At 37.6% G+C, this 117,892-nt stretch overlaps 4 protein-coding genes across 8 annotated transcripts; 1 reads left to right on the top strand and 3 right to left on the bottom strand.

Annotated features, from left to right (window-relative positions):
* The first annotated feature begins 36,280 nt into the window (after window positions 1–36,280).
* mier3b (mesoderm induction early response 1, family member 3 b) lies at window positions 36,281–44,241 on the top strand. Of its 2 annotated transcripts, XM_030143380.1 has the most exons (13): window positions 36,281–36,302; window positions 37,143–37,167; window positions 37,400–37,545; window positions 37,995–38,117; window positions 38,670–38,793; window positions 39,142–39,215; window positions 39,343–39,415; window positions 39,531–39,679; window positions 39,871–39,952; window positions 40,450–40,544; window positions 40,649–40,776; window positions 40,912–41,066; window positions 41,228–44,241. In XM_030143380.1, the coding sequence occupies exons 1-13, from the start codon at window positions 36,294–36,296 to the stop codon at window positions 41,701–41,703; spliced, it is 1,659 nt and encodes a 552-aa protein (XP_029999240.1). In that variant the 5' UTR covers window positions 36,281–36,293; the 3' UTR covers window positions 41,704–44,241. The 2 variants fall into 2 exon arrangements, with proteins under 2 accessions (XP_029999240.1, XP_029999241.1); XM_030143381.1 differs by lacking the exon at window positions 36,281–36,302 and having other exon boundaries at window positions 37,140–37,167.
* A 1,556-nt stretch (window positions 44,242–45,797) lies between these two features.
* On the bottom strand, window positions 45,798–53,922 carry elac1 (elaC ribonuclease Z 1). The gene is made up of 6 exons (XM_030143382.1): window positions 53,703–53,922; window positions 49,932–50,144; window positions 48,680–48,738; window positions 48,187–48,397; window positions 47,196–47,670; window positions 45,798–46,163 (listed from the first exon to the last, which is right to left on the bottom strand). The coding sequence occupies exons 1-6, from the start codon at window positions 53,857–53,859 to the stop codon at window positions 46,139–46,141; spliced, it is 1,140 nt and encodes a 379-aa protein (XP_029999242.1). The 5' UTR covers window positions 53,860–53,922; the 3' UTR covers window positions 45,798–46,138.
* A 2,480-nt stretch (window positions 53,923–56,402) lies between these two features.
* On the bottom strand, window positions 56,403–69,172 carry me2 (malic enzyme 2, NAD(+)-dependent, mitochondrial). Of its 4 annotated transcripts, none has more exons than XM_030143932.1 (15): window positions 69,007–69,171; window positions 64,941–65,074; window positions 61,927–62,060; window positions 61,179–61,328; window positions 60,985–61,060; window positions 60,676–60,837; window positions 60,338–60,551; window positions 59,876–59,973; window positions 59,447–59,560; window positions 59,253–59,364; window positions 58,349–58,491; window positions 58,123–58,225; window positions 57,973–58,043; window positions 57,390–57,488; window positions 56,403–57,123 (listed from the first exon to the last, which is right to left on the bottom strand). In XM_030143932.1, exons 2-15 carry the CDS (start codon window positions 65,052–65,054, stop codon window positions 56,965–56,967), a joined length of 1,749 nt encoding a protein of 582 aa, XP_029999792.1. In that variant the 5' UTR covers window positions 65,055–65,074; window positions 69,007–69,171; the 3' UTR covers window positions 56,403–56,964. The 4 variants fall into 4 exon arrangements, with proteins under 4 accessions (XP_029999792.1, XP_029999791.1, XP_029999793.1 ...); XM_030143931.1 differs by having other exon boundaries at window positions 64,941–65,077; XM_030143933.1 differs by lacking the exon at window positions 69,007–69,171 and adding an exon at window positions 68,169–68,179.
* An 8,598-nt stretch (window positions 69,173–77,770) lies between these two features.
* On the bottom strand, window positions 77,771–105,811 carry mapk4 (mitogen-activated protein kinase 4). Its single transcript, XM_030143565.1, has 10 exons — window positions 105,413–105,811; window positions 99,991–101,486; window positions 98,403–98,578; window positions 89,587–89,731; window positions 85,745–85,827; window positions 83,909–83,987; window positions 83,497–83,716; window positions 82,072–82,237; window positions 79,233–80,455; window positions 77,771–78,565 (listed from the first exon to the last, which is right to left on the bottom strand). The coding sequence occupies exons 2-9, from the start codon at window positions 100,355–100,357 to the stop codon at window positions 79,493–79,495; spliced, it is 2,199 nt and encodes a 732-aa protein (XP_029999425.1). The 5' UTR covers window positions 100,358–101,486; window positions 105,413–105,811; the 3' UTR covers window positions 77,771–78,565; window positions 79,233–79,492.
* Between the last annotated feature and the right edge of the window lie 12,081 nt (window positions 105,812–117,892).

Here is a 117,892-nt window from a genome sequence, read left to right on the forward strand (position 1 = left end):
CTAGACAAGACAGTGCAGACTTCCGCCAAGGCAGATCAGTGAGCCCCCGTGGCCTCCCCACCCCCAATCACCACCAAAATTTAATCATTTGTTCCTTGTGCCAGTATCAACATTTCCTGAAATTTTCATCCAAATCTGTGGCACTGATCTGCTTTGGCGGAGGTCTGTGCCCTCTGAGTGCTTCTAGTTCTTAATTCATTCTTAATACACTGTGTTTGAAAACAGTGTCTGGAATAATTTACAGATACCCTGTGTGTGTGCTGCTTCTCCGACAAACTAAATAACAGATGTAAATCAAAGTAAAACACATAAAATATATATACCGCCCACACCAGGTCCACAGAGAGACATTAAATTAGATGAAATCTTACCCATTAGCTTCAGGTTTATATTAATGCATGCACATAACATTGAATATCTTAGTTCTTTTTAAATTTTGTAAAACAGATCAGAATGAGGAAATTAAATTAAAATGTTTACAGGGTACATGCGCAGATTATTTCTTTGCTGAAACACTACACCCATCAAGGTAAGCCAAAAGCCATGGATGTCTAATGCATGGCTAATACTAGCTACTGTGCGTATGTGTGTGTGTGTGTGTGTGTGTGTGTGTGTGTGTGTGTGTGTGTGTGTGTATATGTATTAAGATGGTTAAAATGCAGAGATTTGATTTCCCTACTGACATAATTAAGGAAGTTAACCTTTAACCTTTACAGCACTGCTCAAAGCTATTTAGGTGGCAAGTGACCACACTCATTTTAATTTAGAGGTTATTGCAGCTCAAATGTGCTCTATATAGACGTATGCCAGGGAAAATGAGCAAAAAGAAGTGTAATATAACGAGTAGACAACAGCATTCAGGCAGACTCAGTATTAAAGAAAAAAAAACATTAAGAAAAATTTTGAAAAATCATCATGATGAAACCCTTCAGAACCCACTGGCCTATTTGCCTGTTTCTTTTAGGTCTATTTGGTAATCAATCAATCAGTTTTTTTTTATGTAGCGCTAAATCATAACAAAAGTTGTTTCATGACACCTTACACATACAGAGTGGGGAAGCAAAATTTACAATTAACATTTAGTTGTTTTTTCTCAGCAGGCACTACGTCAATTGTCTTGAAACCAAACATATTGATGTCATAATCATACCTAACACTATTATCCATACCTTTTCAGAAACTTTTGCCCATATGAGTAATCAGGAAAGCAAACGTCAAAGAGTGTGTGATTTGCTGAATGCACTCGTCACACCAAAGGAGATTTCAAAAATAGTTGGAGTGTCCATAAAGACTGTTTATAATGAAAAGAAGAGAATGACTATGAGCAAAACTATTACGAGAAAGTCTGGAAGATACTATTAAAGAAGAATGGGAGAAGTTGTCACCCAAATATTTGAGGAACACTTGTGCAAGTTTCAGGAAGCGTGTGAAGGCAGTTATTGAGAAAGGAGGAGGATACATAGAATAAAAACATTTTCTATTATGTAAATTTTCTTGTGGCAAATAAATTCTCATGACTTTCAATAAACTAATTAGTCATACGCTGTCTTTCAATCCCTGCCTCAAAATATTGTACATTTTGCTTCCCCACCCTGTACAGCTTGTCGAAACCAGACTTTCAAGCCAATTTACAGAAATCCAACAGAATCCTCCAGGAGCAAACACTTGTGACTGGTGACAGTGGTGAGAGAAAAAACTTCCTCTTAACAGGTACAAAGCTTGAGTAGACCCAGACTCCTGGAGGATAGCTGTTAAAGAGAGAGGGTAAAGGAGGAGAAAAGGAGAGAGAGAGAGAGAGAGACTGGGGGAGAGGGGGAGAAGTTGGGGAGTAGGGTGAGACACATGGATGCACAGCAAGCTGAACTCGAACATCTATGGAACTATAAGAAACACTATCACAACCATATTGTTACTCCCTCAGAGTTTAATCAAGGCTCAACATAGTTCTAGGGCTTTAACTAGGGATGTCCGATATTGGCTTTTTTGCCAAAAACCGATATGCCGATATTGTCCAACGCTTAATTTCCGATTCCGATATCTACCGATACCGCTGCCGATATATGTGAGATCTTAAACTAATTTTAGGTAACATCACATATCTCCTGTCATGGAATTAACACATCATGCCTAATTTTATTGTGTTGCCCCATTGGATGCATTCTCAAATGCAACAAGACTTTCAAAATGTAAACACTGTCTGTGCAAAGAATACATACTTCAACTTAAGTTGTGAAAAAAAATGCCATATTTATTTATTTTCTCTCCCTCCCTCCGTGAGTCTAATACAGTGTGGCAACTCTCCTGTACAATTTTGAAAACTGCACATTTCTTTCAGCTACAAACAATGCTTCATTTACGTGTCAGTAAATGCCGGCAAAATCAAGGCATTATTTTATCAGTTTTAATGATAGGCAAAAAAACCGGTAACGATATTCACAGTTATTACATTTTTATGCCAATATCGGGCCAATAATATTGGTGGGCCGATATTACCATACATCCTTAGTTTTAACAGCCATTTATTTGGACAATCAAATTTTGAGCTTGCCCAACAGTGATGATGCCCAAACAGTGCCATCAGAACTAAAGAAAATAAAATATTAAGACTTAAATTAACTTACAAAAATATAAAAATTTGACACAAGATGACGAAATGAATGCCAATTAAACAAAATAAAGCACACATATAAATAACAGGCTTAATTGGCTTCACGTAGCATTCACATGACTTATTAACAAAGAAAACTGACAAACTTTACCTCATTGGCCGCATAGACTCCAAAGGAATAAAACAGAGGGTTTCACAGCATCTTCTTAAAAGATATGTTTTAAGTTTCTTAGCTCAGTTCTTATGAATTGTCCTTTTGCAGATCTTACAGGTAGAACACGTTGTGCATGATAACCTCACGTGGCTCATGGAGTGTACTAATAATCTTATCCCCTGGGGGCAACGTGAACATGCAGAACAAACATTTTGGTTCCCCTCTTACCGCTATGCTTTTAAATCAAACAAATAAAATGTATTTTCTATGAATTTACCACATTTTATGAATTATTTATTTATTGACTATTTAAATGAATTATTACTGTGAATGTGTTATGTTTTTAAATACTCTTGAAAACATTATGAACTGAATATATGAGTGATGCCTTGGACGGCAGCTACATATATGGATAAGTGAGCGATGATGATTACGGCAGGAGAGAAGCAGGACCACAGCAGTAGGTCCAGAGTTTGTCCATGGGAAACAACACAATACAATAATCAATACATGTCTGTATATATTGATCAACTGTCACTGTGTTTTGACAAAAATACCAAAATCATTTGACAGATATGAGACATCACTTCAAGGGAAAAAGCTCTGAAAACTGGAACATCACCTAGAGATATTGTCAAAGTTCCATCAGCCAACAGTGTATTTATGTTTTCATGCTTCCTGAGGCACCAATATCTTTTTCACAATCACAATCCTGCTCTAAAACTTTTGTCAAACAATTCCCCGCAGCTTCATCACATCTTGTTACCATGACAAGGGTCGGCAATTTCATTGGCATCACAGTGCATCTGTTTTAGGTCGTCATATCTCAGGTTTGGCTCGCTTCCTGTTTCTGTATCCATGGCGACACACTCACACAGACAACGTATCAAGGAGCCGTGTATTCTTAAGGTCATCTCTGTCAACTACAGCCTCCCCTGCTCAAATGAATCACTGCTGATACTGCCACTGCAGTCTGTTTAAAAGTAACTACGCTAAAATAATTCAGCGTGGATAAAGTTTTTCAGGTGATTGCAGTGAGGGTGCAACGCTATAAAGAAGGCATAATAAAGCAACAGCAATGGTGATGTACAGTGTTGTGCAAGTAACTTCCAAACTGTAATACATTACAGATTACTTGTTACTGTTAGAGGTAAAGTAATTCCTTACCTACCCTGACAATATTACTGTCTCAGAATTATAATCCCATACATGACTCCTGCATTACTTTTGAGTTACATACAGACACTTGTCACAAATGGCACATGTGCAGTAACACCCCCCCCCCCAATACAAGACATAGGAGAGCCTTAAGATGCATAAAATTTACACCTCAAAGTACATATGGACAGATAACTCAGTAAGTAACACTATGGTCTACGATATTCAAAACCCAGCAGGTACACTTGGTTCAGGAGGTAGAGTGGGTTGTCCTAGTCATGTGCTGTTGTGTCCTTGGGCAAGGCACTTCACCCTCCTTGCCTCCAGTGCTGCTACTCACACTGAGTATGAATGTTTGGTGGTGGTCGGAGGGGCTGTTAGTGTGAACTGGCAGCTATGCTTCCATCAGCCTGCTCCAGAGCAGCTGTGGCTACATATGTAGTTTACCACCACTAGAGTGACAATGTTAGAGTGAATGAATAACGGATTCACTGTACGTGTTTATTATTTTTTATAGTTTATTTTTTTCAACATTTTACATGTTCAAACAGGGGGTGCGGCACCAAATGATAAAGAATTCTAACTAGTCATAGAAACGTTAGCTTACCTCATCATTGCTGATCACAGGGATCATGCTAACTAGCTTCTACGTCTATGTGGCAAATCTTCAACCATTGGCTGAACACCAACAGGGAATAGAACTTTCCTGCTGCATTTTTGATTCCTTAAGGTCTTTTTTTTTTTTCTTTGAGCAACTAAAGGTGCTGTATGTAAGAATTATGTTCTAAGTAATCATAAAATGACCCTTAATGTCAACAGACATGAAGGAATCATGTTAATTTCAAATACTGATATCACTGACAGTAGTACACCAGCCACCACGGCCTGGCCCCATGAGAAAACACAGCAGTCCGGGGCTGGGAGAAGAGGCCATGGCCCGGGTGAAGATAAGTGCTGGTGTAGGACTTGTCGCTGCCATGGTAACTCCTTATAGTAGACGCTCATGTTGGATCTGGCAACCCCTAGTCTGGGGGGAGGTGGAGGGGACACCACACTCTACGGTAGGGGTGTCAAACTCATTTTAGTTCAGGGGCCACATTCAGCTCAATATGATCTAAAGTGGGCTGGACCAGTAAAATAATATAAATAATAGGATAAGAACTTTTTGAGTTGTTTTTGAATGAAAAAAGTCAAATTCCGTAATGAAAATGTTTACATCTACGAACCGTACTTGAACAACTTAAACAAATATGAAGTATGTGGAATTGTACCAGTTTTCTGCCTCTTACTAAATGTTTTGTGTATTTGTAGATCCACTGTGATCTGTAAGTTGTGATGCATATGTATAAATGATAAACTAAGGTGTAATATTGTTAAAATTGCACTTTTTTTTCTTAAGAATTTTCAGGTTATTCACATTTTTTGTTAAAGGCTAGTCTGTAAATGTAAACATTTTTGTGTAATTTTCCTTTTTTTTTTTACACTACAACAAAGAGAAAAATTGGTACTTTTCATTATTCATAACTTATTCTGATAGTATTTTACTGATCTGACCCACTTTAGATTGAATTGACCTAAAGTGATTCTAACATCCTTCATTGTTAATATCTTCAGTGTAATTTCTGCATTTCACCAATTCATTCCAGGGGCCAGATTGGACCCTTTGGCGGGCCGGATTTGGCCCCCGGGCTGCATGTTTGACACCTTTGCTCTACGGTATTTTGAATGTGATTGCAGTACCAGTTTTGGCCACAATCCTACATACGGTTCCTTTAAATTATGGGTGAAAAGTATGTTTTAATGCAAGCGCTATTGAACATGTACTGAGTAAAATATTAATGAAAATTGATCAGTAATGCCTTAGCAAAAAGTAATCTGTTACTGTAATGCATTACTTTTGTAACACATTACTCCCAACACTGGTGATGAACATCACTCAATAAGATCATACTTCTGAAATATTTTACATGCTTTGATGCTGCGCAGAGTCCACGGTTTGCTTTTGTTGCCAGTGTTTACAGAGGGCCCTGTTTGTACAGACTGCCAAGAGGGTAAAGTTCAGACTAGAAGCCTGCAGACACTGTAGCCTCACACATACATGTACACACAGACACTTTGTCAAGACTCATCATGTTCAGCCACCAAGCAACACTAGCCACCCTTACCCCATGTGGCCGTTATTTAACACTTCTTGTGAACACACATACGCACACAGGCAGGCATACAGTGTGACATATCCACGTGAACAAACAGTACCAGGTCACAGATGCATGGACAGTACACGCATACTCACACAGTATCATCTTCCTCTGGCTTTCTTTCTTCTGCTCCCACACACAAAAGAATCAACACCCGACTACCAACTGCTATATTTCGGGAAAGTTTTTGCATTCAGTTTTAGACCTCCAGTGCATTTCATGAATATTTAAGAGCACAGTGATTGGATGGTAACTTATGCAGCAATAATGTAATACCTCAGGATGAGCGTTTTAAGGCTTGCTGCTTAGTGTACATGTATTTTAATGCTGCTGAGAATGTGACTGCAGACTTAAGTCCATTTTTGACTGCTTCATATAAAAACACAGTGCCAGTTGCTTCCTCTCCTCTGCCCTTAGCTGGCAGCTCTGTCCTCTCATCCAGAAGGAGTAACATGTAATTACAACCAGTTAAGCTGTCCAGAATCCTCTCTGACTCTTCACCGACTTCGAAAGGATTGTGCTGCTCTCCAATCTTAAGTATGCCTACTAAAGGTCACATATAGTGTTCCCCACCTCCTGTCGATCCTCTGCATGTGCTCTTTTTCTGTTTTCTGCAAAGAGCTTCCTGGGATACTATTTGAGGCCCAGCTTTCATTGTACATAAAAAAAGATTAATATTTCATGGAGCATCAAAGTGGCTTTTTGCAGGCATCTTGGTTCGGAAAAGTACCAGAAAGCCATTGTTTATGAGACTACTTCCTTTGGCATATTCCTGTGCTGGTTAAATGGCATGTGGTTGACCATCAGTGGCCTTTAGCTGATCCAAGGGCTTTGTGATGTGGTGAACTTTCCTCCACTAACCACAGCATTCAGGACAAAAAGCCCCTGTATGTTGTCTCACCAGCTGCACTTGATGTTTTAATGAGGACACATGTAGCTCAGTAAACACAAGTGGGAGCTAGATGATGGGTTGAGGGTACAGAGGTGCCTCTTTCTGTGTAGCGTTTGGGTAAACACAGCAGTGAGCAGGTCCAGATAATGTGAACTATATCAGGCATAGTAGGAGACAAATATTTACAGGCACAAGCTGACTCATTAATCAAATAAACTACCTCACAGTATCATCGTAAAATGGTCTATCAGTTGTACTATGTGTCATCAAATGCTCAGATGCTGCTGTCACTCAGTATTAAAACCTACAACCTAAACTGTTTTCGATCTGTTATTTACATTATTAGGACTCTAAACAGATGTTATTATATCATTAAGGTAGCAAAAGTAATGTTTTATGTTGTATAAGTGTGAGATGGGGGTGGGATTTAATAATTTTTCTTCTTCCCACTCCTTTTTTGAGCAGTACATATTGAATTTATTTTGTTATTGCTAGAGTACATGGCAATTGCTATTTTTTTCTTGATCACCTTTATTTATTAATGTATGTGCTCTGATATTAGTTCCTTGTACACAAAAGATATTTCATTTTTGAAATGAATGAATGAAACCTAGAACCTGAAACCTAAATAGACTACACGATAGGCTCTTAAGTAACAAAAAACAACAAAAAGTATAAGAAATGTACAATATGGAGAAAACTACTGCGACACAACATATTCAGCTTGGAGGATGTCCCATTCATGTTCATCAATGTTAAGAAAGATGAAGTGGAAACAAATTGATACTGTGCACAGAGTTAACCCTGAAGATCATAATAACCTAGTGTATTGAAAAGATGTATTATATTGTGGCATGTTTGCCATAGTGCATTATGGGTAGTGGGTATTTTGTTTTAAATGTGTTATTTTTATGTGCAAGAATTCAGCGGGGTTGTTGTGTTAGTATTAGTTTTGACTTAATATGTGTAAAGCAATGTTTATTGGCCTTTTTTTTTTTTTTTTTGTATTCTTGTAATTTGTAAAGTTGCACCCTGAGTGAAAGCCATAGGCAGAGCAATGGCTATCCTGTTGTGATCAGTTTAATATCTATCTACCTGCTTGTCATAATAGAAGCTCATCTTATACTCATTCTTGACACAGAGCTAAATTTCTACCCAATTTACACCTATGCAACAACATCATTTGTATAGGATACCATATTATGGCATTATGTTATTATTGTTTTGAAATACAACCATGTCTAAGCAATGAAAAGCCACAATTCAATGTTCCATTGTTCATTTAATCTCCTAAGACCCAGCTATGGGTTTTCTGTCCACATTTGTGGACAAGAGTTTCACAACTTTATACAAAAAAAAAGAAAGAAAAGAAAACTGTCCACCACAAAGGACATTCCATAAAAATTTTAAAAACTGCATCTGAAAAAACTGCTGCATCATGATGTTTCCAATACAGGGTAGGGAAGCAAAATTTACAATGAACATTTAGTTGTTTTTTTCTCAGTGGGCACTACATCAATTGTTTTGAAACCAAACATATATTGATGTCATAATCATACCTAACACTATTATCCATACCTTTTCAGAAACTTTTGCCCATATGAGTAATCAGGAAAGCAAACGTCAAAGAGTGTGTGATTTGCTGAATGCACTTGTCACACCAAAGGAGATTTCAAAAATAGTTGAAGTGTCCATAAAGACTGTTTATAATGTAAAGAAGAGAATGACTATGAGCAAAACTATTACGAGAAAGTCTGGAAGATACTATTAAAGAAGAATGGGAGAAGCTGTCACCTGAATATTTGAGGAACACTTGCGCAAGTTTCAGGAAACGTGTGAAGGCAGTTAATGAGAAAGAAGGAGGACACATAGAATAAAAACATTTTCTATTATGTAAATTTTCTTGTGGCAAATAAATTCTCATGACTTTCAATAAACTAACTGGTCATACACTGTCTTTCAATTCCTGCCTCAAAATATTGTAAATTTTGCTTCCCCACCCTGTACAGGCACTTATTTAATAAAAAAACAAAACAAAAAAAAAGCTTGTACTTTGCTGATGTTTCCTGGGTCTTTGGAGGTTAATGTTTTCTCCAGGCTTTTCTAAACTCTACAAGCCCAGTCAGTTACCCCATTTATTTATCTATTTGTTTGTTTTATCATTATCAAGGACAATGCACTGCAGCATAGTTGGCATATAAAACATCTGATGTTCTGTACGAAAAGAAAAGAGTATGTAGTCCATTGAAAACGCCCATCCCTGGTTGGTTTTTGAGAAAGACATTTAACTTAACTAGGTACTAGTTGCTGTTAGCTTTTAACATACTCTATAGCTTGCTAATGTTCTATATAACTGATTTATTAGCATTTTATTACGCTTTAGAGAGCTGAAGTCCCAACCCTTCTGGCTGTGAACCATTGGACCTTATTTGGGTAAAAAATGTATTATAGTCAACTTGAATTATGCCATTATTTACGCATATGTTTAAAAGATCATTTTCCGAGTCAAGTAAGTTGGTGAAACTGTTAAAATATCAGACTGTGAAAATATGTAAATAGAAAAACTACTCATCCAGAAGTTGAGGGGGTGGTATCATTGTAACTGTGTCCCTCCACGATTTGTTCAGAGCTGCTAAAGACGTCCCTGCAGCTTCAGCATGACCACACTGGAGTGACTTTCATCTCTTCTAAAATGTTTTCACCTTGCTCTCAGTGATTGAGCTGAAATGCACAGAGTTGACAACTGTTTAGGTGTTTTGATGTGCTGCAAGAAATGTAGTCCACTGAACTGTTTAATACAAAACTGGATTTTTCTTTACAATCTTCACACTAAAATGCTATTTTCTTGGCTTGTAAAATGATCAAACATCATATTCGTAACTGGTTCCTCAATCCAAACAGGATCATAAAAATTATTTGTCTCTTGCCATTGACCGCTGTTCACATTTTTACAATGTTCTGAATGGGTTAAGATGCCCCAGTGATGGAGTTGCTAACAATAAAAACTAATAAGATTTCAATCAATGTGTGAAACACAGCCTTAAGAAATTACTTGAACTGCAAAATAAGCAGTATTTAGATTTTTTAATTGCTATCAATGCTTATTTTCACTCAGATGTTTGTAGATAGTCAGTGGCACAATCTACTTCAACAATGTATTTTTACTATCACAAGTCTAACTGATTTCCAGAGGTTTTAAACAATCGCTGCTAAATGAATAAACGGTAAATGAAAAATAAAATTAAAATAGTCTGATATAATTTTATTGTGTAACACTGACACTGATATTTATTCCAGACTTTCAAGCACAAGTGGTTTTACACTTTTCTGCATGAAATATTTCCACATCAAAAATATGTTTTATAAGACGTGACCATTGAGCCATTCACAGCCCAACTAGGGATGATAGACGGTAGAAAATAGAATAATAACATGTTGTGACAAAGCGAAAATAATCACACTTCAACGCTGGATGCCAAGAACATTGCATCCTCCTCCCTCCTCTCTCAGTCTCTCTCTACGATACTTATCCGTGATGACTCAGAGAGCAGCACCGGAAGCTCAACTGCATACTGACTGATACTAACAGGAACAATGGCTGTTAATAAGCTTTACTTAAGCTTTCAGGGATTTCAGCACAGTGCAATATGTCTTGTAATGAATAATTTTCTCTTCAGTTTTGCCACTTGGGTTTATCTGATATCAATAATGTAAGAAAGCCTGGATTGCTGATTTATAATCCAACAGAAATAGTATCAACCTTGGATTAAAAAATGGTAAAACAAAAAAGTAATATTGTAAAGCAAGTAAACTTTTCAGATCAAGACGAAAACATAATCTATTCTTTTTGAGAATAAATGCACTTTTCTGATGTACGTGCGTTGCAGATGAAACGTCAGCATCTCAATTACGCTTCACTGATGCAAAACATTAGGAAGCTAGTGCATAGCACATCACCAAGTAATGGACACATAAAAATGATGAGTCATATACTGTACCTACAAATGCATACAAACATGTGACTGGCTTACTTTTCTGCTGTCAGATATCTCTTGAAATTCTTCTCTCTGCTGATGAAAAAGCACTGCATAACCCTCATTCTGAGAGTATAGCCCCTTTGCACCGCAGGACCAAAATTACCTGGTTTAAAAAAAAAGCAAAAAAAAAAAAACTTTCCCTCAACCCCAAACTATATCTGAAAAAATGACTAGAAGGGGTATAAAACTTTTCAGATTGCCCGAAATTCTAGAGGGGCGGGGCTATGTGCTGAAGAATGCTGATTGGTGGAACGCACATGCAGCATTCCACACTAACATGCTAAGCTAGTGTGTGGCTGCAAACTTGTTTATTCCATTTCTACAAAGTTCACTTCATTTGTGTTTTGATCATTTGGAAAATGGAGCAAAATAAGAGAAGCTAGAGGTGGATGGACAATGTGGTCCATACTTTTTAACGCATAAGAAATTCAGGGACTTTGAAATCGACTGAGCTTGATTTGAATACATTTTCCTAAACTCGGAGATGCAGTGGAAATGCAGACCAAACAGATTACAAGGTATTCTTTTACCCAGGTAAATAAATTCCTGGAAACAAACTTCCTGTAAGTGTTGGCGGAAAAAGGGCTATTGCTTTGATTGAAGCTATCCCAATGTTCATTTTAAAGCAATCATAACAGCAACTCATTTGGATGAGATAAACTGTCCGTGTATTTTCATTTTGACAGTGAGAAACTGAGTCCTAAACTTAATTATGAAGGAAATGAACGGTTGTCTTCTGCATTTTACACTTAGCTAATAAAAATGGATCCATGACCTTTTTTTGGTCCTGATCAAAGGGCATGGGCCTCAACTCCAAAATAGAACCAATGCTGAAATATCTTAAAATTGTAATTCCGCTAAGGGTCACTGAGTTACATATACTCCCATGGAGTCACTCTGGTCTCATCCATTTTATTTGGAACCTCTTATAAGTGATCTGGTGGTCCATCCTTACATTTGTCTCCCATATATCAGATATCAGGTCAGAAGATAATGCCGAGTCATGCTGTGATAGAATATCAAGGCCTCTGTTCATTTAATAAAATGCTGTTATTTCCTGACAGACACCCTCAGTGTAGTTGAGGTTAATAGGTTACACTAACAAGACAATCACATGACTTTGTTATACAGTGCTTAATGAGGTGTATAAACAAAGAATGATGAGATGATATGAACAGTTATAAGTTTTTACATTTTGCTTCATATTTGTTTTGTATCTTGTGGCATATTTATTTACTTATTTTGGTCTGGTATCGTAATGGTTTTGCATAATTTTGTTGGCTATATATTCTCCTATGTTTTGTACTTTCTGGACATGTAGTCTTGCATTTGGTTTTGTATTCGTTTTGTATTATGTTTGGATGTATTTTATTTGGTTTGTCTGACTTTATACAGTGTGATTTTATAGCTAGTTGCATATGGCTAACCATTAAGGCTATTATTATTTAGAAGGGAGCAGGAAATATAAGATTTTTTTCATCCTGCTCCTTTTCGAGCATGCGTGTGTACATGTTTGTTCACCTGATGACCATGAACGAAATAAATAAAATGAAAGGATTATGATTTTATTGAGTCAGTGAGCTAGCGTTTAGCATTAGCTCACATAAGACCTCTGATACTCCAGTAGTTCCGCCCATTTTGTCCAAATATAGTCATGTGCAGCCTCAAAAAGCCATCACGATGACAGCCAAATTGCAAACTACTGGCTTCAAAATAGAAGCTCAGAAACCAATGGATAACGCCACGGTTCCTTCATCCACTAATTATATACAAGTTAATGGTTCTATCCCTGTGTTAAGGAAACACTGATATAGAGGTATTTTCTAACATTGCACTGATCCATTTTTATTTATTTGTACAACATATGATACAGTGATCTTATTGTGTTTTCAGAGGTTTTATTTTCCAGCTGCACATTAGGACTTTGAAGTCTGGTTTTTAATAGAAGCAGACTTTGAAGTTTATGATTCCTGATGTCATGACAGCTTTAAGTGATGGCTCTGCTTAAATACAGGCTGTCATATTATCCTGCAGGTACCATGGGGACTTTCCCGAGGGAGGTTTCATGTTTATTCCTTTCACTGTTTGTTTCTCTTCATTGTTACGCTCCTCCAGCTGCACCCAGTCAGTGGGAACCAAGGTCTGAGTGCTCGGCCCCTTCCTCTCTTCCCTTACCTCTTTTTACAACCCCCAGCCCTCTCACTCTATATTCAAAACATCCCTAGAAGAAAGACTATTTTTTTCCCTGTGTTACCTCATCCATAGTTTGCTGACCTTAACACGGCAACACTGGAGGTTTGACTGCAACTTGTAAACACACCAATGAGTAACATAATAACCTTGACCAATAAGAAATTTTTAAAAGAATTGAAAATCAGATGTTTTTTTTTTTTTTTTTTTTTTTTTTTACCTGTGTACGCAATCCAGAGTAACGTCAACAAAGCCTGTATATGCAATTTGATTTTCTTTTACAGTTTTCAGAAGAAAAGCATGTTCCACACAGAAAAGCCATCCAACAAAGCCTCATCCTGTTTAGTTTCAGGACTTCTTGACCTCAGCTGTTTTGAAGATGTGTGAATCAGATTTTGGAAAGCCTGAAAGAAAACAGATTTGTATAATACAGCAGCTGGATGCCTCTATCTTTTTGTAGAGGCACTTGTCTATATTTAGGGATTTGTTGTATACAACAGTCCAGTTGTGCCAGTGCATGTCTTAATAGAATGGCTACCTGGGCTTTATTTATCCTGACCTTCCATCCAGTGCTGAGATAGTCTCTACACAATCAATCTTGGATAATAATCAGTGAATGTGAGGGTAAACATATCTCCTTTAACATCTAATGTCGTCATTTCCTAAAAGTTACCTGTACTTTGCAGGAAAATAACAGAAATAACAAGGTGCATCCACATTCATCACACAAATATAATGCAAGCAACAGTAGAAAGTAAAAAGAATACTCTCTGCAATACATTTATATTGATCAATTTTGTAAAGCTGGACAGATGTCCCACATCAAAGTGTCTAAAAGTTGATAACTGCTCTTTATTGTGCTGGGCAAAAAACTCAAAATGGTCTTCAGAAAAAATCAGCAGTAGAAGTCAGCATTCAAGGCAACCAAGATTTATTGTCGTCAACAGATCTGAGAACAGGTCACAGTGACATCAACGAACACCAGCAAACTCGTCTGAGCAGATAGAGTGGGTTTTCATCTTTTATTCATTTCCAGTGTCATTTCATTCCAAGTCATTTCCACACCTGTTGGTCAACTTTTCATTGGATTGACGTATTGACGCCATTATAATATTACCAATCCTCTCTGGCCCTGATATTAAGTCACACCTTTATGTCAAACCATCACCAGGCAGTTTTGCCCCTTTTTGTGTCTTTGCCAAACCAAGGCACATGTCAGGACATGTCCTGGACTTCCCCAGGCAGGCCCAGGTGTCCTTTTGTTTATTCCTTATCAAAAATCCTCACTGTCTGTGAAGATGCTCCAAAGTTTTCTATATTAGTACCCTCAATGCAGCTTTCAAATTAGGCCCTTTGTCATTCAAAGAGACAGCCTCGCTCTTTTTACACCATTATAACTTGACTGTTATTTTTTAGTTAATTTTTAGTCAGTTCTCTTAGGCACAAATATAGACACAAATATAATTCAGTTCCTTGATATTTTATGTTTTAAAAGTTTATATGTTTTCCCACACGTACTATTTCAGACATGACACACATTGCATGCAATGATTATGTCACACATTTTTAATCATCACTATTCACCTTCCAACTCCTTGATTATCTAATTTCATAAAGACATTCTGTAGGTGTTTATAATGTTGATTTTTCTAACTTATGCGTTCCTACACACCTTAAAAGCATTCATCACCACTCATTTATTAAGCAACACAATCAAAGCAATACTTTGGCACATCATTTTCTGAAGAAATTACACTACACTGTCAGGTGGGTGACTAATTCCTGGAAATTGTCATATTGCCAACTTTGATGCACTTGAAACTTGATGTACTTGAAAAGCTGTAACTGAATCTTTTCAGTTGAGGATGACATCCCCTTGTTTATCATATTCTATAAAATAAACTGTGAATAGGCTAGTCCATATCAGTATTGTGTAATAATAGTGTACATTATTTTATTTATTTGTTTATTTATTTATTTGTTTTTACATATCGTTAACCTCATAGTATAATTGTCTCAGTCATATTTTTGGCCAAACTGCGATATCTCCATAACTTTACTCTCCTAAGATTCATTCATTCATTCATTCATTTTCTGAACCCGCTTTATCCTCACTAGGGTCACGGGGGTCACTTGGAGCCTATCCCAGCTACATAGGGGTGAAGATTGTTACTTCATTTTGCATTGCTGGCTGTGTTCTGAAAAAAATTTGACTTAGGTAGTTCTGCTATGAGGCTAACGATATGGAGTACATGAGTGTTAAAATAAGTCCACTCTGCTTTAGTACAGAGTTTATGAATGAGAACCAAGTTCCTGTTGAAACTGGTGACTCCACACGCTGCAGCCTTAAGAATGTGACACCACATCTATGAGAAATGCAATCCATTTCCACTGAACTATTTAACAATATATTACTAACACTACACAACTCAGCTTGTGAAATTATCTTTTACACTGATGCAATTCAAATTTTTTTCTCTCACCAATGAACACTGATCATAGTTTTCCCAAGTTAGGTCTCACAGGTATGGATATTATTTATTATTTTACATGGCTGTTAAAATAAGTAGACTGTCCTTTAACACAGACTTTATGAATGAGAACTGAGTGACTGTAAAAACTGGTGACTCCACATTCTGCTGCCTTAAGAATGTGGCACCACTTAAGTCATGCCATTGTGGTGATACAGTTGCAGTGCAATACAAACGTGACTCTCCCTTCACTTATTCAATGATGACGTGGACTTGTAACACCTGAGGTTCATCCAAAATCAGGGTGTTAATTTCTTGTGTTGAAGTTTTTGTTTTTAGCTATTAATGCAAATTCCTCAGACACAGCCCTACTTGCCAAAATCCTGGTTACATTTCAGATTTTTCTTTCATCATATCAGCACTGTAATCACTTGTATTTCAGTGGATGTTTTATGTATTCACCACTGGATCTTAAAGGATTAAAGGTCTGTTCAGTTCCCAGCTGGACTCCTCTGGTGTCAGTTTCAGCTAACCTTGGTAATGACATGAAAGGGCTGTGCAAATTCTGACTTGCCACTTCACAGACGAACACAGGTGTGAGAAAACTACGCATTCACACATCCAACGGTTGTGCAAGCCAAGGCACATTCAGTGGGACATTCCCACACATGTGTGAAAAATCAACATAAGCCACACAGAGAAGAAGTAGTAACATTTAAAATATGCCAGAAATGTAGCTGATGAAAGATGTGGAAAATGTGGACATGCATTGTTTCACTTTCCAAGAGTTAGGGCATAGTTGAAGAAAGGACATGTTGTGTTATTGAATGCGAAACACCTTTTCACTGGTGAACCACTAGCAATCTAAGCTTGGGTCATTAATTTCTAATGACCTGGCAACAGGCTGAAGCCTTCAGGTGATTTACAGTGATTGGAGTTTCCGGTGCTGCTTGACACGTGTGACCTTAACTTTGTCCACACCTTTTTACATGTGCAGTTAGTGTTTTTTGGCAGATGGAGGAAGCCCTGGCTCTCACCTATGCACTCTGTGGGAGAGGCTTCCTCTGGAGCTGTTAAGAAGGAGGCTTCACCACCACCCTACGCTCAATGGGATCCCAACGATGATTCACCGAGTTTGCTTGCTCTCGAGCAAGTATCTCCTCACTCTGCCTGAGCCAACCAACATTTCACATTCCTCCTCCTCTTCCCCCTTAGTCAGAAAGCCATTGCTTTTTTCCCTCAGTGACTCACAAGCAAATCCACAGATATAGATGGCCTGTGTGGGTGGATGGTGCCCCCCCTGCTCAACTGCTGTTATTACATCTATGAGGTTTATCGAGCCTTCTTTAGATATTGTGAAATAAAGCTCACCCACATTGTCCTCGCTTTGCGAAAAACTGTGCTTAATATGAGTCTGTAATAAAAAGTTTCAGTGCGTTTTATGACTTAACAAAGAGATATTCATTACTTTACAGGAAAAATTACCTCACACCAATGCACAGATTCAATTTCTTTAACAACACATCCTGTTCCCTGAAGGTACAGCACAAAATCCACACTGTGCAGTGTATGATTAAATGTACTGGAAAATCTGATATAGATGTTAGCAGTACTGAGAGACTGTTTCATCCCAGAAGTAATTTACTTGTAATAATTCTCAAGATTAAGTACCACTTCTCTGTTCTTGTGCAGTGAAACACACACATATCCATGCACATACACACTCATGCACAAATGTATAGGTGCCCATGCTAATTTACACACTACACAATGAGATATGAGCAGCACTTAATGTACGAAACAGTGCACTCATACTGCACACCCAGTCCGGACTTGGCTGTTGAACTTGACGGGTCTGTGGGTTTAAAGTGAGGAAAGGGTGGGAGCTTCAGAGTAGAGGAGGTGTGATGGCATCCTTCCTTAAAGGAAGCATATGGGTGGCTGCAGAAAGGAAACCAGCCGCTCCAGAGAGTAAAGCAAAGGATATGGAGAGGAAGTTTAATTAATTACAGGAATGTGAGATTTATTTACATTTTTTCACAAGAGAATATTATAAAGATACTGCATTACAGTTACATGTTTCTAAAGGGCATGTTATTTTTCGATGCCAATTTGGAAACACAAAAGTGAAGTATGCACAGTCATTTAACATTATTAGTCACTGGTAGGCCTATTGCTCATCACTTATACTGCCTGTGAGGACTAGTTGAATTGGAAAATGCTAAACCAATTTTTGTTTTTAATCTCAAATGGGATCATTAAAATTGCATTATCTAATGTTTCTTGTTTTTATGAGTTTTTCCAAATAATTCAGCCTCCTCCCACATGCTTAACCAGATGGACCGGAGTCCAAATGGCCCATAGGCAAATGAGAGGGTGTTTGCTAGCATTTTATCAGACTGGCAAGATGTCCTGGGTATTTCCTGCCTCCCACTCAAAGCATTCAGGTTTCTAGTCACCCATAACCTTGGGAATTACAGGCCAGTTATAGTGTGATTATCAAAATGACATTCAATCATTGAAATTAGTTTCCCTAAGCTCCAGTAAACAGCTGGCATATCTGACTGATCGGTTGTTGGGGTATTTGCTCCATGACTGATGATATGAAACAGATTTGTAATAGGATGGCACATCAAGCATTAAAACGGCTTTTTAAGAATCTTTTCAGATTTAGATGTGACTATTTGCACCCAGACAAAAAGAAAAGATAAAGGTTTTCTCTATGATTTATAACTAGTAATTAGTGAGTAACAGGACACATGTCTTTAGCGTATCATTTAGTCTAAATATATACAGGTACATTTTATGAATGGTATAATCAGGATGAATTCTCATAATCAGTATTAAATGGATTATTTGTGGCATTACTTGCTCTGAAATGTAAAAAGCATCACTAATGGACTCTTTAAAGCAGTGTAGCCTATCATCCATACATGAGAGGATGGAGGTACAATGTGTCATCAAGTTGCATGATAAATTTAATACAGGAAAGACATTACTGTTATTATGTTATTAATGTTAGATTCGATCTTTTTTATGTTGTGGGAAATCAGAATGAAAAACAACCTTTTTGGTGCCATTCTCATTTCAAGAGGATTAGGTGCAAGGCAGCACAGTGCACTTCAGAGAGTAGATGCAAGTGACATATTATACTGAACTATCTTTATTTTGTTCTTTGTTTAGCAGTTGTCACTGTTTATCTGGATGCTGTGGAAAATAGTGCTCATACAAATTCAAGGCTCCTGGGTCTAGTCCACATATTTATTCACACAGTTGCATATATTAATAATCCAAGAAAATGAAGTAATCTAAAGTATCTACAATATGTTCCCAGCTCTGTACAAACTACATTTCAAGGGCGTACATTCTGTAATCTGTTGTGTGACACAGTTCAAGTGAGAAGACCAACACAGAGTACAATACGTAAAAGATATCTTATGTCAGAACAGTCCTCTGCATGGTCATCAAGTCTAGATTTGTTATATGACCATGGGTTTATCACGATCATTATACACAAACAATAACTGGTGCAATATCTCCACAATGAATTATCTCTGATGTAACTGTTAATGGCTTAAACATTCAACATCTACTCTGCTTTCAAGAACACTTTCACCATGCAGACTTGAAGGCATCAGTCTTGGAATGAGAGCAAGGTCATTGTGAATTTTCCCACGCCAGTGTGATATGAGCACCTATCCTCCCTGCAGTAGAAACACAGGTTCACCAGTGTTCCCACAATGACGGAATGGAAATAAGGGGGAGAGGCTGCCAGTGTGTAAAATAAAAAGATTTTCTTTTGTGAACAAATTTTGGTATGTGCTAGATTCAAATTCAGATTCTTAATTTGTCATTTAACCATTTCCATCATAGATGTAATGTAAAAACCAAATGACGATGTATTGGTCTCTAAAAAAACAACACATGGATAAAACACTTATAGACAGAATAAAATAGTGGGTATAAAAATTTATAAAAATCCGTAAATAAATAATGCACATAATAAAATATGTGATGAAAGTGTAAAAAAGTTTAAAAGTATTGCACTTTCAATCAATCAATATTGCACATATATCGCACTGTTTATGTCTGACACTTGTGTACGTTAGGAGTTGTGGTGAATTGAACACCAAACAACCAACACTGAATATATTTATCGTGGTTAGAATGACTCATGTTACACATATTCTGCGACATCACAGTGAGCTGTATTGATTGACTGATTCAAAGATGTGCACTATGTTAAACTTTCAGCTTCACGTCTGACTTTTTTCATTGTACATCTAGAGCTTACAGGGCTTAGTCTCGCTGAAGAAAGCAGACGTGCTTTTGGCTTCATCCCACAATCCCTTGGGGTCATCTTCACATCACAGAGGGGCATCCTGAGCTCAGGCTGAAGGGAAGCGTGAAGGAAAAGGATATGTGTATACTGGTGTGTGTATGTGTTTAAGGCTGTGCTTGTGCCTGCAAAAGCTCTTTGGTTCTCAGTACTGGGAACAGCTGCAGGCAGGACTTCCTGTTCTGCACAGGAAACAAAATGGCGGAGTATGGAGGGGAGGCCTGGAACAATGCTGTGAAAGTCGGCCACCACCCAGGTTAGGGAGCAAGGTGCTTGTGAATCAGAGGGCATAGACCTGATTGGAGCACGTCCCAGTTCTTCTGCAGGAACCACGTGATGGAACACCTTCCCACATATGCCTTTGTGTAACATTCAAAGCTTTTTCCATTGCAGGTAGAGATAAAAGTGAAACCATGTAGATGAATACTTTCACAACATAGGTCTGCATGTATGTGTCATTGCATATCAAGGAAGCTGTTATAAATACTAAAAGTTGACAGCATAAATTATGAATAATATCTGAAATGTTATTGTTTGGATCTTCATCTGCTATCTGTAAACCAACAGTTGTACAGTGCAACACATGTAGTATAGCAGCAAACTGCACAAATCTAATGCTCTAAGACAGTGTTTTTCAGCCTTGGAGTCAAGATCCCATGTGGGGTCGCCTGGAATTCAAATGGGGTCACCTGAAATTTCTAGTAATTGATGAAAAAAAAAAAAACAGAACAAAAACAAAACTTAGTAATAAAAAATATATGGTGAGTTGACAGAAACAATCACAATTCATAAAAGACATGACAAACTGTGAAACTGAAACTGAAGCACTGTGGTACTGTTTATCCCTCAAATGTTCATTGTGGTCAGTTTCAGATGCTGCAGCTCTTTCATAATTCATAGTTTGAGTTATTGTTTGTTCAGTATTAATTGTCAGCCTTGTAAATCCAAGCTGGACTGACTGTACATATCCTGACCAAGGAAAATCAAATTCTCCCTTTGTGCAGTAATCTACACCTGCCTTTTCTGCCTCTGTCCATAATAATATACATTATATAGACTAAATGTCATCTAAAATTAACATTTATTTGCAACATAGTATAGCAAACTATTATATGATCAAAAACAAATTAATTTTAGCAAAAAAAAAAAAAAAAAGTGTTCATTTTGAATGTCTGGAGTTGACAGAAATTTGTGATGTTAAAATGGGGTCACAAGCCAAAAAAGGTTGGGAACCACTGCTCTAAGGTTTCGTGTATCAACATTTACATACAGTGAAAGTAAGAAGAAAGTCATTCATGAAGCAAACAAATAACAATAATGAAATCACATATTTGTTTGCACACTGTCGTGGGATAGAGGAACCAGACTGCCGAAAAGACCTTTGTCATGAGCATTCTCACGTTTCAAGACTGATAAGAATAGAAAAGAGGATGCAAGTTTACTGACGTCTTTGTTTTCAGGATGTTTCACAGGCACTATTTTTAGTCGGTTGGAGGCTGAACCTGTATTGTGCACGTTTTTCTATCTTCAGTCTTGCTCTCAAATATTTTAAAGTAATAAGGTCTGGAAAAGAGTGATGTATTTATTTCCACAGAGAGGAAGGGAAAGAGGCAGGAATTTCAGACAATAGAAATATGTGGGCCAGCCTACTGAGTGAGCTATGACATAATGTAATACTAAATTCTACTGGACCAGAGATTTTCCTTTTCTAATCTGAACACCTACGGACTCCTGATAATGCACTCGAAAATAGAGGTGTGATAAAGAGAAGATAAGAAAATTCAGGGAAAGCTCACACATTGGAATATTGTGTCTAACTTCAAAGACTCTATTCTTAAAACTTATCAATGACTTGCCGCTCACAGAAATACAAACATACTGCTGTTCAGTCAGAGACATTTTCTGTCTGTTGTACTTTGACACAGTCTGAAGAGATCAGAAATCCTCAACTGGGAGTCAAAAACTTCCCCCCGTCATTTCTTCAATCTTCCTTTTTCTTTACAGTTTCACCAAATTTAGAAAGCAATCCTAAAGTCCCTTAAGAAACTGCAAGAAAGGAAAGATAGTTCCCAAAAACCTATTTGGAACCTGCTCTGCAGAGCTGCCCTCGATCAGACATCTTTGTGAGTGAAGTAATGAAACAGCACAGGACTGCTGCACTCTTTCCTTTTGCTCAGGGAATAAAAATTTTCTGGGTGCGGAAATAATTCAAGACAGTTTCTTGTCTCTTATCGCAGTTCACAGATGGCTCCTCCAGACACACCTGTGGATGCATTGAGCTTTTCTCAATATAACCAACCTTCAGTTCAGGTCAAAGTGAGAAAAGGCTGAAAGACACCACTCTTATTACAGATAACTATGATTTAAATATTAAATGTAAAATATCATTTAAAGATAGAAAGCGTACTTTAGTCTCTTCAAAATGGAATTATCAAATTGATCAGTCACATAATTCCTTCACATTAACATCAGTTTGCTGATAGTTCCAGTGAATTATAATGACCATCATCTAAGTTTATTTTTAAGTTCCTCTCTCATCCTGGATTTCATCCTTCAGTACTTCTTTGAATAGCACAGAGATTTAGCGCCATATGGACGAACAACAGAACTAATTATTGGGCTAAAAATAGGCTCTAATGTTCCCCATCACTGCTCAGTTTACATAACTCCACTGCCTTTAAAAAGCTTTTATCAGTTCTTGAAGTATTCACCTCACCAAACTTGATACAGAATGACTTCTTTTGTGCCCACTCCAACCACTAAACTGTGACCATTCATTAATATGTTTATCTATTTTCATTTTGTCTGGTCTATGAAATGAGGAAGGAAATAATATTATGTCTCAGACACAAATTAGGCAAAGTGTTTATAATGAGGACAGTATGCATAACCACACATTAATGGAAATGAGCAAAAGGCAAATATGACTTTATGACTCCGAGTGCCAATATTTGTATTTGCTGAAGCGGTACACATCACAAAGTTTTGTTTGCCTAATTAAATCAGCCTCTCTGCACTTATGAATATTTGTGCATGTAGGTTGTTCACAGAGTACATTCACAGAGGACGAAAAGGGCGTGGGTTTTATGTGTTCTGGCTTTAGCTTAACAACTTGTACTTTCAGTATGAAAGTATATTGTGGAAAGCTATTCAGTCAGCAATGCGTAGTCCACCACACTCTGTCCTTGAGAAAGAAGTGTCCTTCAACAGACATTTGACACCTACATAATACAGACAATAATTACACATAATGCCACAAAATACATTAAATGCACTATATATATATGTATATATATATATATTATTTATGTATTTATGTATTTATTTATTTATTTATTTATTTATTTTTTAAAGATGTGAAGGATGATCCAAAGAGTTTAAATGAACCAGGCTGGTTATACCCAGTCTGCTGTAGTTAGTGACTACCAATATGAAGGACAACTGAGTTACAGTTTTTTTTTTTTTTGTTTTTTTTTTTGTATTTTGAGTCCAGTTGAGTATCTGTGGGATGTGCTGCACAAACAAATCAGGTCCATGGATGCCTCATGGACTTAAAGGATCTGCTACTGACGTCTTTATGCCAGATACCACAGCACATCCTCAGATATCCTGTGGAGTCCAGATGTTGGTTAGTGCAGTTTTCAGCATCAAAATGGGACCTACACAATGTTATGGGGGTGTAAATGATATGTTCCCTTAGATGCTTAACCATAAAGACCCAAACAGCCACGAGTGACCAAAACTATCTACTGATCTAAACTGTTTTATACCTGTTGATCCACTAATCCTATCCATACATGTAAATAATTGGTGTAAAATACAGTTTTTCATCTTTTCATGGTCATCAGATATGACCCATTTGGACGTTCAGAGGCTCCATAGTGAACATGGAAACACTGTCATCTTCTACAACACAGGTGTCAAACATGCGGCCCGGGGACCAAATCCGGCCCGCCAAAGGGTCCAATCCGGCCCGCGGGATGAATTTGTGAAATGCAAAAATTACACTGAAGATATTTACAATCAATAGTGTAAAAATCCTTTTAATCCAGGTTCCACATACAGACACATACAGTCCAATTAGATTTAAAGTGGGTCAGAACCACTAAAACATTATCACAATAACCTATAAATAATGCCAAATTATCTCTTTGTTTTTTTGGTGTAAAAAAGTAAAATTACATGAAAATGTTTACATTACCAAACTATACTTTTACAAAAAATGTGAATAACCTAACAAATATGAAGAAACAGAAATGTCTCAAGAAACGTAAATGCAATTTTACCAATATTCTGTCTGTTACTAAATGTTTTGTGCAATTGTAATGTACACGTGGAAATGATAAACTGATAAACTGAGGCATAATATTGTTAAAATTGCACTTTTTTTCAAGTTGTTCATGTTATTCAGATTTTTAAGGAAACTTTGTAAATGTAAACCTGATCATAATGTAATTTTGCTTTTTTCACTTTTACTGGTCCGGCCCACTTGAGATCAAATTGGGCTAAATGTGGCCCCTTAACTAAGGCCGCCTTAAAATGAGTTTGACACCCCTGCTATACAATATTGATTCGCCATTAAAACCCATGGAGTTGGATTAATGACAGTGGATGGACACACTGGGTTTATGTTCAGTTAATGACAGATTTTTCCTCTGTTTCGGATATTATGGCAATCAACTTTAATCCAAGCTTTTATGAACATCTATATGATCAGTAAATTATGGTAAAATACCTGATTTTCATTGAAAAAATGCAAAATACAGAGGATAATATAAAAAATAGTGATGGAGCACTAACAAAAGATTAGATATAGAGAAAAATGAATTTGGGAACTGACGCAGAAGTAGCACTGGGTCTTTATGGGTTAATTGGGTTAAGATGTATTTATCCTTCCTTGGACCACTTTTGGTGGTTGTCAAGCAATGCAGACCAGGAACACAGAACAGAACCTGCAATCTGAAGATGCTCTGACCCAGTCATTTGGTCACAATTTGGCTCATGTTAATGTCTCTTAGGTCTTTGCCTTTTTCCATTCTGCTGCATTCAATACATCAAATTCAGGAACTGAATGCTAACTTTCTCCCCAAAGAACACCACACACTGAAAGGTGAAAGGAGATAATAAACATTATTATCTCTTCACCGGGTAGTGGTCGTAATGTTATGGCTGATCAGTGAATTTTAGGTTCTTAATTTGTTTTAGTAATATAATAGAATCACATGTAGAAATTGCGGGGGATGTGTATCTGCAGCTTCAGCATTTTGATTAAGCAAACTTACATGAGTTTGTGGGTGACCGTCATGTGAAGCCAATACTGACTCTGTTCTTGTTTAGTGATTGTGCAGTACCCTAACAGTTATTATGATAGCCTAAATGATACCATTAGGTCACATTTTCAGAAAACTAACCTGTAATGTCCCTAGACAAAAAAAGAAGACTGTCTGGTTGCAGTTGACTTAACTATAAACTCTTTTAACGCTATCGTGTCTTTGTCTTCAATAGTGTTGGAGGTGAATGTGTGGGCGCTTAAGATTGACAGCACTTCTTTGTGTTTTGTCAACTGGAAGAATGGAAGTTAGATGTGTGACAAAAGATTTATGTCTGCTCAGAAATGTGAGAATTTCCCAAGTTTCCATCCTCTACATCTTCTGTTCTCTGTCCTCACAAACTGTTCTTGCAGTAGAATCTTAGGTTGCCATGGAGACAGAATCACCCACATGTCTCGTCATGAGGAGCCTCTCATCCATGACAACACAGCTGTTTCCTCTATCCTTCACATTTGGTATATTGCTCATCGCTTTGCATATTCTGCACGCTTGAATCAAAGCAGCTTCAGAGTTGTACATCCGGCCTCACCTCTCTGAGACCTCCTCCATTTTTATAATAAAGTATAATGGAATGTATCACTGCCACCAGAATGCAAGAAGAACAGGCATAAGAGAAGCAAGGCGCATGAATCATGAGCAACTCTGACTGAAAATTGTACCTCTTTGAATTTGATATCACACATTTTAGAGTAAAGCTTGTCTGAAACCAACAGATGGAAAGTTTTAGCATCAGGAGTTCTTCAGAAACTCACTTCAAGTGTTTGCGTCATATTTGTAAAGGCGTGCATTTCCACAGCTGTTGCTGATCGTACCCTCAAAGACGTATTCTCATATAAAACATGTGAGTTTACAGCGTGACGCAAGTTATGCATATATATACAAACACCTACACAAGCTGTATCCGACAAAAGAAAGAGAGGAAATTGCAGTGCCCACTCAGTGTTACTTCACCTTGAATTGAGCTCTCGTTGCTCACTGTTCCAAGCATTTAGAAAAATGAAAGGCACAGGATGTAACTGCCAAGTTTTACTACAGGGTTTGTACAACTGTTTAGACCTCTTGCATTGATTGTACACTGATACATAGTGTAGTAGGATGGATTAAAACACATGATCTACACCAGGGGTCTCAAATATGTGGCCCGGGGGCCAAATGTGGCCCGCTAAAGGTTCCAATCCGGCCCGTGGGATAAATTTGAAAAGTGCAAAAAATTCCACAGTCAAGGCAGTCGAACTCATCTTAGTTCAGGTTCCACATACAGACCGATATGACATAATAATAACATAATAACCTACAAAAAATAATGACCCCATATTTTCTTCTCAGTCTGATGTAAAAAAAAAATTACATTATACCTATAAATAATTACAACTTCAAATTTTTGTCTTTGTTTTAGTGCAAAAAATAACATCAAATTATGAAAATATTTACATTTACAAACTATCCTGTAACAATAAAATGTGAATAACCTGAATAAAAATGAACAACCTGAAATGTATAAAGAAAATTAAGCACAATTTTAACAATTTTCTGCCTGTTAGTAAGTGTTTAGTGTCTTTGTAGATCTGATCTTTGATGCATATGTATAAATGATAAATTGGGGCATACTATTGTTAAAATTGCACTTATTTTTCTTGAGAAATTGCAGTTTTTACAGGTTATTCATATATTTTTTGTTTGGATACTTACTAAAAGTAAATATTTTCATAATTTAATGGGGGGTTTTGCACTAAAACAAAGACAAAAATTTGGAGTTGTCATTATTTATAGGTTATTATGCTATAATTTTACTGGTCCAGCCCACTTGAGATCAAATCGGGCTGAATGTGGCCCCCGAAAGAAAATGAGTTTGAGACCCCTGATCTACACAGTCCATCAATCTATCCAGACAGTAGAAGGTCTCAGTGTGTGGTGATGTGGTGAGCTCTGTATGGTGCCAGTGAAATTAGGAACACTGCTAATACTCAGACTCGTCGCTACAGCATGCTCTCAAACAAACTAACCTCAGCATTATCTGAAGAGACAAAACTGATTCCCAAAAAACCCAGAGAACCTCATGTATCAGCTCATAATGGCTGCATTAGTGTAATAGTGCTCCATGGATTGCTATAATGAATAACCTCTCAATTATGCTACCGTCCTTAACAATGAACAAAATATTCTTTTCCAGATTTTCTCTGGTTGCTTCAGTTAAATCTAAATGAAAGGAATACAACTGCAGGTAGCCATTAGCTGAGACTCACACTACAGTTTCAAGGACAGCAAACCTATGTCTGACCAGAGAGCGTGGGCAAACTCTGTATCTACCAGGCCAAATATGCTGTTAAGGTAATGTATAAACTCAAACACCAGATGTAGAGGAAATCAGTACTGTTTCTAATTCCCCTGTGATCTGATTCTGTTCTTTCTTAAAACACAACTATATAAATAACCAGCCGTCACGAAGCATTAAAAAAATGCACACAGCACAAACATTACACTTTCTTAATCAATACAAAGTTGAATTTGCGGTGTAGATTTTGCAACAAAGTCCTAATGTTAAGGTGACAGCCCCTCTGGAGTCAGCCATCCAACAGCGAAATGGTTATTCACTTCATTTATACCAGGATTTATACAATTTTCTGTGACTATATATGAAAATCTTATTCTTACTCCATCTTCTAGCTCAGTAGGATAATTGAAGGATGCGGACGTGTTACAGGAATAGCAGGTGCACTACTACACTTTAAAACAAAGGTCTCTCAGTCAGTCATTCAATAGACAGAACCCATTCAAGCCTACTATGAGTGGTGTTTTGCAAGTTCTTGTCGTACAATGACTTAATAAAGAGACATTTAGACTAAACATCTGTAACTGTGCCTTTGAGAAACACCTGAATATCAATGCATCAGAACGGTGGTGACCACCTAATCCTTCTAAGGGTGATCTTTTGCCTTTCTGAGAAAAACTGAGGCCTCACAGGTCATGGACACCAAACCACAGATGTTATATTTGTAAGGACCCCGCTGTTTGAATGAATGTTTTTTTTCCTATAGTAATTAGTGCTGTCGATTAAAATTTTTAATCAGATTAATCACAGAGTTGCTGTGGATTAATTTCAATTAAAATCATTCATTTTTAATCTCTATTAATTGCGTTTCATTTTGCATGAGCAAACAGACTCAAGAAAGGAGAGAATACATGTGCATTTAACATGTTTATTAAATACCTTCAGCAGTTTCAACAAAACAACTTGAAACTTGAACGCCGACCTCCACCAAGGCAAATCAGAACACACACCCCCCCCCGATCACCACCAAAATTTAATCATTTGTTCCTTGTGCCAGTATCAACATTTCCTGAAATTTTCATCCAAATCCATCCATAGCTTTTTGACTTATCTTTCACACGGACAGACAGACAGACGGACAGACAGACAGACAAACCAACGCCGGCAAAAACATAACCTCCTTAGTGGAGGTAAAAACTGTTCTGTTTTTTGTCCTCATATTTCCATCCAGAGGGCCAATGTGCTGTTTAGCCTCTTCCATCTTTATGGGTTGGTTCTGCTGCCTGTCACTACCAGATCAACTATCCATTTGCACATGAGTGACACTAACTCTACTTGGACAAACTGCCTGAAATGCATTAGCAGAGACATTCAGAGTCATTCTGAGATAAATTTTTTAATCAGATTAATCGTGATGATGGATTAATCCATGTAAATGCATTAATTTTGGCAGCCATGATAATAATGAAAATAATGTCTTTGTATTTGTAGGATTCCATTGCACATATTTTAAAGCGGAGCTTTATTTTCCTTTTAATAGCAATAGGATTTCACTTCAATTATTATAAGATTGCGTATATTTATCCCCTGTACAATGTAAGTGTTAATACGGTTGAAAAAATAGTGACCTAAATGACTGCATCTATTCACATTTAGAAAACTTCAAACCATCTGACAATTATATTTATTTGCTAAAGTTTGCAGCCCAGGTTATTAAAGGCTGACAGTGCTGCAGTGAAGGGATGGCTCAGCAGAATTATATTGTACATCTTCATACTGAAAAAAAACAAAACAAAACAAAAAACCCTAAAAAAAAAAAACAAACAAAAAAAACCCTGCTGATTTCTCTTTGGTGACACAGTTTTATGCCTAATAATAATTCATCAAAGGAGGAGCAAGACATGTTCTGTATCTAAGAAGCTAGACTGACTCGGAATGTTTTTCTGAGTTTCCTTCAAAATTTGACGCATAATGCACAATTATTAATAAACCTGAATAAATATCAGCCAATTTGCCAAAGGAATACACTCTCTCATGCATGTAATAATGCACACTACTTGTCATGATTCTCTCTCCACACACCATGGCAAAGATTGAGATATCTTCCTTCTTTTAAGAGTAAACAAATCAACGTCTGGGATTATTTGCACATATTTCATCATGCATACTGCATGCCAAACAGCCAGCTCTGAATAACAATAACCAAAACTAACTTAAACAGAGGCCAATATCTGTGCAACCTTTGCAATCATTTCTTGAGAACTTCATTATCCTGCATAACAGCTTGTTCATGTTAGTCATCGATTATCTAAACTTTGGATGACTTGGTCCTTCACAGGGGTTTGTTGACACTGCAGACCCTCCTTTACAGCTGCCAACTGTTTAGTGATCCTCATGTGGGGATAAATACTGTACACGTAAACACTAACGTCTCTGTGTCTTAGTTCACGTTGGAGTTTTTTACATGATTCACTCCAAAACATCAACACAACGGGCAATCTGCGTTCATGCAGTCATTGTTTCAGCATGACTGAGGGTGTATAATGCAGGGAAGAAAATGCTAAAGCTGAGTCACGAGAAACCCACAGCTATCACATATTGCCCCCTGGTGGCTCATACACTCAAACTATCTTAGTTTGTGTGTTTGACAAGCAGTGAAATACTTGAACATGCTGATTTTATTCTGTTATGTCTCATTAAAAACATTACATGTCACATTTATTTTGACGGTCCATTTTTTATCATATTCAATTCCTGTCCAGCAGGTGCGAATGCTATTTTGTTTAATGTAAAGTGAAAATAATAGCTGTAAATTATAGATTTGTTGTTGAATCTGTTACTCAGTGATTTATTAAACGACCATCTGGAGTAAAGGCGCTGGATTCTGTTGCTCATCAATTCATACTGAACGTTCACATGTTAAGAAGTGATTTTCTTAAGAGATGACGGTAACAACAATATGACTCAGTTTCCACCTCCTTAAATGTGCAAGGATAAGGTTGAATAAATATTTATTCATATCAGTGACATTGACAACACCACATGTCACCTTTCCTAAATGTTTTCACAACTGCAGTTCACTCGGTGCGTTGGTGTGATATATCATCCAACCAGTAAATATGCAGATGATGTGTACACATGGACTGAGATATTATTTGAGAATGACAAGGAAGTTATTAGCAGTACAATGTGTTTTCTGTCCTGGATTTTTCTCTAATGGCACAGCAGCTGAGTGGGCAGTTGCTGGACAATCGCAAAAACCGGTGTAGGTGTTGGCTAGTGTTATCAGCTGCATCCGTTTTACAAAGTAACAATGGATCCTGACCCCTTGTCACTCGCCTGTCCATGATCTACGTCACAGGATAACTTGTTGACCTGACGATTTCACTCAGTAGGTGAGGGCCCACTTCCTGAATACATTGTTCAGTAAAAGTAGGATTTTCAAGTGATCGCGGTAATAATTCCATAGCTGCGAATTAAATTTAAAAAAAGAGACACGAACAATAAAAGGACCTTGCTGCAATTGCTTATACAAAGAGGAGGAAAAACTTCAGAAGAGTTATTTATTTTTCCTCAGAACTTATTTGTGGAAAAAATATTTTTTTTATATTAACCCTTAAAGACCTAGAATTATTTTTTGTAGTGACATTCCTTTGTATTTTTCCTCTACACTGAATTATTACAAAGTGATTCATCACCATTTAGTGTATTATTATCTCCTGAACATTGCATTTTTCAGTGAATTTCAGGTATTTTCCTGTATTTACTTTACTGACCATGGAGATTTTAATAAAAACTCAGAGTATATCCAAAAGTTACCATAGCAAAACAGAACAAATTGCTTTTTCCAGCAAAATACATAATTAATTCTGTATAAAAAAACAGTCATTTGTCAAACTACATGGGTTTTACTGGTTCATTACACAGACTACAGATGTGTCCAAAAATGACAAAAGCTGATTTTTTTAACTGTATTGATAGGATTAGTGCTTCAAAGTTACATTTTAGGGCAGCAGATGCTTTTTTATCTTTGAAGGTTAACTTTATTTTCAGATGTAATTGTTCACTGAGACACATGGTACATATATTTATTCGTTGACACTGATAATTCAGCTTTGTTAAGGTCGTGCCTTGTAAAAACTGTAGTTTTGGTGAGAAATTTGCAGATGTGGTCCGTTGAGAGAAGTGCTTGTACAGTGTCTAAGTATGACTCAGATGTTTACTAAGTCCTCCAAATATAACCCACGCTGCCCTTCCTACGCCTTACGGGGACTCTGTTTTCTAAACACAGAAGTGTTTACTTGTTGTTACAAATTAAAACCAAAAAGAGATCCCAATGACAAATTAAATTGGACCAGTAAGTAAACAACAATAGCCTCTTAGCCATGTGTGACTGAAGAGTTGGACACCCACCACTTGTAACCCATGAATCAGCGGGGCTTACTGATAAATATTTTGTAAAGTAGTCTGTGTGTGTATATGTTAGTAAATGTGTGTTGTGATGGGGATGTTATAACCCTTTATAGGGCACTCATAGAAATGCTCTGAAATTCAAAATGTCAACCTTAGTGTGTTATTGGAGGACATAACAAGACTTTATTACTTTTGTGAAATTGTTCAGATTTTTTTTATTGTTATACAGAAAATCAAGGTCAATGAAGTCAGTGGCAAAAAAAAAAAAAAGAAAAAAGAAAAGAAAATATCCAAAAAAGTATCCTCTTGAGATCCAGAAATGCATTTTTGTCCTCTGCAGTGGACAAGAGTTTCACATCTTCATTAAAAAAAAAAAAAACAAGTAAAAAAATTACTGTCCACTGCAAAGGACATTTCAATTAAATAAAAATAAAAATAATCATCTGAAAAATTGTGGCATCATACAGTTTCCAATCAATGCAACAATGTAATGTAAAAAAAAACCCAAAACTTTTACTTACTGTGTCTTAGGAGGATATACAAAATACAAGAAAATCACGTGTATTATGAAAGGAACATGTATTATAGAACATTACAACACCTGTCAATATACACATTATCACTTAACAGAGTAACAGACAAGGAAATTATGGTGAGCATATGCTTCTTTTAACCCTTTATATGGCATCCATTGAAATACTCTGAAAATCAAAATTTCAACCTTGGTGTGTTATTGGAGGACATAACAAGACTTTATTACGTTGTGAAATTCTTCAAAATGTTTTATTGTTATGTAGAAAATCAAGGTTAATGAAGTTACTATATTTGGTTCCTTACCTGTAAGTGGCAAAAATCCAAATCCAAAACCAAAACAAGAAGTTAATATAAAAAATACCAGAAAAAACATGCAAGGTGAAAGGAACATATTTTTGAACATTAAAACATTACTTTTAGAACATTAGACCAGCATAAGTGCTGATCCAGACCCCTGTCCACATCCACATTATCCTTTTGAACATCATTCCTTACATTAGTACCATTACTTCATGGTACCTAACAAAGCAGTTACACTCACTGTTCATGCAGAGGTGGACCTTACAGACCCTGTAGACCACATTTGACCTAAGATTGTTCCCTCACTGTAACTGTTGCACTCACCATCTTGTAATGTGTGTGGAAATTACCAAAAATAGTCACTTGGCCGATAAAGGGTGAAGTAAAAATTGATGTGGGTTTGTATAAGTATGAGAGTGCACTTCAGTTACACAGAAGCAATTCACCGTTATACACTGTATACCAACTGTCATCTGTACATTTTCATATAAACAAACACAAACACACAAACCAGTGAGACCTTATCCTATCACAATAAGGTCGTTTCATAAGACAGTAATGTGTGGTATCTTTATTGATACAGATTCTCCTCTTTTACCATTGCTATTGCTTATTTTTCTTACACACACAAACACACACACACACACACACACACACACACACACACACACTAAACATTTACTTTGCTTATTATGATACAAAACATGCCTCTTTTGTGCATTACCACAAAATCACACATGATATAACACACTTCAGAACATAGTTTCACAATGAATGTATCCTGTGGCTCTAAAACAATGGACACACACAGAACAGTAATGGCTGTGCGGCAAGAAAGACACACACTTCCTTCCCTGGATCTGGTGAATCTGCAGGAAGCAGTTTATTGTCAGCATCAACATCTGAAGACCCCCATCAAGTAGTTGGTGCAGAGAGTAGAGGATAGTTTTAAAGAGTAGTTTTGCCCTCTGCTGGTCTGAACACAAAGAGCCGCTGCAAATATTAAAAAAAAAAAAAAAAAAATCCTGATAAAAACACATCAATTGTCCATATTTGTGTCATAAATTCTATCTTTCGTCTACAAAATTAGAATCAAGAATCTTTATTAGGAAGGTATATTCTACATGTGAACATGCAACCCACACTAGAACTGACCATCTGCATTTAACCCATCACTAGCTGAACATGCAGGAACACACTACATGTCAGGGAGCAAATGGTGGGTTAAGTGTCATGCTCAAGGGCACGTCAGCCAACAATTTCTGTATCTAATTTTCATTGAATTAATTTGGTAGGGGGTGGTAAAATAAAGGTGAGTCACAAACCATTTAGATCTTGATTTGAGTTGTTTATGAAAAATCAACTAAAATAAGTTAAAAAAAAAAAAAAATAGTATAATCCAAACCACTTAATCCTCAAAAGGGTCGCAGACGTGTTAGAGTCTTCTTGGGTATCAAGCGGTGAAAGCAGGTAATATAGGATATTAAGCAGTATATTTATAAGCCACGTATCGATATAAAGCATCATAAAAGAAAGTCAAAACTTACAGACAGCAAATAATCATTGTCTAATTCCATTCATTGCACTGCAGCCACCTCACGACTACTATTTTGAATTCATATAATTTTCTATTCATAGTAAATGCAATTCATTGTTATTATACCACTCTGTTATACAATTCATATTACTAACACTTTCTTTTGTATGGTATGTGTTCTCTATGTGTAATATGTGTTTTTTTCTATAGATCTTTTATGTTTTTATGCTTATTATTATATATATATATATATATATATAGTAGTGTGTGTGTGTGTGTGTGTGTGTGTGTTTGTGTCCTATGCTTGTTTTTATTGCTGTTTAACCAGAGAGCTGCTAAACTGTAGCTCATAATCAACTAACAAAGAATATTCAGATATCATTTATTAATAGGGAAGGAAATCACAATCAGAATTGGCTACATAACTTTTTTAATATGAGGCTGTGCACAACTAGGAAGAGATTTTGTGTTTCTATTTGTGGGATGAAATTATGGAACAATATGAACATGGAGTTAAAACAATGTCCAAATATGTTTCAATTTAAACATTAGGTATAAAGAGATGATTTTGTTCAGATAAGGGGACCAAAAAAGTTTGAATACTGGTGGGTTTTCTCCTGTTTTTTTTTTTTTTTTTTTTTTTTTTTGGATGTGAGTGGAAAACATAATGATAAGAATAATATTGTTGTTATTATTTTATTTTAATGTTTTTTTTTTTTTTTTTTTTTTTCTGTTCCTCTGGGATGATCATTGTTTTGGTGAGGCTGTGATTAACTATGTACTTGCATCATAAAGTATTGTAATACATGATTTAGGGAAAAGGGGTGGGATAAAATAAGTGTTTACTTCTTCCCACTCCTTTTATGTAAATGTGTAAATAACACAAAGATTCAATCTCTTTTTTGTTTTGGTTGTCTTATGTTGATAATTTGCTTCAGATACTTGATTTGTTGGTGATTGTATTGTGCTTTTTTTATGTCTGCAATAAAACATTCATTCATTCATTGTTATTCCACAGTAATGGAAAAAAAGTTTTCAGACATCCTTAAAATTGTACCTAATCTCAAAATTGTCATGAAATATTGAAAAAGCTGTTTTGTGTTTCAAAAGCTGTGGCTGCATCAGACAGACACAAACAAATGCAAATTATATTTTCAAGAAAAAAAAATAACAAAACTAAATTCTTGACAGTTTCAACATGTCATGTCCCGGTTGTGTTTCAAGGGACATTATCTTGCTGAAACATTGACGGAACAGTGCACATGCAGAAGGGAGCATGTAGGTTTAGACACAATAGGTACGATACTTGACAGAGTTCAGTGACTTCAGAGTGATTCACAAATACATGGGATGCCCAAAAGCTTTTTTCCACCAGTGTGTAATCCAAGAGCATAAATGTTCTGTGGTAGTGAAATCTCATTATATCTTTAATATTTTGGCCTATGGAATAAATAACAAGGCTAAATGTGATGTTTTGACCATCAAATGAATGAATGTAAATGATAAAATGTGTCAAATTATTATTATTAAAGCCTGCAGTAACCTGCAATAACCAGGAGGTCAGGAAATCAGATGGAATATTATAAGAACACTGGCAAAAAATATATTTTATTAAATATTAACAGCGTGCTCTGAGACTTACTACTGAATATTCACTATGTGTTCGACCACTGATCCGCACATATATTTATTTGTTTTTATTATTCTACAATCGGTTGTGCGTTTCTAAATGGTTACCGTTAGTCCGATCAGTGGTTGGTTTAAACGGCGTCACGACTCGAGCGGTCACCTGGAGCTCTGATTGGTCCAGAGCGCTGATCCGGGTACTGCGCTAGAACGAGCCCATTAGCTAAAGGTACCAATATGGCGGAGGTAAGAGGGAAAACAGGGGAGAAGCAATCGATCTTAAATCGATATTTTTAAATTTTGTGTGTTGTATTTTTCAATTTTATGTTATCGATTGGATAAATAATACTTTTTTCCGTTCGTATGCCGTGATTTGTGCCATAATTGTCATTTTTATCTCTCTAAAATATGCTTAAATGTCTGGACTGATCCTTCACTACAAGGCCGCTGCGCCTTCGGTCTCTCAGCTGCTTTGGTGTAGCGGCTGTGTAAATTGATACGTAAATTTAACGTTAGCTTGCTGGTGGAAAGAAATATTACAATATGTTCGCTTATGATGAATGGAAATCTGTTTTTTCGCCCTGACCTTAATTCGTGACGCGTATGCTGTTGAGCTCTTCCAACTCCATCGATTTCAACGCCGCGCAAACGAAAATTACTGTTTACGTTTTTCGATGCATAGCATTAACATTAGGCTTTGGGTTAGCTTGCTAGCTAACAGTTACAGAAGCCGACACCGTATAATTCGCACTTTCCTCCGTGAAATGCCTCTTATTTGACATCGGATTGACATTTTTGATAGAAGTACATGTGAAACTCCAGGTTTTATTGGTCCATTTTACCTGTAATTGTACTCGATGATGAGCGGTTTTCCGTGGCTAGTGGTTTATTAGCTTGTAGTTTACATGACGATAGCGGTAAAATACATGTCGCTTCCTTGTCAAACAGTTTAAGGTGAGAAAATAAAAAACCGTCGTTGTATTTCTTTTCCAAATGTAAGAAATTATGGCTAAAGCGTCCGCACTGTAATTGACGCCGTGAGTCGTGTATTGCTCTTATTTATGCCCTTATTTTATTCTTTTGCAGGCTTCCCTAGGGAGTTCAAGTCCAGGTAAGAAGTCCTCTGCCGTACATTCATTATGTGATATACATTTTATGCTGTATTTTATGTAAGGAGCTAAATGTCATCTGTGTATAGCTAACCTGCTAACCATATTTAGATCACTCATTTCAAGGAAATAGAACGGTTCTAACCAGACTAAGTTGTGAATGTACAATCTTAATATCTCTTTAGTTACATAAATAATGTAATCAACTGCTTTTTACCATGTTTTTGTTCTCAGTTGGCTCTTTATCGTCAGAGGACCATGACTTTGACCCAACAGCAGAAATGTTAGTTCATGAGTATGATGACGAGAGGACTCTGGAGGAGGAAGAGTCCCTGGAAGGAGGCAGGAACTTCAGATCAGAGATTGCAGATCTTGAAAAGGTAATCCAGTGAAGACAAAAGTTGTCCAAAAAAACAGTATTCACAAATTATATACATATTTTGATTGGGGTATGGTAAATATGTGTATCCTCACAATGTCTAAATGAGTACGCATCATTAAATTTGAGGCTTGTAATCCAACTGAAATATAAACAAACATTTTTCAAATGACTGTTTTTTATAACTATTATGAAGATAAGTGGAGACCAATTAAAGATTGACAATATTTTAAATAGAAATATTATACATTCTGTAATTTTAATCTGAAATTGTATTTTTATCAGTTTATTATATTCTGTCTTGTTTTGTTAAGTGAGTATTCTAGTACTTAACTGCTAATTGCATTTATTTACTTATTTATATATATATATATATATATATATATATATATATATATATATATATATTTTTTTTTTTTTTTTATTTATTTTTTTTTTTTTTCCACACAGGAGGGGAACATGCCTTTAGAGGAACTGCTGGCAATTTATCGCTATGAAGCCTCAGCAGGTTCCAGTATAGACAGTTCCTCAGGGGACCTGACCGATGAGCTTCCTGACATGACTTTGGACAAGGTAGATTAGTGCTTTATGATAATTATATATACTCTTAATTAGAGCTGCAGCCAATTAATCGACTAGGTGCTTGAAGTCAATGTAAAAAGTCCTGATTTGATTAATCGACTCGAATTGATTGGAGATATTCTATTGCGGTTTTCCTGAATTGAAGCTTCTTTGTGCGTCACAATAAGCGTCCGTGTGAAACACAACAGTGGAACCAATGTTTAACAGCAGAGAAATGAAGGAAACAAAGCTTTGATTCAGGAGAATTGTGGTTGAATGATTTTTTTTTTTGATTACTTTGAGTTGATTAATCGGTTGCAACTCTACTCTTAATAGAGTTTTTATTGATTTTTTGTATTCTTTTGCATTGATAATTCTCTCCTACTACTTTTTTATTATACTTGAATGGAGTGACTGTAACACCCAATAATTTCCCACTGGGATTAATAAAGTATTCTGAATTTGATTATAAATGATGTATTTAGAAGTCCATAGTTTATATAAGTTTTGTGCATCACATCTTGTCTACCTAAGTTTAAAATTAATATTTTTATATCCTATTAGGAGGAAATAGCCAAAGACCTGTTATCTGGGGACTATGAAGAGGAGACTCAGTCTTCAGCTGATGACCTCACCCCATCGGTCACCTCTCATGAGGCCACTGATTTCTTCCCAAGAACACTTCGATGTAAGTGACTGGTCCTACAATATATATTCTAGATTAAATCTTATGTTTTGATGTATTGTCTGAGCAAAAGATGATTCAAGCTACCATATTCTAAATGTTGTGTTTTATTTGTTGTGCGACTGTAAACTATAGCCAGATACAGAACTAGTTTTGTATATGTTTACTTTGAACAATAACAATAACAATAACAATTGTTATTTATCAAATATGATGAAGTAGAAGAGAGACAGGAGCAATATTTATTTTGTCCAGCAGGGGCTGTTTTGATGGATTATTCATACAAATATAACATTGTCATTTTCAACACTACAAGCTAAAGCTATTTATGTGTTTCTGTTTTTTTTCCAGCTAATGCTATCTCTGATGGCGATAAAGAGTCAGATTATGATGAAGATGGTCCAAGCCCAGAGGACTCCAGAAAGGTGCATTACAATGTCTATTATTTTTGGAATGTACCAGCAGTGAAGTAGAACATTGTTTTGTAGTTTGATTTGATTTCTAGTTCCCTCCGAGATTTTAAGGTTGCTATGTATTGTCTCCTCTTCACAGGAAATCATGGTGGGATCACAGTACCAAGCAGAGGTTCCCTCTTGCCTCTGTCACTACAAAGATGGAGAGAAAGGTGACTGTTACCTTCATTTTTTCAACACTTTCTTATGTATCAAGCATTTAAAGAGACTGCTACAGATGAAATAGTTGACAAGAGTAATCACAATGTTATGTACTTCGTTGTACAGTTTATGAAGATGAAGATGAGTTATTATGGAGCCCAGGTACATTGCCAGAAAACAAGGTTAGGAGTTTCTTGTTTGACGTTTTGTCACGGACAACAGATGACAAGATGGGATGTGACAAACCAGGCATGCATGTCCGAGACAATGAACAGGTCAGTCATTCATCCATTCATCTGCGTATTCATCTTTTTTTTTTGTGTGTGTATTATAACACATTAATAACTATATTATGATGCACAGTACAAATTCTTTAAGTTCAGAGCACTTCCTTAAAGTTCGTCAGATACTTTTTAATGTAAATGTGAATTATGAAGAAAAAACTAAAGGTCTGTTTTCCAAACAGGCTTTGCATGAGCTGGTAAAGTGTAACTACAACACCCGTGAAGCACTAGAGAGATACTGCAGCCACGTAAAGTCCTCTAAAGGTAAGGGAACATGAGTAAAATGTTAGTGTTTTGTTTCATTTCATGTTTTGATCTAATTTATCCTTTAGTCCACAACAAACAGTAAAAGGTGTTGTCAAACATGATGTTGCTTTTTTTTTTCTTCTTATTTGACACTTTGATGAGAATTTACACTACTATGGTGTAATGCATGTTTGTCTCCACTAGGGTTGCTGCAATTTATCGTGAACGAATTATTAATGTTAATATGTTAACATTTTTTATTAGACTTTTTTTAACCAGCTTCATTCGTTGCTGTGTTAGTTCTCATGTCATGATGTATTTTCTATTTAGATATAATTCAAATATTAATGTCCTGTTAAAAAAAAAAACGGTCACCAATTTCACATATTGGACATGGGGGGAAAAAAAGGCGTAATTATTTGTTCTGTCTTTACACAACTGGTAAGTGTTGTAATATGAATCTCATCATAAAGTGACATTAATAGTTCATATTTTTGTATCTGTTTTTATTTCAGAAAAATCACCTCCGTGGTCAGAAGAAGAGTGCAAGAACTTTGAGCACGCACTACAGATGTATGACAAGAATTTTCACCTCATTCAGAAACACAAAGTGAGTTGGTTTCATGATTTGCTGAAACGACCTCGTACACAAGCATAAAAACTACTCAGTATGACATGATTTCCTTATTTTATGTTTTCACCCTTTTTCTTCAGGTCACAACACGAACAGTTGCAGAATGTGTGGCATTTTACTACATGTGGAAGAAGTCAGAGCGCTTTGACTTCTTTGTGCAGCAGAATCGGTTTGGGAAGAAAAAGTACAGCAGCTATCCTGGTGTGACGTAAGTGGCACAGGGCGATAGAGCTTGTCTTTTTTTGTCATTTAACTGACAGGTCTCTGAAAGAAAACATGAAAAGGTGAAAAAATCACACCCACACTTATAAGAAAGATTTGTCTTCTCTGCGTCCCCCTGCAGTGACCTGATGGACAGGCTGGTGGACGAAGCAGAGGGACTGGCAGTGGACAGTTCCTCCTCTGTGTGCTCAGGAGCAGGTGGAGGCGGTAGGTTGGAGACGACCACAGACCAACAGCTCAGCTTACTCAACTCCATCACTGCCAGTGACCTCACAGGTCAGTAATAAGACAAACTGGATAGGAAGAATTAAGAAAAATGAAGTTCATGTTCTTCATCTGGTTTCTAATACTGTTTTCTGCTCCTCAGTCAACATGGAACTGTGATGTGTTATTTCTATGTCAGGACACTGAATTAACTGTTACTTGTGTCCTTGCAGCGTTGAGTAACAGCGTAGCCACAGTGTGCAGCCCTGCGGAGGTCAGCTGTTTAGACTCCTACAGCTTCCCTCCACTGGAGAGTCTTCATCGCGGGGGCCTGAATCACGACGAATCCCTTGGGTTTCCTTCCAACGGCGCCGACTCCGACTGTCTCAACATGCTCGACGCTGGCTTCTACCATTCAGACCTGGGTCAGCTCGGAGGGGTGTGCGTCAACAAGGATTGTGAGCGGCCCTCTAAGAGACTCAAGATGGCACTGCCTGACTCCTTTATCAATGATGTCTCTGTGGGTAACCTTGGGGTGGACTTCGAAGCACGACGGACAACAACACACCACCACAGAATCACCGGTGCCAAAATGGCAGTGTCCGTCACAGACTTTGGGAGCTTGGCTGGCAGCGGTGAACCCAACGGGTTCCTGGGAGCACATGCACGGCACCACACACAGCACACAGCAGCACTTCAGTCAGAGTGATTTTCCTCGTCTTCTTTCCCTGTTTGAAACCTACCCTGCTTGTACATAAGACTGACCTCACTGGAGAATCCAATTTGTTTAAATTCTATTATATATATATATATATATATCTATATATATGTATATGAATATACTTTTTTTCATTTTTGTGTAATATGACATCAGTGATGTCTATCATATAGAACTAAAATCTTGATTTCTCTCAAGAGTTTATATAGCCATTTTATTTTATTTTTGTTGCGGTCTTGAGATGTGTAACGTCCATGTACAGTGGGGCCCAGAGGCTGCAGTAGGAGAGTTGTGTATCTTCCTCCCTCACATTTCCACACAACATCTTCAGAGCTATTTTCTATTATCCTGCCATTCTTTTCAGCTGCCAAATTAGCATAGTTTTCTTCCTTTAGTGTTAGTATTTAATTGCTTGTGTTTGTTGTTTGAAGTGGTACTTTTTAATTAGTGTTTGGTTTACAGGTACTTTAAAGTAACCAGGCTGGAGCAAATGTGTTGAAATTTGTCCCCAAATTAACCTGGCTCGATACTGTATGAAGAGCAACACTAGCTAAGAAGTGTCTTGGCAGCACCTGAGCTGCCCCGGCCTTCCCGTTTGGTTTTCTTTTCTTTCTATTCTCTCCTGTGGAAGCTTGTTTGTAGCCTGCTCGTTTACTTTTAATCTGTTCATAGTGGCCAAACTGGAACATGTGAATGTGTGTAAAAGTTTTTTTTTTAATTCTTTGTAGTCAAGCCCAAATTACACTTCTTGATTCATAGTCCTTACATTTCAGACCAATTATCAAGACTCCTTTTGCAGCAAAACATGGGAGTTGCCTCATTCTACAGCCTGTTTTGTTATTTGCTTTAAGGAGAGTCAGACAAGCAAACTGCAACAGCAATATTGTAATGCAAAGATAGTTTGGGTTAATAGCCATTGAAACGGACATCATCAGGAACAGTTAAGTATCTGCTGCATACACCTTTAGTTTCTCCTTCAGTACTTTCGGCTCATGTTTTCATCTTTGCTACTCATAGGCAAGATTAGTTCTTTGTCATATTTGTAGTAAAAATCCTAAATTAAGTTGCGCCATTTTCTGACCACTTAAAGAAGCTCGGTAAACCTGCTAGAAGTATTTAATTATAGCCACTCACTTTTGTATACGACCTCTGCCTAACTTGTACTGACTAGACAATGCCTTGTATATTCTAGTCGACAATTTCTTGGAGTCTAGTAGCAGAAATGGAGTGTGTTTCTCTTGACTGAAGTCATTAATTGTGAATTGTAAGATGTTTAGCGGGTCATTGTCAGTTGATTGGATGCAGTAGTAGTGTTTACTTAATTTATCTATGCATTGTGATATGAATAATTAGTTTGTTTCAGGGTTACATCATGTTTGTCTTGTAATTCACCATCATGTTTAGACAGGACTCATGCTTTCATACCATCATTATTATTATTATTATTATTATTAAGTTAAAACTGCTTGATCAAGTAATTGAGCTCCAAGCCCAGCAACAGAGAAGATATTCACTTCTGCTTTTCATGTAAATAATTAGCAAATAGCCTTTAAAAAATCTATTAACTGACCTCTTACACTTGTGAATCTGTGTTGATACAAAGGTTTTAATTTGATTCCTTGTCATAAGGCAATAATTTGTAGATATGTACAGATATTTTGGGTTTTGGATTATAAAGATTGACTTGGTGTTTGAATTTTTTTTTTTTCCTTCCTCTTCAAAAAGTCACGATACCCAGACACCAGGACACGGCTGAACCACGCATGCTGCCCGTGTCCACACCACTGAAAACGGCTTTACCTAAAGACGTATTGATAGAACTCAATGTTGCAATTTTGTATTCAGAACTTGCAGCTATGTGTAAAAGTTGCTCATCTCTTTTCCCCTCAAATTGTTTTACATGTTGTTGTCTATATTTGTCTTGATGGTAAAGGGATGGCTGCTGCTCTAAGTATGTGGAGAGCTAGTTTCTCTTTTAATGCAATGTGCATAATGCAGTAAGTCCTCCAAGCTCTTCTAGCTTTAGCAGTGCAGTGATATTTATTTCAACTGTGGTTTGTACAAAGACTCAGAAAAACTGTCAGAATGTAAAGGCCATTCAGTAGTAGAAGTAGGTTTTTCACCACCCTGTGAACTCTTGAAAATGTGATATTTTATTGATATCTCTGGTATGAGATTTGTGTGTGCAAACAAGCACTAAACAAATTTATTTTATATTTTGTATTGTGTTTTGAAGTTTAAAAAGGAAAAAAATAGCAGTTGTGGTTTTGAAAAAGAAAGTCCTTTCATGAAAACAAAAAACATCTTTGTGAATAAAAACCTACAAAACTTTAAAAATGTATATCCAGAAATATAGACAATCAAAAACTTCACTATGAGAAATGTTCAAGAAGCTATCTTTATTGTTTATAAGAATTGTACATAAACATTGAGTTTTTTTTCCTTTTGTTAAACATTATTTTGTATTTTCTGTTGTACTTTAATACCTTGTGTACAGATCCAGAAATAAAACTCTGGTAAAGGTTCGGAGATGATTGTGTAGTCCTACTTCATCACATTAGACGACACATTGATCAGCTGTAACGTTCTGAACACTGGACAGATGAAGTGGGATATTTTTTGGTTCGGTTTGTTTTTGTTAACACTAGCAGCAAAACTATTGGTTAAATTCATACTAAATTGGGTTTATCTATTGCCAGTGACCCAGAATAGATCTTATTACAATTTGGGAAAAGTAGGTCAAAGAATTTTTAAAAACCTTTCTTTTTTCTCCATTTACTTAAAATGGGCGAAAATTTCAAATGTCTATAGAAATATCAATATTGTTTCAATTTACTTCAGACTTGGCACATATATAGAGGCTATTGATATGCTAACATCACCACACACATAGACATGATGACATCAGCTGGATTGTTGTCAAAATAAGCTACAATACGTGTGAGGGGTGGGGCTTGTGCCTGGCATCACTTGTTTTGATTATGTCATTACAATGCGACCTGTCAGTGGATGGGATATATTAGGCAGCAAGTGAACATTTAGTCGTTGAAATTGATGTTAGAAACAAAAAATTGGGCAAGAGCAGGAGCTGAACAACTTTGACAAAGGAGAAATTGTGATGGTTGAAGCATATCCAAATCTTATTCATTTCCAACGTAAAGCAGATAGAACCTACCAAAACTAATTTAAAGAGTAACTGGATCTATGGGATCATGACATGAGATGCTCTGACCTAGACATGACCATTACAATATGGACCTGGTCAAAGTCACTCTATGTTCATGATGCAGGTTTTCGTGCTCAATTCTTATTTTTTGAAATGTGATTTTTTTTATGTAGTTGTTCACTTTATAATTTTAAATGCCACTGCTCATAAGCACAACAGACAATGTGATGTCACGTGCAACACACTGTGTTTATGGAAATAAATATGGATCTTGCTGGGTTCTGCCTCCTCCAATGCAGACTTGTGACGTCATTTCAGGGACGTAAAAGTCGGATGAAATTCAACATAGCCGATCAGACTGCAAAACATATATATATGTCGAGGCCCAAAACGGAATCTGGCCCGATTCAGAATCGGGCCGGCCCAGAATGGAATTCTATTCTAGGCCGGCCTAGAATGGAATCCTGCTGCTATAATGTTATTTTTATACCATGTTTAATGCAAATGATCTAAATTATTACAAAAATCAATACATGGAATTTGCAAATATGTGAAAAAAAATGAAACAAACAACATTTTAATTGTAAACTATAATACACTTTATTTACAAATAGAACCTAGTGGTACTCCCACCAATACATGGTACAGTGAAATCGACTGAAATTGACAATAGTTACTCAAGGTATGTAAGACTGAAAATGTAAAATTATGACAAATTATGGATCATTTGCATTAAACATGGTATAAAAATAACATTATAGCAGCAGGATTCCATTCTAGGCCGGCCTAGAATAGAATTCCATTCTGGGCCGGCCCGATTCTGCATCGGGCCAGATTCCGTTTTGGGCCTCAACATATATATATGTATCCAATTTAGGAAAGTGGCATGGGTCTGATTTAAAAAAAAACAACAAAAAACTGATTTGTGTTGTTCAGACAGTCCTTAAAGAAATTAGATATGACTCACATATGGGTAAAAAAAAAAGTTAGATTTGGGCCACTTTTGCCTGTAATGTGAACGTAGCTTTAGTTCTTTACATTTAACTGCTTCCAACACATCAGCTTCTAGGACTAAATGTTCACTTGCTGCCTAACATATCCAACCCAGTGAAAGGTACCATTGTAATAACAAAATATTAGTACCACTTCTGTCTGAATGACTGATGTATTCTGAAGCAGAAAAGTCATGAAGTGTGACTGTGTAATACTACATAATCATTTAAGCCACCTGAGATCAGCAGTATGCTGCTTTTCTCAGATTCAGCTGCTGATTATTTCAAAAGTCCTGTAAACAACACAAACACAGACACACGTTATCAGTTAAACCTCCATTAAGCGATCAATACAATCTCACACTTTGCAACACAGGAAGTTTCATCAGTGTGGCTGCTGTCCAACAAGTGGAGTGCTCTTTATCTTTGTTTACGGTAACTACACAGCAGACAGCAGAATAGTATCTACTGAGGCAGAAAAAATGAATCTGTGATGGTATTAATAAATGCTCATTTAAATTCTCAAGTTTTAAAAATCTTATTATGCAAAATAAAAAGTAAAACACATAATACACTGTAAAAATCTAAATCTTACCAAGTGTATTTTTCTCATTTCTAGTCAAAATATCTCATCACACTTAAAATAAAACATAATCACCTAAAGAGTAAGTTATAAGTGAGATATAAGAAATTATTTTTAGACAATAGATGTTGAAAATCTTATTTCAAGAAATCTTACCAAGATAATTTTCACTTGTTCCATTGACAGATTTTTGCTTAATTCAAGATTTTTTTTGCTTAATTTAAGATTTATTTATTGTTTTGCTTAATTCAAGCAAAAAAAATCTGTGAAAAATGAAAATTACCTTGGTAAGATTTCTTGAAGTAAGATTTTCAAGATTTATTGTCTAAAAATAAGTTCTTATATCTCACAAGTGATTATGTCTTATTTTAAGTGTGATGAGATATTTTGACTAGAAATGAGAAAAATATACTTGGTAAGACTGATTTTTGCGGTGTAATGGCCCACAGATGCCATGCTAATTGAAAACCCCCTATCAGTCTCAAATCACAAGTCCTCACCTTGGAAAAGATGAATGTTTAATTGTAGAAAAAGTCAGAACATTACAGTATAAGTGGAAACTGAGCTCAGAAACTGTTTCCAAGCTCAAGACCAACTTCAGAGACAAGGGCTCATAACTGAACAATTTCATGTGTTTGGAGGAAAATTAGTCTTCAGTTGTTTACTAAGCATAAAAAAAAACTTATTTATTTATTTATTTTTCTAAAGTCGATCAGATCCCCTGAAAAACTGAACTAACTACCTTTTCTTTTTGAGAGGAATGGACAGAGTAAGAAAGTCCTCAGCCAGTGTCACCTGTGTCCCAGTGTCCTGCAGAGCGTCTTCAGCCTGTCTCTTCAGCTCTGAAACGTCGTCCTCGTCCCCCTCCTTCTGCAGGGTGCAGGGTTTGTACCTTTGGCTGAAGTGGTACAGCACCAGCCTCTGTGCGCCGCATGACCGAGCCACCGCCGCCGCCATTTCAGGCGTACTGTGTCCGTGGTCCACCGCTTTCTCTCTGTGCTCATTCCCTAGGGTGGCCTCGTGCACCAAAACGTCTGCTCCACTGCACAGCCTCAGTGGTCCGTCCCCAAGAACGGAGCTGCAGTCCCCGAAAATGCACACTTTCCTCCCAGGAATATCTTCTTCCAGTACCTCACTAGGCAACACTACACGGCCGCTGTCCAGAGTTACAGACTCCCCCGCTTTCAGACGTCCATAAAGTGGACCTGGTTTGACGCCTGACACAAACACAAGAAGAAACAAGTTAAGACTGGCCACTTTATATGGTAAGTACAGGGGTTGGACAAAATAATGGAAACACCTTAAAAAATCAACAAAATATAATTTAATATGGTGTAGGTCTGCCTTTTGCGGCAATTACAGCCTCAATTCTCCGAGGTATTGATTCATATAACTTGTGAATTGTTTCCAAAGGAATTTTAAGCCATTCTTCAGTTAGAATACCCTCCAACTCTTTTAGAGACGATGGCGGTGGAAATCGACGTCTTACTTGAATCTCTAAAACTGACCATAAATGCTCAATAATGTTGAGGTCTGGGGACTGTGCCGGCCATACGAGATGCTCAACTTCATTAGAATGTTCCTCATGCCATTCTTTAACAATTCTAGCTGTATGGATTGGGGCATTATCATCTTGAGGTGAAGGTGTTTCCATTATTTTGTCCAACCCCTGTATTTCTGCGCTTAGTTTTAGTTCACATAAAGAAAAGTAAAACATGAAAGACACAAAGTACCTAGTTCCTTCAGCACTTCAGTCTTAAGTCTTCCAGGTCGGTCATGTTCCTGGATGCAAAACCCAAAGGAAGGGACACGGTGGAACAACCTGAAGGCGCTCACCACAAACTTCTTGTCCTCGAAAAGGCGGTAACAGTCACTGGATACGTCCAGTGAAATAGTCCTGCCTAACTGCTCCTGTGGGTGCAGAGAACCATGCTCCGCTGTCATCTGAAAAATGACAGTATTATAAAACTTTACTGGCATTGAACATCTAAAATACCTTAAAATTAACAATGGAAAAGCCAAACTACTCCAGTACAAAATGACACTAAGACATGCAAGATTTAAAGTAAAGCAAAAACTAAGATACTGTTGAAAACTATGCTGTGGTTACCTGTTTAAGAAAACCTGACAGACGGTACTGTAGTTTACGTGTTGGAACACTGGACATAGAGCAAAATATCATCTGTAGTGATTCACATTTAAATTACACCCTAATTAGTCACAAACCTCAGGGCTGAGCTGTCCTTCCTCTGGACTCTGATCAGGTGTGGGCTCCAACTCATGTACTAAAACAATATTCGGAGTAAATATGTCTGATTACATGATGCAAAATGAATAAAATGACATGACAACAGGCAGTATAGGAAAGCACTGTGTGGAATTACAACAGAGAAAAAAATAATATACAAGTAATATGCTTTATATTTAATGTATGTCCAATGTTGTGCAATTACAGAATGTGAATCAGCTTTATTGCCCACATTTGTGCACACAAACATGGAATTTGACTGTGTTTCATGCTTAGCTCTAACATACTGTAGAAAAAATAGAATACAGAATAAAAGTAAGAAAGCGTATAATAAAGAAATGCTTTCTTAGTTTTATTCTATAACAGGGGTGGGCAACCTGTGGCTCTGGGGCCACATATGGCTCTTTAGCATCTCTCTATGGCTCCTCTGGTCACAATACATAAGCAAAATTTTGAAATGAACTGAATGAGTCATTACTTTTTAACATTGTTATAGGCCTAAATCTATTCTGACTGTGCACATCCTTCAAAAATGCACAGGCTTTAAACGGAATAAAATAATTTTGACAGCATAAAAACCAAAATGGATTATTTTCTTGCAAAATTCAATACAAGATGCTCAATTTTCATTTGTTCGCAGTTTGTAAGTAAGCCACTTTACATGAAAGTTGAGCTTTTTCTCCATTACATAAGGTAATTATGTTTTGGAAATAGTGTCCATCATTAAAAAATTGTACAAATTTTGAATGTTTTCTTTCTTGTAGTTGTATAATTTCATAAATGCACCAGACATTGCATTATTGTAATGGAAATACAACGTTAAATAGCAAACTAATCACAAATAGGCTACAGCAGAGCAGCCACCTCATAGTAAAATGTAGATGGGTTTAAATATTTTTTTCATGGCTCCAGTCAGATTTCTTTTGAGACAAAAATGACTCTTAAGGTTATAAAGGTCGCCGACCCCTGTTCTATATTCTATTCTATTTCATTAAAATGCTGTTATATGAGTTTATACAATGTCACAAATTAAAAAATTCAAAGGCACAAAGATTCAAAGTTATTTTGGAAAAAAAAATCCGTATTAATATTGCATTAAGAACATGTATATCCAAAAGTAACTGTAACACAGATATGCCAATGTATCAACACACTGTTTGCTGCGGTGTGAAGATTATGTTTAGTACCTATGGTGAAGATTAGATATCTGGCTGTTCAATACACACTTACCTGCATAAGGGAAGAGCAGCTGTGACCCTGTGAGGCCTAGTGTCACCCTGAGAAAGTGTCTGAGGCCCCGGGGCCCATAAATGTCCAAGCAGGGCTGGTTTTGCTGTGACTGGGGGTCTGGGTTAGTGTTGAGACTCACAGTGCAGAGAAGACCGGGTAGACCAAAGAGGTGGTCTCCATGCAAGTGGGAGATGAAAACCTTGGTAATTCGACCTAGAAATAACACAATAAAAAGTTAAAATGACATGAGAGCAACAGACAAGGAAATGGTAATCATATGCTTCTTTTAACCCTCATAGAAATACTCTGAAAATCAGAATTTCAAACTTAGTGTGTTATTGGAGGACATAAGACTTTATTACTGACTTTATTAATGAAGTTACTATATTTGGTTCCTTACCCGTAAGTGGCAAAAAAAAAAAAAAAACCCAAAAAACCAAAATAAAACAAAAAAAAAAGAAATTAATTTTAAAAAATACAAGAAAAAACACATGTAAGGTGAAAGGAACATATTTTTGAACATTAAACCATCACTTTCAGAACATTACAATAACATAAGTGCTGATTCAGACACCTGTCAACATACACATCACTTTGAACATCATTCCTTACATTAGTACCATTACTTCATGGTACCTAACAAAGGAGGTACACTCACTGTTCATGCAGAGGTGGACCTTGCTGACCCTGTAGACTACATTGGACCTGAGATTGTTACCTCACTGTCCTCACTGTAACTGTTGATTTCACTGTCTGGTAATGTTTGCAGAAATTATCAAAAATAGTCACCAAGGTTATTATCGTTAACGAAAACTAACGAAATGACGAAAACTAGAAGTGTAAGAACATTTCCGTTAACTGAAATAAATAAAAACTAGAATTAAAAGAAAAAAACGACAACTAACTGAAACTGTATCGTGTGCTTACAAAACTAACTAAAATGTATAAAAGCTATGGATAAAATTCCCTTAGTTTTCGTCTTTGTCAATGTCGGATTGATATGAAATTGATTTATTTCCCTCAAGCAATTTTAGCTGGAGGCACCGTATGATATTTAACGGTCCGTCACTTCTCATCACTTGTGGTTTAGAGTCGTCCTCTCGACCCCATTCTACCTGGAAACATGGAGACTAAAGTTGGGAGAAAGCACCAGAGTCCTGTATGGGATTTATTTGAATACGACAGCAAAGAAGATAAAAGATATTAAAAAAAATAAAACTAAACTAAAACTAAGCATTTAGAAAATAACAAAAAACTAATAAAAACTAGCAAACCTGCACTAAAAACGAATTAAAACTAACAGAATTAGAGAAAAAAATGTCAAAACTAAATAAAACTAAACTATAATGAAAAATCCAAAACTATTATAACCTTGATAGTCACTTGTCCGATAAAGGCTTCAGCAAACCAGAAACAAAATCATACCAACAGAATCAGAATCATGTTTATTGTCATGCAAGTAAACAGGGTTCACATACCTAGGAATTTAGTTTAGTTTATTTCAAATATGCAACAAAACAAAATAACCCTATTTAGTCCTTATAAATGAAAAAGATTATTAGAAAACGACACACAAACAAAAACTGATATATGAAAACAAAGTATGACTTCATTTGGATATTTGAAAAGGAGTGGGAGGAAGTATAACTGAATTTGTTTCAGTGGTTTGGTGAATACATAGAACATGGAGAAGGTAAGAAGCATGCAGTAAAAAAAATAGAGTAAAATAGAGTAAGATGAATAAACAACTAAGAGTTATAGTGGACTATCAAATTTTGCAAAATATACAATATTAAACAGACAATGTGGACAAAATCAATGGGTTAGAGCAAGGGTGTCAAACTCATTTTCTTTCAGGGGCCATATTCAGCCCAATTTGATCTCCACAGGGCCGGACCAGTCAAATAATAGCAGAATAGCTGGGAAGTATCATTGAAAATAGCAACAGAGTGAATCCTTCTGATTCAAAGTAGCATAATTTGACTGATTATTTTTCAGTTAATACATTTAAAGAAACCTGGAGTTAGCATTTCCTGTTTTGCTATCGTTATTTGGTGAGCATCACCACTGGAAGACACTGACATTCAGAGAAGTTCATGACAAATTGACAGCAAGGGATCATGTGTAGGAAATAAGACCAAACTACGTGTTACTGAATACCCAATTTATGACTCACTGCTGAGTGAAAGTTTGACCTATTTTCAGACTGTTGATAACAAACCATGAATGTCCAAGTATGAACTAGAGCAGGGGTGTCAAACTCATTTTCTTTCAAGGGCCATATTCAGCCCAATTTGATCTCCAGAGGGCCGGACCAGTCAAATAATAGCAGAATAGCCTATAAATAATGACAACTCCAAATTTTTTTGTGCAAAAAATAACATTAGATGATGAAACTATTTCTATCCAAAACAAAAAAATGTGAATAACTGGAAAAAAGTGAAATTTCTGAAGAAAAACAAGTACACGTTTATCAATATTCTGCCTCAACTTATGATTCATACAGTGTGCATTACAGATCAGATCTACCAAGACACAAAATAGGCAGAATATTGTTAAAATCGCACTTATTTTTCTTTAGACATTCCAGGTCGTTCATATTTGTTCAGGTTATTGAGGTTTTATTATTAAAGGATATCAGAGTTTAATGTTCTTTGCAGTAAATCAAAGAGAAAAAATGGGTGTTGCCATTATTTATAGGCATGATGTCATATTATTTTTTTCACATTAAACCAAGAAGAACATTTGGAGTCATTATTTCTAGGTTATTATGTTGTTATTTTTGAGTGTGATGTCCTTGACAATTAATATCTTCAGGGTAATTTTTGCATTTTGCACTTTGTAAATTCATCCTGTGGGCCAGGTTGGAACCTTTGGCGGGCCGGTTTTGGCCCCGGGCCACATGTTTGACACCTGTGGGTTAGAGTGAGGTAAACGGTACCGGTTATGGTTCTGTGCAAATAATAAGTATAAATAACACTGGGTTACAAAAAAATGTTTTTTGCAAGTTGTCTAGGTTTTTTCAACTGAATGACAAAAATGACATCTGTTTTTCTCAATCAGGTCAGGTTTTTTTGCTAATTTGATTTTGAAAAATTTGATCTTCTCACAAAATTGATTACATTTTTGTGACTTCATCAGTTGATTTGTTATATAGTTCTCACCCAAAATAGGTTTTAAGAGAAAAAAATCATTTTCACAAGCACACTTTAAGAAACTTGTGACTTGACTCCTGTTAGGTACAATGGTGTATTCACCGCAGATGTAGCAGAATACGTCAGGCTTATTTTTGCAAGATCTTCTAGTCGAAGCCATTTCATTCACCTGTAATATTAAAAAAAAACATTAATCATAAACTGGCAAAAGTAAAATCTTCAGAACTCGTTTATTGCAAGAAATATGAAAGAATTTTGTATCATATGATGTGAAAATGCCCATAAATGTAAGCAAAAATGTTAAAAAGCCAATATGTAGCATAGTTCAGAAAGTTGACCTGACTGAGCAAAATTAATGTGATTTTTGGATTCAGCACACCAAAATTATCCTAAATCAGCTCAAAAAACTTAAACACTAAATTTGTTGTTGACCAATGTAATAAGTGCAAAATAGTATTACAAAATAATAATAAGTGCAACAATAGGGAGGAAATCTAAGGGAAAACACGAAAAAGTAATTAAAATAGTAAATAAATAGATGTTTTATTCAGTAACATGAGGGGCCGCTTCAACAACTGTCACTACCCCTTCTTCCCAGGTGGGGGCCCAGTCTCACCGGCTCGGAGCTGGCTCTTCATCAGCTGCGTCTGGGTTCCCTCTCCGCAGTCAAACAGCCAGCAGTCCCCGTCCGTCCGCAGCACCAGGGCCGAGGCACCGCGGTGAGGAGACGGGTACGCCGACCCGGTCCCGAGAAAGGTCATGTCCATGGTCATCTCCCACCAACTTTGAAGAAAACTTCAGATAACGCGTGAAGCTAACACACTAAGTAGGACGCCATGACACACAGTACACACTGTCAAACGATGATGACGTATGAGAAGCGACGGCGCGGCGTTCAAAGATATCGGATTTCTTTACGTTTGTATTTTCTCTAAATATATCCTTGGATTTTTTTAGGGATTTATTGAAAATTGGACATTTAAAACCGTGAACAGCGGTTGTGTAATTTTTCACAGCTATAGTTACATATAGCTATACCATGTCATCCAAATTTAATCAATTCAATCAGATTTTTACGCATGCCCTAAAACTAGGCATACTACATAACTGCCAAGGCATTGAGAACTACTTCTAAAGGTGTTTGATGTGGTTTGCAGGCATCAGGTTAGGTGGTCAATAACTCTTACATATGCTTAGTCATTCTGGGCAGGTTTTCATACATGTTAATAAAATATTTTAGATGGCTCCAATTCCATCAAGTATTTCTGGCTTTATCACTGGGCATCAGCACCTTCCATTGGTCCAAAAGACAATAATTTTCTTCAAAAATGGCCGCATTGGACAGGTTTGATGTCCCATTCTTAAGGTGATTTTTATTACAGTCATAGTATTGTATGCCATTGGTCACAGCATAATGTCTGTTTTTTGTTTTTGTTTTATCTTATCCTATGGACCAAGTTTTTGTGTCCTTAATAGAGCTTGAATGAATGAATGAATGGGTGTTCTGAAACTGGTTATAGTGTATTGTGTGCAATGTGAAATTCTGAGCTTCACATAACAATTTGACATTGAAAAAATAATACATCACTTACTGCCTTAATCTTCAACACAAAACTAAATAGACAAAAGAACAGTATAAAACTGATTTATTTACCATTTACCAGCAGGGCAGCTTTATAAAGCAGCACAAACATGCTGTGGTGCGTACAGACACTCAAGTCAAATAGTACTGTGGAACAAACAAAAACACTTACATGAGAAGATAATAATCAATACAAAATGGGGGAAAAAAACCTTTATGGATACTTAAGGTGTGCGTACAGATTTTATAAACACATAACACCATATTTTACAGTACAGCAAACTACACAGTGCACAGGGCAATGACACTGAATCAGTAACAGTGATTACTGGACAGACACAAGCCAACATTTAATGGGGTTTGTGTGTAATAACAGAATAACTTAAAAAGTTGTGTGGAGAAAACATATAGTAGAGCAAAGAGCAAGCTGCACCTTAAATAGTACATTGATTCTCAAAATTGCACAATATTAACTGACAGCTTTTTTTTTTCTTTTTTTTATTATGATGTGTTTATTGCAGCATGTTATGAGGTTTACATTATGGAGCATGGAGTAACTATGAATGAACTGTGAATATTGCACAGGCACTTAAGTGCAGGTGTTTAGAGGCCCATAAGTAAATATCCTGAGGCTAAAATCACACAGTGGCTACTTATAAATGCTTTCTTAAATTGTATTAATAATGTCTAAAAAAAATAATTGGAATCCTGCCACATTTATTACAACAGGAACATTTTATTTATTGTATCCATTAATGTTATAATGTTTTATCTAATGGTGATATTATCTGTTAATAAATTAACATGGAACATCAGAATAAAGAATATATAGGCTATGTTTAGGGTCCAATGAGAAAGTGAGACCTACACACCAACCTCAACACAATGAAGGTCTTTTTTCAGTAGACATTCTCAGTGTCCAAGAAAGCATGTATACTACACAAAATCTAACTGAAATAGAAAACAAGAAAACATTTATCCAACTAGCTGACACTGCACAATGTGTTCTTAATTCTCTGTGGGAAGATATAAATTACATATGTGCAACCCATAAAAGGAGTGTTGATGACAAGCTTTCTAATAAATTTATAGCAAAACATCTAAATATACTTCTCAGAAGAGAACAAAAATAACTTCTGAGAAATAAATAAAAATTGTCAGTGCTATTAATACAAAAATGCTGGAGTGGACGCTTGTTTGTTCTTCATAGCTGCAGATTTCCTTCAGTGATTTAGATGTTTGTTTTTTTTTCTAATTAATTTCCCTTCATCAAATCTCAATATTCTTTCCCATAAAGTCCTCTTTCATTACACACTATTTCATTTTTCCCCTGAGTTGTATTGTTCCCTCTCTTGGAGTTTTCCTACAGAGACCAAAACACTTCAGTCCTCTGCTCAAATGCTGTTTGTTTTGGCCTGATATAAGCATGGCCAATAAACCTTTAACCATACTTTGGACGCCAGGCCTTCAGAGAACCGCCAGACGCCCACTTGATGTGGAAAATGGCAATGCAGAAATTCATGTTTGATTTTAACATCAGTTCATACGGATGTGCTTGAATAAGTAAGAACAATATGGCAAAATTCATGCAAACTGTCTTTTACAAAGGGTAAGGCTACTGGATGTGGCACTAACATATAAGTAACATATTACTAGGTATATATATATATATATATATATATATATATATATATATATATATATATATATATTTATATTTATTTATTTATTTTTAATTAAGGAATAAAAACACATGGAAAAGAAGAAATGGAGTCACTTCTGCCTCTTATTTAACTTACAGGAGTGTTGCAAATGTTTCTACTACAAAGTGTGAATGAATCAACCTTATGTTCTATTTGCTTGATGTATATTTGGTATTTGATTTGCTTCTTGGTTGGAAAGCACTTAGAGCAGCTACAGATCATGGGTGTTAATGTGACTTTGGTGTTTTGTTATGTTGTCAACCAGAAACCAGATATCCATATTGCCATTTTCCGCCACCAGGTGGAGCTGGTTCATGTCATGCAAAGGTGATGAAATACTGCGATGTGATGCACAAAGAATTCCCATTCAAATGCCCTTCTCATTTAAGTGCTCCTTTCCACTCTAGCTTTCTGCAGATCTAATAAGACTGATGTAATACAAAATGCAGCAGTAAGAGGCAGACTTTTTCATGAAAACACATCTGCATCTTCATCATCTCAAAAGATCTGCAAATAAGGGTTAAGTGGAAAACAAAAGAAGAAAAAGACATTGTGACATGGGACTGTGAGTCATTGGTTTGTTCTACTGCTTGTTACTTTTGGGGGCTAAAGCAGACACCAGGCCAGTCGTAGGTGTCTGGCAGGAAGGAGTCGTAGTCGGTGTTCCACACAGTAGAACGTACAAAAGCGTTCTTGTCCACTGGCTCAGGGTAACGGAATGCCATGCCTTTTGCATAGACGTACTCCATCACCTAAGTGACAAAGAGACAGTTCAGTACTGATTCACAAGAAGAAGCACACAAAAATAAAAGTCCAACAGAAATCGCAAAGATGCAAACATCAACAGAAGTTAGACTAACTTAAAGTAACAGGACAAGTGTGACCTACTGTGTCTAATGCAAGTAATAAAAGAGGCTAAATTTAGGGAGGCATAATTATGATTCTTATGAGCCTCACGGAGTCTATCAAAAAGATAAATATTTTAGCCAAGTATGAGCCCTTAAGTTGTAAGACGTGCCTTGATGGCCATCTGGACCGAGACCTCTCTGATGTTGGAGAGAGGAGGGTAGAGTCTGCCCTCTGCAAGCTCTTTATCTGTCAGCTGCTCTGCAAGAGTCTAGGAAGAGAGGAGAAAAACTTTAAGGTTCAAGGTGGATCTCAACTGTGTAACGCATTCAAGCTAGTGCACAATTCTAACTATAGTGTGTGCAACTGGGAAAGAAATGAAAAATGCATTTAGGAAATCTATATTACTAATATTAAAAGCATGCAAAGGAAAGAACTTTAAATAGAAGTGGGAAATAAATATCTTGCAATTTTCAAGGTTAACTGCACTGTAAAGGGCAAAATGCAGGTCAGTGGCAGGAAGCAACACAGATGGAAAAAGTACAAAGCAGGATCAGCCTTTCTAAAAGCTCCTCATCTGTTAGATGTTATGCCAGAGTCTAGAAAGAGAGGAACAGGAGACATCAAACATTACAGAGGGGTCAGAAGATATACAGCAAATGCATGTATGATATTTAGCAACAAAGAGCAGGATGGGCTGAGAGAGCGGAAAAGACAGAGGATCGATGCTGAAATACTATGAAGATGGTCCAGACCTTTGCAGCCTCTAAGAATACTGTGTCACTAATATGTCTGACTCCACTCAGGATAACAGCCAGGGCCACACCTGCAACACACAGCATGGAATTTAATCCTTGCAGGTCAGGTATATTTACTCAGAATATTCATATTATGTTTCTTTTTACCTGGGAAGATGTAAGCATTATTCCCTTGTCCAGGAGTGAACACACGGCCGTCGTTAAGGGTTACTGCACCAAATGGACTGCCACTGGCAAAAAGACATCTACCCTGTGGTAAAGAATGATGGACATGGGGTACAATTAGGTCAAGCAGGAGATTTTTGAATGTTTTATGTTGGACTCAGTCATTAAGAAAACAAAGACCAAGAGAGAAAACAGGGAAACACTGTACATCAGTCAGTGTGTAGGCGTCCTCCGCTGTGCACTCTGCTTTAATGGTTGGGTTACTCAGGGCAAAGATGATTGGCCGCTCATTCAGAGTTCCCATGGCTTTGAGGACATCATGGGTGAATAGTCTTCCAGCGCCTGACACGCCTGACAGAGAATGAGAAAAGACAGTGTTGCCTTGCATAAAAGCATAGAAATAACATTGTGCCAATTATTTTCCACGTTTGATACATGTATGTAATTAAGATTTAGATTCAGACTACTTTATTAATACCCTAAGGGCAATTCAGTTCACAGTTACCCTGCCTTATTGGATGTCTAAACAATTAGGGACAAATAAACAAATCCAAAACATTCATAGCAGCATATGACAGCCACATACATACACATTCACCTGTGACTACCCACAATGCCTAATGTTTTAAAGTAGGCACATGTATCTATAAGCTATGTCTACTTTAAAAAAAAAAAATTCTCTCTTTTCTATTTTCTGTTGGCTCAGTTATTATTTTTGTATATCACAGATTTGTTACAGTTTGTACTTAATTGATATTCTACTGCACAGAGACTTTGTTATAATGTTCTTTTTCCTGCTGTTGCGCTCTCTCAGAGGGCCTTGGGGTTGGTTTGGGCATGGGGGAAAATTATTTAAAAGGCAATGTATAATGTATGCACTGTAATTCTACTTCTTTGTATGTACCGCTGGATTGCTCAAAAAACATAAATTAAAATAAGAAAAGAAATAACATTGTGCACTAATGCGAACAAGAATTATGGCAAGAACCTCAGAAACATACTTATGCATGACCTCAGCCATTATTTTACTTAAACTACAGAAAAATAAAACACACATTTCAAATTCTATAAAGGAAGTTTAAACTGCATACATAAAGTGAGAAGTGTCCTACCTATGATAGCTGTGGGTTTGATGGTGTTGACAGCATCCAGGAAGCTCTGTACATTTCCTGGACTGTCGTGGACAAATGCCTCCTGGTTAGCATCAGTCTCCTGGGGTCTATCCTAGAACCGCATACAAGGATTAATAAAAATACAGTAAAACCATCAAAAACTAAAAAAAATACTGCATGTTCTGATCACTAACCTTTACTAATAACCCATGTTTGTCATACATCCAGATTTTTTTTCTGGCCTCTGCTTGAGTCATCCCCGACTCCATCATGGCCATGACAATCAGATTGGCAATACCAAGAGCAGCCTGTAGAGAAACGACTGCATTAAACAAGACATTTGATGTGTGGTATTAGATGATAGTTTCACAGCAACACTATGACCCTCTATGTATAGTAAATGGATGAGTAGTTCCAGTAATGTTGCTTTACACATCCATTCAAAGGTGTTTTCTTTAGAAGTCAGCTTTTTTTTTTTTATCTGTAGTACCATTCACAGCTAGCAGGGGGCAGTGTTACTCCTAAGATACATTTCTTTGCTTTTAAAATCTTCAATATGAGGGCTTTCATCAGCCAAAGCACAGATTTCTTTCATTTCCCATGCATGAAGGAATACAGTTTACCTCTCCAGCTCCCAGGAAGAGCACCCGATGTTCGGTGATGGGTTTGCCAACAGCTCTCTGTGCCGCTAACAAACCAGCAAGAGCTACAGAGGCAGTGCCTGGAAAAGTAAACAAGACAGAAAAATTCAATTGCATATACAAAACCAAGTCAATGTTTCTCTAAGGTCAGATGGCTAAAATTATTCTCTGTTTATCTCATAAAAATACATCTGGATGAGTGGGCAAAAAACTGTGTCATTTCAATTTAATCATAATCTAATTTTTATTAAATTGTGAAGCTTCTTAACTCAGTTAAGAGATGAGTCAAGAGGTGAATGCTGTTACACATATAAATTATACAGATATTTAAAAAAAAAAAATGGTGACCTTTTGCTCTTAATGTAATTACCAGAATGGTTTTACAGTGATCTGTGTGTGTGTGTATGTGTGTGTGTATGTGTGTGTGTGTGTTTGTATATGGACCTTGAATATCATCATTGAACGTGCAGTATTTCTCCCTGTATTTCCTAAGGAAACGGAAGGCATTGTGGTTCCCAAAGTCCTCAAATTGGATCAGTGTGTCCTGTCCATATTTGTCCACCACCGCTTCCATGAACTCATCGATCAGATCATCGTACGCTTGGGAACGGTCTCGTTTCTGGTACAGGCCCATGTACAGAGGATCTTTGAGGAGAGTCTGGGTTGGAGAGCAGAGGCGAACTTTAAAAAAAAAAAACATAACATGGCTTCCACTTTCATAACATTCCTCATACTATTCACACATACTTACAGAATAAATAAAACAAACAGAGCCGTCTTACCTCATTGTCTGTACCGACATCTATCACCACTGGCAGACACTTCTCAGGTCTGATTCCTGCACAGGCAGTGTAGAGGCAGAGTTTTCCTACAGGGATGCCCATGCCATAAACGCCCAGGTCACCTAATCCTAAAATACGCTCTCCATCAGTCACTACTACAGCCTTACAGAAAAAAAGGAGGGTAGAAAAAGTTCTATAAGGCAGAGATGCTGCAGATGGGCATAAGTGAACTGCTATGAGAGAAATGCGTGGAATGTGTCAATGTGACTCAAAGACTAAATAGCAAAATGTTAAAATGTGAGTACTCACTGCCACACTGGTCTCTGGCCAGTTGTCTATGATGGAGCGAACGTGTCCTCTGTCTCGGATGGAGATGAACAAACCTCTAAATAGACAAAGACAATAGAAAGTAGCAAAATATGTCTACATCGTGCATGTATGACACTGATTTAGAATGTGTTAAAGTGCTCAACATTATTTTGGACGAATTTACTTGGTCTTACTTGGGTCTTCTAAAAATATGTCCATACTGTGTACAGGCCAGTCCTACTGTGGGAGTGTAGACTATTGGCATCAGTTCTTCTATGTCTTCCATTAAAACTCTATAGAAGAGTCTCTCATTTCTTTCCTGGATGCCCATTAAGTAGACGTATCTGTAGGAAACAGAATGGAAAGAAACAGAACAGGCAGAAGTACATTAAGAATACAGAAATAAATAATGGATTTATGCAGCGATATTCAATATTCTGAAGCATTTACCTGACTGTCTTTAATTCTATTTTCTGCATTTTTATCTACTTTTATGTTCCAGGAAGCAATGTAGTTTTTTTTTTTTCCCAGCGCTGTGGATAATTAATCATTTTAATTGTTTTCTGGCTACATGAAATGACAAGACTTGACTCCAAAAAACTGAATGTCAAATATAACTGTGGAAACATTATTAATAGACTGTATTACAAGGAGTTCATGGGTTATATTTAGATCTTTTGTTTGAGCGGGACAGATCGCCCAAAAAAAAGTCATGATTTTCACCTTCCAGAGAGCAAAACCTTATTTAATTAGATTTCTTTCCAAGCCTTATTTCTATGTTGTTGTCCATTTTGTTTTTACCCTTAATGCTACGATTTGCTGCTTTTATGATACGTTCATAACACATGCATACAGATATATAAGTTTATTACAACTATTAAAATCAAAACTATACGGACACTGCTGAGGTACTGTACAAACAAATATATCCTATATCCTTACTTTTCTAATGGGTCTGTCATTTTCTTTAGATTATTCTGAAAACGCATGGCTTGAGTGTCTTGAGTCTCCACTTTGGGAGGCAAGAGCCCATGTATTCCCAAAATCTGCCGTTCCTGTAATGAGAAGGCCATGCCCTGAAGAGAGAAACAAAAAGAACAAACATGTGAGTAAAGACAAAGGAAGGCTAATATATTTATCATTTGTCAAATTGCCAAATCCTATGTTTTGTACCTTGTTAATATTCAGCACAATGTCTTATCACTTATTGTAGGAAGAGTGCATTTAATTATTTCTTGCAGTATTAATGTCTAACATATCCATTCAACTGCAATATTTAAAATATTTTGCATATTCCCCTAAATTAAATTATATTGTTAAGGTACATCAGGACCTTCAGGAAATGACAAATCAATACTTATTCTGTTAAAAAATGTGTATGCTCTTTGCAATACAGATATCACTGGCACCATGTTCATGTGTGTATAGTAGCATATAGTAGGAGTGTTTAGACAGCCAAGTAATAGTGGCCAGATGAAAGTAACTATGCAATATCTTACAACAGAAGAACATGATTTCAGAGAGGGGAGTAGCCCTAAAGAAGCCAATAGTGAACACTCTGAGTAGAAACACCCCATCTATTAAAATAATGTATGGTGGGAGGTGAGAGAGGGGCGCAAAAGGGTTTTCACGCTCCTGGAATGTATGCCTGTAGGTTTTGTAGCTCTGCCTTGAATGAAATACGGACATGACACATGGAGGCCATAATGTTTGGGGCTAGAGAAGGGGAAGGGAAAGGGGAAGGGAGGGGCTGGGTGATGAAGGCTGGGGGCTCCCCTTGGCAAAACGCTGAGTCATGCTGATAGAGCATTTCCCTTCACTCAGTTCCACAACTCAGTTCCTCTCGTTTCTCACATTATGCAACATGCTGTAAATTTCTAAACTTGAAAACTTAGAAATAAATGTTAATATGCAAACAAAGCCTCTTAATCTATAAACAGTTGAATGCATATATCCTATATCTCCATTTGGATGTACTACACTATTTGAGTTTGTACTTCTATTTATTAAATCGTGAAAGACACTTTTTAAAGATCCATAAAAAAACAAATAAATAAAAACATTTCGCCTTTTACCTTCAGTTTCAAGTCTGAGTAAATCTAGTCTAAGTCCGGTAATATCTATCTAATAAATTGTCCTTAAGGTGACATAAAATAAATCATATTGAAAAAAATAATAATCTCACAAAATATGCTTAAAATTGTTTCACAAAGAAATGCATTTTTGCTCAACTACAACCTCTGCTGATGAAGTTTATTGATTATTATGTGTAATAACGACACAGTGTACACTGACAGTCAAAACAATGAAGAGTGTTTTTTCTTAATGTGACTGTCAGGAAGGAAAAAGTATAAGGTTTTGACCCTTAGGCTGATTAGACTACACCTGAACAGTGAATAGGAGTAAAAAGTCAGTTGGGATGAAGGTGCAGTAGATATGTAGCTGGTGTCAGTGTGTATGTAAACACACTGAATCATAAAAGCACTAGCCTGCTGCTGGTTTACATGGAGCCAGGAATGTTTATTTTTAGCACAATATGGGTAGTCTAGTTTTAGTTGAGCATAGCTCTCACTAAGCGACACCTCCGAGTTTCTCCCAGAGGCTCTCTTCTCATGTTACAAATGTCACTTGCAGACAGAAATGTTACTGGTATTTACGGAAGTGAATGAGATCAACTTAAATTGTGAGCTGAAGTCTCCTCTTTCAGGGGTGATTTGACACTAACGGGTGTGTTTTCATTTACATGGCAATGGTTTATTTGTACATTTTTACAAATGCAAAAGAAGTCCAAAGTCCTTCACATAAGACACAACAGATGCTGGGTGTGTGTGGGCAAATATCCAATGAGTACAACTAGTGTATTTTAGAAACTTTAGAAATAATTAGAATTACATTAGCCAGAGTTAAACATATCACCAAAATACATTCATGCAAAATTCAGATCCATTCAAATGCAACATTTAAAGCAATTCCTCCTTCTAATACACTGTGTAAAAATAAAACAGAAGAACATATGTGTTAGATAGATTAAAATGACACTGGGAGGGGATAATGTATTTGTCTGATTTACTGGTACCAGACTATGTACACATTATTAGTACTGGCACAAGTTGGCCCCATTATTGACAGACGGCAGCAGGCCTCTCACTTAGAGTTACTGATTCTGAAGATAATAGCAGAAAAAACACAACTAAACTCTTAAATTCAGTTTTTAAAATCCAGTTCTCTTATTACCAAGAATATTATGAGAAAATCTTGAGTGCATTAAACAATTAACTAGTTTCCATTATCTTGTGTTACTTAGTGTAAACAAAATAATCTTGCACAAACATCTTAATTGTGAGATTAATGATCTTGTGTGCGCAAATGGGCTTTTTAAGTTTCACTAGTATGTCAATATAAGGAAATGATGGACCCTGCTTACAAAGGATGTGATTCCTTACTGTTCAATAAAGAAACATACATTTTGGAAAAAGCAAATAAGTGGGGCAAACAGACTTTTAAGGCAATATTTGGTGGCATTTGTTGTTTATTTAAAATATTGTGCAAAGAATCAATTAGCTTCTCCTAAAAATATATGTCGATTGTTCCAAACCTCCGTGTCACTTTCCAACTCTCTCACTACAACACAGCTCTATCATTATTATTCTGGGATATAAATAGAAATACTGTCACCTCAAGGAGACAATTCCATTTCAGGCATTGACATTAGACATAGTGATGTGGGGAAGGCACACCGTTTATATTTACTGAAATCTGTTCAATATATATACTCTGCATAATATTTACTTCTCATGTAGTAACTAATCTACATCATGCTGACAAGAGATTGTAGAAAAAAAATACTTATGACCAGAATCAGAATATCTTTATTGTCATTGTTCCATGTACAATGAAACAAATACCAGTAGCACCATCTACTTGATCATGTCCTTACAAACACATCGTCCACTCACCTTGTTGGTACGAGGGTTGAGCATGAGGGGTTTGCCCTTTTCTTTGGTGTGTGCCCATCTGCAGGCAGAAACACAAGGCCTCAGGGACAGAGTTGTCCTCAGTCTGGATAACATGATGGGCTGAAGGGGGAAAGCTGCTGAGGAAGGAAGGAAAGAAAAAAAAATGTTGAAAATTAAGAGCAGGTATTCTGGAAAAAAGTTGTCTAGTTTACATGACTTCTTCAGGCTTCTGCCAGTTCTCAAGGCTGAATTATATTTCAGGGATAAGTGTGATTATATACTTTAGAGGTCATAATCATAAAACTAATTTTATTACAGAAGGAATCCCACAAGACTCAGTAAGACAAGAAAAAGCATGTTATCCAATGTAAACTTTCATATAGTGCATGTGAATTTACTTCATGGTGTCCACAGGTTGTTGGAGTTATTGCACTGAAGCCTGAATCATAACCCTTCCATGACCTTTAGACTTATGACATCATGAGCGCTTCTCACACTTTGGTACAATATTAGGCTTTATCATCAATGTACACTGTCAGCGTACTGACACTGCATGCCTTCACCCATTCTCACACTCAAAAATACTGACAGTAATGGAAAGTTATTAATCTTGCTGTGGACCGGTTTAGTGCGTGATCTGAGAAACAAAGTCTCACAAAGATTATCATAATCCTTTCCCCAATAAGCTTCACAAGAGGAGAAGGAAGCGTAATCAGTCCACAGATGAGTAAAGATTATAAAACGTGCAAGGCCTGCATCCCTGTGATTTCTAATAATTTGTGATTGAACCAGACAAACAAACAAGCTTACAAAATGTTTTCTGACTGCTGAGTTTCTCTGCCGTATGACCACTATTGTTGCACTTCATACAAGGCCCCTACCCTACATTCCACTTCTGTTTGCAGTCTTGAATAGTATCTTCATTGTAAACGTTATGTCATGCATGTGACCCATGATTCACTGAAATACGGTGCAGTGATCAGAGCAGGAAGAGACTGGTTGGAGACGATTAGGAGCAGCTTTATTCCTGCTAGTGATAGTTACTCTAGTAAAAAGGGCAACACAAACTGTAATAACAACTGTACTGTAAATAAATACTGCCTTCTGAAACACTTGAAGAGACAAAACTTATCATATTTGCCACATATGATACACAGAATTTTCTATCTAATTTACATCGCTGAAACATCCAAGCAAAGCAGCTACAGCCACTATCATTTTTCTAGTCACTGCACATTACTGTTAAGGGAAAAATTAATTGTTCATGCAGACTAAATCAATCTTAACAATATAACTGAAAATGATGATGAATGACATTAGATGTTAAGCTCTGACCAAGAGGAAATGAGAGTGGAAGTGTAAGCAACTTATATAGGGAACCGCAACATGACCATTACAGACATGAGCATTACTACATGCAGTTTCTATTTTAGCTCATGAACTTCTGTGACCATGGCTGGCAGAGCTCCAGAGGAAACTGCTTTGAAATGCAATATACATGTTTGAACCTACAGTCCTCAGCGGTCATCTGCTAAAAAGAATAAAAATTATGCCCTTATAAAGGCAAAAGAATGAAAAACAGAACTCCTCCAAATGATGTTATGACCTGGAATACTGTATATCTGTGCTCAGGTGGTTTAAGTTAATGCAGCACAAGAGCACTCATCTGTGCTGTCAGTGTTCATGTCCCCTCATTCCTCATCACCCATACCACATTATTGAAATAACAATGTATTTTAAATCTTTTTCTCACTGTTTGTTTATTCACAATATACTAATACATAATATAACCTTGAATATTTTCCACTACCTACTATGGTGTTAAAAAACAGGCTTCAACGAGGCACTGAAGTTTGTTCATGTGCATTCGACCAAAACATTTAATCTGAGAGAACACATTCACAGCCAGCTAACTGAGTGTGGCTCAATAATAACTGCTCCTCTCTAAGAAACATTACCTAGAAGGCAGAGTTACCCAAGGACTAAACAGAGAATCACAAACTATCAACAGGCAGTCGATATTTAGTTCTCTTTTCATTTCATATTCAGAAAATGAGTCTGCCATGATAAAACCCCTTTGAATTTTTTATCACTTTGGTGGCTTCAATAACAGAGCTCACATTAGCCCGGTCTTTGATATAGAAGAAACACTGAGCACTTGTTCATTTCACTCCAGAATTAATCAGCACATAAACTCCAGGGAATCATCCCTGATATTGTCTGTAATAGCTTGTTTGATGCCAACTGACTGCCAAGTAGTAGAGGGATTCTGGCACAGGAAGAGATACTAGCCAGCTTTGTATCAGTGTTGAGACAACCGTTGTAATTGCACTACCTGGATACATAACACAGCCTTCCTAATTGATACTAAAATCTATCTTGTCTTACAATTCCCATGTGATTCCCTCAATGCAAAAACAGCCATGAATAAAAAATACAGCATACTGAAATGAGTGACAAGAAATGCAGCTGACAGGACAATAATCACTCTTTTGAAATTAAACCCTGGTGTGCTAAGAGGATATTGGATATTCCACTTCTTGTTTCTCGCAATGACACAGTACAGTCTGTCCAGACTGAAGCCCTTCATTATAGAGTCTGTAAGAGGCACTGCTGAATACTTCACTGACAGAGAAAAATCACTCATCTTCACTGTGTACATAATGCAGTACCAACAGTACCAACACACCTACATATAGGCTTTGATTTATTCTTTTTATGGTCTGATTGACGGGATATATTAGGATCAAAGTACATTAGTACAGAGCAACACTGTCCTCATAGTTTCAGTAGTAATATGGAGTGATAGTGTAATTATGATTCCTCAAAATGACAGATAACCATTATTTACAGTCACAGAAAAGCTTGGCGTGTCTTTAATGACAGGTGTGTCTCACACACACATACTTGTTGATCTTGTTTCTGTATTTCTAGTCATTGTCTGGTGAGTAAGAACCATAGTCCATTGAAAGCCACTGGTGCCAGAGTGTCAAACCTATGGCCCAGGGGTCAAAACCAGCCCACCAAAGGGTCCAATCCATGCATTCACAAAGAGCAAATTGTACACTGATGTTATTAACAGTCAAGGGCATTATTTATATGCATTTATTTTACTGGTTTAAACCACGTTGGGCTGTATGGGGCACTTGAACTAAAATGAATCTGACACCCCTGTACTGGTGAAACAAGGTTTTAGATCCTTAAACTTTGCAAAAATACCAATACCACTCTAGGAAAATACTCAACAACAGGTAAAATGGGTAGCTTCAAAACCTTGCTTACTTACTAAAAACTATTACCAGAAACTCAACTTAAAGAGAAGGAAAAGTAGTTAATGTGCTGTAAAATGGCTCATATCAATGTTTTGCTATGTAATAGTAAATCATTGAAATTGACATAATGGTTTTAAATTAATAGGAAATATTTAATGCTATCTATTCTGATTGTTTAAGTATACTTGTCCATTCATTACATGTGCTGCAAATGTAATGAATGAACATTATATTTAACCAAATTATTTAGCAGGCTAGCTACGTTTATGTTATTACTGAGAGTAACGGTACCTGCTAGGATGGAAAAGTACTTTACCATTACTACATCTGTTTTTAAAGATGGAAGTGGGAGAAGGGATGCCATTACACGTGTGAATATATGACAGCTGTATTTTCAGAAAAAAAAAAAAAAATCACAGGCCGTATCTGAAAACAAACTGTCACAACAAATCGCTAGAGCAGTGAGCTAATTACTTAGCCTAGCATTCTAACAAACAACCAGAAATAAACAGCCGCTATCACACAGCTACAGGCTAACACTCTGCTAGCAAAGAAGTTAAACACAACGATGCTCATACTTCAGAGACTTTTTCAGTAAAGAAGCCGCACACGATAAATCTAAGCCTACAGAGAAAATGGTTGTCAGTGCTTGTGAATTTTCTTGAAACTGACTCCAACACGCAACACTTTTTAATCCTGATCAGCCGCACGCTGTCATTCATTGAGTCCCTCGTGAATGTCGTTTAATTCTTGGCACGAAAAAAAGGAAGTTACCGTTAGCTCGACTGACTCACCCTGGGATGATGTAATCCTGTAGTTCCGTCTTCTGAAAATGTTACGGTTTATAAAGCATATTCCTCTAGTATTTAGGACGTGACAGCTGGGGTTTCACCTCTCGGTTTGTCCCTTGACAGCAGCTGCTTAAGATGCAGTAAGTGTAGCGGTGGAGAGGAGACACTCAACGGGCACTGAGCGAGAGCCGGCTGACCAATCACAGGCCGGGATTCCCTTACAGGGTACCGTAAACACAGACCCGGAGCATTTACCGTAGTTACTGTAAATGCAGATTCCGACATTTCTGCAGAGTTTCTCCTCACCTGGCTGTAATTGGTAGGGTTTTTCAAAATAAAAAAAAAAGGTGTGTGTGTATGTGTGTGTGTGTGTGTGTGTGTGTGTGTACAGACATATTAACTGTAGGGTTTTTCAACAATAAAAAGCCTTATTAAAAATGCCAGATAATGAGTATTAATCACTTTCCCCCCTTTTATGACGAAATACTCAACTGTTTGTACAATTTCAATTCATTAAAACTGATTCTCTCACAGACACACACACACACACACACAATAGGGTTTTTCAAAATAAAAGCCATATTAAAAATGGTAAATAATGAGTATTAATAATTTTACCTAATTTTACAAAAAATGTCAAATAATGAGTATTAAAAACTCTATCTATCTATCTATCTATCTATGTATCTATGTATCTATCTATCTATCTATCTATCTATCTATCTATCTATCTATCTATCTATCTATCTATCTATCTATCTATCTATCTATCTATCTATCATGTCTTTTGTAATTCTATTTATCACAGCTAAAGCCACTCCTGACCACGTCCATTAGCACATAATGTTGCAAAAGGCAATCCTTTGGCTCTGCATTATTAAATCACAAAAATGGTGCTAACACATTTGTTGCAGGCATCTGCTTTGGTCACAGAACGTCAGTGAATGACAGCGCAGCGTCACAGAACGTCAGCCAATGGGAGCGCAGCGTCACAGAACGTCACCCAATGACAGCGCAGTCTCACAGAACGTCAGCCAATGACAGCGCAGCGTCACAGAACGGCAACCAATGGGAGTGCAGCGTCACAGAACGGCAACCAATGAGAGCGCTGCGTCACAGAACGACAGCCAATGAGAGTGCAGCGTCACAGAACGTCAGCCAATGACAGCGCAGCGTCACAGAGCGGCAACCAATGGGAGCGCAGCGTCACAGAATGGCAGCAAATGACAGCGCAGCGTCACAGAACGTCAGCCAATGGGAGCACAGTGTCACAAAACGTTGGCCAATTGGCGCGAAGCGTCACAGAACGTCAACCAATCAGAGCGCAGCGTCCCAGAACGGCAGCCAATGACAGCGAAGTGTTACAGAACAGCAGCCAATGACAGTGCAGCGTCACAGAACGTTAGCCAATGGGAGCGCAGCGTCACAGAACGTCAGCCAGTAGGACCATCGCATCACAGAGCGTCAGCCAATGGGAGCGCAGCGTCACAGAACAACAGCCAATGACAGCACAGCGTCACAGAACGTCAGCCAATGGGAGCACAGCCTTACGGAACGTCAGCCAATGGGAGCGCAGCGTCACAGAACATCAGCCAATTACAGCGCAGCGTCACAGAATGTCAGCCAATTGGAGCGCAGCGTCACAGAACGTCAGCCAATGACAGCGCAGCGTCACAGAATGGCAACAAATGAGAGCGCAGCATCACAGAACGGCAGCCAATGGGAGCGCAGCATCACAGAACGTCAGCCAGTGGGACTGTAGTGTCACAGAACGTCAGCCAGTGGGAGCGCAGCATCACAGAACGTCAGCCAATGGGAGCGCAGCATCACAGAACATCAGCCAATGGGAGCGCAGCATCACAGAATGTCAACCAATGACAGCGCAGCATCACAGAACGGCAGCCAATGAGAGCGCAGCTTCACAGAAGGAAAGCCAATGGGAGCGCAGCGTCACAGAACGTCAACCAATGACAGGGCAGTGTTACAGAACGGCAACCAATGAGAGTGCAGCGTCACAGAACGTCAACCAATGGGAGCGCAGCGTCACAGAACGTCAGCCAATGACAGCGCAGCGTTACAGAACGGCAACCAATGAGAGCGCAGCGTCACAGAACGTCAGCCAATGACAGCGCAGCGTTACAGAACGGCAACCAATGAGAGCGCAGCGTCACAGAACGTCAGCCAATGACAGCGCAGCGTTACAGAACGGCAACCAATGAGAGCGCAGCGTCACAGAACGTCAGCCAATGGGAGCGCAGCGTCACAGAACGTCAGCCCATGACAGCGCAGCGTCACAGAACGTCAGCCCATGACAGCGCAGCGTTACAGAACGGCAACCAATGAGAGCGCAGCGTCACAGAACGTCAGCCAATGGGAGCGCAGCGTCACAAAACGTCATCCAATGGGAGCGCAGCGTCACAGAACGTCAGCCAATGGGAGCGCAGCATCACAGAACGTCAACCAATGACAGGGCAGCTTTACAGAATGGCAACCAATGAGAGCACAGTGTCACAGAACGTCAGCCAATGGGAGCGCAGCGTCACAGAACGTCAGCCAATGGGAGCGCAGCATCACAGAATGTCAACCAATGACAACGCAGCGTCACAGAACGGCAGCCAATGAGAGCGCAGCGTCACAGAAGGAAAGCCAATGGGAGCACAGCGTCACAGAACGTCAGCCAATGGGAGCGCAGCATCACAGAATGTCAACCAATGACAGCGCAGCGTCACAGAACGGCAGCCAATGAGAGCACAGCGTCACAGAAGGAAAGCCAATGGGAGCGCAGCGTCACAGAACGTCAACCAATGACAGGGCAGCGTTACAGAACGGCAACCAATGAGAGCGCAGCGTCACAGAACATCAGCCAATGGGAGCGCAGCGTCACAGAACGTCAGCCAATGACAACGCAGCGTTACAGAACGGCAACCAATGGGAGCGCAGCGTCACAGAACGTCAGCCAATGGGAGCGCAGCGTCACAAAACGTCATCCAATGGGAGCGCAGCGTCACAAAACGTCAGCCAATGAGAGTGCAGCGTTACAGAACGGCAACCAATGGGAGCGCAGCGTCACAGAATGTCAGCCAATAGGAGCGCAGCGTCACAGAACGTCAGCCAATGGGAGCGCAGCGTCACAGAACGTCAGCCAATGGGAGAGCAGCGTCACACAATGGCAGCCAATGACAGCGCAGCGTCACAGAACGTCAGCCAATGGGAGAGCAGCGTCACACAATGGCAGCCAATGAGAGCGCAGCGTCACAGAACGTCAGCCAATGGGAGCACAGCGTCACAGAATGTCAGCCAATGAGAGTGCAGCGTCACAGAACGTCAGCCAATGACAGCGCAGCATTACAGAACGGCAACCAATGAGAGCGCAGCGTCACAGAACATCAGCCAATGGGAGCGCAGCATCACAGAACGGCAGCCAATGACAGCGCAGCGTCACAGAACGTCAGCCAATGGGACCATAGTGTCACAGAACGTCAGCCAGTGGGAGCGCAGCGTCACAGAACGTCAGCCAATGGGAGCGCAGCGTCACAGAACGTCAGCCAATGGGAGCGCAGCATCACAGAATATCAACCAATGACAGCACAGCGTCACAGAACGGCAGCCAATGAGAGCGCAGCGTCACAGAAGGAAAGCCAATGGGAGCGCAGCGTCACACAACGTCAGCCAATGGGAGCGCAGCGTCACAGAACGTCAGCCAAAGGGAGCACAGCGTCACAGAACGGCAGCCAATGACAGCGCAGCGTCACAGAACGTCAGCCAATGGGACCGTAGTGTCACAGAACGTCAGCCAGTGGGAGCGTAGCGTCACAGAACGTCAGCCAATGGGAGCGCAGCGTCACAGAACGTCAGCCAATGGGAGCGCAGCATCACAGAATATCAACCAATGACAGCGCAGCGTCACAGAACGGCAGCCAATGAGAGCGCAGCGTCACAGAAGGAAAGCCAATGGGAGTGCACCGTCACAGAATGTCAGTCAATGGGAGCACAGCGTCACAGAACGTCATCCAATGGGAGCGCAGCATCACAAAATGTCAGCCAATGGGAGCGCAGCGTCACAGAATGTCAGCCAATGGGAGCGCAGCGTCACAGAACGTCAGCCAATGGGAGCACAGCGTCACAGAACGGCAGCCAATGACAGCGCAGCGTCACAGAACGTCAGCCAATGGGACCGTAGTGTCACAGAACGTCAGCCAGTGGGACCGTAGTGTCACAGAACGTCAGCCAGTGGGAGCGTAGCGTCACAGAACGTCAGCCAATGGGAGCGCAGCGTCACAGAACGTCAGCCAATGGGAGCGCAGCATCACAGAATATCAACCAATGACAGCGCAGCGTCACAGAACGGCAGCCAATGAGAGCGCAGCGTCACAGAAGGAAAGCCAATGGGAGTGCACCGTCACAGAATGTCAGTCAATGGGAGCGCAGCGTCACAGAACGTCATCCAATGGGAGCGCAGCATCACAAAATGTCAGCCAATGGGAGCGCAGCGTCACAGAATGTCAGCCAATGGGAGCGCAGCGTCACAGAACGTCAGCCAATGGGAGAGCAGCATCACAGAACGGCAGCCAATGAGAGCACAGCGTCACAGAATGGCAACCAATGAAAGCGCAGCGTCACAGAACGTCAGCCAATGGGACTACCGCATCACAGAACGTCAGCCAATGGGAGCGCAGCGTCACAGAATGTCAGCCAATGAGAGTGCAGCGTCACAGAACGGCAGCCAATCGGAGTGTAACGTCACAGAACATCAGCCAATGACAGCGCAGCGTTACAGAACAGCAACCAATGACAGCGCAGCGTCACAGAACGTCAGCCAATGGGAGCGCAGCGTCACAGAACGTCAGCCAATGGGAGCGCAGCGTCACAGAACGTCAGCCAATTACAGTGCAGCCTCACAGAATGTCAGCCAATCGGAGCGCAGCGTCACAGAACGTCAGCCAATGGGAGCGCAGTGTCACAGAACGTCAGCCAATGGGAGCGCAGCGTCACAGAACGTCAGTTAATGAGAGGGCAGTGATCAGAGAATGTCAGCCAATGACAGTGCAGGACCACAGAATGTAAGAGTGCAGTTTTACCAGTCTGTGCTGCCTCCCCAGCAGACGACAGCATAGCAGAGTGTACTGGCCACAGCCACATGGGACAACATGTGCAGTGACTGGGCAGGGCAGGAGTCAAAAGACCTGAGCCTCTTCAGGAAAAATAGCCGACTGTTCTTTTCAATAGAGTGAATCTGTGTTTAGGGACCAGTCCAGCTTGTTGTCATGATGTACACAAAGATATTTTTTATGTCTGCACCACCTTAATGTCCACCCCACATAACAGTGACTTTTCTACTGGTAGAAAAAGACCTCATTTTACCAAAATATAAAAATTCAGTGAAAGCTGAAATTTTCATCCGACCCCAGGGTGGAGAACTCATTGGCCTTGTATTCCTGTCAAAACTCAGCTTAGGATTCTTTTGTGCAGGTGATGAAAAATGTTCGGAGCAGCCAAAGAACCCCAATTTACTGGATTGCAGAATGTTGCTCCAAATCCATTCCCTCTATTTATGCATTTATTTTCTCCTACCCAATTTGGGTGATGAAAGGGAAGAGCATAGTAAAAGATTTCATCAGAATATTTCTGAAATGGACACCAGGGTGTTTCAGCTCATACCTACTGGCTATTACTGTTGCAAGAGTCTGAAACAGTTGACAGGAACTTTGAGTCAAGCAGATTACTCAAGATCAGATGTTTTACCTCTAGTAAAACTAGGTGAATTCTATGTTTTAGTCCTTACAGAAATACACCATTTATTATCCTATTATCCTGGAGGATTCTGTTGGGTTTCTGTAAATTGGCTTAGAGTCTGGTTTTGACCAACTCTATATATAAAGTGTCATGAGATAACTTTTTTGTGTTCTGGTGCTATATAAATAAAATTTGATTGATTGAGTGATTTGATTGGTTTTCCCCTGTAAGTCGCTTTGGAAAAAAGTGTCTGCCAAATGCATAAACATAAACATTTATTATTGTAAAATGAATATTCTAAAAAATAAAAAGCCATGATCTGAAGTTGTAATTTTAAAACACTTTTATTAATTTTTAAGCAAAAACAGAAACTGCAAAAAACAGATAGGTCTATTATCAATCAATACTGAGCTTTTAAAAATCTTATAGCATTTGCTCTAATGAAAAGCTGAGGCCTCCTTCAAGTGTGAGTACAAAAAGAATAAAGCCCACAGAGTTATAACCGCTTCACATAGTGACACATATAAGAAAAACAACAAAGCTGAAGATATTTGAATAATATATTGAAAGTCATGCAGAGGAGAGAGGACAGGTTACATTCAACAAGCTGGAAGCATCCAAGGTGTACTGAGGCACATTTTCTAAATTGCTTCACACATTTAAAAAAATAACTTCAGCTCAGTAACCACAAATGTAATGTTTGTGTTATCTGTCAATTATGTTATTGCTGGCTTAGGTTACCTGTTGAGGAAGATGATGCAAACTTTAATCCTTAGGCCTGTATCAGTTCAAAACCAAGTTCATTTTTAGTTAAATAACTGCAACACAAATGGCTTGTGGTCAGAAAATTTGACACAAATTCCTGTTGTTCTTTTTTTTTGTTTGTTTGTTTGCCTAACACAAACACATCTGATGGTCAGTTATCCCAGCAAACCAACCCAGGTACAGTCACTGAAGTATGCGTTTTTGATTAACATGAACACTAATAGGATTAGCGTTTGAGTTGGTGCTGAGAAAAACCTGTATTTCCGAATGTGCTAGCGACACTGAGTGTGCTTCATGTTTGTCGTGAATATTAAAGAAAATACCTGGGTTAGCTCTTTGTTAGCTCCTCATGTATGGCTGGATCCCGGAGTCATACCGTGTTGTGCAAGTGATAATCTGCTCACTATCTGTGTGTGTTCACCACAGTGGTTAGAAAGGAGCAAATACAGCATTTAGAGATGTCAACCATTTTAGAGCAACTTCAACAGCATGTGTAAAAGCGTGTGAAAAGAAAACATAAAAACATTTTTCCTTTTACAGCTTCACATTTACAGCTGGGATACTGCAGAGAAAAGGACACAGCTGCTACATTGTGGGAGGGTGGACGTCATCTCACTGAGGCACACTCCTGTCACACTAGCTACTCAAGTGAAAGTTGGTCTTGTCAGAATAGATAAATGTTCAACTGAATGATGGCTGAACAAACCATTAGTTATTTTGAGGTGCTGTTGCTGAGCTGGCAGTGTTTATTATAAATCTACTATAGTGGCTCTGGCCAACCCTAGCTGGAGCTGCAGCAGAGAATTACAAACACACAACAAAAAAATGAGAAGTTGTAAATCCTGTTTTCTAACTTGTCAGCTAATTTGCAAAAAAAAAAAAGGGACACATTAACCCGTAAAGACCCAAACAGCCACCGGCGATCAAAACCATCTACTGATCTAAACTGTTTAATACCTGTTGATCCACTAGTCCTATCAATACATGTAAATAAATGGTGTAAAATGCAGTTTGTTGTCTTTTCATGGTCATCAGATATGACCCATTTGGACGTTCAGAGGCTCCATAGTGAACGTGGAGTTATTGATTCACCAGTAAAACCCATGGAGTTTGATAAATACATTCAATTATTGATATCGTTGCTGAAAAAGTCACTATTTCTTAATTTTTGTTAATAATCTTTGAATTTGCTCTGAGTTTTCATGAACATCAACATAATCAGTGAATTAAACATAAAAAAGAACATGATTTACACTGAAAAATGCAAAACACAGAGGATGATATTATAATAAATGGTGATAAATCGCTTAAAAATGGCTAAATATTGCATTCCACTCAACATGGCAACCTTTCACTGATTATTTTAATAATACAAATGTGTAAACAACTTAGGATGGGCAATATATGATGTCCTCAGTTTGGTTTTTGATGTTCAGTGTTTACTGTTGTTTGTATGCTTTTTGTTTTACTGCGTGTTCTCATTTTTGTTGCATTGAGCACAATGAACGTACATGAACACGTTTTTGTTACTATGTGAAAAAACTCAATAAAGAGAATTAAAAAAAAAAAAAGGCTAAATATAGAAGATAAATGCATTTGAGAACTGCCACAAAAGTAGCACTGGGTCTTTATGGGTTAACTGTGGTAGTTTTGGCAACTGCTTATGAGAATGAGTTAGATATCATCTCATGTCTACGTATTTACTATTAGTTTTGTGAAAGTGAGGTGGATATCAGATGCTAGTTAACCCTTGTGTGGTGTTCAGATTTTTGTTATTCAGTCAGTGTTCGTGGGTGCAGTGGACCCGCTGCATTTGTGGGTTTTTAATTCAACATAATCAAACAATTTTGGGTTAAAATACTCCACAGATCTTTACTTCATCCCAATTACAAGTAATATAAAAAGCATATGTTTAATATTTGCCTTTTGCCTTTGCTAGATCACACAGTGCTACTCATTTTTAGTTTGTTAAATGTAATATTATATATATATTAGAGGGGAAAAAATCATTAAAAAAAGTAATTACTCATTATTTTTCTTTTAATAAAAAAATGAAAACGGGTTCCACATACCCAAACACCATACAAGGGTTAATTGAGAAAGTATGAGGCAGGTTTTAACCAATAATCACTTAGGTCACCTGATTTGGTTAATTTAGTGGGGAAACATTGTCCCAAACTAACAACATTCTGAAGGTCTACTGTCTAACTTTTCTATATAGAAAAGTATCTCAAAATATATATTTCTCTTCCATATTAATATGGTTATGGGCAGCATTGTAAATTCTTAATTATAAATCATATCCCTTCAAAGTGTTTTTTTGAGGGATCTACAACCTCTAAAATATAGGCTACAGTTGTTTGCATGAAAGCTTTCCGTAAATTGCATTTAAGTAAGAAAAAAAAAAAAAAAGAAAGAAAAAAAGACATTTGGCTAGCTACCAGATAGTGTTTGTACAACAGGTTGGTTTGGTGTTTAAGGAAAACCAGGTATGAACTGAAAACTGTTTGTATCTAACTAGAGCATCTGCTGAATTAAATTATAAATTATTACCATACAGCATTCCACATTGAAACAAAACACAACTCACTCCAAATAAACAAAAGTTGTGCTCTAGCATTCAACGAAGAATATTTTAGACACAAGAATATCAATAACAATAGTCTTTAGAAATATACTATAGAATTAAATATAACCACAGTTTTATACAAGTTTTACAAGGCATGTTGCACTGACGGAGCTGGGAAGTATCATTGAAAATAGCAACAGAGTGAATCCCTCTGGTTCAAAGTAGCATAATTCGACTGATTATTTTTCAGTTAATACATTCAAAGAAACCTGGAGTTAGCATTTCCTGTTTTGCTATCGTTATTTGGTGAGCATCACCACTGGAAGACACCCTGACATTCAGAGAAGTTCATGACAAATTGACAGCAAGGGATCATGTGTAGGAAATAAGACCAAACTATGTGTTACTGAATACCCAATTTATGACTCACTGCTGAGTGAAAGTTTGACCTATTTTCAGACTGTTGATAACAAACCATGAATGTCCAAGTATGAACTAGAGCAGGGGTGTCAAACTCATTTTCTTTCAGGGGCCATATTCAGCCCAATTTGATTCCCAGAGGGCCGGACTAGTCAAATAATAGCAGAATAGCCTATAAATAATAACTCCAAATTTTTTTGTGCAAAAAATAACATTAGATGATGAAACTATTTTATCCAAAACAAAAAAATGTGAATAACTGGAAAAAAGTGAAATTTCTGCAGAAAAACAAATACAATTTTATCAATATTCTGCCTCAACTTATGATTCATACAGTGTGCATTACAGATCAGATCTACCAAGACATAAAACAGGCAGAATATTGTTAAAATTGCACTTATTTTTCTTTAGACATTCCAGGTCGTTCATATTTGTTCAGGTTATTGAGGTTTTATTATTAAAGGATATCAGAGTTTAATGTTCTTTGCAGTAAATCAAAGAGAAAAAAATGGGTGTTGCCATTATTTATAGGCATGATGTCATATTATTTTTTTCACATTAAACCAAGAAGAACATTTGGAGTCATTATTTTTAGGTTATTATGTTGTGATTTTTGAGTTTGATGCCCTTGACTGTTAACATTTTCAGGGTAATTTTTGCATTTTGCACTTTGTAAATTCATCCCGCGGGCCAGATTGGAACCGGTTTTGGCCCCCAGGCCACATGTTTGACACCTGTGAACTAGAGGGTCAAACCGGGAATATATCACCTGGAATAAATCGATGGTATTTTCAAAGGTAAGCATTGGTTATTTATATTAAACTGAAAATGGTTATGGACTCTTATTGCCTGAGAGCACCTCTTCACAAAGCTGCAGGATTGCTTGTTTAATAAAGTAAAGGTTTTGAAGTCATGTCGTTGCAATAGAAGAGAACGGCTGCTAAAAGTAAGGTCTAAAGTTCAAGCAGCATAAACCATTTTTCAACTGTGGACGTCCCTCACTCAGGAGTTGGGAGTCTGTGGAGGTGGAGTCCTATGCTCTGGAAGCCTGGGCACCCTTTTGTGAATGTTTGGCTGTTTCGTTTCCTCCCTCCATCCTCCGTCTTTTCCTTTTTTCCCGTCTCCTTTTTCTTTATTCTGTCTGCACAGTTTCAGTGCTCTAGAGATGAACACATCCAGGTCAAACAAACGCTCTTTTTGCTTGACGGGCAGCGGCTCGAAGGAACTGTCATTTACTGACTGAGAAACAGATGAAGTGGAAGAAGGAGGTGAAGGCTGTGGGGGAGGAAAAAGAGGTGAGGGAGGCGGAGACTCTGTTACAGGTGACTGGGGAGGAATGGGACAGGTGGGAGACGACGGGAGAAGAAAAGGGAGAGAATTCGAGGAAGACGTGACCGGTGGAAGCAGGTTGAACTCGTCGTAGTCGGCTGACGGTGGACGCTCAACCTCAGTGTAGTGGAAGACTGGGGTCGGCTGGTCGGTCGGAGAGAGAGGCAGAGGGGGGGAGGAGGTGTAGCAGGTGGGGGAACGTGGCTCGAATGAAGGGCTGGGACTTGGCGAATGGAGGCGAGCGTGTGTGCTTTCTACCCAGCGAGAAATCTCCTGGAATAAATCCGCAGTTTCCTCTTCTTCTTTTTCTTCTTGTTCTTCTTCTGCTTTCTCCTCCTGCATCTCCCCCAGGTCCTCCATGCTGCCACCGATAGGCTCCACAGGAACAGGGAGGCTGCTAGTGTTGCGCTTCCAATGGGACAGATCCAGGATCAGCTTAGGCTCAGAGTAGTGCTGTGGCTTCCCCTCCCTCCAAGCTATTTTATCAAGATATGAAGGAGAGCCCACTTTGTAGTCACAGGAGCGGCCGCAGTCCAGTTCTCCAAACCCTAAACCGGAAGCCCGATCCAGAGAGGAGTGGGAGTTGTCCAGGAAGCGTTCAGCTGAGCTACTGTGGGAATACTTGCGTGGGTCAACCTACATAAGACGAAGAGACAAGATTGTACAATTGTTAGCTTATTTTCAACCAAATTACATGCTGAGGTAATCATAAAGTGGTTATTTTTGACTGTTCCCCGAGTTCTGACAGACTTTAGAAAAACTGCATTTTCCTACCATGCACCATAGTCATGGAATAGTGTTCAAAACCTCTAAAACTACAAACATTCATCTCTGTCAATGATCTTAAAAGTATCATGGAGAATGCAGTGAAGGAGAATAGTCACTGTTTTTCTTGATGGCAGTATGGTTGAATATTCTGTTTTATTGTTCATTGTGTATCATGTACAGTATGTGCTTTATATGGTTTTGACTTTGTATGGCTGCTACCTTGGCCAGGTCTGTTTTGCAAAAGAGATGTCTAATCTCAAATGGGACTTCCTGGTTAAATAAAGGTAAAATAAATAAATAAATAAACAAGTGGTGCCAGGCACAACAAACACAGCCCCTCACACATATTGTAGCTTATTTTGACATCGATCCAGCTGATGTCATCATGTATATACATGTGCTGATGTCATCATATCAATTGCCTCTATATATGTGCCAAGTTTTAAGTGAATTGAAACAAAATTGAGGTTTTTAGAGACTTTTGAAATTTTACCCATTATAAGTAAATGGGAGGCAAAAACGATTGACCAAATTCATAAAAAATTTGAACTTTGACCTACTTACTGTACTGAACTGTTTGACCTAGTTACTGATACTGTATGTCTGTTTAGAATGGGAGGACCCCAGGAAGAGTAGTTGATGTCCTGCATCAGCTAATGGGAATCCTAATAAATAAATAAATACTTTTAACATAATGTAACCACATATATTGTGGGTCACTGGCAATCTATAAACCCAATTAGGTATGAATTCAACCAATAATTTTGCTGCTACAAACATTTGAGATTTCGGCCATTAAAAAGTAAATTTAAAAAAAAATAAAAAATTTAAAAAATTCATAAAAAATTGTAACTTTGACTTATTGTTCCAAAAATGTAACCACATATATTCTGGCTCACTGGCAATCTATAAACCCAGTTAGGTATGAATTCAACTAATAATTTTGCTGCTGCAGACATGTACATTTTTGCCCATCTGTCCATCAGTAAGTGGAAAAAAAAAGATTTAAAAAATGTATTAAAAAATTTAAACTTTGACCTAGTTTTCCCAAAATGTAGTTGACATCTATTCTGGGTCACTGGCAATCTATAAACTCAGTTTGGTACGAATTCAACCAATAGTTTTGCTACTACAAACATTTGAAATTTTGTCCATTAAAAAGTAAATTAAAATTTTTTTAAAAAGATTTTTAAAAATTCATAAAAAATTGTAACTTTGACCTATTGTTCCAAAAACGTAAGCACATATATTCTGGGTCACTGGCAATCTATAAACCCAGTTAGGTATGAATTCAACCAATAGTTTTGCTGCTAGAGTGTTAACATCAAACAAAAAAACAAACCGAACGAAAAACAATACCCCTTGCCTCCCCTTCGGGGGGGTGGGGTAATAAGTAAACACTGCAACGTGATGATGATGATGAGAATCCATCTTTAAACGGTAATTCCACAGTTTCGAAATAACAAATAGGACACATATCCAACCTGTGCCTCCTCTAACAGAGAAGTAGAGTTTGCCCGAGGGTCTCTCTGCACCTCCTCGTCTTCAGTGGTGTCTCCCATATCTGAGGTAATGTGTCCGGGGGGCATGCAGCGACACTTGCCACCAGAGTGCTGCCAGCATACATCTGTTGATAAACTGTTCTCATACCTGGAGGAAGTACCAGAATGGGAGGATTTATGTCTTATTTTATATTTACATAAAAACCATGGAGCTTGGTGTGTTAATAGAATCAGATTTGTTCATCACCATTCATAACACAACTTTCACCAAAACAGCTTTCCACCCACTGAAAAATATAATCAGAATTAAGTTTTCTGTCTCTAAGAGGAGCCAAGGGAAGCTCATCCACACCTTCATCTCTAGTGGCATCCATTATGGTAATGATCTTATAACTGGACTTCCAAAACAGAGCATTGAGCGGCTGCAGCTCATTCTGAAAAGCTGCTGCCAGGTCTGAAATCTGCAGCTTACAGTTAGAATAGATTGTCAAGTGCTGCTACTAGTCTACAAATCACTGAGTGGTTTAGGCCCAGAATACATCAGTGATATGTTTAAGGAATATGAAGCGAGTAGGATCCTTAGATCGATGGATCAGATCAGCTAGTTGAGCCCAGAGTCTAAAGACTAAACACAGAGAAGTGTGTTTAGCTGCTGTGTTCCAATAAACTGGAACAAACGGCCAGTAGAGATTAGATCAGCTCTAAATATAGACATTTTTATATTATTATTTATACATTTCTTTTTCATGAGCTTATGAATGAACTCTATAACTCACACTTTTTTTCTTATCGCATTCTAAGTCTTAATTTAGTCTTATTTCTATGTAAGTTTGGAACACAGTATATGCTTTTAATCATTTTAATATAGATTAATACAGTTACTTTAGTCTTGTCCATTATTTTATGTATTCTTTTCTAATTACACATCATAATGTTCTGATCTTTTATTGTTTTATTTTATTTTTTATTTTATTGGCTTATTTAAAAGGGACCATGCAAATTTCTGAACATTTCTATATAAAAAATACACCTACGTAAATATGCCAGAATTAGCAAAAATAACTACTTTTCATCTGCAGTCCCTAAATAAAAATAAATAAAATAATGAATAAAAATGTTCTGATCTTTTATTGTTAAAGATTTTGTTTTGATCTCCCTCTAGGTGTTCCTTTTATGTAAAGGACATTCTTTGTGTGTGAAATGTGCTGTATAAATTAACATGCATTGGCATTTTTTGTTCAGTATGGTACATGCATAATGTAAACGGTAGCGGAAAATATTAATAGTTTAGTTTATAGCTTATGTGTTAAATTTATGCTTTGTCAGACATTTTCCCTATTTTGCTGTTTTTATGACATGTGACTTCAATCCCTTGTATCTGACTTGAGGACCACTAAATGCACCCACCTGTCCCAGTGGATGCTTGAGGCCTGACTGTTGCTGTTACTGAGGCTCTGCTCAGTGATCAGACTGTCCTCCAGTTCGTCCTCGATGCGGAAGGGATGTGTCGACGTCGGCTCATCCTCTGGACAGGAGTACTGCTGGAGGAACGGGTGGGACAGTGCCGCCTCAGCTGTTAGCCGATCCATAGGGTGAAAAGTCAAGATACGCTCAAGGAAATCCACAGCTGAGGGGGAGAGGGACAAAGAGTGGGGTAAAACAAAACAAAACAGAATAAAAAAAAAGATCCCTATTCTCATCTCTTAAATTATTCAGAGATGCTGCCACTTGCTGTTCTATTTTCTGAACATTTCCATTTCTTTTAGCCTTCTTTCTTACAAGTGCTTGATCTATCTCCTTTTTCTCACCCACCACTCACCTTGAGCGTCCACTTCAGGCAGCAATTCAGAGAAGGGTTTCTTGACTCTCCATCCATGACTGACATATGAAGGCATCACCTAAAAACAACCAGCAGAGCCATTCATTTTTTTATGTTTATAGATATAAATAGCCAAACTATCCAAAAGCATCTACTGATCTAAAATGTTTAACCCTTTCATGCGTTGTGGTCACTACAGTGGACAGCTATTCTACAGCTGTTCTCTTGTGGGTTTAGTTGTTTTAGTTCCATATCAGCCAACACAGTGGACGCTTATGCATCATCTCATAAACTGCAATTCATACCATTACTGTAACTTTGCTGTTCTTGATTGGTTCTAGAGTGGAAATCAATTGTTAATTGTTATTCTTTGCATATTATCTCTATGAAGTGAGTAATAACTAGTATTAGAATATGTTAAAATGTGAGAAAACATCAGATTAGTTGCATTAAACATGGTTTCATTTCACTGTTTTCATATCACTTTATCATACTGGGTTTTAAATACATGTTTCTTTGCTTCAAGAAAAAAATTTGTGGTGTTACTGAGTGGACATTTTTGTAAATCTATGAAAAAAACCTCAATCTCATTGTTTTTTTCATGCCTAAGGAGGAATAAAAACACTCAAAAAAAAAAAAAAAAAAAAAAAAAAAACTCAACTAAGGTTCTGATAATTCATGCATGAAAAGGTTAATAACTTTTGAACAATTAATCCTATCAATACACTGAAATAATTTAGTTAAATATAGTTTGTCAGCTTTTCAGTGACATCAGATATGACCCGTTTGGATGTTCAGAGGCTCGATAGGGAATGTGAAAACACTGTCATCTTCTACCATGTAGGTTCATAACAAACAGTGCTTGTAGATACTTGTTTTTATGTTCAGTTAATGATATATTTAGCTGAAAAAGTCACATTTTTCCAAATTTTTTTCTGTTTTGATATAATAGGCTATGAATTTAATCTAGGCTTTTAAGAAAATCAGACTCAGAATCAGCTTTACTGGCCATGTATGTGAACACATACAAGGAATTTGGCTTCGGTTTTTGTATTGCTTGCGACATACAGTTCTGGCATAAACCCAGACAACATGTGGACCTAGACATAATATAGACAAACATTTGACTGGAGACAAAGACAACAATGGGTTTAGATTTACAGTGGATTCATAATGTGATATGTACAGAGTGCAAATTGGAGTTTTTATACAGTGAGTGGATGTGTGGATCCGGTTTATTAAAAATATATGTTTATATATATATTATTGACAGTGGGTTTTACATTGTAATATGTACAGAAAGTGCAAATTGAAGTTTTTATACAGTGAGTGGATATGTACAGAAATACTGTCTGTAAAAATATATGTTTATGTATATATTATTATTATTATATTGTTGTAGTGCAAATAATTTTAAGAATAATTTTAAGAAAATTAGCATGATGAATAAATTAAATTAAAAAAAAAAAAATCCGATTTTCACTGAAAAATGCAAAATGAAAGATGATACTGTAATAAATGGCGATAAATCACTTAGGAAAGTTTAAACGTAGAAAAACAGTCATTTGGAATTCATTTCTAGCTGTTTAAGGTTTAAAGTGTTGCAGTGACATTATCTTGAGTGTAATTCTGCTCATATTATATATATTCTTGACATGAATATCCCCTAAGCATTAATAAAGTTCATCTCAATCCATGAGACACACTGTACAGGTTCAACACGGGTGCCCTATTTTTAACCGCGAATGTGTTTCTTCTATTATGTAACAAAGAGGTCAGTTCAGTATTTAAAGGATGAGGTCACAGACAAAGATCATCACTGCATTGAGTCATCACCTGCAACAAGTCATGTCTGTCCTCCTCCCTCAGCACCGGCACTGAGTCAAGAATCAGCTGCATCTGCTCCAGCTCATGGGCTCCTGGGAGAAGAACCAGGCCCAATTAGAAACAAACACCATACGCAGGATTAGTCATGTGACCGTTACAGAAGAGATCACCAGTTATAGTCAAACAAGACAAAACAATGCACATCAACTGTACAAATGACCCATCACTATATCCATGCATATTAAGTAATAACTCTGGTTTTCTTCCTGTTTTACTCAGAATCACTTCCCATAATGTGCAATAATTCCTCAAATGTGAATTATGTGCAATAAGTTTAACCAAGCAATAGTCTTCTATATTGCAATAACAATGCAATATTTATTTAATATTTATAAAAAAATAAATGCACATAGAATTAAATGATGATACATGGTATGAAACATGTGAAACTCAAGTGACTGCATCTAATTCCAGAAACTGGAAAATATTTGGTTGGAAAAACATAAAGAGATTTTTTATAACACCAAAGATCAAAAAGGCTTCACTATCATTACCTCAGCCCTGTTGGAAGTTGTGTGGTGAGCAGGATGTGGGTCATGCACATGTTTTTTGGCAGTGTGCAAAATTATCCCAATATTGGAATAATATCAGGGAAGAATGTGGAAAAATATTGGGATATGAACTACCAAGGACATGTTCTGTGCTATATTTGGGTCATTTAACAGGAAAAGACATACCAAGTAAGGATAAATATTTGATTAAAATCCTCTTGGTAGCATCTAAAAAAGCCATCACACGAAAATGGTGTAAAGAGGACCCCCCACCCCCACCCCCCCACCCTAAATAATTGGAGAAACATTGTGGAAGAAATTCACAACATGGAGAGACTTACTTCTATCATAAGACTACAGCAAGCAACATGTGAAGATGGATGGAGAAAAAGGACAATATACAAGACGACAACTGACACTATGTTCTAAATGAAACAATAAAATATAAGTTTAAAATACAATAATAAATAAATGCATTTTTTATATAGACGCATACTGTTTTACATATCTATACATACTTTTTATAGGAAATACATGCTGTTAATACTGTTAATAGAGATACATACTGTTTCATAGATACACTGTAAATTGTACCTATTCATGATTTACCCTTTTTTTTTTTTTATTCTACTAAGCTCTATTCTTATGTTACTTTGTTAAATTGTAAAAAAATAAATAAATAAATAATTTAAAAAATAGGATATTTTCTTATCTTATTTATTTATTTATTTTAAATTTTATACTCACTCTGTTCTTATTTCTGCAGCTCTGGAGTTGTACTCGTAATTTCATTGTACACACAAAGACAATAAAGGATATTCTATTATATATTATTCCTCTAATGTATCTAACTGACACTATGTTCTAAATGTTTGTGTAGTAAAATTTCAAAAATGAAACAATAAAATATAAGTTTAAAATAAATCAATGAATAAATGCACTATTTTTATATAGACACGTACTGTTTTACATAGATAAACATGCTGTTTTTATAGGTCATACATGCTGTTAATACTGTTAATAGAGAGACATATTGTTTCATAGATAGACTGTAAATTGCACCTATTCATAATTTATCTAGTTTTATTTTCATTTTTTTAATTCTGCTTAGCTCTATTCTTATGTTACTTTCTTAAATTGTAAAAATCAAAAAACAAAACAAAAAAAAAGGGATATTTTTGTATCTTATTTTGTATTTTTTGTAATTTTAAATTCTCTCTATTCTTATTTCTGTAGCTCTGGAATTGCACTCCTAATTTCATTGTACACACAAAGACAATAAAGGCTATTCTATTATATATTATTTCTCTGCTGTATCTACTGGTAATGTAAAAAGCTTGACACTTCAGTCATGTTGCACTTCTACTCACACCTACCGGATGTGCTAGACCTGGTGTATTATTTTAGTACACCTGGGAATTTTCTTTCCCAGAGCAATTTCTTGAGCAGCCTCTCCTTTGTGAAAAAAATAAAATAAAATGTTGTTCTAAAATCAGCAGAGAAAAATCCCAGTCTTAAAAAAATGTGTCTGGGCTTTTTGGATGGATATTACTGAAGTCATTGTTGCCACTTCAAATGGATGTAGACTAAATATTGTGACATGAGCGATTGTGGCATGACTCAAAGTGTTTACATGCTGCAGCCCACACATGGTAATGCAGTGTTCTTTTTGTTTGTTTGTTTTTTTTACCCCATGTGAGTCAATGTGGAATAGAAGTTTATGTCCACCACCAGATGGAGCTATATCAACACTTGAAGTAACAAGCAAACATCAGTGAAAGAGGATGAGAACACATTGCTTTCCCTGTGGTAAACAAAAACTTATTGAGGATCCAGGTTGTAAACTGTCGTAGCTGGATAAAAACACAACAAACAATCGTAACGTCTGATGCGTAGTGAAGTTCTAGCAGAGAGGGAAACCATGAGAGTGACAATACAATGGTGTAATCCTGCTGTGTCTCCTGTGGTATGGAGTTGGTGGAGGTCAAATCAGCCTGTCAAGAGGACTACATCTGCTTCAGACAACACAAAACTCTCTGTCATCATTGTTATTCTGGTCAGGCGAAGAAGTAGCCAGCAGAAAGAAAATGAAGTGTCTTTGGTAGAGGACACTCCACAAAGAAAACCCTCAGTTCTCATTTGATGCAACCTTTCCCACTCTGATGCATGTCTTCACACTGAAAACTGGATTTTCAGCAATATAAGGCATCTATTGAATGATAATTATATACTAATACTTCATTATATCCTAAAATGTATCTGCTAAATATGTTAAATCACAATGTGTCTGCAGGACATTAACCCATAAAGACCCACAGAGCTACCGGTAATCAAAATCATCTACTGATCTAATATGTTTAATATCTTCTAATCCACTAATCCTATCTATACATATAAATAATTGGTATAAAATGCAGTTTTTAATCTTTTCATGGTCATCAGATATGACCCATTTGGACATTCAGAGGCTCTGTAGTGAACGTAGCAACACAGTCATCTTCTACAACACTGAGTCACTAGATTCTTAATGTTTTTTTCCTCTTTTTTTCTTTACTGAAAATTAATAGCTGCGACAAATAACAAAGGGAAGCAACACATATACATTTTAAGTATTGCTTCAAACCATATGAAGGTAAGTATAACAATACAAAAAATGTGATAAAAAGTTATTAAGTATTAACAAAAAGTAACTTATCAAACAATTTGAGGGTACGTTCACATTTGTGTTTTTTTTTGTTTAGGTTAATATTTTATAATATGATTTTAATTCTTTAACAAGATGTTAGGTAGGGATCTGGAGAATTTTGCTTTATGAATATGATATTTGCCCATTAGTATAATCAGATTAATTAAGAAACTTAAAGGTTAATTAGAGCATTCAAATTTAATTATCATCTCCCCTTGAGATATTGAGATGTGTTTTTGGTTTGCATTGATTCACTAGTAAAACCCATGGAGTTTGATCAGTGATAGTGGATTGAGATGCTTGGTTTATGTTCAGTTATTGATATCTTTGCTGAAAAAGTCACTTGTTCTTCAATTTTCACTGTTTTTGATATAACAACCCTCAACTTTAACCTGAGATTTTATGAACATCCACATGATCAGTGAATTAAATATAGGAAAATACCTGATTTACACTGGAGAAAATGCAAAATAAAGAGGACAATATTATAATAAATCATTTAAGAAAGGTTAAATCAAGAGAAAAATTCATTTGGGAGCTGATAAATAAGTAGCACTGGGTCTTTATAGTCATGATAACAGTCGAAGGGTCTGTTTTAGAAGCAGAAGAAGTACCTGCAAATAGCATGCGTCCAGTGAGCATCTCAGCCAGTATGCAGCCAGCAGCCCACATATCTATGGCCTTAGTGTAGTTGTTTGGGGACAAGAGCAGACGTGGGGAACAATACCACTTTGTTACAAGACCCTCGGAGAGATAGCCCTGCAGAAGCAAGTGACAGGATGGATAAGAGGGAGAAAAACAGGAGAGAAGAGAAACAAACAGGTAAGGTGAGGTCAGAGCAATAGAATGACATGCTGAAGGTACAAATCCAGCTGGACGTTGGCCTGTAGTTATACCAGTTAGAGCAGAAGCGTTGGGAAGTCGGTAACTTCAGCAAAAGACAAAAGAAAACATAATCTCTACAGCAGGGGTCTCAAACTCATTTTCTTTCAGGGGCCACATTCAACCTGATTTGATCTCAAGTGGGCCGGACCAGTAAAATAATAACATAATAACCTATAAATAATGACAGCTCCAAATTTTTAAATGATGAAAATACTTACTTTTATAAACTATCCAAACAAAAAATATGTGAATAACTTAAAAAAACTGAAATTTCTCAAGAAAAATAAGTGCAACTTTAACAATATTAGGCCTCAACTTATCATTTATACATGTGCGTCACAGATCAGATCTACAAAGACACTAAACACTTAGTAACAGGTAGGAAGTTGTTAAAATTGTGCTTAATTTTCTTTATACATTTCAGGTTGTTCATATTTGTTCAAGTTATTCACATTTTATTGTTACAGGATATAGTTTGTAAATGTAAATATTTTCATAATTTAATGTTATTTTTTGCACTTTGAAGTTGTCATTATTTATAGGCATAATGTGATACTATTTTTTTCACATCAAACCGAGAAAAAAATATGGAGTCATTATTTTTTGTAGGTTATTATGTTATTATTTTACTTGAGATCATATTGGTCTGTATGTGAAATAAACTAAAATGACTTTGACTGCCTTGACAGTGGAATTTTTGCACTTTGCAAATTCATCCCACAGGCCGGATTGGAACCTTTGGTGGGCCGCATTTGGCCCCCAGGCCGCATGTTTGACACCCCTGCTTTACAGTGATATTTGGATGTACTCTGATGTAACTTGATTTAGCATTTGACTATGAGAACTGGCTTCTTGGATATATGCCGCAGTAGAAACTATAATTCCTGTGAATCTCCACCTGCAGCTCCTGGGTTTCGCTGAGGCTTTGATGCTCTGCTGTAAAACAACACATTCTCTCATTACGGCTGACAAGGTTCTCGTCTCATTTTTTACTTTTGTATCTTGTCACCTTGTGAATAACGATGACACTGTGCGAGGAGATGAACCACAGGCGACCGAATTCACACACACAAAACGTCTTTGCCTTTAATGGGATGTTTTTTTTCTTGTTGCTTTCATTAAGAGTCTTATCAAGAAATATATCACCTCAGTTCCCAATAACAGCTTCACTCTCTATCCACATTAAATCTCAGTTGCTCCATGATGATGTACTGTTCCCAGGCATCCTATCTCTCCTGTGCTATTTATAACAGTGTTGTCTCCTTAACTTCCAGAGAAACACAGCACAGTAAATACCAGACTAGAGGAAGAGGAAGTGCACTTTAAAAAAAACACAAAAAACAGATTGTTCAAAATACTTGTACCTCTTGCCTCTTCCTAATAATAAATTAAGACCCTTATTAGAGTACCTCCTTTTCCTTCTCTGTGCCACCCTTACCTCCTTAACATCTTTGCTTTCATTTCCTCTCATATCCATCTATTTCCTCAGGTTCCTCTTGCATAATTACTCCATTTAGGCTTATGCCATGCAGACGGGGGATTTTGCCTGACCCAGATGAGTTCCATTAGTCAACACTAATGTCAGAAACGATTTTGTGAGCTTTCTCGGAACAGGTAAATTATGCTGAGCCACCTGTTAAGCGGGACATACATTTGCAGATAGATTACGCTATGTTTTTGGTTCGGCTTAAACGGGTGTTGGCACCAATGTAGATTTATGCTGTGTGTGTATGGTTGTATATGTGAATGTGGGTGTATATTTGTGGTGAGGCACTTGGTTGCTAGGTTCACCTGCACACCTGTGGGCATAGGTAGCAATCAGCCTGGAAGAGGTTATGTAAACACAAGCAGTGGTGTAGTCCAGGGTATACAGGGGTATATGGAGTATACCCACTTATTTTTCAGTCAGCATTGTGTATACCCACTTCTAAATCCTCCCTGATGCGCACCATTCAGTAATATCTGAGCCAAATTGCCCATTTTTTCCCAAGGATGGTGAAGCTATGACCCACCCTACTCTGCCTCTAATTGGCTAGTGCTTGCTGCCTTCACTGATTAGATTGGTTAACTTCAGGCATGAGGACTGATGAGCCAATCAGAGGCAGAGTAGGGCGGGTTGTGCAGAGGAAAATATTGCTAACTAGCGTGGGCCACCTCTGGAACCTCATTTGACACCTCAGGTGCCAGTGCCACCCCAGCTGATTGACAGGTCACTGCACGTCTCATTGGAAGATGTGTGATTATTAGAAATGCAAATGAGAAAGGCATAATAAATGTCTTTCAACTGAGTGGCACATATCTAGAGAACCTACTTTGATGGAATACATTATTCTGAGGTAAGTTTTAAGGTGGTTTCAGAATGAGTCACTGTTTTGAACTACTGACCATATGACTCCACATTTAGAGGAGAAGAGATGTTGTCACCAATAGTTAAACTGTGTGAGTAGGCTAACGTTATGATAGGCTAACGCTATGAAAGGCTAACGTTATGAAAGGTTAACGCTATCTTATGTTGGCCTCATGTTGAATACATTTACATTCATGCAGCTGCTTGTGTGACCAGTAAAACCTACAAACTGCTCCTGATCAAGTCATGATAATATTATAATAGTGAGCAAATACTACTGATGGATATTTGGGTAAACTAAAGAGAAAAGTCTTATATGTCACTGCTTCTAAAACGGCGTTTTTCTGGACTTTAAAAAAAAAAAAAAAAGAAGCCAAAAATTTAGAGTATACCCACTTCTCCAGGGACCACTACACCACTGGACACAAGTGATCAGACCAGGTGATTTTAGCCATGGGAAGCCACACAGTTTTTCAGTCGTGCCTGTGTGTGTGACCATCTGAATGGGTGTTGTATTGGTATTTTTGTCTTTTTGTATACAAGCTTGTTTTAAGTCATTCAGCACCCAGCTTTTTGTAGGTGTTTTTTAAGATTTGCAAATAAATAATAATGGATAATAATAATAATAATAATAATAATAATAATAATAATAATAGATTGGATTCATATAGCGCTTTTCTAGACACCCAAAGTGCTTAAATAAATATTTATAATAATGAAATAATAATAAAATGTTAATGCACATCCATGGCGGACCTTGTTTTTACACACCATCACGAGTTGGAAATGTCTTCAAAATCCCTCAAGTGGTATTTTTTGTAGCTAGATCGCTGTTTCGCTTTTCTTTTTTTTTTTCTTTTCTTTTTCTTTCTTTGTATAATGGTATTATGATTATGACTGCTACTTTGTGTGTATACATATATGTATTTATGCATTTTTTTGGTCTTATTTCCTAGAAGTGTGTTTGGCTACGTGTACAGGCTTGTTAATATCATTATTATTATCCATTTTTTTTACATACTTATTTAATTTATGTATATTACTTTTTTCCTTTTTTCCTTTCAGTGAGCATTATTGATACCCTTTTTTTGTCTTCTCAAAAAAAAAGAGAACAGTGTACTTTGTATTATTGATGTCCTGTATAATATCTTATGAGACTGTTCTGACTAAACATTTGAATTAAAAAAAAAAAAAAAAAAAAGCCTGTCTCGATCATTATTGGAAAATGAGAGCAAAATCTGGTGAACTGTGTCTCAATCAGCAGGTCTGGGCCATGACTCACAGCTATTATTCACTGTAGGCTGCCTACACTAGCGCTTCCACCTATACATCACTTCCAGCAATGTGCCCCGAAGGAGAGTTCATCTTCATCACAATGTTTTAAATGTCAAAAAGTGTCTTCTTTTCTAAGCCTTGACATTATTCAAGTCTATAAGTATCATGCATGATGCTAATCCAATTGCATAGCACTTACTGTGTTCTCGTGGTATTCTCATTTCCACTCTCGCCTCTCCCTCTCACCCATTTATCATGTTTGCCCTTACCTCCTCCACAAGCCCAATTTGTCCTCACGGAACCTTACTCTCTCCCTCTATTTCCTCCCCATGTGCTGCCTCGTCTCCTCTGTTTGCCAGAAGATGACAGAGCAAAAACTGATGTTGAGTGCTCAAAGATGCCCTGACAAATATACACTCACCCTGTTTTGTCTGTCCTTGATTCCTATCCCATTTCCTGGCAAATATTTGATTGACAATGACTTTTTTTTTTTGAAGTGGAGGGATGAAATAATTTTGTGATGATAAAAGTTAGTCTGTGGACAGCTGTTTGGAGCAGAGGACAGTTTCCAAGCTTTGTAACTATATTTACTCTTGGTTTTCGTCACTGGTTCAGGCCTTTTGTCACAGCTAATCATCACTATAAAAGGGTTTGTTGGGTTCGCTCGTCCTCTCTCTTTCTTCCTCTCTTCTGTCCTCTCGTCCTTCCTCCCTCTGTCATCACCTCCCACTTTCCTCTCCATCTGATTCTCTTAACCTCAACTCCACCCCAGCTCAGTGTTTTTTTTTTGTTTTTTTTTTTGACGTCACCACCGGCTACGTAGGACTGTTCCCCTCCATATCTCTTTTCTTCACGCTTCTCCCTTCTCTCTCTTCTTACCACCATGGGTTCACCACCTCTTTTCTCACCTCTCTTCCTTCTCTTCTTGCCTGTTAAAGTTTATTTTTTGACATATTCTCTTACTCTATCCTCACATCCTTTCTCTTTCTTTTCCAAAACGCTCTCCTTATTTTGCCTCTTCTTTCCTTACACCTTCTTGTCCTTTATCCAGGTCATGAATAATTTCTGGGCAGATCCAGTTTTATATCAGCAGGTGACAGGACGTGCAGACACACTGAGTACCTACCATTGTAAACAACATCGCAAACAATATTTTTTTGTTCTGCTTCTTCCTCCTGTCTCATTTGAACCTCTTTGTCATCTTCCATTGCTTGGGTAAATGTTTGTAATGTCTGTGTGTAGTCAGAAGGGCACTCGAAGACGGTAAACAGCCTCGTTTCAGTGGACTGTAAGGACACAGTGTGAGTGGTGTGGATCAACTGGAGAGCTTTATCAGTCACCGCTGGGGAGTTATTAATAAGCAACACACGCATAACTTACCCACTTAGAACACAACCCTTCTGTATGACATAGAACTCCACCAGTCTTGATGTAGTCCACAAAGAAAGTCAATAGTATGTTTTTTGTAATTCTACTGTATTTATCACAGCTAAAGCCACTCCTGACCATGTCCATTTAGCACATAATGTTCCAAAAGGCAATCCTTTGGCTCTGCATTATTAAATCACAAAAATGGTGCTAGCACATTTGTTGCAGGCATCTGCTTTGGTGTCAGCACTGCATCACAAATGGCCCAGAATCATCTGACACACACACACACACACACACACACACACATTATAGTATACACACACTCTCACAGACCTGGTAATGTAATTTTATGCTAATAAACAATACACAGACACACCGACTGGAACACAGTCTCATCTGCCAGTATCTACCTCAGTGCAAATCAGATCATTTCAGCAGTAAAGTTTGAAACTGGAGTGGAACCTGCAACTGGGATTCTTATTGGTTATTAATGCATCCCTGTTTTGAAAGACTGAGACTGTAATCTGCATAGAGGCTGATGCTGCAGCATAAGACCTGAAACAGAAAGACAGAATCTATCTATCTATCTATCTATCTATCTATCTATCTATCTATCTATCTATCTATCTATCTATCTATCTATCTATCTATCTATCTATCTATCTATCTATCTATCTATCTATCTATCTATCTATCTATCTATCTATCTACATAGACAGACATTTCAAGTCTGAACACTGTGTTCTTTTACAGTGAGGAGTTGCTGTAGGTACACAGTGTGAGAGCACTGATACGCACCAAAACACACACAGAGTGAGGAGCACAGCAAGTTGTTTCTGCTGCCCCGCACGACCCAAACTACCTTCATCTCTCCTCTCTTTCTCGTCTTCTCCCCCCCCCGCCTTTCTTCTTCTTTTTGGCTCCTTTTCCCTTTTCCTCCACCTCTCTCTCTCTCTCTCTCTCTCTCCCACTTTCTTTCTCACTCTGTCTTTCTGTCTGTACCTTTGTGCGTTTCACCTCAGTTTCTCTCATCTTTCTTTCATGACTCAATATTTTTTACCCTTTGTCCTCATTTGTTTTTGCCTCTCCCTCCCCCCTTCTTCCCTCCAAATGCACCCCCTGTGTCTGCACCCAGCTGATCCCCAGTCCCGTGCTCTGAGTTGACAAAGATCGCCTTTCACCAGAGCTCTTCTCCACATGCACAGACCCAAAAAAACACAAAAAACATACAAACACACTCATGCAAGCACGCACACACACACTCAGTCTCACACGCGCGCATACACACACACTCAGCCCTGCTAGGGGTGTTGGAGGGTCTCTGTGTATAATAGAGAGGCACAAGAGAGCTATAAATTGTCACATAAATCTCTTAGAGGGCTTCTTCTGCAATAGACTGCTTAATCACAGGGGCTGACTAGTAAAACATTTGACACCAGGTTTAAGAAGAAGCCCTTAATAATAGGGTTTGGACAGTAGAGCCTGTCTATTGTGAAAGACAGAGGTCGGCTACATCAGCGATGCAGATGTGTAACCTGAGAATTCAATTATAGAAACAAAAGCTCACCTCACTGTACTGCAGTTGCAACATGTCAAATTATACAAAGATGAGCAATTATACTTTTCAGAGTCATATATTTTCCACTGTGGATAACATTAACCAGTTATTATTTTGATATTTGGTGATTTTTGTCAAAATGAGGTCTGCGATATCTAACATGACACTTAATACATAACACTGAGAAGACAACAGACACATCAGTATGACCTAGTTTTACATCAGTCATACTGCTGACTTCTGCAGGAAGATTCTTTTGTATTTGTATCTCTGTTTATGTATTGCGTTTCATTTTCTACAAATGAAAAATAGGTTGTGCATTGTTGTCTGATAAATGTACAAAGCAAAGGTGTACTTAAATAGTTGCCTTCTTTGATAACATCTGTACGTCGATAAGCAGAAATAATTATTATATTTAACTTTAATGTATTCTTTATGGCATAATTAAAAACGCCAGTCATGAAAAAGTCTGTTTTAAACAATGCAAAAATAATACTTTCAGTACTTTGTGACATTTTAAGTAATGCTTTTATGATGTTAAAGGGGCAATGTAGTTTACCACCACCAGAGTGAGAATGTGTGAGCGAATGAATAATGGATCAATAATGTAAAGCGCTTTGGGTGCTTTGAAAAGTGACATAGAAATCTAATCCATTATTATTATTATTATTATTATTATTATTATTATTATTATTATTATTATTATTATTATTTCTTTCATATATTAAAAAAATACCTTAAGTTATCACTAGGGTGTTAAGAATAAAGACCCTTGAAGTTATGCCACAGATGTTAAGGTATTGGACTGTAAAGATATGAACTAAATATATACATACATACTAATTTATGTGGCCACTAGAAGGAGTAGTGAGTTACTCTGCTGGTCTCCAGTGGTGAGGAAAAGTCACACTACAGAACTTTGGCCAAAGTGTCAGAAAGTGAGATGGGATGAGAACCATTAAGAAATAACTTTTAGAGTCAAAGAAAAGGACAAAGTAATAGAAGCTAGAGCCATTGTTATTGTTTTCACCAGTGAACACAGCTCTAAATTTAAAGAAGAGTTTGATAATGAAATCACAGAATTTCTTCTGCACGGGTGAGTTTGATTTTGAGGCTTATGAAGATATTAAGTTATTATGTGATGTTTTTATCTTTGTTACATAGGCTGTTTGTTGATCCATGGTTCAGACTAAACTATAACAGTTCTGACCTTGTCTGGACGATTCCAAACAGATCTTTAGTGCAGCTAATGACAACACAAACAGAGGTGATTTGTGGTTTTACTGTGGCTGTTTTCTGTCAAAATACAGAGCTAAGCTAATGGAGCTATAATGTAAACTATCAGCTGAGGGAGCACAAGAAGATTATAAGACACAATGTTATTTTAATCTTCTGTCAAAATAACCAGTTATGACTTTTTGTTTGAAGGAAAAAAGTTGATAGTACCATAATGCAGATGTGTGTAAACAATGGGCTTTGTACTTTATTCAGTGTGTGATACAGTCTGTGGATACATAGAGTTAATTTGTTGGTGGTTTTGGTAGAACTTGGTAGAACTAAGTGTGTCCTGGTACACAACCTCCTTGGAATGTTAATACTATGTATAACCCCATTAATATGGAAACTGCCCAAGCCAAAAAAGAATAATGATCACAGACATTTATTGGCCTCATTTAAAAAAAACCTTGGCACTTGTTTGCATGGCCTCGAGAAGGATTACTGAGATAATTAAGTTTTTGAAAACTGGACAATTTTGTAATGAAATTTTTTGGACTTTTTTCCATATCTGAAAAACAGGAGACTCATGAACTAAATATAAAATAGGGAAAGTTGTTATATTTACATTATCGAATAGGATTACCAAAAAGATGCTAAAATATTAAGTGAAATTTCCAGGCAACTGTTAATATACTGTATATGAGTAAATGTGTGTCCTTGTATGTGTGTAGGTGTTTGTGTGTTTTGTACGCCCCCCGTGTACATTTCATTTTCACCTTGTGAGAATAGTGAGGGTCAACTATCCTGGCCAGCCCAAAATCTCCGATCTTGAGCAGCAGTTGGTCCGTGTTGATGAATATGTTGGCAGGTTTTAAGTCTCTGTGCAGGACGTTCGCTGAGTGGATGAACTTCAGTCCCCTCAGCAGCTGGTAGAACAGCAGAGTAGCGTGACCTGGTCAAGGATAAATGTCAGATATCAGGATTCAATGCACTGCATCTGCTTTTACCTCTGTACTTACAATAACACTGCTTTGTCCTGAACCAGTTGGTGCATTTCAAATAGTAAAGGTTTGGTTAGTGTGTTATAATGTTAAAAATAAGTTTATAATGATTATTTCACGTATTAATAGGCTTAGTAACACAATCAAGCACTGTCTCTATATCCACTAAAACAAGGGGATCAGACTCACTCAAAATTCCCTTTGTGCAGGGGAGTCAAACATATGGCCCGTGGGCCAAAACTGGCCCAGTAAAGGGCCTAGATCGGCCCACAGAATGAATTAGCAAAGTGTAGAAATTATGCTGAAGATATTAACAGTCAAACTCATTTTAGTTTAGGGGCCACATACAGCCCAATTTTGCCGCGTTTCCACTGCGTGGTACCAGCTCGACTCGACTCGACTCGACTCGGCTCGGCCTTTTTGCATTTCCATTACGAAAAAGGACCTGGAATCTGGTACCTGGTACTAGTTTTTTGGTATCACCTCCACCGAGGTTCCAAGTGATACTAAACCGTGACTTATAACACTGGTCAGACAGTTTTCTCTGTGACCCGCCGTTTTACAAAAAACAGATGCGGAAGTGGACAGTAAATATAGCGGTGCATTAATCCACATGATAACAGCCCAAAACTACACCATGGTCGGTCGAGGAGATTCAGTCTTTGGTGGCCAACGTAAAAATTCAGATGAGACAACACGCAATGAGCGAGTTTTCAGCAACTCTCTGAACAGATGACACCGAAATAACGTGCCGCATTGCTATGACGACCAGGTACTGTAAAGTCAGTAGTATCCTGTGATGGAAACGGTCTCCAGGAATACCGAGTCGAGTCGAGTCGAGCCGAGCCGAGCCAAGTCGAGCTGGTTCCACATAGTGGAAACACCGCATTTGATGTCAAGTGGGCCGGACCGGCAAAATAAAAACCTATAAATGACAACTCCAAACTTTTCTCTCTGTTTTTGTACAAAAATGTGAAATTACACTATGAACATGTTAATAATTACAAGAAGAAATTTCAGGTTTTCATAGGTTATTTGAATTTTTTGTGAGACAGTAGTTCGTAAATGTAAACATTTTCATAATGTGATTTTATTTTTGTAATGTTCTACAAAAAAACAAAAAGAAAAATTTTGAGTTTTTATTTATTTATAGGTTTTTGTGTTATTACTTTATTGGTCTGACCTCCTGGAGATCAAACTGGGCTGTACATGGCCCCTGAACTAAAACCACTTTGACTGTGTTTATATTTTCATCGTAATTTCTGCAGTTTTTGGCCTACGTGCACTAAACAAATTTCACATAGTAGCATTGCCCTGTATACTAGGGGAAATTCTGTGATTTAAAAAAACTTCTTTCCCATACCTGTTGGTAGTGGCCCTTGCTCCAGCAGTCGGGCCAGATCCGTCTCCATACACTCCTGCACGATGTACAGAGCGCTGAGCTGCGTCGGGTCTCTGGGCAGTGGCCGTCCATAAGGCGCCAAAACCTCATGAACACGCACTACATTTTCATGGTGCAGCCTCCGGGTGATTTTGACCTCCCGCAGGGCGTGTTTCACTGTCACAGTATCACGCATCACCAGCTTCTTAATGGCAACACGCTGTCCGGTGCGCTGATCCACTGCTGACAGGACCAGGCCCGTGACACCGGTACCAAGAGGTCGAAGGTCAACAAAGTGGCCGCTGAGGTCAAAGCCGTGGAGAAAGAGGGGGGTGTCCTGTCTAGCCATGGTAGCTCAGTCTGTTAGATACAGATGTTAGACACAGATTCCAGGTACCTTCAGTGTGATGAACCCCACAAAAAATTACTAATGGATGCAAATAAGGTCACATCTTGCTGGTGAGCCCGAAACCTTACTCACTGCTCATTTTTCCTCAGATAGCTGGTGATTTCTTGTAAAAGCAAAGGTGTCACAACCAGTCAGATAGAAGGTGGTGGTAATTATAGAGGCCTGACGTGTGCTCAGTTTTCTAAAGTCTAAAATGAAGCTTCTTTGTGCGTCATCTTCAACTTTTCTTCTGGGCTTGTGTGGGCAGATGCTTACTAAACCACCCTTTCACTGATCCCAGCTTGTTATTCGTGTTATCCTAACATGAGGACACGGCATATTTATTACTTTTTTGAATAATCTCTCTTCAGCACAGGAAAGGTCTGAGAGAAAAACTTCAGAAAGGATCAAAATACATAAAACCAAGTGGGAAGAAATCACACATCAAACAAGTTCTCCGACTTCAGCTTGGAGTCTAAACTTGGTGTTAAAGCGTCCACATGTTCAAAGGTATTTTTTTGTGTGTCTGTTTTCTTCTTGAAAAGAATGTGTTCTCTTCTCTACAGATTTAATTTGATACTGTAGCCTGTTACAGGAATGAACTTCTAATCCCTTGCTGTATGTTCTTCATGTGCAGATAGTCAGCGAGTCGTTTTAATACTACCCATGGCAGGGGTATCCATAGAAACAGTCTTGTCTGTTTTTGCATGCTCCACTGTGCTTATTACGAGCCTGTAATCCTCCTTAACCAGTCAAAGTCTAAACTGTCGGGCAGAAAAAAGGAGGCGGGGTCACTGTATTTACATTCAGTGAGGCTCTGTTGGCTCCTCCTCTTCTTCCATGATACCAGTTGTCAATCAGATGAGTTCATTCAGAGATTCACTGTTAGAAAGCCATTAAATCCTTGAACTGCGGCATCCCCTGTGCATGTGAGTGGGTGTGTGCATATGTGTTCTTGCATTTAAATCCCTTCGCTAATCTGCTTCCTGTTGCCTTCTCATGAATGTAGGGATTTCAGCATCAGGCTGTGGTCACTGTAGAAGGAGGCTGCTATTGGCTGCGTCGCTCAAAACATCTGCTGCTGCTGCTGCTGGGGAGGAAGCAAGAGACGGGAGAAAGTGGTGATAGCCATATAGAGAGAAAGAAAAGTTACACAGCAACACAGCCTAGGTGTTAACAGAGCCTGTGTTGCATGAGAGTTACTATTATATAACAGGGTAACCTAGTCTACTGCAGTGGTTTAATGTGCTCAGACAGGATAACCATGCAATTTCAGTGAGGATTTTTATATTATCTGTATCAGTGTTTTTCAAACTTGGGGTCGGGACCCCACATGGGATCGCCTGGAATTCAAATGGGGTTAACTGAAATTTCTGGTACATGATTAAAAAAACAACAGCAAAAAAACGTATTAATAATAGAACTATATGGTGAGTTGACAGAGGCAATCCCATCACATAAAAGACATGACAAAGTGAAGCTGAAACTGAAGCACTGTGTTATTGTTTATCTTTCACATGTTCATTGTGGTCGGTTTCAGATGCTGCAGCTCTTTCATAATTCATAGTTTGAGTTATTGTTTGTTCAGTATTAACTGTCAGCCTTGTAAATACAAGCTGGACTGACTGTACATATCCTGACCAAGGAAAATAAAATTCTCACTTTGTGCAGTAATCTACACCTGGCTTTTCTGCCTCCATCCATAATAATATACATTATATAGACTAAATGTCGTCTAAAATTAATGTTTATTTGCAACATGGTATAGCAAACTATTACATGATCAAAAACAAGTTAATTTTAGCAAAAAAAAAAAAAAAGTCTCTGTTTTGAATGTCTGGAGTTGCCAGAAATTTGTGATGTTAAAATGGGGTCACGAGCCAAAAAAGGTTAGGAACCACTGGTCTACATGAATCTGCCGGCCCACAAAGACAGCCACCAAAAGCATCTACTGACCAAAGATGTTTAACAACTTTACAACCACTAATCCTACCAGTACTTTTAAAATAATTCAGATAAAATGCATTTTCTCAGCTTTTCAGGAGCATCAGATATGACCCATTTGGACGTTCAGAAGCTCCATAGTGAACATGGAAACGCTGTCATTTTCTGCAACATTGACTCACAAATGAAACCCATGTTTGATAAATAACACACCTGTTTTCATGTTCTGTTAATGACATATTTTGCTGAAAAATTCTAACACTCAAGAAATATAACAAAAAGGTGGTTAAACCCAGCTCCACCAACAATAAAAGATTGATACGAGATCATCTTGCAAATTTTCAAAATGGAAAAATTGACTTATTCTATCAAAATCCAGAGGGATACTATAAATTTAATCATATTTGGGACAAATGGATCAAGTTTATATCCTCAAGCTGCCCAGAATTTGTATCACTCCCCTAAAAATGTCCTCTTTTATTATAATCTCCCTGTATTTTTTCATTGTTTTATGTTATTCTGCATAAACATGTGCAACGTTTAAAGAACACAGAGGTGTTGTAATGCTGTGATTGGTTTCAAGTGAGAAATACCGAAACTGTGAGCACCCTGTTCATATGTTAGTTTTTACACTTTGTGTTTAAAATAAGAAATACAAAAAGGGGCTCTAATAGATAACATCTGTATGAACGGTAATGTTGGAGATAGTTTGTCACCTTTTTCAATTAAAAAAAAATGAAGAAAAAAAAGAAAAACTCTAACACTAGGCTTTGAATGAACTCTGAGCTTGTGTTAACATTTATATGATCAGTAAATTAAATATACAGTTGCGGAAAAAAATATTAGACTACCCCTTGTTTTCTTCAATTTCTTGTTCATTTTAATGCCTGGTACAATTAAAAGTACATTTGTTTGGACAAATATAATGATAACAACAAAAATAGCTCGTAATTGTTTAATTTCAGAGCTGATGTCTAACTATTTTTCATATTTTCTTGATAATAACCAAAATCACTTCAGTTCTTACATCAATAGTTATGATATTATACTGCCAAAAACAGTGCTTTTAGGCATTCCATGTTTTCTTTTGTTTTAGTCACATGACACACAGGAGTTAGTACTTGATTGCATAACCATCGTTTCTGGTGACTTTTGGCGGTCTAATAATTTTTTCCGTGACTGTATATAACATTAGCAGAAGATCTTTTCTTGATTTCCTTCTTCATGTTACACTGGTCTGCATTTTTTTTTTTTTTTTTTTAGAAATTATCTGGTTCAGAGATTAAATATGCTAAATGTTATGTATTTTAATAAGATTAATTGGAAAACAAATGACAAAAGTGCTGGTTTTCTTTGTTCAAGGTATTTGTTAAAGTGTTATTATTACACATATATATTGTTTTATATAATTTATGCTGTAAATTTATAAGTCTTCCACTAGATAGTACCTGTAGAGTGAATGCATTGTAATGTACAGACAGCCAACCAGCACTTTTCACTTGATTTTTCTTTATCATGGTAAAATTTCACTACTTATATTCTGGAAGCATTTTACTTGTAGACCAGTGTTATGTGTCTGTTTTAGTCACATGATACACACAGCAGATAGTAGCTGATTGCATAACCATTGTTTTTGGTGACTTTTGACGGTCTAATAACTTTTTTTCTGCGACTGTAGATATAAGAAAATACCTGATTTTCACTGAGACATCCAGACATAACAGATGGTGATAAATCACTTAGGTAAGGTTATAAATGTAGAGAAAAATTCAAAATAACTTGAGGTCTTTAGGTGTTTAAATGATGTCTGATTTTAGAGCAGCAATACAGTTTTATAGGATGGGAAAGATTAACCTCCTTTATTTTCAATGAAAAGTTTTAAACACTATTACTTCTACTTCTTCTTCTTCTTCCATTTTATGTGTGCAGTATTACTTCCACTGTAACTTGAGCAAATTAAAAGTAAATCTTTCTTAACATGGAGGACATTCCAGAAAGGTCACATAGAGACGAAAAACAAAGGTATTGACTCTACAGTATCCCTCGATCCCTGAGCTGTAAGAACTCAAACAATCCATCAATCCATAAAACAAATCTCTTTGCTGCCAGAGACCTGAGGGCATGGTTGAGTATTAACTCCCTCCCTTTCGCTCTCACTCTTTCTTTATAACAATAGGGGGATGGGGTGGTGGGGGGGGTGCTCAGTAACAGGGCAAAGAACTGGTCTTTACCAGCCTTAAAAACACTTCTGAACACACTCCATGCTCATGCTAGTCTGGCTTGAGTGTCAGAGGCTGTAAGAGTGTAAAGTGAGACAGGCAGAGGAAGCGCTGACAGTGGTGCTGGGTGGGAGGTGCAGCACTGGGCTAACTTTATAAATAATGCATAACCACTGGAGATGGCGTTTGGTGTTCTCTCTGTGGGTTTATTCTCCATATTTCTTGTGGTTATGCAATAAGAATAGGTATTTTAAATAAAAATCAGTTACAGCTTTTTAATTTAGTTCCACACTCCTTATATTCAGCTCATGTAAAAGGTGAAACAAAATAAGCTGTGTTCTATATTCTATACTTGATATGCAGATACTGTTAGTATATTTGATAGTGTGAGCAGATGGGTGCAAACAGGGTGTGTTAAAGGCTGTATTCTGAATTTTGTGGATTTTTCTTTTCTTTTTTTTTTTTTTTTTTGCATATGTTTTTTTTTTTCCCCACTCTGTTACTACTTCCTAACAGGCGTTCATGCAGTTTTAGTTAATATAGAAAAGGCTGCATCCTCTATTCTATATTCTCACTGCTCACTGGTTTCATGCAGCTGCCTTTGTGTGTCCAAATACTAGTAACGCCCCTTTGACAGAACAAAAACACTGAGACAGAAGTGCATCTATTACAACATAAAGCCCCATTCTTAAAAGCAAAAAAAAAAAAAAAAAAAAAAACTATCCCGACGCTTATTATATTAAATAGCTTCCCTTTATCTTTATCCATCTCAATATCTGTTCGGGAACAAAACAAGAGAGAGAGGGGGGAAAAAAGATACGCAAAGATAACAACAGCAACCATCACTACTCACCGGAGCATTACGCAGCCGCAGCCTGGCGTCCTGAAACAAAGATTCAGGGAAGAGATGAGAGAGATACGGGTCCTCGGAGGCAAAGAAAGTGAAACACGACCGCATCTGTATGTGTGTGAATGTGTGTGTGTGTGATTCAGATGACAGAGGGGTAGGAGCCGGTACGGGTCGGCACCGGGGGCGATCCGGTGAGATGAGATAAGCCCGAGGTGGATGGAGGAGAGCCGGGTACGGGGGGCGACTGTCCGCTGTGTGTCCGCACAGAGGAGTGATCAGAGAGAGAGAGAGAGAGAGAGAGAGAGAGAGAGAGAGAGAGAGAGAGAGAGAGAGAGGAAGGAGAGGAGGGATCACCCCGGTTCACATGCATCTAGCAGACTTCAGTGGCTTTGGACACACTCACAAACACACTGCAGCACGGATGATTAAGTACCAGCTCTACCACTCTCTCTCTCTCTCGCTCTCTCTCTCTCCTTCATCTAGTCTCTCTCTCTTTCCCTGTCTATTATTTCTATCTCCTTCATCTAGTCTCTCTCTCTCTCTCTCTCTCTCTCTGTCATTTCTATCTACTTTATCTCTTCTCTCTGTCTCTGTCTCTCCCTGTCTCTCTCCCTCTCTCCTTCATCTAGTCTCTCTCTCTCCCTCTCTTTCCCTCTCTATCATTTCTATCCCCTTTATCTAGTCTTTCTCTGTCTCTGTCTCTCTCTCTCTCTCCTTCATCTAGTCTCTCTCTCACTTTCGCTCCTTCATCTAGTCTCTCTCTGTCTCTCCCTGTCTGTCTGTCTCTCTCTCTCTCTCCATCTAGTCTCTCTCTTTCCCTCTATCATCTCTATCACTCATCTAGTCTTGTCTCTCCCTCTCTCCTCTCTCTCTCTCCATCTACTCTCTCTCTCTATCTAGTCTCTAGTCTCATCCGTCTCTCTCTCTCTATCCTCTATCTCTCTCCTCTAGTTCTCTATCTTTCCCTATATCTCTATACTTCATCTAGTCTCTGTCTCTCCCTCTCTCCCTCTCTCTCTCTCTCTCCTTCATCTAGTCTCTCTCTCTCTTCATCTAGTCTCTCTCTCTCTCCTTCATCTAGTCTCTCTCTCTCTCTCTCATTATAGTCTATCTCTCACTTCTCTCATCTAGTCTGTCTCTCTTTATCTCATATTATCTACTAATCTAGTCTCTCTCTCTCTCTCTCTCTCTCTCTCTCCCTACCTCATCTGGTCTCTCCCTCTCCTTCATCTAGTCTCTCTCTCTCTCTCCTTCATCTAGTCTCTCTCTCTCTCTCTCTCTCTCTCTCTCTCTCCATCTAGTCTCTCTCTCCCTCTCCTTCATCTAGTCTCTCTCTCTCTCTCTCTCTCTCTCCTTCATCTAGTCTCTCTCTCTCACTTTCTCTCCATCTAGTCTCTCTCTCACTTTCCCTCTATCATCTCTATCTACTTCATCTAGTCTCTGTCTCTCCCTCTCTCTCTCTCCTTCATCTAGTCTCTCTCTCTCCCTCTCTCTCTCTCTCTCTCTTTCTCCATCTAGTCTCTCTCTCTTTCCCTCCATCCTCTTTATCTACTTCATCTAGTCTCTGTCTCTCCCTCTCTCTCCTTCATCTAGTCTCTCTCTCTCTCCTTCATCAAGTCTCTCTCTCTCTTTCTCCTTCATCTAGTCTCTCTCTCTCTCTCTCTCTCTCTCCTTCATCTAGTCTCTCTCCCTCTCCCTCTCTATCATTTCTATCTCCTTCATCTAGTTTCTCTCTCTCCCCCCTCTCTCTCCTTCTTCTAGTCTCTCTCTCTCTCCTTCATCAAGTCTCTCTCTCTCTCTCCTTCATCTAGTCTCTCTCTCTCTCTCTCTCTCTCTCTCTCTCTCTCTCTCCTTCATCAAGTCTCTCTCTCTCTCTCTCTCCATCATCTAGTCTCTCTCCCTCTCCCTCTCTATCATTTCTATCTCCTTCATCTAGTCTCTCTCTCCCCCCTCTCTCTCCTTCATCTAGTCTCTCTCTCCCCCCTTTCTCTCCTTCATCTAGTCTCTCTCTTTCTTTCATTTCTGTCTACTTCATCTACTCTCTCTTTCTCTCTCTATCATATATTCTCTCTCTCCATCTACACACTCTCTCTATCATCCATATACTCTATTTCTCTCTCTCTCTCCATTTATACTCTCTCTGTCCATCTACTCTATCATACACATACTCTTTCTTGCTCTCTATCATCTATATACTCTCTCTCACTGTCTCTTTCCATCTATCAATCTATTATCTCATACATACTCTCTACCTATATACTCTCTTTCTCTCTTTCCCTGTCTACCATTTCTCTCCATCTAGTCTCTCTCTCCCTCTATCCATAGGCTATATATACTCTCTTTATCATCTATTCTCTCTCTCTCCATATACTCTATTTAACTTTCTCTCCATCTCTAGTCTTTCTCTGTCCATTTATGTATACTCTCTCTTTATCATATACCCTTTCTTGCACTCTACCATCTATATACACTGGCTATCTCTCTCCATCTATCTCTCTATCATCCAAACTCTATCACCAACATATTCTCTCTCTCTCTCTCTCTTTCTCTCTCTCTCTTTCTCATCTTGACCTTATAAACTTAACTTAGGTCAGTATTACAAGAGTGATGGACTCTCCAACAAACCTGCTGAGGACTAATAATAACAGGTTATATGGAGCATAAAGGAAGAAGAACAAGGGAAAAGAACGTGTAGCTCTAGCCTGGTTATTACAGCTTGATCATTAACATGGTAATTCATCATTGTGACAGATTCAAGGTTCAAGATTCCACTATGAAGCAAGAGAGAAGTGTTCCATCAGAGTCAATGAACATTTTAAAAGCATGCCATTACATGCCAAGGGCCCGATTATTTCTAAGTTACGGGTAAAATAAAATGTCTCATATTCTGCTGCACTTAACCTTATTATGAGGGCCATTTATATACCAGCATTATCCGGAATTATGTCAGTGTTTTGCTGAGCTGCCCTAATTATAACGTACTTATTTTTAGGTCACTGAACCTTACAAACAAATGTGTATGCATTAGAATTAATAGGTAAACAGGTTTTCTGTTGCAATAAACTGCAAAACAATGTTTGATTATGTGTTATTTTTACCCCGCCCCCCAAAGGGGAGGCAAGGGGTATTGTTTTTGGTTTGGTTTGGTTTGTTTGTTTGTTTGTTTGTTTGTTAACACTAGCAGGAAAACTATTTGTTGAATTCATACCGAATTGGGTTTATAGCTTGCCAGTGACCCAGAACAGATGTGATTACATTTTGGGAAAAGTAGGTCAAAGTTCACATTTTTATAAATTTTTTTAAATCTTTTTTTTTCCTCATTTACTAAAAAGGGGCAAAATTTAAAATGTCTGTAGCCATAAAACTACTGTTTGATTTCGTACCAAACTGGGTTTATAGATTGCCAGTGACCCAGAATAGATGTAGTTAAATTTTGGGAAAAGTAGGTCAAAGTTCGCATTTTTCTGAATTTTTTCCCACATTTACTTATAATGGGTAAAATTTCAAATATCTACAAAAACATCAATTTTGTTTCAATTTACTTCAAACTTGGCGCATATATAGAGGCAATTGATATGCTGACATCAGCACACGCATAGACATGATGACATCAGTTGGATTGATGCCAAATTAAGCCACAATACATGGGGACAGGGTTTGTTGTGCCTGGCACCATTTGTTTTGTTTTTTTTGTTTTTTTTACAATAGATCAGGAGAAATCACTGACATTCAGTTTGTGATTACTTATAACTCCAAAAATCAGGAACCTAGAGGAGTTTTTGCACTATGTGGGTTGAGGGTTGCATAAGGAGCTTCAGCAGAGAATAAACAAAAGTGGTTTTCTGACTGTATTGTAGGTCTGCTGACTTACAAAGTTCCACTGCCTGTGGTTATCAGCACTTTTTTTTTTTTTTTTTGGGGGGGTTCTGATACGAGTTCAAAGTAGAGAGGCGGCAGGTCTAGAGAATAGAATAATGACAATGTAGAGGAGCTCCAGCAGCTGGGATTAACAGAGAGCAGAGATACTGAAGTGAAACAAAGACCCAGGAGTCAGCCACTGTAATGAACCCAGTATGAAGTGACTCACTGATCTTATGGCTCTGACAGTGAGAATTCCATCTGGAGAGTTATAGCTCTGCATTACATCTATTATTTCTGCCTCATTAGATGGCATTAGATGCATGATGACAGCTACAGACATGTACTGTGATGGGGCTCTCATAAGGCTGTGTGAAACCACAGAGTAGAGGCGGTAGGGATTACAATGTGTGTATTTTGTTCAGTTTCAGATAAGCACTCTAAATGTGTGATGTAGAAATCGCTCTGAAATCTGACGAGTAATTCTCTAAAAGCACAAAGTAGATGATGGTGTTCTCCGCTAAAATGACTGTCACTTCCCAAACATAACCTCTACTGCCTGTTTAATAGACTGTCTTGGACTCGGATATCTCTCTTTACATCTTCCAGGTGTGTATCTGCTTCTTTGTCTTGTTTCAGCAACATAACAGGGATTTACAAATGGAATGCAGCAAAAAGGAAATTGTCAAATAGTTTTGCTGATGTAGCATCAAAGCACAGTCTTTTCTCCAGGTTTTTTTTTTTTTTTATTTGGTGATAGGACAATCATCCTTATAATCATTATTTTGAAATTAATTCCCACCTATTTAACAAAATAGGAGTGTACAAATTGTTTATCCGCTGCATCAAATCAACTAAAAATCTTAGCCCTAATATTGTGAAAGGCCTCCATTGTGGCTGAGCTTAACAATCACATTTTTGTGGGGGGAGATCAGTTACTTTAATTCCCGAAAAATTTTCCAGGAACATTATGAAATAGGTTGCATTAATAAATACCTCAGAGTAATAGAAGCTGGAGACAAAAGAACAGTCACAATCTACTGGAGGCCAGAGCAAATCCAGAAAACATCACCACAAGAAACAAAAAGCAACCCAGAAAAGTACAAAAATAGAGGTTGAAACAGTGGAATGAAGCGGTGAGTATAGATAAATCAAAGCTATAGTGATAAACAATATGGGTAATATCAAAATAAAGCTACTGCTGCTCATCTGCTTCATTTGATCCTTTGTTCTCTAAGTGTGTGATGTGTATCCATTCGTCTTTTCTGGGTGCCCTTTGTAATTAACACTGATATCATCTGACAAATAGAGACATCGCCGTGTCTGTGGTGGGTGGCTATTTTGAGAAACACGCACATACACTGGCACATATGTCAGCAGCACCTGCTCTGAGTCTTGACAATGTGTTGTGTGGTTCATTATCTATGTGTCTGCCCTGAAAAGAGAAGTGAAAGAAATCCAAATCGTTAGCCTTGCAGCATAATTGTCTGAGTCGTACATTATATTGACAAAAGTATTAAGACACGATGAATTCAGGTGTTTCTTTTATAAGAAGGGTCTGGACTACAAAACAACGATGTCAAATATCATAATATTGTTTTATATTGTGATAAATATCATATTGATTATTAATATTGATATTTATATCTATCTGGGCGACACGGTGGTGCAGTGGTTAGCACTCGTGCCTCACAGTAAGAAGGTCCTGGGTTCGATTCCAACACCATTCGACGGGGGGTGGGACCTTTCTGTGTGGAGTTTGCATGTTCTCCCCGTGTCTGCGTGGGTTCTCTCCGGGTACTCCGGCTTCCTCCCACCATCCAAAGACATGCACTGATAGGTTAATTGGTTAATCTAAATTGCCCATAGGTGTGAATGTGAGAGTGATTGTTTGTCTCTATATGTTCAGCCCTGCGATGAACTGGCGACTTGTCCAGGGTGTACCCCGCCTTCGCCCCTATGTAGCTGGGATAGGCTCCAAGCGACCCCCGTGACCCTAGTGAGGATAAAGCGGGTTCAGAAAATGAATGAATATTTATATCTCAAATGAGCATGATGTGTCCCAATATTTTTGTCCATATAGTTTATAAACATCAATATTTCCTTTTTAAGTTTAATGGGAGATTTTTCTTCCTAAATGAGATGTGAAGAAAGTAGATGGTTATTTGTGGTAGAAAATTATTATTTACAGTCACAGCATGGAAAATATTCGAGAAATTTAAAAGTACAACATTTAAAATCATAGTCATGGATAAAAAAAAATGAATAAAAAAAAAAACAATGTGGAGAAAAATTAAGTAAAAACCAGCTCTGAGGCATTTTGGGAGCAAATATAATAATTTAAACAAAATTAACCAATGCAGTGCAATTATATTTATCATCATATAAAACTATATTATGATATTTGTCATTATTGTTTGTAGCCCAGACTACTGTTACAAAAAACCCGTGAATTCAATGTGTCCCTATACTTTTGTCCATGTATTGTATGATTTAAGTGATTATGCTATGAGGCTAATGAAATGTAATCTAACAGACTGCAACAAGCGCCTGGATTGTTTCAAGTGGCTAAAAAACTGAACTTTAGTGTCAGTTTATATGTGTGAGTGTATACAGTACTGTGTCAAAGTCTTGCAATACGTGCAATATACATTTAAGATCATGTTGAAGGAACATCGTAAAATGTTTTAGTGTCGTAAATTGCTGATAGCAAAGTTTCCATTTTACTACCTCCACCAAGGAGGTTATGTTTTTGCCGGCGTTGGTTTGTCTCTGTCTGTCCGTGTGCAAGATAACTCAAAAAGTTATGGACGGATTTGGATGAAAATTTCAGGAAATGCTGATACTGGCACAAGGAACAAATTAATTAAATTTTGGTGGTGATCGGGGGGGAGGGGCACTGATCTGTCTTGGCGGAGGTCTGCGCTCTCTGAGTACTTTTCTAGTTTCTGTTTGTTATTGAGTTATTATAGGTAATTTCATCAATCAATATATATATAAATCAATTATATACATATTGTGTGAAAGTCTGAAGCCACCTTTTGGTTTTTGTAGGATCGATATGAGCAGACGTATTTATTTCCCGCTGTCTTTTCCTCAGATAAACGGAGAACAGATTTAATGTGATCTCTGACCCCATGACAAGAAGCGGCACAAACAGTTAGAAACATCTGACTTGTGTTGAATGAGACCTGGTAGAAAACATCAGAAAATTAATGCAATTAATCTCATATTGTCTGAACAAAAGGGTTAAGTGCAAAGGGAGGTCACACTAAATACTACCACTGTGGTTTATAGAAGCTTTAAACATTTATTTTTTATTGCTGTGCATACTTCACATATATAGGTTGTATCTTAACCCTTTCATGCATGAATTATTAGAACCTTAATCAAAAAATTTTTTCCTGAGTGTTTTTATTCCTCTTTAGGCATGAAAAAAAAAAAAAAACAATGTGATTGATTTTTTTTTTTTTTTTCTTTAAATCAACCTGTTTTTCATGGAGTTACAAAAATGTCCACTCAGCTACACCATGAATTTTATTCTTGAAGCTAAGAAACATGTACTTAAAACCCAATATCATAAAGTGATATGAAAACAGTGAAATGAAACCATGTTTAATGCAGCTAATCTGATGTTTTCTCACATTTTAACATATTCTAATACTAGTTATTACTCACTTCAGGGAGATAATATGCAAAAAATAAATATTAACAATTGATTTCCACTCAAGAACAGCAAAGTTACAATAATGGTATGAATTGCAGTTGATGAGATGATGCATAAGCGTCCACTGTGTTGGTTGATATGGAACTAAAACAACAAAACCCATGAATATACAAGAGTAAAGCTGTAGAGTAACTGTCCACTGTAGTGACCTCTATGCATGAAAGGGTTAATACAGAGACTGAGTAATGCATATGTGTGGACATTGTAACTCAAACCTAATACCTGCCTAAGGCTTTTGTACTGTACCGTATGTACGTTTGTTTGCCTCGTCTTTGCATTTTGTAAAGTTTTATCATGTTAATTTGCTAAATTTTCTCCTCGTTGGTCTATTTTTCTTTTTTGTTTTACCTTTTCTTCCATTTTATCATGCTTATATGAAATTGTACATAATTACCCGTTAGTGTTATTTAAAAAAAAATCTGTTTTTTTCTGATTACACTTAAAAGAGAGTACAGCTGTGCTCGTAAGTTTACATACCCTGACAGAATGCACACGGGACGGTCTTGGATGTTCCAACGTGACAATGACCCAAAACACAAGGCCAAGTCCACCTGTCATTGGCTGCAGCGGAAAAAAGTGAAGGTGAAGGAGTGGCCATCTCAGTGTCCTGACCTCAGTATCATTGAGCCACTTTGGGGAGGTCTCAAACATGTAGTTCATGCACGAAAGCCCAAAATTTTAAAGGAACTCAAGTTGTTTTGCCAAGAAGAATGGGCAGCTGAGAAAATAAAGAGCCTCATCCACAACTACCACAAAAGACTTCAAGCTGTCACTGATGTTAAAGGGGCCAATACAGAGGATTAAGAACTAGGGAATGCAAACTTTGGATCAGGGACATTTGGACACATTTGTTTGATAATACATGGCTTCATCCAACCACTAGCCATGAGTGAAAGAAAAGTTTTTGTATTATCATTCATATTCTCTGAAAAATGGCCAGAGAATCACAAATTCTGCAAGTGTATGTAAACTTATGAGCACAACTGTACATGTTCATTGGTCTCAACAGTGTGACATACAGTACTGTGCAAAAGTTTTAGGTCACAAGTAGGTTCAGTGTTTTAACAGAAGAATCATGATATATTAGAATATACTCATGCATTCCTCAGTCTCTGTAATAAGATAAACATAAAAGCATTAAAAACCAAGAATTTCACACAAAACAGACTGAAGTATCCAGTATTTAATGTGACCTTCCTTTGTATTTATCTTGAACTCTTCTATACAGACATTATGAGATTTACTGGTCTAATCCTCTAGTATTTTACACCAGGTTTCATTCAACACATGTCCAATGTTTCTTATTGTTTGGGTTCTTTTTTATCATGACAACAGAAATCACACTAAATACTCAGTTTCCTGTAGAAGCCTAGTAGTTTATATTTTTTGTGCGTGAGTTTTTAATCCATAAAGACCCACAGCTACTTTTGTGTTAGTTCCCAAATGAAAATTTCTGTATATTTAATCTTTCTTAAGTGATTTATCACCATTTAGTATAATATTATCACCTGTATTTTGCATTTTATCAGCATAAATCAGGTATTTTCCTGTATTTAATTTACTGATCATGTAGATGTTCGTAAAAGTTCAGATTAACCCTTTCATGCATAGTGGTCACCACAGTGGACAGCTGATCAAAGGTGTTTTCTTGTATATTTATGGATTTGTTGTTTTGTGCATCATCCCATACACTGCAATTCATACCATTACTATAACTTTGCTTTTCTAGATAAACCTGATCTACAGTAACATGTTTGAGTGTAAAAAAATTTATAATTGTTACTAGACTGAAATAAACAGTTTTGTTTTGTTTGTTTTTTTAAAACAAAAGTTGCTTTTTTTTTTTTTGGCATATTATCAGCATGCAAGTACGTTAAAATGTGAGAAAACATCAGGTTAGCAGCATTAAAAATGTTTTTATTTCATAGTTTTCACATAGTATATCTGTAAATACATGTTTCTTTGCTTCTAAAATTAAACACATGGTGTCCAGCTGAGTGTACATTTTTGAAACTCCATGAAAAATAGATTAATAAAAAATCAATCGCATTGATATTTTTTTCATGCCTAAAGAGGAATAAACTAAGAATACACTCCAGAAAAAAAAAATCTTGATTAAAGTTCTCATAATTCATGCATGAAAGGGTTAAAGTTGAGGGTTATTATAACAGAAACAGAGAAAATTAGAAAAAAAAGTGACTTTTTTAGTAAAATATATCATTAAGTGAACATAAACCAAGTGTCTCTATCCACTGTTATTTATTAAACTCTATGGGCTTTACTGGTGAATCAATGCTGTAGAAGATGATGGTGTTTCCACGGTAACTACGGAGCCTCTGAAGATCCAAATCGGTCATATCTGATGACCATGAAAAGAAGACAAACTGTATTTTACACCAATTATTTACATGTATTGATAGGATTAGTGGATCAACAGGTATTAAACAGTGTAGATCAGTAGATGGTTTTGGCCGATGATGGATGTTTGGGTCTTTATGGGTTAATCCTGTGCATATTTCCCTTTATTTTTTCTTATATTGTAATAGAGAGACGGAGGAATAAATATTATGCTTATTATAACTGTGTAAAAACAGCATAGCTAAAGGTGGCCTAAGACTCCTGCACATTACTGTACTATAATAGAAACCTGTTTTTGTTAAGAAGGATTATCTGTTTGATGTAAACAAATAATTAAAACCCGAAGAGACAGAACATATTCCACTAAAATTATTACACAAATTGCAAGAGTTTTTGCACAGTCACCCCTTGACTTCTACAAAATCGCACTTTGCCTTTGTCTCCGTGCCCCTTTAGTTCAGACTGAGCAGCAGCATTGTGTGTGAGTCCTCCTCAGATTACCTCCCTCCAACAGATCCCTGTCTAAGTAGGAAAGGAAATAAATAAATTAGAGGTCAGGATGAAATTTCCCTGTGACGACATATGGCTCAGCTTGCTCACAGTGTTTGTGCTGAACGCCTTTTCCAGAGGTGACGGCGCAAAAAGGGGAAGAGGAGAGGGTCACATCTGTAGGTGTGTACAGAGGGAACAGCAAATCATACGCACAAGCAGATCTTACCCCGGTGAAAGTGTCCAGAGAATAAAGGCTGATCACAGAGGTGAGGTGAAGTGGGATTTAAGAACTGCAGGAGGATATTCAGTCAAAATGAACAAATGCATAAGGCGGATAACACACTTACTTCATTAGGTGTTAATGTTTCACAAGAACTAAAAAGTTGCCCTCATCCCTGATTGATTGGTATTGACTCTCAGGTTGTGCACTACATGACTTCAAAGGTGATCACTTTAGAAACTCTACAGACAGGACAAAGAACAGGAGACAGAGGTGCAGGACAGGCCTCACATGTAAAACAGACACAGAAAGGGCTTTGACGAGAGGGAAAAGGTGAGTCAACAGACGCAAACACACAGAGATAAACAGAGGAAAAGAGGAAAGCCAGAAAAAAGACAGCAGCGGTAGTGGAGGAGGGACTGGGGTGGTGGGGGGGCGTGAGGGGCAGGTCTGTGAGCTGACAAGGTTATCGAGCAGTGTGCGCCAAGAGGTTTCTTTGTGAAAAGGACCGGCCTGTCTAAATGTCAACACAGCCTGCAGCACTGAGGATATGCACTGAATAAGATATGCAGTCAGGAGATATGAGAGGAACACAGACGGAGACGGGCCGTCAGGGTCATTTCTATCAGCTCATGTCAGTTCGCCGAACGCAAGGCAACAAATTGAAACCTCAGCACAAGCACAAAGTGGCAGTGACAGCTTGGTCAATAACAAGATAAAACCATCAGGATAAAAAGTCTGTATGTAATATATAGAATAAATGACATATCAATGAATTAAATGACCAAATGTGGATTTATTATCTATTTGCTCCTCTGTAGACAGGGTACATAGGAGGTTTTTAGTAGCCTTTACTTCCACAACTTCTCATGTTGGCTTAAACTTAGTTAGTTTTCTAGCACACCCTGCAGGATGATGTCAGTTATTGCAGGTTAACATATTTACATGTATGTTTACTTTTGCTGTTAATGCTATGCCATATTTAACTTAAAAAAAGAGACAGATAGGATGAATAAATATATGTATACATGTTAATCTGGTGATTATATGTTATTCTAGTATTTAAAGTGTTAAACATGTATATAAGTGTGCATCCACTCTCATCCATGGGTGATCTATGCTGTAGTCAGAGCTCAGTGACGGGTTATGGCGATTACACCTGAGGGTACGAGTTTATGTCCTCATTTATTTATCTGAGTAGTGGCTTAACTCGTGTAAGCCGAACTCTCCTATCTCCTGCGTGTGCGACATCGAGGGCCTCTTTATCAGCAGTGAGTCAGGAGGTGAGAGACTGATAACACACCGAGGTCATGTTTAATGTGAACACTGCTGTTGGGAGGTAACACGCCCAGAAAGGTGTTATGACATCAACACATCATGTGACGGTGGATTAAACTGAAAATATCACAACTCACGCACATAAAAGAAGTTACCAAAAATAAGAGAGTGCAAAACGACACCACTTTAGATTACTGTGAAACATATTCACCTTTTAATTTAGAAACATAATGAAAAGTCAAACTATGTAAAACTGTGACTAATACAGTGAACTGACCATAAATTGATATATATATATTTATTGTTTAAGTTGCCTATAAATGCTGCAATACCCCTAAATAAGGCATTTAATCACTGTCCTTCCATTTATAATCACAAAAACCTTTAAAATGTCCAACTTTAAAGTCATTCATTATGGTACAAGTCAAAGAGTAACATCACTGAAAATAATATCTACATGATGCAGTAGCGATACAGCTCGAGTTACTTTTCTTCAGTGACAGCTGCAACAAACTTACAACAAGCCTCAGAAACGTTCAGGAAACAGTTT

This window comes from Sphaeramia orbicularis, chromosome 9, assembly GCF_902148855.1.
Source record: "Sphaeramia orbicularis chromosome 9, fSphaOr1.1, whole genome shotgun sequence".
In the NCBI taxonomy this organism is placed as follows: domain Eukaryota; kingdom Metazoa; phylum Chordata; class Actinopteri; order Kurtiformes; family Apogonidae; genus Sphaeramia; species Sphaeramia orbicularis.

Coding starts and splice junctions, on each gene's coding strand:
- mier3b (XM_030143380.1), top strand. Junction 39,216..39,342: donor GCCCAGAGGACTCCAGAAAG/GTGCATTACAAT, acceptor TCCTCTTCACAG/GAAATCATGGTGGGATCACA. Junction 39,680..39,870: donor ATGTCCGAGACAATGAACAG/GTCAGTCATTCA, acceptor TTTTCCAAACAG/GCTTTGCATGAGCTGGTAAA.
- elac1 (XM_030143382.1), bottom strand. CDS start 53,859: ATGACCATGGACATGACCTTTCTCGGGACCGGGTCGGCGTACCCGTCT. Junction 48,739..49,931: donor GCTGCTCTTCCCTTATGCAG/GTAAGTGTGTAT, acceptor ATATTGTTTTAG/TACATGAGTTGGAGCCCACA. Junction 48,398..48,679: donor AAGGACAGCTCAGCCCTGAG/GTTTGTGACTAA, acceptor GTCATTTTTCAG/ATGACAGCGGAGCATGGTTC.
- me2 (XM_030143932.1), bottom strand. CDS start 65,054: ATGTTATCCAGACTGAGGACAACTCTGTCCCTGAGGCCTTGTGTTTCT. Junction 60,838..60,984: donor GGCCAGAGACCAGTGTGGCA/GTGAGTACTCAC, acceptor TTTTTCTGTAAG/GCTGTAGTAGTGACTGATGG. Junction 58,044..58,122: donor TAATGCTTACATCTTCCCAG/GTAAAAAGAAAC, acceptor TGTGTGTTGCAG/GTGTGGCCCTGGCTGTTATC.
- mapk4 (XM_030143565.1), bottom strand. CDS start 100,357: ATGGCTAGACAGGACACCCCCCTCTTTCTCCACGGCTTTGACCTCAGC. Junction 83,988..85,744: donor ACAGACATGACTTGTTGCAG/GTGATGACTCAA, acceptor GGTTGTTTTTAG/GTGATGCCTTCATATGTCAG. Junction 80,456..82,071: donor CTCTGTTAGAGGAGGCACAG/GTTGGATATGTG, acceptor CGTCTTATGTAG/GTTGACCCACGCAAGTATTC.